The sequence below is a fragment of the Sorghum bicolor genome, chromosome 6 (genome assembly GCF_000003195.3).
Source record: "Sorghum bicolor cultivar BTx623 chromosome 6, Sorghum_bicolor_NCBIv3, whole genome shotgun sequence".
Classification (NCBI taxonomy): Eukaryota; Viridiplantae; Streptophyta; class Magnoliopsida; order Poales; family Poaceae; genus Sorghum; species Sorghum bicolor.
In genome coordinates this window covers 55,492,445-55,630,527 of record NC_012875.2, presented here as the reverse complement: position 1 = coordinate 55,630,527, position 138,083 = coordinate 55,492,445, and the positions used below count along the sequence as shown (strand labels likewise).

Genomic DNA, 138,083 nt, shown 5'->3' with positions numbered 1-138,083 from the left:
CCCACTACTATCTATGCATCCGTGCCCAGCTTGGTGCTTAACTAAGAGCCAAGCTATCATCTCTCTCCTCTCTTCTCTCCTCCACATCAGCATTAGCTTGGCTATAAGCCCATTATTGTACCTGCTCTAATACGCAGTTCGTCTTTAGTGCAACTTTCCCCCCACGTACGGATCGCATCTTTTTCCCAAGGCCTTGTTTAATTCTTTTTTTTTGACACCGTAGCACTTTCGTTTTTATTTTACAGTTATTGTTTAATTATGGACCAATTAGGCTCAAAAGATTCATCTTGCGATTTACAGGCAAAATGTCCAATTAGTTTTTATTTTTGTCAATATTTAATGTTTCATGTATATGTCGTAAGATTTAATGTGACGGAGAATCTTAAAAAGTTTTTGGTTTTTACAGTGAACTAAACAATGCCTTGGACTACAGATTTGTCAGGTTGCAGTCAACGGTTAGCCAGGATAAATGGGTGGAATGGGAGAGTAGTTTGTTTTCCTGGCGGGAGTCCGATCCAACAGATTGCTGGCTGGATACCTAGAGCTATGGCATTCGCCACCTTTATTTGCCGGCTTATTGTATATATACAGTAGTATATTAATTAAACAAATAAAACGGCCACCTCCTTTGTGCTAAGAGCAGACCTATTCCGGTGATACGTTTTAGTCATTCTCGTTTTGCTATAATAATCTATGAATGTGTGTTCAAACTGCGATGGTTTTTATTTTCAGGTTATACTTATTATTCTCCTTTATGCATGTACGGATTGAACCACGCATATGCAAAACATGGACTGTTATTATTCCTTCGGTAAACTAAAAACCAACGCTACCGCAAAGTGCACGCCTGCTGCAAAAGGACGGACGGACACACATGCGTTGCGTGCGTGGACAGTGGCTGCTGAATTTTCTGCACTCAGTACCACGGGCAGTATGTACTACGTGGTGTCACAGCTCGCGATCGCGCGTGCCCGCCGTCTGTTTAGACTGAAACGTCCATACTTAATTTTCCTCTACTGTTGGATGGATAGTAACCCAAAATATGACCAGCCAACAATATCCTCTGCATGCATCTAGCTATTTAGGCTAGCTAGGACAAGTACTATAGCTAGCGACTGACATACGAACGCATATTCGATCTTCATGTCGTCTCCAAATGGTGTGCTGCTGGAAAGAGCAGAGAAGCATCATGAGCCCACTCATGCACTCACGTTCACATGATCTCTGGCTTGAGTTTAGGTGGAGTTACCAAAGTATGGTAACCCTAGAAGGAAGAGGTGGTGTTGAGTGGCGAGGCAAGACAATGTTTGTGACACTAGAAAAGAGGTGGAGAACCCTGGCACACAGTGGTGCTAGGGTAGAGACGACGACGGTGATGGTGAATATGGCGATGGGAGAGACCTAGTGGCGAAAGGTGTCATCTGATTATAAGGCTTATAATAAGCTATCATGTCCTAGAGCAAGGAGGGTAGAGGCCCTATTTCACCTCCATAAGCCTTCACCCCTGGGAGAGACAGAAAGATGACTACTGCAGTAGGCTAAGGTCTCACACTAAGCTCGCTTAGTCAAAAGGATCGAATACTCAAGAAGGGGCTGGATATCTTAACATAATCTATTTTGTTCATCTTCCAATCTTAGCCTATAGACTAGTATGCGCTGTTAAAAACTACAATGATGGATCATCAGGAGCAACACAGTAAGCCATGTCCTTATTAGAAGAGATTTGCTCACCTTTCTGTTAAGGCCGATAATAGTGACACCTTTCATGCCTCGTTTCTCATTGGAGGCATTGCCATGAGTTTTCTACTCTTAGAGGTTTCAGTTGACAAATCTTGTGTTAGATCTAAAAGCATCTCAAAGAGTCTTTGTAAATATATTATTTGGAGAGTCATTGAAATAAAAGTCGCTCTCTATATAACTTTCCACCATCCAACAATTTCTCTCTACTCGTGCCATTTTAGAGAGCTAACCTTGCTCTCCATTTTTTTTTACTAGCGATAAATCTAGAACAAAATACGACAGTATTTAGAGATCTAATTAATTAAAGAACCTGTTGGAGAATATGTTTTCATCAAAACCTCTACTATTCCTATTAATATGTGAAGATATATTGAGACTCTTGAAATTGTTAAATTAGGCCTTCGATTTGGTGGTTTTGTAATTGTTCGTTGTTGTGTACGCGTCGTTGCTTCGTCGTCGCTGTGCCAAGTCGGTTGCTTGCTGTTGATCCATTCCTGAAGCGCGCTGGCTTTAAACGAGGAAGGAGCTAGGGCATGCAACAATGCCACGTCGCCAGCTTGCCTACCGCAGTTGCTGCTTTACACGTATGTACTCAAGTGACTTAAAAAAACCCGAAGCAAATCAGGAAAGTCTACTCGCGGCTTTACTAGCGTACGAAAACCGATCTGCACGCCTGATTGCATACACACAGGCAGATCCAGACAAAAGCAACGCCATCGTGCATCATGTGAATCCATCGATGCTTGTAAACAGAGACCACACAGGAAATATGTGAAATTGTCTTGTCTATCTCTACAGAGAACTTCCGTTGAGCGCCACAACACGACTCACCCACATTAATAACTTGACGGATCGTCGATCACTGTCGCCGGGCGTATCGTGTTTAATTATGTGGTCCATCGAAGAGGGCGTGTGTTGATTCGTTTGAGAAATTTGTGATTAGCAAACCAATGAGCGACTAGAAGTCTTCTCAGGACTCGATCTGTAAAATCTTCTCGAATGCAAAATTCCACACGTAGCTTGGAATGCACCGCGTAATTCACCTTCAATTATTACCCCCGGACGGTTCCAAAAATCACGTCCACTTCATCCATCTCGTTAATTCACGCTCAATTCTCTTTTCCATCAATTCTGATATCCATTCTCTTTTCCATCAATTCCGATATCCATTCTCTAATTTCCATCAATTCTGATATCCATTATTATTCTGCCGTGCTGTTTCCAATAATTACCGCAAGGTAGGTTTCAAATGACGTCTGTTTCATTCATCCCTTGCGCTTGAATCTCTTCCATCATTTCTAGCATGTTGTGCTGTCGTCCAAATATAAGTGCCCAAATCTAGAAACTTGTCTGTTTTTTTCCCTTTTCGGATCATTTCCAAACAACCTTCGGCACGTGCTGGTAATAATATCCTAGGCAGATTCCAGCAAATTACGTCCACTTTACTTGACGCTAATCTTGAGTATCCGTCATTTCTGATATCCATTATGCCGCCGTGCCATTTCCAGGGGCGAAGCTATATGCTAAATAGGGGGTAAAAATAGTGATTAAGTCCAAAATTTTATCATATATGCACCATCACAAAATATATTTATGCACCTACAAGCTAAATGTATTTTTTTTAATTTGTTCTAGCTTCGTCACTGACTATTTCCAATAATTACTACAAAGGTAGGGTTCAAATCACGTCTGTTTCATCCATCCCGTTGATTTGCGCTTGGGTCTCTTCCGTCGTCATTTCTAGCCCATCGTGTTGTCGTGCAGATATAAGTGCCCAAATTTAGAAATCAACTACTTTTACTTGTTTGTTTTTCTTTTCGAATCGTTTTCAAACAAAACCTTATACGATACGTCCTACTAATATCCTAATACTTCCCCCTTGTAAGTATCTCTTTCTCCTTTATAAATATAATAAATATAAAAATGAAGTGCTGTGGGGATCTCTCCCACAGTTTTTGCCTTAAAAAAATATCCTAATACTTCCCTTACCGTTCTTAAAACGGCAGCAGAGCAAAGCCATGTTTATTGGACTAAATGACATATCTGAATTGACTAAAATAAGTTGCTAACTACTCTTTCTGTCCTACGATATAATGTGTTATGACTTTTAAAATTTGCCTTCCTAGAAAGTGACAATGATATTCTTTTTGGGAAGAGAGTATGCTCAGATTTAGCAAAGTTTGTTAAATACAAAACCATAATTTGAGAAGAAGAAACTTGTTTAATCTATAAAGTGTATGTTTCATTTGAGCATTATCTTAAAGTTGTCTTAAATATGTTAGAATATGTTGTATTACCCGAGAGAGGGACTACTACTCTTAATAACAGAGAAAAAAACTCTAGCTGATCACCCAGCTTTATAGAAATGTATATCTTGCCTGAACCTAGGAGTCTATAAGCCCATATTATCAAATTAGTTTGGACTAATGCTTCTTCTTAAAAGAAGGCTGAAGCTGGAGGTTTTCTACTATCTAAAAAAAATAAAAATCTTATCTGCTGACTCTGTTTTCCCCATAAACCAGCGGCCTAGTGTTGAAATTCGTAATATTCCCAATGAACGGCTGCTGCTGATGCCGCCGGCCGCAGGCATCCATACTGGTCCGCCGTGTGCCCAAATTTTTCGCCGGGATCCCCAATCCCATGCGTTGTTTGACTTTGACTTTCCGAAATCAACCAGCCGTGCCGCCCAAACGAGCAAAGTGTTATGCAGAGAGAGAGTGTGTGTGTTTGTGTGGGCCCCACGGGCGGGTACGTAGTACGGAAGTAGTACCGTCGGGTGTCCGGCTGCAGATGCCCTTTTATAAAAAATCGCCCTGCCGCCGCCGCTGCTGCTAGGATAGGTGCTAGCTGGAGTAGTACAACCTGCACTACGCACTGTACCGTGTGGAAAGGCCGTTGGGTCAGCTTCTTGCTGTCCCTTCGGTTCCGTTCCGTTCCGTTCCATCGGTTGCCAGCTCTCTCTCGGCTCCCTCCTGCTATATATCAGAGGGTTACGCTTGGCTCAAAGGCTCAGCTTCTCCTTCCTCGCCAACGCCTAGCAGCCTGCCTCACGCGCGCCCTTCCGTTCAGCAACCACCGCCGGCCGACCAGTTGCCTCCTTCGGCAGCTATACGTACCAGCCACAGGCCATAGCTGCTGCAAGGTCGTTCCTGGAAATTAAGAGCAGTTCAACTTCAGAGAGGTAATTAAGGTCTCTTATTTGAGACTAGAAAGCGCTCTCTCTCTCTCTCTCTCTCTCTCTCTCTGGTTTTGGATTGTTGGATATCTGATGGAAAGGGGTTCCACAGCTTCAGCTGCATGCATGCAGCTATACTATGTATGGGTGTTCTTGTTCTTCCAAGTTCTTTCTCTTCTGTCCTTGCTTTTGTCGTTGTGCTTTTCTCTTCCTTTTATTTTTTCCGTTCTAGTTGTTATTTGCCCTTTTCTTCTCGATCGATCTCCTCTTCGCTGTTCTTGCATGCGCCGCGCGCGCGCCAAGAGAACAGCTTTTGTGTTCCTGTTTTTGGTTTCTCTCTTGCTGCAAATTTCCCATCGCACGGTTACACCTTTGGTTAGGTATATAAGTAGCTTATATCACAATTATGTATATATTTCCGGTTTATTTTTCTGTACCTCTGTCTTGCTTTGTCGACGGCTACCATGTGCATGCATTCTCTTGACCTAGGTATAGCTAGGCTTTGAATAAGTATATTTATCCTTGGTGCGCGCGATAGCTAGCAAGGACAGAGAAGCCAGCCACTGACTTCTTTTTGTTCTTACTAAACTGCTACTGGTGTGCTAGTTTGTTTGTTTGTTTTCATTTCTAATGGGTGGTTGGGTGTCCTTGTTTAGTGATTAGTTAGTTGTTCTCTACTCTTGATTTCAACGCTCTCTCTCTCTCTCTCTCTCTCTCTCTCTCTCTCTCTCTCTCTCTCTCTCTCTTCAATCGGTGATGTGGGGGACGACGAACATGCATTTATCAAGTGCTTCTCCATTTTTCTTGTTCTTGGCCACCTCGTCCCTCTGAAGAATATTTGTATAGCTTGATATTTTCTTTGGGGCGCTATGAATTAAGTTGATACTGAAAGCTCAAGTTTCCTAGACCCTAGAGCAAGAAATATATACTACAGTTAAAAAACCATCCTTTTCTGGAGGACCTTTCGACAGTGCTCTCATTTGTTCCCACTTGTGTGTTGTGCCTTCTCTCACCAATAAACCATCTTTTCATGGTCATAGCATTCCCTGATTGTAACATCCACAATCAATACCAGTGCCCACGCCGTACCCTAGCCTTGTTTCTTGTTAGCAAGGGTGTCACACATGTCCCCGTCTTATTTAGTTGCATAGTACATCTTAGGCGCGTGTAGGTACATCCAAGGTGGTGACAATTATGTCTGTTGTCTCTTCTTCTCCTATAATCTCTGCAGTCGTCTTTACTGATTGGCATCATCTTCTTCCTTCTTTTTTCCGTTGGTTATTGTCAGGAGTGGAGAGGAAAAGCTTGCTCCGAGACATGAGGGATATGGGAGAGAAGAGGAGACATGGGCATGGACATGGACATGGACATGGCCACGGCCATCTTGTTGGGTTTGGAGTCGGAGGGGTTGGACATGCAGAGCATGAGGAGAAGCGCATGGAGCAGAAGAAGCTGGACATGAGCGGCATGTGCATGGACACCCTGCCACATCTCACCACACCCCTTGGCAACATCACTACCTTGGATCTCTCTAACAACAACCTACAGGTACGGACATATTTTTAGTGTGTGTGGTAGGTTTCTCCTTTTGATCAGCAATTCTTGCTTCTTGTGTTGCTATCTTTTGCATGTGTTCCTTGTCGTTCTACTTTTGTTGTTTTCCTCATCTAGCTATAGTGATCATCCCTGGTCTCCCCATTTGTTCTATTCGAATGGATAACACGCAGAACACTTATCTTGACTTCTTGAGATGGTGCTGCATATTATTATATCACAGTGTGATAAGTTAACTGCAAACCTATAGCTAGTGTGAGATAAGCATGAATTGGTACTAATATATGAAGGATAGCTCAGCTATCTAGTCATCTTCTCACAATATCTTGTTATTGCTTTGCCGCTTGCTTGGCCTCTTGTATGTCATACATGTGGATGAGGACCAAAAATATCAGAGATATGCTGCCTTGTGAGTCGTGAGTCGATCTGTGGACTCTGGGTGCTAAGAATGAGTTATTTTAGAGCATATAACTAATTAAAAGCTGCAGGGACCTTAAGAACAAAGAACATAGCTTATTCATTTTTTGGTTGGACCTGATGTATGTTTGCAAGTACTATAGGTCTGTGGAAGTGGACTGGGGCCCTGAAAACGGCAAAGAAAAGGCTAACTGTGCGTCGTACCTCCATGCTATACGGTTCAAGCCACTGCGTATAAATAAGAACCCTCGACGGCAAGCCGAAGTCTTATCAGTCATCAGTTTTACGATAGGGATTGTCTACTCCATGTCCATGACCTTAAATATGAAGAAAAACATTAATTAGTGTTTGAACAGAAATATACCTGCTCTGCTGTTCATGCATGATTTGGTTGGTGGAAGATCGAATACAGTAAAAACATGCAGCTAGCTAACAACTAACGTGTTGCTGAAAATGAAAACTGCAGAGCATTCCGGAGTCCATAATCGCGAGGCTCCTGAACGTGGTTGTGCTGGACGTGCGGTCCAACCAGCTCAAGTCGCTGCCCAACTCCATCGGCTGCCTCTCCAAGCTCAAGGTCCTCAACGTCTCCGGCAACCTGCTCCAAGAACTGCCGGCCACCATCGAGGAATGCCGGTAAGTGGTAATTAGGCATGCATCGTCGTCCATGGCTATATATAGCTGGCAAATAAAGTTCACGACACTGACACAGACGCATGCTGCATGCATATATGATCGAGCGGCGGCACTGATTCACTCACTGGCTAGCTGACTATACGTACGTGACTGACATGTATCATGCACAGCGCGCTGGAGGAGCTGAACGCCAACTTCAACCAGCTGACGAGGCTGCCGGACACGCTGGGCTTCGAGCTCCATGGCCTCCGGCGTCTGTCCGTGAACTCCAACAAGCTGGCGTACCTGCCGTCGTCCACCTCCCACATGACGGCGCTGCGGTCGCTGGACGCGCGCCTCAACTGCCTGCGCGCGCTGCCCGACGGGCTGGAGAACCTGGGCGGGCTGGAGACGCTGAACGTGAGCCAGAACTTCCAGTACCTGCGGGAGCTGCCCTACGGCATCGGCCTCCTCGTCTCGCTCCGGGAGCTGGACGTGAGCTACAACTCCATCGCCGCGCTGCCGGACTCCATGGGCTGCCTCACCAAGCTCGCCAGGTTCAGCGCCGCGGGCAACCCGCTGGTGTGCCCGCCCATGGACGTCGTCGAGCAGAGCCTCGACGCCATGCGCGCCTACCTCAGCGCGCGGATGAACGGCACCGCCAAGGCCAAGAAGAAGAGCTGGGTGCCCAAGCTCGTCAAGTACAGCACCTTCTCGGCGGGGATGATGACGCCCGGCCGCACCAAGAACAACAGCACCGACGGCCTCCACATGTCGGATTACCAGTCGCTCCACGGCGGCGGCATCGCGTCGCCGGGGTTCCTCAGCATGCTGTCGCCACGGCGTCTCTTCTCGCCGCGGAGAAATTCCACCAAGCACTAGCTAGTAGCTTAATTAGTACGTACGTAGTGGTCACTCTGGTCCCCGGCGACGGCGAGCTATACATTATGCATGTGTGCTGCCTGCCTGTTTGCTTGCTGCATGATTCGAGTGTTCATCAGATGTGCTATGCTCGTATTGTAGCACAAGCTAAAGCTACTGATCTTGCTACTGCAGGTGTATATGCTTTCAATTGAAGAGAGGTATTTCTGAAGTGTGTATAGTAGTACGTAGTGCAAATAGTAGGGCATTGATGTACATAAGAATTAAGGGTGTCCTTTTTTTTCTTTTCTTTTTACATGTGCACTAATGCTTATGTTGGAGTAGTCTTAATTTTTGAAGGAAATATAATTGTTCATCCACAGTCCAACCTACTGCTTTATACTTTTTTAGAGTTCAAGGGAGAAGCCCAGCCCATTAGCATTGCTATCAGGACCGTGATCAGGCTCAGAACGTTTACACCATCAAGCATCTATCATCCAAAATAGAGCACAAACATGGCTCATGCGCCCTTCAGTTCAGATTCAGATACAAGGAAAAGAAAACTACCACCAACAACAACTAGCACACAAGAACTAAAACTAACACAGATGCCACCAAAACATTGCCCAATGATGAACAGTATCATCACAGTTAGCTAAAAGGCATCTCCCGCCTAGGTTCACAGAGCAAGGTCTTCAAAGGTAAGCATGCCCTCCATCAGGTACTAGTTACTGAGATCTTTTCTGGGCTGGAGGCTTAGCTTCTCCAACTCGTCCAACACCACCTTGTATTGCTCCAGGTGACAGGGTATATTCGTTCCCAGTTTTTGAGCATTATTGAGATGGATCGCCAAATTTACCACATACCTCGCCACCTGCCATTCTGAAAACATAAAGAGTTTCTAAGTGTCCGCAAGTTCACATTGCAGCAGCACTGCACACATTCAACACAACATGTTTCCTCTCACTCAACCAAAATTCAGCAACAGCTTCAAAGTTATTGACTTTGTTCAGATTAACTACATGGACTAGCTCTAACCACATTTGTTTTGCCACCATGCAGCCAAAGAAGAGGTGATGTACTGACTCAAATCTGAGCAGCTGTCGAATCTACGAGTCATTCAGCAGTGTTTTTCTCTTACAACAAATCAGCAAACGTGTTGTATTCGCTTGGCTAAAAAGGAAGGCTGAAAGCACTATTCGCTGATTTATTGTATGAGAAAAACAGTGCTAAATGACTGGCAGATTTGGCAGATAAGCTCAAGTGAACATGGATGGTCCAACTACATTTCCATACTGCAGGCGTATGCACTAGTTTTACACCCCTAAAATTGATCAAATGACAATGGGATTGAGAGTATTGCCCTGTGGTATAGGAGGTGATGGTAGTTGCCAGCTGCACAACCACCTCCCAGTTCCTTGCTGTCTCAATAGTCACTATCTGCGCATCTGCAAATGATGCATCTGAGATGTTCTCCATCCCAGAGATCAGCAACAGTAGCAGTTTGTTCATTCACCAAAACGCAGAGGTCTACTGATTTGTATATGCATGAAGGTGTAGTGCCTTTGTTAGCTGAAATAAAACATCTACGGCATGTTAGTTGGGAAATGGGGTGAGATAATCTGAGACAGAAATGATAATCTCTCTCCAATCCAAAATACTTCATCACTTTATCGACCTTGATGAACTGATGAGACAGGTATACAGTAAGTGAATGGACAATCATGGAAAATAAGAAGGGCAAATTACGTCACAAGTATCTCCATTATGTTGCTGAAATATCTAATTATCGATGGCTATGTTGCTCGCAGAACATGTCATGGAACAGACATGTGCAGTTTTGAAAGTTTTGATGATCCTCTGTAATGACAGTAGCAGATGGAGTGACAATACATGTTCTTTGCTCATTTGCAAAGCTTGAGCTTCTTGAAGAATGAAGACACCTGCGACTTTGGGCAGGGTGCTGTGGCTATGCATGTGGGGATGTTCTCAGGCTGCTCTATCCACAGCTTGTGCCTGACACCAGCTGCTTGCAGCTTCTCAGACAGGTTCTTCAGCTGTGTCTCTCCTTTCACCTCCAGTGTTACCTGCATACAGATAAAAGATGCCCAAATTATTTGTTTTGAAAAGAAAGGTGCTTCATATGGAAACGACAATCAATCAAAAGGAGCACATACAATCGACGCCCTTACAACCCCGGTTGTTACCGATTGCTAGTTAAGTCAAAATTCTTAGTAGGATATTACAATGCGCAGAGTGTCTGTGTGAAGAATTTTGTGTCAACTATAGCTACCCAAGCAGGAAGGACTGAAGGAGAATCATCCAGTCCTGCAAGAAACTGCTAGATGCCTAGATGTATAAAGAGGTCTTACAAGACCTTGTAAGTTGAGTGTTAATACATTCTTGTCCTTGTTAACATTACTGAATGTTAGCAATTCACAGGAACGACAACCTAAGGAAGTGGATCATGAAACTTCTGATGTACGGAGTACAAGGTAATGACGCTCATGCCTACCATCAGTCCATGGCCGCCATGGCTCTCTAAGCAATGCTCCAGATTCCGTGTGCTCTAACCAATACTAAGCCAGAACTCTGTGGTCGACAGGGTAATGCGAAAGGCAGACACTTGACACAAGCAAGATGCTGGAGATCGTGTGAGGCAAACCGTCGAACATGCCTTGTGCATTCGGTCGAGGTTGTCAGGCGCGCAGTAAGCGGCGGTGTCCGGGTGGTCCCGGTGCGCCCACACGGCGGACACGGCGGCGTGGCAGCCCTGCGCCACGACGCTCCCCAGCGGCCACGCGTCCGCCAGGTCGCGCCGCAGCACCACGTATTGAACCAGGACGTCCACCGCTTCCTTCGCGCCCTCCTCGCCAGCGGCGGCGGCAGCGTCCGGAGCGGAGGCGGAGGCGGCGTCGGCGTTCATGCTGGCTCGCGGCGGGATCCGGCGGAGGGAGACCCTGGTGATCGCCGGGAGGAGGGCGGCGTTCGGGAGTGTGCCGGCTATCGGTAGCATGAATGGCAAGCGAAGAGGGTGGAAGCCCAGCATAGCTGTCGACTTGGGTTTCGTACTCGTTGCATCATGTCAATCTGTTTTTTCCCTTGCATTCCAAATAGCGTCTTCTTTGCAAACTTGGTTTGGCCTTGTTTAGTTCAAAAAAAACATTTGCAAAAATTTTCAGATTTTTTGTCACAGTCGATTTTTATGGCACATGTATGAATCATTAATATAAATAAAAAATAACTAATTACACAATTTATTTGTAATTTATGAGACGAATCTTTTGAGTCTAGTTAATCTATAATTGGACAATATTTGTTAAATATAAACGAAAGTACTACAGTGTTCATTTGTAAAAAAATTGGAACTAAACAAGACCTTAGTTCTTGTGATGGAATCTATTGATGGCACATGGAATTGTATTTTTTCTGAATTTATTTCAAAATTTCTTTAGTTGTGTAGGTGACTATGGTTACCGGTTTAGTGTTGTGAAAGTGTTTGTAGGGTAGTGTGCATGTGTGTTTATGTAAGTTTACTAAATAAATACTCGTATGTTGCACAGAAACAAAACAATGACACGGTAATTTAATTATGAGCATGTATATTATATTTATTTTAAAAAATAGTATGGACGTGTTAAAAAAATTCTGTAGCAAGGCGATTAGGAGCCAATTTTGCTTTAATAAAAGTTATAAATGTGAATCCCAACAAGGTTGCTAAGTGTTGACCGTTTCTGATGCGAAGTCACAAACTATGCCAAATTGGCTCCGACGCGGACTCCGTACGTATTTGGTTAGTATACGTATTGGTGCAATTTTGGATTTGCAGTGTGGAGGAACAGTGGCCAAATAGTGTACGTATTGGTAAGATAGTATGCATATTTGGTATAATTTTTTTATAGTTTGTATTTGGATAATATACGTTTTTGTGTCACTAGGTAGTTGATTACTTTGAAGTTTTTTAAGTGTATAGAGAGATAGAGAAGAGATAAGGCAGTGTATATATGATGTTTTCTCGACAAAAAAAAAGGTGGAAAATGCTCCTTCGTGTACCTTATTTTAGGGCGATGTAACCATAGTCCTAAGACTCATTCAAACTTACATTACAGTCACTGCTTCCTTCAATTCTTTGTGGACGTAGCAATGGGTCAAGCAATCCTCACGGCCCACTATAGCCTCAACACAAGCTCACATGTCCCCACCAGCCCACCAGTCCACCACCACACGCCGCGGGCCCAAATTATTCTCTGCCGTCGGATCACCTCCACAAACCCTAGCGACAAAACCCCTCCTACATAACCAGCCCTTCCCACTCCCGCCGCCGCCTGCGTCAACCTCTGCCCTCCACTCTCCCCACGTACCCCTCTCCTACCCAGCTCGTCCAGGTAAGGTAAGCGTCCGCGCCGAACGCCATTGACGCCCTCGCTGTTCGCTGCGCGTTTCGATCTGTGGCTGAGGAGCTTCGGGCCGTGGACGTGCAGATGTCGTCCGAGGTGGCGAAGGTGGCGGTGCCAGAGTCGGTGCTCCGCAAGCAGAAGCGCGAGGAGCAGTGGGCCGTCGAGAAGAAGGAGAAGGCCCTGGCCGAGAAGAAGAAGTCCATCAAGAGCCGCAAGCTCATCTTCACTCGCGCGAAGCAGTACGCCAAGGAGTACGATGCCCAGGTCAGATCGCCGCACCCGCTCGAAAAAACTTGTATGTAGATTGTGACAAAATTAAGTGTTGGCACTTGCTTAACTAGGCGATACACCAATGGGTAGGAAAGATGCTTTCTTGAATCCACCATCAATCTGGAAAGATCACTTATGGTTTCCAAGTTTGCAAAGTCTGTATCATGCAATACATTATCTATGTACAGCCCAAGCTCATGCTCAAGACTAGCCATGTCCTTGTGATTAAAATCAGCAGGATAAAATTTACCTAAGGTCATCAACCTCTCGAATCTCGATATTAAAATGACGGAATGTGTCCTTATCAAATCTGTCATTTAACTTTTTTTTGTAATAAATCAAGAACAGCAAAGAAGCAATCAACCTATAATTGTGCTCATTGTTAATGCCTGGTCTTTGTCGTGGCTTCTTGGATTCATATATTCTTTTCCATATAACTCACTAAGACGTCATGCTTCTCACAAAAGCTATGTACCATATCAAAAAGAGAATGCCATCCAACCGAAGTTCTAAGCCTTTCTAATTCCCACTTGGTTGACGCCACATCAGAAATGGTATTGATAATGTTTTAATCTTTCTTTTGTAATGTTTTTGACCAACAGTTTGTGGATCCTAATATTGTCATCATCATCTGCAAAAAGAATGCAAAGTTGAAAAATACTTTAGAAGACCATTAGCATGACGTCTCTTGCTATCATCTGTACCATCTTCTTTGACACATCCGCAGACTTTGACCACAGAATGAAAGATCTTTGACAAGCCCAACAATGTCCTATAATCTGATATTCTCTTGCTCTTAGCGGGATATCTTGGTAGGTTATCCAAATCAACTAGCCCTGGAACTAAAGAATTATGTTTAGGCAAGTCTTGTAGTCCTAGCTTGCACTAATGGAATTTCAGTTGGAACTTGAAGTTGCTAAATTAGTGTCTGATGTTGCTGAGTTTTTTAATAGTATGTTTCCATGGTTGGCCTGCAAAGTAATTGGAAATTTGGAATCCCCCTAAAAAGAATGAAATTGGAGCTATAATTTGAATTGTGGTTGTTTAGGGCTTTAAGCTCAGGGATGCAAAAGAATTGGGATTGCAAGAGAAATCCAATGTTCTCTAAATAAAGTGATAACAATCTAGTGCCCAAAATCTATCTGATACAATATTATTAAGATTTGGTACTAATTTTGCATAACCCTAGATAAATTGCATAAGCTTAGCTTACATCAGAACTACTAACTGAGTGCCTGAGTTCATTGTACGCTTGTTGCCTGGACCTGGACCTGGCAGCTGATGCCGATCAGCTGCTGCTACTACTGCGTTGTTGTGGCAGTGGGGATGTAGGCTGACGTTGCTTGGAGCAGTACTGCTACTCTGCTTGTCACTGGCTGCATACTGCGCCAAATCGCCGATTCACCAGTTTGGCCATGCCCTGCTTCTTTTCTTTAATATATAGATGCACTGCTGGGCGGCAATTAGCCTTGCCATTTGGGCTTCCAAAGACCGAATGACTGGGCCTCTATATCCATTATATCATAGATGAGTGAGGACCTTTTAGTTGGGCTGAGTGGGGGCACTAGTATTAAACCCTGGGCTATATACATGGGCTCTGCGAAAATGAGTGGTGGTCTCACTCGAGCCACTTTGGGTCAGCCCCTGATTCAATCCCAAGCAATTTAGAATCTATTCTGTGGACAATCCCAACTGTAAGCATCCTAGAATATTGTTGTGCATTGTGTGACATTGTAAAAGTTGTCCGATGATGTTATCAGTACATAGTTCTGATTTTTATCTACCATTTAGGATCTTTGCCATTAGTAATATGTTTTCTTCATGAAATAGAGAGCTGAGATATTTTATTTGCATGCTTATGTGGATGCTTGGACCAGGAGAAGGAGCTGGTGCAGCTTAAGCGTGAGGCCCGTTTGAAGGGTGGATTCTATGTCAGCCCTGAGGTAAAGCTGCTGTTTGTGGTCCGCATCCGGGGGTGAGTCACAAATTCTTATGCCAGTATCATATAGAGGAGGAATTTGCATGCTCATGCTTGTTTTAAATTCTGTTGAAACTACAATATCAATGCCATGCACCCTAAGATCAGGAAGATCTTGCAGCTTCTGCGTTTGAGGCAGGTTGGTTTACCAATATCTATTTTTACAATTGCATTTCTGCTATTTGAATTTGTTTGTTTGGTCGTTTTTACAACTTTTCAGATCTTCAATGGTGTGTTCCTGAAGGTCAACAAGGCTACCATTAACATGCTTCGCAGGGTTGAGCCATATGCCGCATATGGGTAAGTATGCTGATTTGATTATGGTCTTACTGCTCATTTTGATACATCTTCCACTAGAAGTACACAGTTGTGAACAAGACCATACTGTTGTACTTGTTGCTTGAGTGAAATTACGATAGAATAATGTGTTAACAGTACTAAATTTGGACTTTAAGGTAGGAAGCGTAATCAAGGCTTGTGAGGTTCTGCATTCAGTTTTTATCACAAATTGATAGGACAGGTTAACACTTTCCACCATTAATTATGGTGATAGTATTTACTTTTGATGAAGAGAAGATGCACAGTGATACATGTATTTTCAGTTAGTTTCTGTTAAACATTACTCCATCTTAGCTTTTGATTATACCTTACTAAAGTGGTAAATCTTGTTTAGGTACCCGAACTTGAAGAGTGTCAGGGAGTTGATCTACAAGATGGGCTATGGAAAGCTGAACAAACAGAGGATCCCTCTGTCAAACAACCAAGTCATTGAGGCGGTGTGTATCTTGGAACTCTGCACCTGGTTCCTGTGATCTGTTTGTATTTTGAGAATTTACACCATGGTCTCCACCTTTTGGTGTTTTGTCAGGGCTTGGGCAAGCACAACATCATCTGCATCGAGGATCTTGTTCATGAGATCATGATTGTTGGCCCACACTTCAAGGAGGCGAACAACTTCCTGTGGCCATTCAAGCTGAAGGCGCCGCTGGGAGGCCTGAAGAAGAAGAGGAACCACTATGTGGAGGGTGGTGATGCTGGTAACCGTGAGAACTACATCAACGAGCTCATCAAAAGGATGAATTAGGTTCACGATACTCTGTTGTAAGAAGACTTTCTGTGCTATCCTTATTTTACATTAGGAAGTTGGATCGTGGATGAATGCATGCAGTTTTGATGTTTGGAACTAATTGTGTATGGAAGAAATCTGATAGTATCCGGAGGTTTGGGATCATATTTAATGCATTCTTATCATGAAATGTTAGTACGTCTCAACATGATGATGTTCTGTCATTCTCCCCTGCTCCACCAATAAGAGCTCCTCTGGAACACAGGAATAAAAAAGAAAAGACATAGGAACTACATAGAATACAGATGCAAAATAGAGGATTAAAAAAATTAAAAGGGATGACCATTTGGATAGACCGTAGGTAGGATTCTTAATAAGAGGTTGGAGTGGATGCTAGATTTCCTATGTTTTTCCTCCAAATCTGCATTCAAAGGAAAATTTCCTACACTGTTCTCGTGCTCCATGCATGTGAACCAAAAGGAGGCCTTAAAGAGATGAATCAAATGGTTTCAATTGCTGAAGAGTGTATTCTAAAAAAAATTGATTTCCTAAATGATGAAGGCAAATCAGACCATAAGGTGAGGGAAGTCAATGAACTTTTTTCATTTTTGTTAGGCCTGTTTAGTTCCCAAAAATTTTTGGGTTGAGGTACTGTAGTATTTTTTGTTTTTATTTGGTAAATATTATCCAATCATGGACTAAGAGAATCTCCAACGGTTTTGAATTTGGGATTTGCATTCTTGTAATTTGTCAAAAAATCTAACGGTTTTGCATTTGGAGTTTGTATTTTGGCCAACTTGGCAAATGAGAGAGCAAACTTGGCATAATTGCCAAGCCGCGGACGACTTGGCAAAAGTTCGATCGCGCGCGTCTCCCGGTCCCCCACGCGATCCGGACTTTTCATTGCGCCATGCTCCATCGATCGCGACAGAAACCCCCCGACCCTCCACGTGCTGCCGTCTGCAGCCGATCGAAGTCGCGAGAGACTCCATCGCGAGCATCGACCCTCCACGCGCCGTCGTCCGCTGCCGATCGCGACCGACTCCATCGTGCAGAAACTCCCTCCCCACGCGCCGCCGTCCACTGCCGATCGCGAGCAACACCATCGCGCAGAAACTACCTCCACGCGCTGCCGTCAGCTGCCGATCGCGACCAACTACATCGCGCAGAAACTCCCTCCACGCGCCGCCGTCCGCTTCAAACTCATGAGGGACTCCATCGCAACAGAAAACCACCGCCTCACTCCATGAGTTCAAGGACGCCCTCCGTCCCTCCCATGACAGGCGGCGTGGGTACCTGGGCGCGCGAAGAAGTCGACCGCGTGGGAAGGAACCGCGACCGCGCGCCAAATGGAAAAAATTCGCATCCGGGTCCACTTTGGATAAATGCCAAGTCAATTATGCAAAATCCTTGGAGATGACCTATTTTTAGACTTTGCATTTTGTTTTAAAAGTTTGCAAACAACAACAAATGCCAAGTCAATTATGCAAAACCCTTGGAGATGCTCTAACTAGGCTCAAAAATTTGTTTTTGTTTATATTTAATGCTCCATGCGTCCGCAAAATTCGATGTGATAGAAAATCTTGATTTTTTTGATTTTTTTTGCGTGAACTAAGGCCTTATTTAATTCTCAAAAAAAATTATTTTTTTTAGATTTGTCATCACATCGAATCTTGTGGCACATACATGAAGCATTAAATATAGATAAAAACATTAACTAATTACATAGTTTATTTGTAATTTGCGAGATAAATTTTTTGAGTCTAGTTAGTTCATGATTAGATAATAATTGTCATATATAAATAAAAGTGCTACCGTGTTCATTTTTATTAAAATTTTTGGAATTAAACAAGGCCTAGTCGAAAAAAGCCACCGAGCCCAGTAATGCGGAAGCGCGGCTCGTCTTTTGCACTAGTGCCGCGTGGCGTGCGCCCAAGCCTGGGACGCCGAGGTTTTCGCCCAACGGCTCAACGCGAGTTCTGCAGCCCTGAGCTTTTGGTTTCGTGTTCAATCGGCTTTGGGTTTTTTTTTCATGTATATATAATAAAAACTCTCACATCTGACTTGGTACCAATCGATATGACTTTGTAGAATCTGGGTGGCGTCGGCGGTGGCAGCGCCAGCAATCGGCTTAACTCGTACGGTCCGAGCTGGTTCCAAGTCGGTTTCGATTCCGACAAGGATTAATCTTCCAATTCATTAGTATATTATAAATACATATAGACACCGCACAGTTTATTTTATCTTGTTCTCTGTATATATATGCGCAGAGACACAGCAAGACAAGAAGTCATCAACTCATCAAGAAACGGAAGCAATCAAATCAGGCATGGCAAAGCGGCGCAGAGATCACAGACCTAGCGACTTGTCTGATTCTAGCAGTACATCAAAGCGGGCTTTCTCAGGTCGCTGCTCCGCCTGCACTGCTCCTCTGCCGGCCAAGCGGCCGGCGGCGCAGCCGCGGAAGAAGTATCTCCACCTGGTGGTGAACGACTGGGACAGGGGCTACAGCATCTACAGGGCGGACGAGGACTGCTTCAGCAGCGACGCCGACGTCGACGCCTACCCGGACGCGCCACGGCCTGCGGCCGCGTCCCAGCGGCTGCTAGTCCGCATGGTGGCACAGCATGCTTATTCGCAGTGCTTCGCGGCCCACGGCAGCAAGATCTTGGCGATGTACCCTGCACAATCCAGCCCGGGCATCCCCGCGTTCGACACCGAGGCACTGGCGATGACGGTATGCCCGTCACCGATGAGCCGTGGGGAATGTGGCACTAATAAATATCTGTACGCCTCCGCCGGCGGCAGGCTCTGGGCGTTCGTCTACCCCTTCGTAGAGGTGCTGGAGCCAGAGCCACCCGCCACCAAGGAGTCGTGGTCGTGGGCGAGCGTCGAGTCGATGCCGCCATTTCACTCCTTGTGCGTTACCAGCTATGCGGTGCACCCGGATGGGCGTACCATCTTTGTGTCTGTCGGACGCCGCATGATCAATCCTGGCACATTCACATTTGACGTGGAGAGCCTTGAGTGGACCTATGTTGGCGACTGGACCTTGCCGTTCAAAGGCCAAGCGTACTATGACCACGAGCTGGACGCCTGGGTTGGGCTCTGTAACCGCAAGGAAGGCATCGGGCATGTGTGCTCCTCCGATGTCCCACCGGCAACTGGGTGTGCGACCATGCCGGTCTGGAAGCTCGGCGTGGAAGTGTTCTTTGACACAAGCTCGGAGAGGCATCTGGGTGCCACGTTGGTGTACATGGACAATAGCAGGTTCTGCTTGGTAGAGTCCCGCATGGCTAAGGATGGCGACTTCTACCCGCGCCTGGTGAAGATGACGTCCTTCATGCTCAAGTACGGCAAGGAGGGTGAGCTGCGGGTCGCCGGACGTCGCACCTATGCATCCATGGACTACCAGCTCCCTCATAAACACATTGATCGGTGCCTAGATCCTATAGCCTTCTGGGTGTAGTGTAGTGTAGTGAGGCCTTTGATGGATTTGGGAATTCTTCTAAAGTGCTAATAAAGTACCTCCTAGGTTGTTGGGTAATTGTGAAGTATGCATGGTTATTGCCGCTTTGGTCTATGTACAAACACAACATTATTTGGATGGAAATACTCTACTCTTTCCAGATTCCTTGGCATGATATATTATTAGTTCTTTGTCAACGGGTTACTTACGTATTGAAATTGCTGTTTAAATTTTCAAGTCCCTCAGGATTTTTTTTTAGATTTCACTGCAGGCATTACCTTCCGACGGAACAATGCTCATATGATATCTTTTTGACTATGCCCATATGTAGCACCTGGTTCTATTAATCTTCTCAAAGAAAACGGTCCACAATGCTATAAATGTTTAATGAGCATTGCATAGTACTCATTATCAAACTCTGCATATCTCTATCCATTGATATGGCCTGCTGGTGATTTAACTCCAAACCTCCGACTTAGGTCCTTTTTAGTTTGAGGAGTTAAACTTTAATTTCTATTACATTGAATATTTGGACACATGTATAAAGTACTAAATATAGTCTGTTTACGAAACTGTAAACACAGCTAGAGAGTAATTTCTTTTAAGCCTAATTAGCCCATAATCGAATAATAATTACCAAATAAAACGAAATGCTACAATACCCATTAAACTTTAACACTTTGAACCAAACACCCCTAAAATACCCAGACAACAAGGATCATGTGCTTATTATTGATGCTAGGTTGTTCTCAGTAGTTAGCATTTGCTTATTCGAATAAGGCTGCTCTTTTTCTTTATTGATTCACCGCACACAGCTCTTCTAGAGCAAAAGTGACGTTCAATTTTACCTCTCATCAATCAAACCCATGGTCTAGAAGTCCTGTGCTGAGCATTGGCCTGAGACCTTGTTTGATTACACTCAAAATTCAAAAAAAATTAAAATTTCTCGTCACATCAAATACATACATAAACAACATCTAAAATTTTTTCATCCACAAAAATAAACAAGCTGTAAAAAATCGTGGTCGTGGGCTAGGCACTGTTAGAGTCCGAGTGGCGAGACCGCAAACTTCGTCCGATGATTTTTTCCGGCGCCATGTCCTCGTTTCCCGCCCACCCACGGCCAGCATGTGCATGCCGCCCACCCGCAGCCACTATGTGCATGTGTGGGAAGTTTAGTTTGCCCGTGCATGAAGCCAACACACGTGGAATAAATTAATTTTTTATTCTATTGAGTTGTGTGCGACAAGTTTTCTACAAACGAAAAAAGTTATAACTACTAAACCGACTATCTAAATTAAATTCTGTTTCCACCATTATATTTCTTATAATAAATTCTTCAAAATAAGATCTCACATAAATATATTTAGATAAAATTTTATTAATAAATTTATTCTATAGAGACAGTTCTTTTAATATAAACATCGCTAAATACATCATAGAACATCACTAAATACAATATAGAACATTATTAAATACATTATAGAACATCACATATATATTACGTAAATATCACTATATACATCATCATATATACTAAGTGAACATCACTAGATGCACCATCGAATATCACCAAATGTAATACAGAACATCGCCAAATACAATATAGAACATTGCATTATCGGATATATATATTATATAAACATCACAAAAAAAAATCGTAGAACATCATAAAAATATCACACGAACAACAAAAAAATGTCATAGAACATTACATGTATAACACATGGACATCATAAAAAATCATAGAACATTACATATACTACATAAACATCGTAAAAAACAGCAAAGGGCATGGCATTGTATACCACATAAACGTTGTGAAAAAAACATAATTTTACATCACATCTCATGAAATATAGAAAAGAAAAAGGTAAATATAAAAAAAATCAAGTAAGGTAAAGTAGAAAAATAAAAAAAATCTACAAAAATATAAAGACAAAAGAAAAAAGAAATAGAAACGAATAAAATAAAATAAAACTAATTAATGATAGTAAATAAAAAATAATATGAAAAATTGAATGAAATAGAAACAAAAAATAATATCACTCGCTTCCTATGTAATTAATATTAGTCCACTAAAAAAATTAAACAACCACCATAGGATCAATATCAATAGCTTGTAGTGTTTCAATCACATGCATGCATGTATGCCACAAAAAATAATCCAATAAACACCTTTGTAACCAGCACTAAATTAATGTGTTGCCAAAAGAAACAAAAAAAAATGAATGAAATAAAAAATAAAAAAGGGAAAAAATAAAGCACAAAAAGGAATAAAAAATAACATAAAAAATTAAAAATAAATTGAATCTATAAACATGAATTAGGGAAAAAGAAAAAGAAAAAACAAAAATAAAAACAAAATAAAGAAAAAAAACCAGAAGAAAAGAAATAGGAAACAAACAAAGAAAACTAAACAACAACGGGCAGGAGGGAAAAAGAAAAACAAAAACAAAAATAAAATAAGAAAAAATAAAAGAAAAGAAAAAAAAGAAAAGGAAATAAATAAAAAGAAAAAGAAAAGAAAAAAAGCAACTTACGTACTTACCTATGCATGGAAACAACCGTCGCGCATGCAAGTGGGCCGCTGCTGCTTGCGTTCATGTATGGAAAAGCGTCGCGCGGGACTCTTAGGCCTTGTTTACTTCCACCTAAAAAATTTAAAATTTTTTCAAGATTTCCCATCACATCGAATCTTTAGACGTATGCATGGAGTATTAAATATAGACGAAAATAAAAACTAATTGCACAGTTTGATCGAAATTGACAAGACAAATCTTTTGAGCCTAGTTAGTCTATAGTTGGATAATAATTACCACAAACAACGAAAATACTACAGTATCGCGAAATTTTTCCATTGTTGAACTAAACAAGGCCTTAGGACGGAGGAAGAAGAACCAGCACGGGAATTATCGGCCAAGAATCCCGGTCGTGGGCCACCGTCAAGTCGATGCTGAAAGCCTGAAACCCAACAACCTGGAAATCGGACAAATGCCTGGGCCTGGATAACCAATCATATACAAGAGGCCAGCCAGCCAGCCAGCCTCCTCGCGCCTCCATTCCTCTCAAGAAGGTGGCAGGTTTGGTGCGCCTCCTCGAGCAATCCTTCCCTCTCTCTCTCTCTCCCTCTCTCTCTCTCTCTCTCTCTCTCCCTCTCTCCCTCTCTCTTTCTCTTCCTGCACCTCATTCCCTCTCTCTGAACCTCTCCTCACCCCTATTTTCATGTTAGGGTTCGGCGGCGCGGCGCTTGATTAGGGAACGACAAGTTGTTGCGTGCTATCTTCGCGCTTGGGTTCGGCGGCGCGACGCTTGAATTCAGAACGACAAGTTGCTGCGTGCTTCTGCGCGCTTTGGTAATCACCTCGCTACTCCTCCTCACCTCTTATGTGGATTATCTTTGGTGGTTTTGTGATGCGGATTTCCTCTTATCTTTGATCCCTTGTTAAGGCCTAGGGGTCGAGTCAACGCAGGCTTTGTGATGCGGACTTTCTATTTCTCTTTTCTTTTGATGGTCTTTTGATCTCTTACCAGAGAGAGGGAGGGAGGGAGACGAGTCGGTTAGTGCCAGTTTTGGTTACGCTGACGTTCATCGTGTCCAGCTCTTGAATTTTGTTCCTCTTGCCGCGGCTGGATTTTCCGTTTTTGCTTTTTGGGAGATTTGGCCCATTTCATGGTTCCAGGAGCCGCCCCCGTATGCTTTGTGTAACTGTGTCAACCAGGGGCGAATCTAGCCAGGTTACTCCTACTGGTGTCAACCATTTCAAGCGTGAAAGGTGCTCCTACTGGGATTGTGGGGGTGTTGGTCTTATTTAGAATGATATCATATTAATTGTAGGTAGCAACCTTAAGCACCTATCTAGCAGTAATTCATTTAACTCATCAGCTTTCCTTATTTTGCCATCATACTGTTCTTATTTTCATGGATGGAAACAGAAAAAAATGCAACGCAATGTCTTCTTCAAGTAGTAGTTTCCTTTTAGGGAAAAAACAGGGTCATGTCATTCACTCTATGTATGTTCATATTTTCTTGGATAGGAGATTGTTGTTTGTCGTCGTCACCAATGTCGATAACAACATCAGTTGCTTGCTACTGAATTCTAGTCATGTATTCATGTTCTGCATTCGAGGGTCATGCCTCTTGCTTAACAGCCGGAGGTTGAGAATACTTTCGTCATCCAGCTTTTATAAACATTGATTTGATTGATTGACTTAATTACTATATAACCTTTTGATCTGGTGTGGATGAGGTATTTGATTTGATTGTTCGAATTCATATATAACCTTTGGATCTGATGCAGATGGGGTCAAAAGTGTTAAGGAAGCGAAACCGGGACAAAGTTGAGAATGAGGAGCAGAGTGTAAAGCATAAGAACAGAATTGAGAACAAGGAAGAGGAGCAGAGTGTAAAGCATAAGGACAAAGTTGAGAACAAGGAAGAGGAGCAGAGTGTAAAGTATAAGAAATCTAAGGATCATGACTATAGCAAAAGGTAAGGCACTCCTCCTTTGTTGATGTTTCCGTTCATTCATATTGGTAATATGTTTGTTGTCTGAGCTGCTTGTTTCATTAGGAGAAAGGCCTGCAGAGAAGATTACCACAGCTTGGGGCACCACGAACATATTGGGCAAACGAGCCATGACACCAGCCGCACCAAGACTAGGGAAGACAACCAGCACACATTGACAGACAATTCAAAAAACAAAGATAGATCACACCGGAGCCACAACAGAGGTAAGAGCCATGGACAGCATTGTGACAACAGAAGAAAACACGACACTTTCTGGAGGCAGGAGGAGTTCAGGAACAGCACAAGGGCAGGCGACATCCGTAATGAGAGAAGCACAGATTGGTGGAGTGACAGATGGTGCCCCGAAAAGCCAATGCCACAGAGAGGTGACACCAAGGGGATGGGGCTCAGGACAATGAATGATAACACCTTTGAGCACACCTTTGAGCATATCACCACTGACTGGAGCCTAGATAGATGGTGTCCAAAACCAGAAAGACATGAGAAGGAAGACCAATGGCCAAGTTACAACAAAGAGACTGACAAGATGCAGAAGCAGCAGCAATCAATAAATGTGTACAGACACAAAGGAGCTGCTGCCATGTATGAGCCCAGTTCTTGCCTCTTCTTTTTATTGCCTGCCTTACACTCTTGTAGTGCTGCTCTTAGGGTTAAACTTTTGTAGTGCTGCTCTTAGGGTTAAGCTTTACTTCTAACCTTCTATTTGTACTTCTTTCATTTGACATCTATACTTGGATGTAACTTGTATTTAATGATAATGCAACAAGAATATTGCCACAATGCTATCTGAGAGTGTTTTTCTCTTGGTATTTTGTACTAAATCAAAGTCAGGTATCACTAGATCCAAAAAAAGAAAAAAGTTCAGCTCAAGGCAGGTAACTTTGTTGCAATTGGTAGGTTTATTTTCAAGTTCTCTTATGTACAGATGCAAGAGTTACAGAGTGTGTCCCACTGTCTTTGGTAGTACTTTTTTTGTACAGAATAGTCGTTTTCCTCTTTTGTACAAATGCAGACAAAAACTAGTGTTAATTTCTATGTTCTATGTTCAGTACGGTTCATTTGGGTTAGTTTGTCCATGGTCCTATCCTATTCGAGGGGGTCATTGTCAAGGTGTTATCTGATAGTGTCTTTTTCTCTTACTATTTGATATTAAATCAAAGTCAGGTTGAAAGATGACAAATGCCCTGTGTATCACTCAATCTAAAAAAAGTTCAGCTCAAGGCAGGTAATTTTGTTTCATTTTTGGGTTTATTTTCTTGGTTTTCTCTTCTGTATGTACAAATGCAATAGTTACCTGGTATGCCCCCTGTCTCTTGGTAGTCTCTTTTTTGTACATATTTTTTTCTCTTCTGTACAAATACTGGTCAAAATAATGCCTTGTGCATCATCATCTCAAACTTCTGGGTTCGTACAATGGATTTGGCATGAGATGGTGTTGATACATGCCTGCATAATTTTGAAGGCAATTGGCAGAGAAGAGTCTTACCCTATCAGAACTGGAGTACTCAACAGAATATGATTCCAGAGTTCATGGATGGAGGAAAGGCAATCCAGATTATGTCCGTAAGGAACCTGTGACCAAAGTTTACACGAAGCAAATACCTTAGATGAGGTATTTGAACCTTGAACCTCTCAATTTTTCAAAATTGACATGAGATAGCTATTGAATGTTGCTACACAACTGTTCATGTCACAATCTGCACTGAATTCACATGCAGGAGTTGGAATTGGAGCAATTGCTGGTGACAGTTGGAATTTGAGCACAAATTGCTGACACAAATGACAGACTGAAGATGGGGAACTGCTCTTTTTTCCTGTTCTGCCTTTGAACTTTATAATCTTGTTGCTAGTTTAAAAGTCGGTTTGTTGGTTGCTTCCACCGGAACTTCAGGAGACCACCAGAACCCCAGCTCGTTTAGTTCCAGGTCTTACCGTACTCTCACGTCTGCCTCTTATAAGGCTGATACAATACTGATCTGTGGAGATTTTCCTTAGAAGAGGTCTGGTAAGCTTTGGTTTTCTTGTGACAAGTGTTTCACTAAGTCAGGTGGAGGGAGAGCTGGCAGTTGTAAAGTAGGATTCATCAGTTTCACCTGCTTTTCTATGTTAACAGAACAGATTGAAACTTTGTGAGGTGTGTTGAAGGGTTTCTGAAAGGTAAAAAGGGTTAGTTTGCTGCTGCCATTGTTGGATTTGAAGGGAGGAAGGTTGAAACTTCCATTGAGGTTTGTAGGCCTGAAAATCTTGAGCTTGAAAGTTGAAGACACCTACCATTTGGGTTGAGATGGGCACCATTAAACTGTGCTGCACTTGGTTCGATGAGAAAGAAGGATTATTCATTCCCTCATCAGCTTTCCCTTTTTCCCCTTGAGCGGATTTTTCACCAGCCCCTTCTGGAGTTAGCTTGCTAAATTCCATACAATCATCCCTTGGTGCATTGTTTGTTGAAGTCTGGTTGTTCGGAACAAGCATTAATTGCAAGTTGCCTGCTTGACGATTTGAAATCCTAAATCCCAATTGAGAAGATGCTAATGGGCTCAAAGAACCTGTTGATTTTCTGAAAGAAATCTCTGAAAGATTGAATATATGTATTGTGAGACTTATTTTCTTGTTCCTCCCTAGCTTCCATGGGAATTTCTTGTTCTTGAGTTCTCCATTTACCATAAACATCATGAGAAACTTTGGTCGCAAATCTTCAAAGTTTCTCATAATACACATAGACTTTGATTTTGTTTTCTGGGGATATGCTAATGTTTACACTGTCCATGAGAGGTTTAGTATCATTTAAAAGAACACAAGCGAGCACATATTCCTGGACTCTGAGAATACAACTGATTTGTCCTTGACTCCAATTTTCTCTATGATCTAATCAACCAAAACCAAAGACCATAATTTCTTAGGAATGCCATAAAGATGGACAGTGACTGGGAGGTACCTTAATGTTGTTGGGAAAATGCTCTCTGCACTCCCCAGCAATACGGTGGATCGAGAACCTTCTCACTCGGAGCCGTGAGAGGTTCGAGCGCTGACAGTCAGTAAGCTCAACGGTAGGTGAATACAGTGAATGCCCTCCCTCCTTATTAACGACGGCATCGCACCCCTTATATAGGGCCTGGAAACCGACCTAATGACATTTACATAAATGCCCCGTGACGGTGGGGGAATATTCCAGTATATTCTTTCATCGCAGTCTACTGACCCTAATGCACCTGCGTAATTTCACATTGCAAGCCCTTCGTTCATCCTCTGACTGGGGCCTCAGCTGGTCGGAGGCTTGGATTCTCCGCCCAGTTGCGGATCCTCCAACGCTTTAGTGTCGGAGGATCCTCAGCCTGGCTGGGCCGGAGGTTGCTCGACCCGGCCACCCCGGGAGTTCCTCCTTAGCCTGGTCCAGTCGGAGGTTCCTCGGCCTGGCCGCGTTCTCCCGCCATCCTCGGACCCGGGAGGGTCGGAGGTTCCCACCTTTCCTTGCTCGTGGACCTCCGCCGGTGTCTCAGTCCCTGCACACACTTAGCACGACCAGACGAGTCGTCAACATTAGCATTTCCCGATAAAGGATATCCTCCGACGCCTCAGACGTCGGAGGTTCCTCGTGTGAAGGATAACCTTCGACGCCACCAGGGGGGAAGGATGCAGCTGTCCCCCAACAGTTCCCCCCTTTTTGGGCTAATGGCACTCATGCGGTCCATGTGCTCAAAAACATGCCACGTTGCGGAGGCTACGAGCATGGTTGCTGCCTTCCCCCCTGGTGCGCAGGATGTGTTTGTTAGCATTGTTGGAAAATCGTTTCTTTTACTTAGTCATAAATTTTCTTGGTTTTCTTTTATTTTTCCAGGATCCTCCGATCATTGTTGCTCTGATAGACTGATATCCTACGTGTGTTAGATTGCGGAGGATATTATAACCGTTGGAGTTAGCCGTTGGTATTGACGAAGCGCAACGGTCAGGCCGATTCCTCCGCTTATAGCCGTTGGGCGCGGGGAATCGCAACGGTCACGTTGCCGCAGGCCCCCCCCTATAAAAGGGGCATGGGGGAGGCTCTTGGGTCTCACCCTTGCTGCCTGTTGTCTGCGTTTCTTCCTTCGCCCACTCGCATTCGCTCTAGTTGCGTATAGCTCTCAAGTGTTTGCGGAGGATATAAAGTGGCTCATTTTCCTTCGCCTCGCCCTTCAAGGTCAGATTTTTCTAGTCCTTTGCGTAATTTTCTTAGTGTGAGGTCCGGTGGTTGGTTGCGGAGGTTTGAAGACTGGATGCTTGAGGTGGCTGCAGCTCAAGATCTGGAGGAGACGTTGTCTGACGTCGAAGCTTCTGTTGGTGATCTGATCAGCGCGAAGGAGTTTGAGGAGATGGCTGCGATTACCTTTGAGTTCGGGGAGTCGACTATTAGCGCGGAGGATATCCCTGACATGGTTAAGGCTAGGTTTTTCAAGGAAGGTCGAGCAAAGGCTCCTCCTGCGGGTCAAACGGTACCTGCGCCTGAGGAAGGTTATGCAGTGGTATTTAGGGATTTCTTCACCTGCGGACTTCGGATGCCTCCGTATCATTTCCTTCGCGAAGTGATGGAGAGTTTCAATGTGGAGTTACAGCATTTCAGCCCCAATGGGATTCTGACCCTTAGCAAGTTTGCCTGGGCTTGTGAATCCTACGGAGCGATGCCACACATTGATACGTTTTGCTCCTATTTCGAGCTCCAGCGCCAGCCTAAAAAGGTGAAGGATTCCGAAGGAGCCAAATGCGTTGCGCAGTTTGGAAGCTGCGCGTTCATGCCGCGCCGCACGATGCCTGGGCCAAGGTGTGAGATCTCCTACTGCCAAAAGGGCAAGTGGGAGAAGGATTGGATGAGAGCGTGGTTTTACGTGAAGACCCCCGTTGCGTCGAGGGATTTGGAAGACGGCAGCGTTGAAAAGTTTTTTCCTTACGCGTCGCTGATGAAGGAGTTGAAGCCCTTCTCGAAGGTTGATCCCTCGCAGGAAATGTCGGAGGGAAGACTGGCCTGCGACAAGGCGTTTGCGCAGGCTTGCCGATATTCCGGAGGTCGGGATTTGGTTGAGGAGATGGTCCCTGCTGACTATTGGCCCCTTGGTCGCAGGAACGAGGAGTTCACCATTGAAATGGTGCAGGTGCCAGTCTTTGGTCCTCCGGAGGGATTACCATTTCCCCGGTTTGGTGCGGGTTTGCCGGAGGATGAGACCAAGGAGTCCTTCCTTGATCGTGTGGAGTTTTCTGCTCGGAGGATTGTCGGCAAGATCTCTGAGAAGGAATTTCTCCAGCGGAGGTCTACGCTTGGTACGATGCCCCGGTTGAACCGAGTTTTTGAGGAGTTGGGGATTGAGTACGAGGATTATGTCATTCCTCCGGAGGTTCTTCTTGGTTTGGAGAAGAAGAAGGATTCCTCCAAGGCTGTTGCTGCGGCGGAGGCTAAGAAGAGGAAGGGTGGTGGTGCTTTAAAGCAGCTGGCGAAGAAGCGTAGGGCGGAGGTTGTGCTGGAGACTCCTGTGGAGTCTTCCTCCGCCCGCTCATCTGCTGCCGAGTCAAACTCGGTGGCTTCTGCTCCTGCGGAGGCCGCTCCTGCTGGTGGAGCTCATGAAGTTGAAGCTTCGCGCGCGGTCTCTTCTGTGCGCGCGCCTTTCGCGTCTCTTCTTGGGGAGGAGTCTTCCGACGCGGAGGCTCCTGAGGCGAGTCCTGCGCGGGAGGCCAATCCTGCAGTGGCTGAATTTCCTGCGCGGGGGGCTTCAGTTGGCGGAGGGTCTCCGCCAAAGGATGCACGGGATGAATCCAGTGACGATGCAGAGTCCGTCTCTGTTCGGAGGATAAAGAAGGCGGAGGCTTCCCCGCGCCCGGCTGCAGATGCTATAGATTCGTTGTACATAGGTTTGTTTCCTCGTTGTTATTTTTGATTTTTATGCTTGCTTCTGTCATCGTGGTCTTATATCATTTTATGTTTTTTAGAGGATGTGGTCGCAGGGTTGGCCACTGCGGAGGAACTGGCTAAGGGTGCTAGCATAGCACGGGAAGGTCTTGAAGTTCCTCCGCCTAGGGTTCCTGCGCCGTCTGCGCTGGCTAGTAGGCCTTCGCCTGCTAATGTTATGGGTCCTGGTAAGATGATATTGCTTTTGTTTTAATGATTTGGTTTATTTTGGTTTGTGTTGATTTACTCTTCTTTTTGCGCAGGTGCTTCTGATCCTTCGATCACAGGTTGGACCGATGCACTGCGCGAGGTTCATTCTTTGGTCGGAGGTTCGTTTCTGGCCTCCGTTGTTGATGATTTTTCTTTAATTTACTTATGTTTTTCCTTACCTCTTTTGCTATCTAGATCGTCTCCGCCAGAAGCTCCGTCATATGGACTTTGACGCCTTCCTTCGCGTGCAATTTGAGCACCATAGCCTTGTAAGTTTTCCAATTGTGTGTTTTTCCTTCGCGGTTTTTGTTCGAAGGTTTGATTTTTTTGCGTTTTGCAGAGTCACCACATGGCTGCAACCTTGGAGGAGCGCTGCTCCCGGGAGATTATTTGTCGGGACGAGGCTATTGGTGCTCTTAAGAAGGAAAACGAAAATTTAGAGGCCGAGAAGGCTCGCCTGTCGGAGGATGTTAAGGAGCTTTCTTCTGCCCGACAGGAAATTGAGTCTCTGACTAAGGAGAGGGATGATTACAAGGCTGGGTCGGAGGTTTTGAAGAGAGAGAAGGAAGATGCCGAGGCTTCGGTTGCTGTCCTCCGCACGAGTGCCACTGAAGCGGAGAGTGCCAGGGACTTGGCCTTGCAGCGAGCTGAGAAGGCGGAGGACATTGCTGACCGCCTCCGCAAGGAGCTTGACGCTGAGCGCGAGTCTGCGGCTGCAATGCAGACTCGTATGCAGAAGGCGGAGGCGGAGGCTGCGGATGTCGTGGGGCTCTATACCAGCTCGCTGGCACAGTTCGGAGGTAGCACCTCTGCTCCTCCGCCTGGCGGAGATGTTTGTGCTAGCCTTGCATGGTTGAAGTCCCATATCCGCATGCTCCCTGACTTTGTTGGTGGAGCTATTGATTTTGGGGCTTTGGCTGCGGTTAGCTCCTTCGCCAGGCTGCTGCGCCGCGGAGGTTGCTCCCATGCGGAGGGAGTTGCTAAGGAAGAGTTCACGTCGGCGGAGGATGTTGGCGAGGGCACCTCGAGCATGCGCAAATCTGTCCGGAACTTCATTAGTTCGTTCTGGATCAGGTTTGGGCGGGCTGAGGCGAAGAAGATGGCGGAGGCTCGTCGCGCTGAGGTATTCTTTTTGTATTATGTTTAGGGTTTAGGCTTCTTTGCAATGTTTTTTAAGCTTGTTGATTTGCAGGAGAATGCCAAGAGGGCGGCTAAGGTTGATAAGCCCGGTCCTTCGCGTCCTGCTAGCGAAGCGCGTCCTTCGACTCAGGCTGAGGCGGAGGTTCGTGACGCAAGTGCTAAAGCTCCTGAGGAATCTGTTGCCAAGGCCTCAGAGCAACCCGAAGCTCCTGCTCCTCCGCCGCCTCAGGTGTGAGGTTATATAGTTTGTAGGTTTTTCAGTTTTTTGCGTCTGCTGCGCATGCGACGCTTTTTTTTGTAAGAAAAGTCGAAGGTCTTGACTTCAACTGTAAATACTTTGCTGGTAATGTAATATATCGGGTTGTTTTTGGATAAATGTCTGTTTTACGCTTTTATCCTGCGCAGGTCTCTAGCGGAGGACCTGCGCAGGATTCTTGCGAGGCTCCGCTTTCAATTTTTTACAAAGGAATTTATGTTTCTGGTGAATTGTGGGATTATTGGCGGATTGCTTTCCCTAACATGAGATTGGTGGATATGTTCGAGTTTGTTGGATATGATATTGATGGCGAAGGATCTGAATTTATCCGGTCGCTTGCGCGCCGAGGTTCATGGCCTCCGGCTTAGGTGGTGGTTTTTGTTTTGGTTCTACTTTGCCATAGGCTATTTATGTTTTTCTTTTTTTATGACTTGGTTTGATGTGTTTATGCAGTTGAAGTATCCTATCCTTCGCATATTTGGAGAGGAGATTGAGGAATCTTTTTGGCTGGAGGGTCCTGACGTGTATGAGCGTTATCTGCCTGGGCGTGCGGAGGTTCGAGACTTTGGTTTTTTGACAAGTTTGAGTCCTTCGCTTGGTTCAGTGATTTTTGAGTTGGTTTTTATGCGCAGGTTGTTCGTTCCCCTCCTGGATGTGATGTTCTTTCTCCGCGTTTTGTCGAAGGAAGCTATGTGACTCCATTGACGTTCAAGCGTGGCGACTTGTATGCAAGTGGTTGGTTAATAGACTGGTGGAGAGCTGCGCGTCCTTCGCTCAATGTTGACGATTTGGTTGATTATCTCGCACGGGATTATTGTAGTGATTTTAGGGTTTTTGGTGACTCGTGCGTGAGATTTGTACGTGACTCATAGATCCTTCGGTTGTTTAGTCGACGGAGGATTTGTATGTTGGATTTGTACAAGCTACCTAGAACCTTCGACTTTTTATGGGGCGAAGGATAATTGTATTCTTTCCTTGTAACTGTTCTTTTGTAATGATTTCTTCATCAAAAGTTTTTAAGCTTGCTACAACCTTCGATCTCATTTTTATTACAACCTTCGCGCTACAGCGTTTATACATTGCAACGTCACGGTGGTGTTGATCCTAAGGATCTTTGTGTTGCTGTAGCCTGCTTGAGTTTGATGCTTGATATTGCGAAGGTATTGGCGATTGTTTCTTGTGCGCAGGATCGCCGTTTCCTGGCCTTAGGACCTTCGACTTTATTAGTGCGAAGGAGCCTCCGCTGAATTGTGCTACTTTTTTCCTTTGCTCGACTCCCGTGGAGTGTTGTCGAGGGGAACCTTCGGGTATTTGAGTCGGAGGTTCTGAAGCGACGTTACGAGACTTCGTGCGATACCCTTCAGAGACCTCTGAGTCTGACTTCCATTGTTTCTGTTGTGGATGTACACGACTTTGTGGTCGATGTTCATCACAACGCCGCAGTTCTATTATTACGAAGCTTCGTGTAGTACCAACTTTTGTTGCTGCTGTGAGGCTAACTCCTGCTTCCATAGTGGCCTAGGATTTTTCTTTTGTGATTGCTAGGCTTGCACTTGTTAGTTGGGTCTGTGTATACTGATCCTGACTGGGGGAGGAGGGGCGTGTTGTGCCTGGTTTTATAGGGAGTCATGCATTTATCGCGCGTACCTTGTTAGGTTAGAAGTTATTTCCTAGTTATGGTTGGTTGTTGTGGTTGTTGTGGTCGTTGGTTGTACTTTACATGACTGGTTATTATCGTAGGGTTTATTTTATTTTCACATTTTGTGTGCCGGAGTTTTGCTTGGAGTAGCAGGGTACCTTAGATCTTATCTTGGTGAAGGTTATGTGACTTTTGTTGATGTCTTCCTTCTGAATGTAAAACCTTTGTTGCCTTTTGGCAGAAATAGTATAGTTCCTGATGCCTGATTGTCTTCAGGTCTTTGTCAGGTTTGAAGGTTTTGTCCCTTCTGGCCATGTTGTGATGCCTGAGGAGGACAGGACTTTTTCACTTTTTGGCTATGCTATCCTTGCTGCCCGGCTCTTGGCTAGGTCTTCTGCTAAGGAGTTTGGTGTTTTACCACCTTTGAGGACGTTCCGAGCTTTTTTAAACTTTGATTGAAAGCTGCGGAGGGTCCTTGTAATCACGTGATGTTTTGTCGAATGCTACAGCCTCGCTGCTGGCTGTTTTTCGACTTTTGAGTTTTGCTTTTGGGGTGAGTTCCTCTTTATATTTTAGAGGTTTTTACATAGGTTCTGCCTCGTTAAAAACCTCACCTCCTGATAGGAGTACCCCTGTGAGGAAAAGAGTGCAGACCTTGGATTTGCAAAAAAGTAGAGGTAAAAAGGAAACAAATGTATCTAAAGACATGGGTGCCGCCGCTTATTTTACAGGAGTCATCCTTACATTCAAATGTAAAACCTTCGTAGATTGTCGACGTTCCACGTGTGGGTGGAGGTTCTACCTTCAAAGTCTTTCAGGTAGAAAGATCCCGACCTCCCCGCTTGTATTGCTATATAAGGTCCTTCCCACTTGGGTTGCAATTTGGCAGTGTTTGGGTGATCTCCTTTTTTCCTGAGTACTAGGTCCCCACCTTGTATGTCTTTTCGTACTATCTTGCGGTCTCTCCATTTTTTGGTTTCTTGTTGATACCTGGTAATGTTCTCCACTGCCTCAAGTCTTATTGATTCTAAGGTTTCCTTGCAATACTCTTCGTCTTGAGCCAACTGCTGCTTCATGGAACGTAGGCTTTGGTGTTTGATTTCTTCGGGCAACATTGCTTCTTCCCCATACAAGAGCTTGAACGGGGTGAACCCGGTTGTTCTTAAGACTGTTGTATTATGAGACCACACAACTCTGGGTAGCTCGTCAACCCATTTCCCCTTTCGCAGGTTGAGTAAGGTCTTGGAGATTGCAGAGAATATTATTCTGTTTGCTCTTTCCACGGCCCCATTTGACTCTGGGTGGTAGACGGACGCAAAAGCAATTTTGGTTCCTATGTGATGGCAGAATTCCTTGAACCTGTCTGAATCAAACTGCTTTCCGTTGTCAACTGTGAGAAGTCTTGGAACTCCGAATCTACAGACTATGTTTTGCCAGAAAAAATTTCTGATCGTTTCAGAGGTTATGGTTGCCAGTGGCTTAGCTTCGATCCATCTTGTGAAGTATTCAATGGCCACGACGGCAAACTTGTTTCCCCCCTGTGCAGTTGGCATTGGTCCTACCAGGTCCATCCCCCATCTCTGCAACGGCCATGATGCTGATATAAGCTGAGTTGGTGCTGAAGGTCCTGACTGAATTGGTGAGAAGGTTTGGCAGGCTTTGCATGTCTTCACTATTTCTTCAGCATCTTTGATGTGAGTTGGCCAGTAGAAGCCTTGTCTTAATGCTTTAGCAGACAACGCGCGAGGTCCAATGTGAGACCCGCACATCCCAGAGTGTATCTCTTGCAGGAGTTCTCTGCCCTCGCTTTGTGATATGCATCTCAGCAAAGGTTGGACTACGCCTTTCTTGTACAGGATCCCGTCAATGGAGGTGTAATTCCTTGCTCTTGCCTCCATCCTCTTGGCTGTTGCTTCGTCATCTGCAGCTGTCTTGCCTTTGAGGCAATCAGCTATTGCTTGCCTCCAATCTTCGCTTTCTGTCAGCAGGACTGAGCGAAAAGCTTTTGGCAACGATTCGGTTGCGGGTGTTGCAACAATCTGGTGGAAGGTTCCTTCTGGCAAGGGGGTGTTGTTGGCTGCTGCTTTCGCTAGCTCGTCTGCCTCGTAATTTTCGGCTCTTGGAATGTACTGCAGAGTGAATCCCTTGAACCTTCTCTCCAGGCCTCTTACGACGGCCAGATATCTTGCTAGCTCCGGGTTGTGTGCTAGGTATTCCTTCTCCACTTGCCCTGCCACCACCTGGGAGTCTGTTTTGATGAGTAGGGTTTTTGCCCCCGAAGCCTTAGCTTTGTTCAGCCCGAGGATGAGACCTTCATACTCAGCTATGTTGTTTGTTGCTTTGAATTCGAGTCGTACAGCAAACTTTAGTTTGAGTCCAGATGGTGCGATTAGAACGGCTACTGCTCCTGCTCCCGCTTGACCCCAGGCGCCATCTGTATACAGCGTCCACGGCTGATCGACTACCTTCTCCTCTTCTTTGTTCGAAGGTGTCCAATCTGCCATGAAGTCAGCCAGGGCTTGAGATTTGATGGAGGTTCTGGGGACATAGGAGATGTCAAACTGTGACAGTTCGGCCGCCCATTTTCCTATGCGTCCGGAAGCCTCTTTGTTCCTGAGGATATCACCCAATGGTTGTGAAGTGGGTACTTTAATCTCATGGCTTTGGAAGTAATGCTTGAGCTTCCTCGATGCACATAAGACCGCGTACGCGATTTTTTCTATCTCCGTGTAGTTCAACTTTGCTCCTGACAGAGCTTCGGATACGTAGTAAACGGACCTTTGCACCGTTCTCTTACTGTCGTTTGTCTCGTGCACTAGAACACCACTGACAGCGTGCTCGGAGGCAGCCACATACAGTAGTAGTGGAGTGTCTGGCTCGGGCACTGTTACCACCAGGTTGGTTGCAATGTAATTCTTGAGCTGCCTGAAGGCCTCTGATTGTTCCGGACTCCATTCTGTTTTACCTTCTCCTCTCAGCACTTTGAAGAATGGGAGGCTCCATTCTGCCGATCTTGATATGAATCTGTTGAGGGCTGCTATTCGGCCAGTCAGTCTTTGCACTTCTTTCTTGTTTGAAGGTTCTGCCATTGACATGATTGCTTTTGTCTTGTCTGGGTTAGCTCTAATTCCTTCGGAGCTGATGATATATCCCAGCATTTTTCCCTTGCTGACCCCGAACACACACTTCTCCGGGTTAAGTTTCAGCCCGACAGATCTAAGGTTGACGAAGGTTTCCTGCAGGTCCTTGATATGATCTTCCTTGCGCTTGCTCATGACGACAACATCGTCGACGTAGGCTATGATGTTTCTCTGTAGCTGACTTCCTAGAACCTTCCCCATCATTCTGGAGAAGGTTGCTCCAGCGTTTTTGAGACCTTCTGGCATTATGGTGTAGCAATACGTGCCGAATGGGGTTGTGAAGCTTGCCTTTCCTTCGTCTTCTTTTTTGAGCCAAATTTGGTGGTAACCGGAGAAGCAGTCCAGCAGTGAGAATCTCTGACAACCAGCTGCTTTGTCCACAGAGGTATCTATCCTTGGCAAGGGGAAGGAGTCTTTGACACAAGCCTTGTTGAGATCCGTAAAATCTATGCACATCCTCATTTTGCCATTTTTCTTGGGGACGAGGACCACGTTCGCCAACCATTCCGGGTACATGACTTCTCTGATGACCTTTGCGTCCAGGAGTCTTTGTACCTCTGCCTTCGCGGCTAAGGTTCTTTCTTTAGACATTTTCCTTTGTCTCTGCTTCTTTGGCCTCATCCTCGGATCAATGTCCAGCGAATGCTCTATGATGTCTCTGCTGACTCCTTGCAGGTCAGCGGCACTCCAAGCGAAGATATCTTGGTTCTTTTGCAACACGTCTAGCAATTCGAGTTCCTCCTCTCTACCGAGGGTGGCGGAGATGGTGACCTTCTTATCTGGAACAGCTTCCTGCAGAGGGACACATTTCGTTTCCTCCTGATCAGCCAGGTCTGTTTTCCCCCTTGGCATGTCTGGTGGCTGGGAAGCTTCATGTTGCGTAGAGTCTACGGAGTTTATGTTCCGGAAGGACTTGTAGATTGCTTTCTCTATGTTCCTTGCCTCCTTTTGACTTCCGTGAACCGTTATCACTCCGTGCAGAGCTGGGATTTTCATGCACAGGTATCCCATATGAGCGGCCGCATTGAACTTGTTCAAGAATCCTCGCCCGAATATGGCATTGTATGGGTAGTACAAGTCTACCACATCGAAGGTGACGTACTCTGTTCTTGCGTTCTCCGTTGTGCCGAAGGATACGGGCAAGGCGATCTTCCCCAGAGCATGTATCTGCTTTCCTCCGAACCCGATCAAAGGTGACTCCGAAGGTTGGAGTTGGCTTCTACTGAGCTTCATTTGGTCAAAGGTTCCAGCAAATATTATGTCTGCGAAACTCCCTGAATCCACTAAGATCCTGCTTACTCCCCAACCCGCAACATTTGTTGTTATAACCAAGGCGTCTGTGTGAGGGTAGCTTTCCAATCTTAGATCTTCCTCGGTGAAGGTTATTGGGGTTCTGGACCAATCGGTACATCTTACTGGCCCTTGAACTGCAACGTTGTTAACGAGCCGGAGGTGATCCTTCTTCTGTTTCTTTGTCTGGAACTCCATTGAGGACCCTCCAGCTATTGGTAAGATCATTCCAACCGTGGGCAGGGGTGTATGAGGGCCGATCTGATTATCGGGGTGGGGTTCGGTTTTTGGTGGTGGTGGGGCTTGGAGTAGCTGTAGCTGGTTTGGGGGAGGAGGTAGTGACTGCTGGCAGGGTTGCGGGTTTTCGATGTACGTAATATGTGGAGGTCGTGGAGGAACATAGTTTGGTGAAAGGTTGTGGTCCGCGGTTTGCTGGGCTGGGCGCCAAGCTGGTAGGAAGCTGGGATAGTAAGCGGAGGCTAGCGCGCTTGGCTGAATTGGAGCTGGGTGCTGCTGGCTTGAACCTCCGACGTATGAATGGTAGAAGGTCTGAGGGAATGTGTGATTTACCTCCCGAGGTTGAGCAACTGGTATCGGAGGTTGCGGAGCTGACCTGCTCTTGATCCTCTCCTGAGTTTCCTTTGCATCTGGGTAATCTCTGGTGGAGTGACCCTTCTCCTCTCCATGGAAGAAACAATACTGCTTTCGTGGTCGCTGACTTTGATTTTTTTGCCATCCCGCATTTCGACCCCCTCTTCTGGCTTGATTGGGTATGCGTTCCGAGCTTCGCGCTTCCGCCGGTGGACGGTTATTTTCCGGCCTGTCATCTTTCGATTGCTCGATATTCATCATCTGTCCACCAGCCTCTCGCTGTGGCCGGCGTTCATCCTGGCTAAGGTTCTTCTTCTGTGAGTTTCTATCATTGCTCTGCCTCTTCTGAGAGTTTTGGTCTTCCAACCTTTTGCGGTAGTCGTTGTCTGACCTGCAATACTTCTCAAACTCGTGGTACAGCTCGTGCATGGATGCTGGCTTTTCTCTGGCCAAATGAGCTGCGAAGGGCCCTATGCGAAGACCTTTGATGGCCGCTTCAATGGCAACCTCCTCCGGCACGCCGGGTGCTCTCGCCTTTGTCTGCACGAACCTTTGGAAGTATTCCCGTAGTGCCTCTCCCTGACTCTGGCGACACTGGAACAGGTCCGTGGAGGTTAGTGATTCAACTGCGAATCCCTGGAAATTCGCCAAAATCTTGTCTCGAAGGTTCTCCCATGAATAGATTGACCCGGGTCTGAGCATCGAGTACCATGCCAAGGCATCTCCCTCGGCTGCGATCACGAAGGATTTTGCCATCACAGTCTCATTCCCTCCAGCTGAGGCCACGGCTGCCTCGAAACTCATCAGGAACTGGCGCGGGTCTGCCTTTCCGTTGAATTTAGGGAGCGTGATAGGTTTGTAGGTTGTTGGCCAAGGCGAGGTCTGCAATCCTTCGGACAAAGGGGAACGAAGGTCCAACGTGCTCCGTAGCATGCCACCGTAGTTTGCCGGTTGCACATCTAATGTTGGGCCGGCGCTGGTCAGAACAGCGGGCTGGATCGTCGGCTGAGGTGGAGGTTGCATGCTAAGAATTTCTGCCTGCAGGAGTGAAAGCTGCTGCCTGATCTCGGCCGCTTGCGTCGCGGCTACCGCTGCCTCTTGGCTGGCGGCGTAGGCGGCAGCGATCCGGTCTCGCTCTTGCTGAAGGTTCTGCAATTGCGTTTGCAGCTGCTGGAGCTCTTGCGTGGCCGTGGGTTGCGCCGGGCCTGCGGCGGGAGGAGGTTCCTGGCGTGTTTCCGGCTGCACGTTCTCTGGCTGCTCGCCCTCAGAACCTTCTCCCTCCACGGTCGCGTACGTGCTCCGCACGGCCCTCCTCGGCCTTCCTCTCCTGGAGGGCTCCGCCCGAGGTCTTATGGTGCTTGTTCTCTTTCCAGCCATTGCAGGTTATCCTTCGGGCCCCACGGTGGGCGCCAATGTTGGGAAAATGCTCTCTGCACTCCCCAGCAATACGGTGGATCGAGAACCTTCTCACTCGGAGCCGTTAGAGGTTCGAGCGCTGACAGTCAGTAAGCTCAACGGTAGGTGAATACAGTGAATGCCCTCCCTCCTTATTAACGACGGCATCGCGCCCCTTATATAGGGCCTGGAAACCGACCTAATGACATTTACATAAATGCCCCGTGACGGTGGGGGAATATTCCAGTATATTCTTTCATCGCAGTCTACTGACCCTAATGCACCTGCGTAATTTCACATTGCAAGCCATTCGTTCATCCTCTGACTGGGGCCTCAGCTGGTCGGAGGCTTGGATTCTCCGCCCAGTTGCGGATCCTCCGACGCTTTAGTGTCGGAGGATCCTCAGCCTGGCTGGGCCGGAGGTTGCTCGACCCGGCCACCCCGGGAGTTCCTCCTTAGCCTGGTCCAGTCGGAGGTTCCTCGGCCTGGCCGCGTTCTCCCGCCATCCTCGGACCCAGGAGGGTCGGAGGTTCCCACCTTTCCTTGCTCGTGGACCTCCGCCGGTGTCTCAGTCCCTGCACACACTTAGCACGACCAGACGAGTCGTCAACATTAGCATTTCCCGATAAAGGATATCCTCCGACGCCTCAGACGTCGGAGGTTCCTCGGGTGAAGGATAACCTTCGACGCCACCAGGGGAAGGATGCAGCTGTCCCCCAACAAATGTGTATAATTCCATTGGTCTCTCGCCTCTTGGATCAATCCATTTAGGCCCTGTTTAGATTGGAGATAAAAATTTTTTGGATGTCACATCAGATATGTCGGAAGAATGTCGGGAGGGAGTTTTAGAAACTAATAAAAAAACAAATTACATAGCTCGTCAGGAACTGCAAGACAAATCTATTAAGTATAATTAATCTATCATTAGCACATGTGGGTAACTGTAGCACTTAAGACTAATCATGGAGTAACTAGGCTTAAAAGATTCGTCTCACGATTTTCAACTAAACTGTGTAATTAGTTTATTTTTTATGTATATTTAATGTTCCATGCATGTGTCCAAAGATTCGATGGGATGGATGAAAAATTTTTGGGTGGGAAACTAAACAGGGCCTTAACAAACAATAGTTTCTCTTTCAGCTATCCATGGCTGCCTCTGCCAGATCCAACTGAGGTCATCCCTTCACGAAAATGAGCCATGAACATACTGGGAATAATCTGAGAAACCTTATGAATTGATGGCCCCATGCTGCCGTCATTGACTTCTCAAACATTTGGAGAATAACTGACCTTGAAATTTGACCATGTGGTGGTGGTGGACCAACTTTGAACAACAGATTGTATGGAGTGGAGATCTCCTCTTCATTCTTATCATCAATATCAATCTGAACTTCTTTGTGGGATAATTTTAGACTCTGAAAGTTGAAGTCCAGTTCTTCAGAAGTTGAGCTTGAAAAGGTAGAAAGAAGATTTGGATCTGGGTTCCCGAATCGTGCTTAGAATCGTGTTTATGTACTTCATGCAAATCCAGGATCGTACATTACATTACCTTCAGGGGAAAAAAAGGATCATCCATTACACATCTTTAGTTGCTGAATACGATTGTGATGATTAGAATACGATTCTAAATGAACACGTCTTTAGTTTTTGCTTAAAAACTAGCACTGGTATTTTCTTAGCATGCGTAAAGATGTTCACTCCGATTCGATCTTTTTTATAGCATTCCTTTGACTAGGAGAGGCCTTTTCCCCCGCGTTGTTTAGAACAATCTTTTTAGAGCGAAGTCCTTTTGCTAGGACATCCATGTGCATATGTAGAGACAGTACATGTCCTGTGCATTTGTGAGTAGTATTATGTTTTGTGATTATTTGCGCCTCCGATTGGACAAACTTTTGATTGAATTCAAAACTTCAGTGTCATGAAATTCTCAGATCTCTTCATCCTTACTATATTTCGTCTTTCTTTATCTCGTTATTTGTGAAAGATTAGGTTGGCAGCGTGTGTAGTTCAAGTTCTATTGGTGATCGACAACCGGTATGTTCTTGATAAACTATACAAAAAAATGGTGTTATGTTATCGCCATCTGAGTGACATGGCAAGCTGCACAGAAACTATACAAAAATGAGTCAATAAGTTTAGCGAATCTTCTGCAGAAAAAACGAATAAGGGAAATGGAATGCATGCACGACTTGCAAGGTTAAGTATGTCATACAAATGTGGTCAACAAAAATCAGAAGAACATTCGATTGTTTCTGATTACAAGCAGCTTCGTGGCGCGTCCCAAGCCGATGATCACCTGCAAACACAGAAATGTGTACCGCGATGAAGTATGTGAGCTAAAACTTTGAAGAGAACAAAAAGAAAAATTGATGATTCGAGAGGTTGAATGAGAAGTATATATCGATACCGATCTGACTTGCACCTCCACATCCGCCAGCGCTGTCAGACCACGACTCGCTAAGGCCCTGTTTAGTTCCCTATAAAAAAATTTTCATTCATCCCATCGAATTTTTAGACATATGTATGGAACATTAAATGTACATAAAAAAATAAACTAATTACACAGTTTGTTGAAAATCGCGAGACGAATCTTTTAAACCTAGTTACTCTATAAGTACTACAGTAACCCACATGTACTAATGATAGATTAATTATGCTTAATAAATTTGTCTTACAGTTTTCTAACGAGCTATGTAATTTGTTTTTTATTAGTTTCTAAAAACCCCTCCCGACATCCTTCCGACCTATCCGATGTGACACCCTAAAAAATTTCATCTCCAATCTAAACAGGGCCTAACACGGGCGACACGGCTAATCCAGACACGGGTACTCGGGCGGCACGGCTAATCCACTCGGAGCTCAGCTACTCCAAACATGAACCCCGGAGGTGTACGAATGCTTCAAAACTTAGGCCTGGAAAACAATGCACAAAACAATAAACAGTACAAAGTCCTTGTGCACACCGTACAGCGTAAAATATTAGACCACTAAACGTCCACACTCAGCTTAACAAACTAGTGCAGCGCTTCAAGTAAGATTTCACAAATGTATTTAGAATTTAACAGATAGTTTCAAATAAGAATGGTTCACAAAGGGAGAGGACGTCATAATAAAACTACTAAAATACTGTTCGGTGCCATCAACCACCTGTCACAACATAGAATTACTCTGTTCTATCAGCTTGGCCACCTATGATACAGAATTATGGTGACCATCCTGAAACGCTACAGCTCACATTCTCATTATCCTCATGAGATGAGGTAGCTCCTCGTGGCCAATAGAGTGCATCCCTTTCTGAAAAAGGTTAAACACACCGGGCAAAACAAACTCCAGCATATTTACCACATCTTCATCATAGAACTCAAGTTTTCCTTCGGCCAATGAATCTTCAAGTATATGTGTGAGGGCATTTTGCCAAACCACCAGGAGCTCTTTTGCTCCATATAGCTTCCCGTACCCAGTTTTTTGACATCGACGATCATATACAAGCTTGACATGGTCATTGAGATACACAAAGTTTGACCAATCTTCCACTGAGCCATCAGAGTTTATGGAACTAGTGGGGATAAATTTAAGTACCTTTTTTGAATTGGGTATTTTTGTTTCTGAACCTTCAGCTTCAGTAGGCTTACCCTTACCCTCTTCCATTTCCTGCTCTTGGGCTTCCATCTGCCGCCAGCGATCATATAGAGTTATAAAGTGACTTCGCTTTGCTATTTCTGTCATTAGAGAGACATTGTATCGAATTATGTCCTCAACATCCACAGGGTCAGTACATTTCAGGAGATCCAACAATTGTTCCAAATCTTCTGAAGCGGTTTCCTTGCAAAGCAAGAGAATCTGCATTATAATCTCATGGATTCTGTGATAGTCATTGATCATACAAGACTTTCTTCCTTCAGTTGATACAGCGATAAGCTTCAAACTAGGGTCCAACTTAATCTTCTTCTCATCTGTCCAGTAAAAGCTCTGTAAAGTGAATCGACCATCCAGGCAAAATCCCCTGCGATGAAGTCGATAGATGTCCTCAATGATTCCCAGCAGAATTATTTTACCCAATGGAGTCAATCTTCTGAAATCAAATTCTGGGGAACTTCTGTCTTTCTTCCTTGCCTGACGACCGTACCTGGAACGTCTGACATTTAACCAAATTGTCCTTCCATGAACAGAAACAACATGGATGATCTTTGAGTCTGCGTGAGCAAGCTTCTTTTCCAACTTTTCGTAGCCAGATTCATTGGAACAAATGAAAATGCCGTGGCAAATGTTCAGTCCATCAGGAATTTCATTCTTAGGGTGGGTAATCGCATCATTGAACTTCAACTGAAGTTTAGCTTCTTCTAATCGTTGTTTTAGGTCTGCATTTAACAGTTCTAACTCTTCAATACGCCTCTTCATTCTTTCGATGTCTTCATCAGTGTATAGCTGAACGAACAAAGACCATGTTTGAAAACAAGCATAAAAGTTGAAACTCATTTATAATCAACTCAGGTAAGGTAACTGAACATTAACACAAAATTTAACAAGCATAACACTATGCAGTAAAGTAGAAAACCAAAAGAAGCTTGGAAGACTTCCTATATTCCTTCATCATCTAAGCATACAAAAAATTAATTATTCCTTTCTTGGCCTAGGTATCCTCTTGTTCATCTACAACCCATGCATGCTAAACTACAAACAAGTAACATGCAAACTAGTACTCAAAGGAAGCACAGTTAATGCAGCAAATAAATATCAGAAATGAGAATCTGCACAAGAAACATAAATAAACATTTGTACAAGGGCATACCCTGAAGCCAAGCAAACACAGCACCCTGAATATGAATACATAAGAAAAATTATCTAGGGTCCTATAAATTCTTCAGGTAGCACTCAAGAAAAATGAGGCAATAATTGAAATCAAGGAATTGGGCTCTGAAAACAACTAGTTGCAGAAAGCATATATACAAGGTCCTCGGTACTGAAATAAACACTACTACTATCTAAAATATCAATTATAAGCTAGTTGAATTGTAACACCACAGACTAATGTGGTTCCACAATTTTACAATTCGTTCAATTCCACAAACTAGATCTGGATGCTACACAATTTCTACAAAGGCGAGTTGACCTGTACAAAAAAGAGGCAGCTCAGTGCTCCTCTTGACAAACAAAGGAGCACTACACATGCAATATTCTCCAGTCAAAAGATCATATGCAATATTAATCCACAACTGATACATGGAAAGGATACGCTACAATTCAAAGCAGGCCGGAACACATTGAATAAGTAACAAATCGGTATCACAATCACATACAGATAACCAAATCATAGGCATCACTAGCATCAACAGGTCCTCATACTAGCATAGAAGTAACAGAGGAGATAAAGCACTTACCGAGCAATGCGGCCTCGGGGACTTGGTTGGACCCTCAGATTTCTCATGCCCGTCAACCAGATTCTGGCTCACCGTCCCTTGCGTCACACCGGTCACGGTGATGCATCCCGGGGCATGCTTGGTCAGATGCTGCCCACGGTTCTCACCTTGGGTAACCCCCTCCGTGCTGGTTGCTGCATCGACTGAGTTTTTCAACTGCATAGCCAAGACCAAATACAGGACCATTCATTGTTCAAAGAAAAAAGAACTCATTATTCATCAGAACTAAATGTTGAGATGACAAAATGTTGGAGATGGTGTACCACGTACCGGAATGGTTTCTGACTCATCACTGGGCGGTGCAGACACTCTCTTTAAATTAAGTTTTGAAGGCAGAACCTACACCAATTTAATAGCGAACTAATCAGGCATTGAAGTAGAAAACCAAAAGAAACTTGGAACACAGCTACTGAAGGTAAACCAAATTTTCCTGTAATTCCTTCTTCATCTAAGAATACAGGAAATAAATAATTATTTTCTCTGCCTAGAAATCCTCTTCATCTACAAGCCATGTGTGCTAAACTACAAATAAACACGATGCAGACTAGTCATGGAAGGAAGAGCAAATAATGCAACCGATAAATATAAAAAACATCCCCGCAAAAACAAAAGCATAAATAAGCATATGTACAAGAGCATGCCGTGAAGACGAACAACTACGGCACTCTGAACATAAGTGCAATAGATAAAATAATTAGGGCCATATAAATTCTACAGGGAGTGCTCATGAAAAATAATGAGCCATAGTTGAATCCAAGGATTTGGGTGCACAAAAACTAGTTGTATATAATACATATACAAGGCTCTCCCAATAATGAAATAAACAATATATGCAAAATATCAAGAATAAGCTAGTCGAATTGTAACACCACTCAGAGTCTCAGATAAATGTGGGCCAACAAGTTTACAATTCATTCAATTCCATAAGTTGGATGTTGATGCCACACAATTTTGAGTAAGTTTAGGTGGCCTATAAAAAATACAGGCAGCTCAGTATGCCCATTCACAAACAAAGGGGCACCCTTCGAAAAAAAAAACATATGCTGTAAAGAAAAACATTTCCAATATTTTACTTGCACTAGTTCATGGAAAGGATGCAGTACAATTCGAAACAGGCCAGAACAGATGATTCATTTGAACTAATCAGTAGCAAACCGGTATCACTATCACATAAACATCACTGAATCGTAGGCGTCGGTAGCATCAACAGGTCATCATACTCGCAGAGGAGGAAGAAAACAAGAGAGGAGATCAAAGCTGCCCTTACCGAGCCACGCAGCGTTGGAGACGCAGTTAGATACTCGGACGACGCCCCTTGTCCGTCGAGCGGAGGCTGGCTCCCCGTCCCTTGCGGCGGGCCTGTCGCGCTGACGCCCATCGTCGCGCGCCCGGTCGGCTGCCGAACACGGTCGCCGCCCGGCCCGATGGCCGACTCGACTTGGGTAACAACTTCCTCCCCTGTCGCCGCCTTCTCCTCGTCCTCCGCTTCACCCTCGATTCGCTCGAAGATCGCCATGGCGCCTTGAGGTCGAGGCAGTCGCCACGGGATTTTTTTTTTTTTTGGTTAGTCGGTGATTGTGGGGTGGGGTGGGGCGGGGTGGAATGGGGTTTAGGGTTTTTCTCCGTTCGAGTCGACACCCCACTGGCGGATGTACTAGAAGGTTAGGGAGGACATTGGGCTGTTGGGCTGGAATCGTGAAGCAGCTTGCTACTGATTCATACGCAGTGCCGAGCCCAAATAGCTTAGGCGGTAGACCCACCAACAGGTCAGCCCACAGCCACGCAAACCGAAAGCTCCCAAGTTCTACCTTTTGAATCCCTAAAAAAAGTTATCTAGGCTCAGGCATTTGTGGTTGTTGGGTTTCAGCCTGGTTTACTTTCACTCTAAAATCTAAATTTTTTCAAGATTCTCGGTCACATTAAATCTTTAGACATATGCATCAAATATTAAATATAGACGAAAATAAAAATTAATTGCACAGTTTGGTTGGAATTGACGAAACTAATCTTTTGAGCCTAGTTAGTCTATGGTTAGATAATAATTACCACAAACAAACGAAAGTACTACAGTGTCGTGAAATGTTTTCCATATGGAACTAAACACGGCCTTGACGGTGGCGCACGACCACGATTTGTCAAGCCAATGCTCAGCACAGGACTTCTAGACCATGGATTTGATGAGAGGTACAATTGAACCGTCACTTTTGTCCTAGAAGAGCTGTGCTAAAGAAAAACAACTAGCAATGCTCATTTAAGAGAACCAGGTGCTACATATGGGCATAGTCAAAAAGATATCATATGAGCATTGTTCCGTCGGAAGGTAATGCCTGCAGTGAAATCTAAAAAAAAATCCTGAGGGACTTGAAAATTTAAACAGCAATTTCAATACGTAAGTAACCCGTTGACAGTACTAAGAACTAATAATATATCATGCCAAGGAATCTGGAAAGAGTAGAGTATTTCCATCCAAATAATGTTGTGTTTGTACATAGACCAAAGCGGCAATAACCATGCATACTTCACAATTACCCAACAACCTAGGAGGTACTTTATTAGCACTTTAGAAGAATTCCCAAATCCATCAAAGGCCTCACTACACTACACTACACCCAGAAGGCTATAGGATCTAGGCACCGATCAATGTGTTTATGAGGGAGCTGGTAGTCCATGGATGCATAGGTGCGACGTCCGGCGACCCGCAGCTCACCCTCCTTGCCGTACTTGAGCATGAAGGACGTCATCTTCACCAGGCGCGGGTAGAAGTCGCCATCCTTAGCCATGCGGGACTCTACCAAGCAGAACCTGCTATTGTCCATGTACACCAACGTGGCACCCAGATGCCTCTCCGAGCTTGTGTCAAAGAACACTTCCACGCCGAGCTTCCAGACCGGCATGGTCGCACACCCAGTTGCCGGTGGGACATCGGAGGAGCACACATGCCCGATGCCTTCCTTGCGGTTACAGAGCCCAACCCAGGCGTCCAGCTCGTGGTCATAGTACGCTTGGCCTTTGAACGGCAAGGTCCAGTCGCCAACATAGGTCCACTCAAGGCTCTCCACGTCAAATGTGAATGTGCCAGGATTGATCATGCGGCGTCCGACAGACACAAAGATGGTACGCCCATCCGGGTGCACCGCATAGCTGGTAACGCACAAGGAGTGAAATGGCGGCATCGACTCGACGCTCGCCCACGACCACGACTCCTTGGTGGCGGGTGGCTCTGGCTCCAGCACCTCTACGAAGGGGTAGACGAACGCCCAGAGCCTGCCGCCGGCGGAGGCGTACAGATATTTATTAGTGCCACATTCCCCACGGCTCATCGGTGACGGGCATACCGTCATCGCCAGTGCCTCGGTGTCGAACGCGGGGATGCCCGGGCTGGATTGTGCAGGGTACATCGCCAAGATCTTGCTGCCGTGGGCCGCGAAGCACTGCGAATAAGCATGCTGTGCCACCATGCGGACTAGCAGCCGCTGGGACGCGGCCGCAGGCCGTGGCGCGTCCGGGTAGGCGTCGACGTCGGCGTCGCTGCTGAAGCAGTCCTCGTCCGCCCTGTAGATGCTGTAGCCCCTGTCCCAGTCGTTCACCACCAGGTGGAGATACTTCTTCCGCGGCTGCGCCGCCGGCCGCTTGGCCGGCAGAGGAGCAGTGCAGGCGGAGCAGCGACCTGAGAAAGCCCGCTTTGATGTACTGCTAGAATCAGACAAGTCGCTAGGTCTGTGATCTCTGCGCCGCTTTGCCATGCCTGATTTGATTGCTTCCGTTTCTTGATGAGTTGATGACTTCTTGTCTTGCTGTGTCTCTGCGCATATATATACAGAGAACAAGATAAAATAAACTGTGCGGTGTCTATATGTATTTATAATATACTAATGAATTGGAAGATTAATCCTTGTCGGAATCGAAACCGACTTGGAACCAGCTCGGACCGTACGAGTTATGTTTAAGTTTAAACTGACTTGGAACCAGCTCGAACCAGTTTAAGTCCGGAAACCTTCCGGTCAGGTTTTCCGACTTGGACAGGTACGTACGTAGTACGTATGTTTTCTTCCTTTTTTCATTTCTTTTTTTATTTTCTCTTTTCTTCTCTATTTTTGTTTTATATTTTCGCGCTTCAAATGGAAGCAAGATTCTGTGCAATTTTTGTATACAGTAGATGAAGATATACAACATGAAAAGGTTATTCCTCCCTGCAGGAAATAGACACTTTAAAACTGAAATCTGCTGACATTGAGGCTCAGACAACTTACTATGCGTTTACTCCAAATCAGGTATAAAAACAGTATATATGCAGATATAGGGATGACATCTTCAACAAAACCACATAGCTGAATCAAAATCAGAAGCCATCCATCCAACAACATGCATTCGAGGAACAAAATGCCAGGATAAGCAATTGCTTGTGTTTTTGTATTTGCTAAATGGAGAAAAAGAAATATAATCTGGTGTCTTATAGGGGTAGAGATACACTTGAAAACAACAGTAAATCATTTCATAAACAATAGTAAACTAAACTAAAGGGGGATGCTGGATTTGGGCTTTGCTAAAGATACAGCTATTATGAGTTTATTTTTCTAAATTAATTTTTATATCTATCTATACTATATCTTTAATTTATATCTATATTCTATAAAAGTGCAAATGAATTTGCTGAAAATATTAGATCCATCTCCGCCTCCGCCTCCATGTGAACCACAAGCATACACGAAAAATACCCACCTTCCACCTTGCATTAGATCCATCTCCACCTCGCTGAAAAAATATCACGCCATATGGTTAAAAGTTTTCTGATACAACTATGTTCTATCGACCCATTTAAAGCATAAGCAGGAAAAAGAAATGGATTATCTAGATCCAACATTTTCAGTTAAATGAAGAACTGGAAGTAAATTATACGTTTTTCAACTCTCACCAGGAATGAGTGAATGTTGACAAGCTGCCTCCCAACCATATTTGCAGTAGGGGTGCAAGCAGAGGCGGATCGTTTAGAGGGGGCTCAAGTTCCAATCATGGTGAAATCTGAAAACTGTTTCGTCAATGCGAAATCCAGAGCATCTATGCCTAAACTTTCACATGATTTTCTTCTACAGCAAGAAACGCCATTTTATTTTAAGTCCAATTTTTTCAATGGAAAAAGTAAGAGTCTGAAGCAGTGGAGACATAAATTAGTAACTAACTAATAGGAAAAGGATGCAAATATAGTGTACAAATTTCTCAAATTAGAAGAGATAATACAACTACTCGGCTGGCAAGAGACGCAATTCATCGAACATATGAAAAAAAAAAAACTATGATGGCACATACATACTATGCATAGGACCTGGCACCACCGATCGCTATAACTGTAGCAAGAGATTAGGTACTGATCCATGGGTAGCAGACTGGCTTCACTTTATGCTATATTAACAAAATTAATAATTAATCGACAAGATTGCCAAAGCATGCAAATATATATTTATCACACACCAGATTAGAACTTGGATAGGGCGTTGATACTTGCCTGTCCAGTCTACTCCCGTCGCTATGACATTTGAGCATACTCGCGGCAGGATGGAGCCATTATCGTTAGTTTCTTCAATCAATCAAAGCACGGAAAAATCTTGCTGCTAGAGCAACAATCGCCAGATTCATAGTCAGATCAGGACCAAATGACCACTCGATCGGAGATATGAAAACTTAATCCGAGTCCCAACATCCTAGAAAACCAACTCACCGGATTCCTTTTCTCGGGGAAGTAATTCATCTCGGGCTTGGGCTTGGGTGGCGCCTTAGGCGAAAATTGCAAAATATGAACAGTAACACTTTGTTTGCATTTAACAAATATTGTTCAATTATAGACTAACTAGGCTCAAAAGATTCGTCTCGCAAATTACATACAAACTGTGTAATTACTTATCTTTTTTTACTTATATTTAATGCTCCATGCATGTTCTGTAAGATTTGATGTGACGGAAAATCTGAAACATTTTGCAAAATATGTGGGAAAGTAAACAAGGCCTTGACGTGCTTTCCCTGCCACTGAGTTGCAAGCTTTGTCGTCGTCGCCTTCGACTTGGTCGAAGCACCGGCGGCGTCCTTTGGCGGTTGCCTGCTCGTGAGTGCATGCCGCAAGTGCTGCGTCGTTCCGTGTCCTGCTCGTCGGAGGCCGTCGGAGCTGGAGAGGTTGCCGTCGACGTGAACAGGAGGCGCCTGTGGAACTGTAGAAGTCTCACGGTGTGGTTTTCAACTCATTAGATCATGTATAACTTAGTTATAGATTTATTAAGATTTAACAAACATAAACCTAAATAAATCTATAATAACTAAGTAATACATGATCCAATGAGCATGAAATTTTTAATAAAACTCAAGCATAGAATAATTAACCCACCATATAAATTTCATCACAATTGGACCATAGAAACTGTAGCTATAATTAGTCTAATTAATTACAGAAAAACATAGATTTAAAGTTGTGTCAAAAAGTTTTTACTAAAATATACAATATTTATATTCAATATGTAGATCTATATTTATATTCAATATGTAGATCTACTCATCTGAAGTCCAACAAAATTGATTTTTCTATTTTATAATTTTTATGTGATTTACTGTGATTTTTGCAAAAAATTCAGCCAAAATAAATAAATAAATAAATAAGACAAAACCGTTTTTAAAACCATGTTAGGGATGTAATGTGCATGGTATTAAAAGTTGAGAGATATATTTTGTCTGATTTTAGAATTTAAAGATGAAAATCAGACTTTCGTAAAAGTTGAAAAACTTAAACTCCAGCAAAAGCAGGGGGGACAACGAACCCAGCAAGCAACGGTTCTCCCCTCTGGGCTTTGGCATGCACAGTCCGCGCCTCTCACTCTTGGGCCGTCCACCATGTTTGTGCTCAGTGGACAGTGCTACTACCAACTCTCCCTCAGTCCATCTTCCTGTCATCTTCCAGCAATCCAAAAAAATCTAATCAATATTTCGACCAGTACTCCACCAGTAGTATAGGCGGTTAACAACAGATTCATTCATTCAATACAGTTTGTAGTATGACACTAACCGCCTCACGGACACGCCTTTGCTCGGTCCTAGTACTATCACACTAACCAACGACCCAAAGCACAGCAAGTCAACAGCGCCCGCTAGGCCGCTGGCTCCCTCGTTCGCTTTGATATCCACCATCCAATTGTCAACTCAAACAGTTGAACCGTCCTCACATTGACTCGAACCGAATCAAACACGGAGGATCCGAATCAACGAGAAGAACATGGGCATTGGCCAGCAGCACCCCAGCAGGCGCGGGAGGAAGATGCAACTTGCCGCGAGGCGGGGGCACGGGCACACGCACACCACCCTCTCTCCGAGTTGTCGCTCGGTGGCGCTAATCCTGGCTGCGATCTGTTCCCTCCGCAACCTCAATCCTCATGATCCGAATCAATCAAGAATACTACAGTATAAAAAAATGGTCCCAGGCGGAGAAATCAGCTCCATTTGGTCCACTTGGTCACGCCCTATTCCGGGCATTTTTCTTCATAGTCATGGTAATATAGAAGGTTTATGTTCCTGTTGAAGCATGATTACAGTAACACCTTTATTAAGGAATTATTCGGTGTGGAAACCAACGAACAGGTTCCTTGGCAGGTATTGGCTTCGTCACTAGGCACCAAACCAATGGTGATTAGTCAAATCATGCGGCTCTAGTAGTCAATTAGTAGCACTAGAGATAAACTACTAGTACTACTACTACCACTAGGAGTGCTAATCAAGCCTCATACTCACAGCGGGGAACTGGGGAAGGAGTTACCTGTAAACTTAGTCGAGACGAGATATAGGACGACCACAGCCCCACACAAAAAAGGTCCATATAGCATTCTTTTACTACTTGCATTGCACGGACCCCAGCTTTCAACAATCCAATCTCCACTACTAGTATCAACCCTTGTTTGTTTATGACTGTCAAGTAATTATACCGTGTTAATTATACTCTCAAAGTCCTGGTGCGGCCATGAGCACATAAGGCCTTGTTTAGTTCTTTCTCGAAATTTTTTCGGAACACTGTAGCAATTTCGTTTATTTGTTGTAATTATTATCTAATCATAAACTAACTAGACTCAAAAGATTCGTCTCGTAAATTTTGATCAAACTGTACAATTAGTTTTTATTTTTGTTTATATTTAATACTTTATGTATGCGTCTAAAAATTCGATGTGACGAAGAATCTTGAAAAGTTTTTGAATTTTGGGTGGAAGTAAACAAAGGCCTAAAAACCACACAAAATAGGCCTTGTTTAGTTCCGAAAACTGAAAAGTTTTCGGAACTGTAGCACTTTCGTTTGTTTGTGGTAAATATTGTCCAATTATAGACTAACTAAGGTCAAAAGATTCGTCTCGTGATTTACAGTCAAACTGTGTGATTAGTTTTTATTTTTGTCTATATTTAATGCTTAATGCATGTGCCGCAAGATTCGATGTGACAGTGAATCTTGAAAACTTTTTGGATTTTAGGGTGAACTAAACAAGGCCATACTTTCGATGTCATCAGTGCGGCAGTGCCACACACACACATCACATGTCAGCTGCTGCAGCTCACACAGTGACGCTCTCTGCACTGGCACAGTGCCACACTGCGAGACAGGCCAAAACAATCCCAAGCAAACAAAACAGGGCGTCGGGCGTCCGTCGCACCAGTGCTAGTAGCAGCACAGTAAGCGCTCGGTCGACGTGGCATCAAACCTAACTGCTATCAGCGCACCATTATTATAATTATTTAATTAGAGATAAGCACTCGCAGTCTTGTGAGTAGCTTTAGGTCACACCAAGCCCCATGATGGAATGCAGTGGAAGTCCACTTGGACAGCTCAGCTCGCCATGGCCGGGCAGGCCAAGAGGAAATCTCGCATCGGTTGATCCGATCAGGCCGGATTGGCCTTGTCTCGTCGGGGGGATTTGCAGGGAATAAACAAATCGAGGAGGCATCAGAGGCTGCAGCAGTTCATCAGTGTGGGTTAGGCTGAAAGCCGCCCCGGGCAGGCAGATGCAAAGAATGTTGGAGTTGGAGGAGGTGTCCAGCTCTCACTAGTCTGATCTGCGCTGATAGTCTCGCTTCAAACAAAAGTAACGGCAGTAAAGGTTTTACTTTTACAGCCTGGCTAGCCATTAGGACTTGTTTAGTTCCTAAAAAATTTTACAAAATTTTTCAAACTTCTCATCGTATCGAATTTTTAAACGTATACATGGAGTATTAAATATAGACAAAAATGAAAACTAATTGTACACTTTGGTTGAAATTGACGAGACGAATCTTTTAAGCCTAATTAACCCATCATCGGATAATATTAGTTAGAAACAAACGAAAATACTACAGTGTCGATTTCTCAAAAAAAAATTAGAACTAAACAGACAGCCAAAAGTTGGCAGCTCGATCTCTCTCGTGATATTTTACTCTGGCTCCATTGACCTGTGTGTGTGATGAGTAGTATATGCAGGTCTATCGCCACCGTTAAGAAAAAAAGGATTAGAAAATGGCAGGAGGAGGAGCAGACGTAAATTAGTGTAGCGAGCACCAATGGGGCATGAGTGGATTAGATATAATGCAACAAGAAGGCTGCCCAAAGCGACTTGCGAGCTTATTGGCAGCGGGCATCGATGCAAGCGGAGCACCCGTAGTACTATGCTAGGATTAAACAAAAGGTGGAAATGGGACGACGGACCGTGACAACTACGCATTTTTTTTTAAAAAAAAAAACACGCGTCCACGGATCATACATTCATACTACGCCCATCACAGACCTAGTTGGGCTGCTTTTTCACGCCAAAACGTAGAAACAAACAAAACAAAGTGCAGCTCCACTATCGTCGTCTCACCATGCAATGCAACCACCATCGTGTTCTCACCATGCAGAATCCGTTGACTAATGACTACTGCTGCTGGTGTAGTTTTATCTTTACGTAGTAGGTGGTGTTGCTTGAGTTCACAGTCACAGCAATCCCTGAGAAACAGATTAAGGAAAGCGCGGGGGACAGATTAGACAGACGTGGGTGGTAAGCAAGACTTTTTGTGCCCACTCATCATCTCTCGCATCGCATCGCACGGCTCGGGGTCAACGGATGGGGCGCGAGGCCCGGCCGGCCCAGGCCCACCTCCGGAAACAACAAAAGACGCAGACGGGGCGGGCGGGCGGGCGAGCGAGCACCCCGAGGCGTTGAAAACCGTCTGCCCCTCCCGTCCTCTCTCCCTCTCTCTCTCTATCTCATGGGCGTCGCGGCGCGGGCCCCACCACCGGGTCCTCCTCGCCAGGCCAGGCCAAAAGGCAAAGCTGGGGAAAAAAAATCAAAAGAAAACACTCCTGCTCCGATGATGAGAGAGAGAGAGAGAAACATGTGGGTGCGGTCAACTAGGTGGTGCAGTGCAGGCAGCCCCGCCGGGAAAGCGACCCCTCACCCGTCACCTTTGACCACGGCGCCCCATCCCATCCCATCCCGTGGGCCCCGCTTGAGGGGTAGGATAGAAAAGTAAAGACACCCCCCACACACACAGGCTGGTGCGCCCCACCCCCCACCACTAGGCTTGACCACTGCACAGAAGGCAGGCGGGCACGGACAAACCCCGCCATTATTGCTCTTGTTTAAGCGGCTGCCTACGACTTTTTGGCGCTTCCGACCTTTTTTTTTTCCTCATAAAATAAATATATAAATAACTAAGAAAAACATCTAGGCTTTGTTTTAGTTCCGAAAAGATTTCGGTACCGTAGCATTTTCGTTTGTTTGTGATAAATATTATCTAATTATGGACTAACTAGAATCAAAAGATTCGTCTCGCGATTTGCAGCTAAACTGTGTAATTAGTACCGCAAGATTTGATGTTCCAGCTAAACTGTGTAATTAGTACCGCAAGATTTGATGTGACGGAGAATCTTAAAAACTTTTTCGAGGTAAACTAAACAAGGCCCTCCTACATAGCGGATGATGAGCTGTCCCGGACAACAGCGCCGCTGCTCCGTATCTAATCTCGAGTCAATCCTCTCGTCCTAACCACACGGCATACAATTATTTTACAGTCGCAGCTACAGTCTACAGCTGCGTCAGATGTTCAGATCTGCAGGTCAGCGGTCGCGATTTTCGTCCGATTTTGAGGGCTATTGTATTTTCTCAGAACAACAACAAAACAAAAAAACAGGAAGCGTGAGCGAGCACCAATCGGAGATATGCGATTCATCAAGTTTGAGAGTTTTTGCGGCATCGAAGGTGTGCACTCCCTCTTTCTACAACCTTGTTCCTTTTTTTACACGGACATCAGATCGGGGGGCAAGCAGCTCAAAAAAGAAGAGAGAAGCTAATCCTAGCTTTGGAACGACTAGACATGGCCGTTGCCGGCGGAGACAGCGGCGGCCACCGGAGACGCGGTCGCCAGGGGGCTGGGCCCGGCCGCTCCGGGCGTGTGGCGGTGCTCGCCCTCGTAGGTCACCACCAGCATGGCCGGGTCGTCGGTGGCGCGCTCCACGTGCTTCCTCGCCGGGCATCCCCGCACAGTGCTGCACTTGTAGTAGCCCCTGTGGACCACATGACCAGAAAACAGTCAGATTCCTTGCGCGACGACGGAGGAGACGAGACGAGCGATTCCGGCTCTCGGTGGAGGAAATTTACCGTGGGTAAGGGGAGCCCTTGATGGGCTTCTGGCCGTACTTCCTCCACGAGTACTCGTCCGGCGGGATGTCGGCGATCTTCGAGCTGATCGCCGGCACTCTGATGGTCCTCTTCACGCGGTTTTTCCTGCCAAAAAATAAAAAAAGTACCGTGGGTTAGAAGACAAGCTACAAACAGCAAGTGGTGTTTTTGAGGAAGCCTTTAATTTGGACATCGGCCGGCGTTACCTTCTCTTGGAGCAGTGGCAGCGGCCGCCGTTGGTGGTGGCCTCGGAGTGCGCGCCGGCGCAGGGCTTCCGCTTGTGGCCGGACAGCGGCGGCTTGCCGGAGGACATCAGGCTCCGGCCCTTGGAGACGCTGCCCTCGCCGGCCGTGACGGAGGAGAAGAACGACGTGGAGGTGACGGACGTGGCGCCCGACATGGTCAGGTTAGGCTTCGTGAAGTCCAGCGTCAGGCTCTGCGGCGGCTGGGAAGCCGGCGCCGGCTGCGCCGCGCTGACGGGCGCCACGTGAGCCAACGGAGCCAGGGAGAGAGCCGGAGCGGGAGCGGGGACCGGAGGCGCCGCGGCCGCCCGCGGCGGGGACTCGACGGGCCCGCGGCGGAAGCGGGCGTGGCCGGTGCGGTCCAGGATGGAGATGACCTTGCGGAACTTGGAGACGGCCTGGTCGGCGATCTCGCCGAACGGCTGCTGCTGCTGCAGGTGATGAGCGGCCCTGTGCGGCGCGCCGGCCTGGGTGGACAGGGACGACACCAGGAGCTCCAGGCTGCGGAGACTTTCCGCCGCCGCCTCCTGGATGGCGAGCTGGTCGTCGGCGCGGCGCGGGGCGTAGCAGCCCATCAGGTCCACGGCCATGGGAGCCGGTGCTTCGCCGGTGACTTGCCCGCGCAGATCTTGGCTTGGGGCTCTCTTGAGTCTGAGGAGATTGGGTTGGGAGGTGGAGGTCGGAAGGAGGCTGCGGCCGGGCTTTATAGGTGGAAATGGTGAGCCGGGGAAAGATGCGAGTCAATGGGTGCTGCCGCTTTTTTGTGGAGGAGCCCGTTGGATTCCTCCAAATATCGATGTGGTCACCCTCACCTTTGCCACTTTGGCCAAGCCCAGCCAGGCAAGGCGTGTCTCTCTCTGTCTCTGTATTGGTTTTTTCAGGTCCACTGAGCCACCGTTGGATCTCGGAAGTCCGAGCTTGAGTCACAAATGGTGGTATTATTTGTGGTTATCAATTCTCCACAAATTAAATGTATTCTACTTTGATCAAATATATACATACAATAAATATTAATGTTAATGGCATATTTTTTAAGTTTATGGTAAATATTTAATATTATTAGATGGGTCTTTGATTTTTTTCCATAATAAACTTATTTTAGGATACAATTGTTGATATTTCTTTTATAAATAGCCTAGTTAAACTTAAGAAAAATTTAACCCATGTGAAAACCATTGCAACAGATAAAAAGAGATAAGAGGAGTATAGTTCAGTGTAAACTATTTTTCCCTAAATTAAGGGTATCTGTTTTCACTAAAAGTTAGTAGCTAAAATTAATATTAGGAGATCTAAATAGATCTACTAATTAATAGTTAGAGAGTTGCTATCTATTAGTTACTTTAGTAGGTTAAAATATGCTAAAACCCTCTGCTAAAAATTAGCAACTATTAGCTATGAGCCAGCTAATTTTTAGCGCCAAGGATGCAATCAGGCTCTAACACAAGAACCATAAAAGTATATTTATAAAGTGAAACCATATTTATAATTAGAACCACATCTATGATGCTTCATAACGAGTAGTAAAGAAGTTAAGCAACATTTAAATCATTGGAAAGTTATTTTATCCATAATTATGGATAATTAAGAAAAGGATAAGTAGCTCACAGCGTATATGCAATCACTTGATCGTGATCAGTATATGCATTTGCTTTAAAAGAAAATGTTTACGTTAAGGTGGTTTCTTTCTTCTCTGCGGTAACTAGTAAGATGTCTGAATCAAGTCTCATGATAAATAAAATTTAGCGCTAAAGATCAATATTACAGTCGTAACAAATAGCCAAAGTGGTTTTACCGTAAAGCTCTCGGAAGTCGTATACATTGGTCCGTGGTATACACTACACCCCCCTCACCTCTCCAAATCTCTTGAATAGCCTCCCCAATAATTGAGAGAAAGACGGGGTGTTGTGTGTAAAATGCTCAATAGGGTGTGAATGATGGTGACGTCTTGGCCATGAGATAGTGGACTTTGAAGATAAGAAGAAAATCAGTTTTCTATGGCTTTATTCCCAGCACCGCAGAGAAAGAAAGAAAAAGAGGAAAATACTACAATAGTCCTATATGTCTTGGCTTCGAAGTCAACTATGGAGAGGGGAATAATGATGGCGCACAAGTATTTAAAACAATTAATTAAATAAGTTATTAGTAAAATAATGGGCATGATAAAAAGGAGCACTATTCCTCGCTTTAGCAGTATCCCTTGGAGATGTTGTCCCCTGAATTTTCTAATGACCTGGGGTAGAGGTATTTGCACGCCTACTTTGAGAACTTTCGCGCTCTCCTCTCCTGATTTTTTTATGCGTTTCTTTAGGCCGTTGACGAACTGTGTTAGAGCTGGCATATCGATTGGTGTGATCACTGATCAGGAGTTGAATCATTTTTAGACGCAATTATGTGCTAGATTAATCTCTTACATTGATTATTGTGATCAATGGACTAGCAAGTCTTCTCTTTCTTTTTTATATTAAATAAAAAAAAAAACCTACAGGACCCTCGGCGCGCTTGATTATGAATAATATAAAATTTTGATTTGACAACTACTAATATAATGCCCGTGCTAACACTACGGTTTAATTTTGGGATGCTTCTAAAAACAAAAATTATAGTTCGGAAATATTTTTTCATGTAACAAGACATAATAGAGCTATTTGTCGTATTATGAGCATCTATGTTACATTTTGTCTAACTCTTTAATCATATATTGACATCTTCAGGGATGTTGTCGAAACATTCGTTTGCTTTGCTCGCCAAAATATCCGCCAAAAATTCCATCCTCAGCGAAGTTGAGTGTTGTGCATGACAAATGAGGATTAGTTATTATTATTTCTGTAGTGTAAGGCATGTATTGTTATAAGCTATATATGCTTACACTGCTGACTTGTGGTAAATTTTCACCGTCCCACAACTTCATGAAGTTGTATACAAGAAAGTCTTCCAATTTCCTGAACAAGAGCAGTTGTTATTGATGTGCACAATGAATAAAATAACCATTTTAGTGACAAATATGAAATGTATTACAAGTGGTTATCACTGATTAGCTCATGGTAACATCACCAGCAGAAGACGAGTTCAAGAAAGAAAGAAAGAATGAATAGCAACGGATTGTGATGATTGGTCAGTTTGCCTTTTCAGAGTTCCTGCGCCCTTCGTCGACGGGACGAACTACGGCTCCATGGTGCTTGCTTGATGGGCCAGCGACGCAGTCTCGTCCTCTCACCGGTCGTCCGGCACCCGGTAGGTCTCGGCGGTGACCTCCGACAGCCACGAGCCGGGGAATAACATCTGGGGACGCAAGGTTTTACGAAATTACAAACGGGGTCCCACAAACAGGGCATAGGGACGGACAGAGGAGGCCGGAGGGAGCGGGGACTGGACTCACATCGAGCTGCTTCTGCACGGGGCGAGGCTGCCACCTAGGGCGGCCCGTCACGGCGTAGATGTCCTCCTCGATCTCCTCGCTCGTGAGCGTCAAAGAGAACCGCACCCGGTCCAGGGCTCCACGCAGGCCCGCGACGGCCTCCACTAGTGCGGTGGCGGCGGCGACATGCTCGCGGACGGCGTCGCCACCTTGGGCTTGGGGCGCCGCCGGGTGCGTAGCTCCCACGGTGGCAAGTGGTCCGCGTCGGTGTCGGCGGCGTCGCTTCTCCCTACTTCCACCTCGCGGAGATGGCTCAGCGCCGCCTTCTCCTCGACCACGGCGAGCTTCCACGGGGAGCTCCTGGCGGTGGCGTCGCCGGCGCGGTTGACGTGGGCGTAGCGCATGGCCCGGTGGCTCCTCCACGTCTTGAGCGACAGGAACGAGGAGAACGCGGCGGCCTGGCAGGCGTTCGACGTGGCCGCAGCCGCCACAGCCTCCACCGCCACGACGTTGGTGGCGACGGGATCCGGGGGAGGCGGCGGGGGTGGCTCCGCCGAGATCACCATGGTCGTGGGCGACGTGGCTGCGACGTGCTCGGATGCGGGAGCAACCTTTTTGGCGGCAGCGTAGAGAGGAGCGTGTGGGACATGGTGGTGAGGGGAAGGGAGGAGGCGAGGAGACGAGACGAGAGGGTGGAGCCGCACGAGTAATTGACGCGAGGCTGAGGGTGTGTAAGGTCGTGATCATACTTCTAATCTGGACCGTTAAATCTGTAGGATATGTGCTGTGAGTCGTTGATCTTGCAGGTGGGATTTGCTTGGAGAAGATTTCAATTATAGTAGAGATACTGGGCAATGCGTTTACACGTATCAATCACTAAGAAAAGGCAAGTAGCTACACGGGATCAATCACTAACAAAAGGCAAGTGGCTTCACAAAATCAACAGTTTGGCGGCGAATTCGCGATCGGTTTTTCGAGAATGTATTTCAACTTGGGCAAACGTTTTCTCAACAAAAACTTGGCAAGTTGCATTAGAAAAAAAAAATCGAGGGGGAGCTGTTGGACCGATCTTGAAAGTACAACCCTGTTGTGTCCCTGTTGCAGTAACAAAAGGAGGCCACGCGACGCACCCGATCCCTTAAACTATCACGCCATGCTGCAAATAGGCAAAGTGGTTGTAGTGGCCTCTGACAATCAGCCGAACAAATCCAGCACCGATACGGGTCAATCGAGATTTTAAAAAAAAGGCACTATTATATCCATAGCTCTGTTGGTCTAAGATGATACTCCTACTACTATTATACCTTGTTTGTCCGTTTTGAACAGATTGTCGTGGCTCCTGATTCTGATTTCCCCGATATCTCTCCGCGCCATCATTTCCAAATTTGAAAAACAAAGGGAGGACGAACTGGCGATCAAATTTCGAGGACGTCAAGCTCACTTTCTCATCTGGCGCAAAAGCACCCGACTTTCTAGAAAGAAGAGAGCGTGGAATGGAACGGGTGAGAGAGTTTTGAGTCCGAGGCCTTGTTTAGTTCCGAAAACTACTTAGTGTTCTCGGAACGGTACTACTTTCGTTTGTTTGTGGTAAATATTATCTAATTATAGACTAAATAAGATTAAAAGATTCGTCTCGCGATTTACAGTCAAACTGTATGATTAGTTTTTATTTTCGTTTATATTTAATATTTCATACATATGCCGTAAGATTTAATGTGATAGAAAATCTTGAAAATTTTTTGAATTTCGGGGTGAATTAAACAAGGCCTAAACAAGGCCCCGAGAGAAAGAGAGAGAGGGTGAGAAAAAAAATAGTGGCCGCGGCCGAGCGAGAAAAAAAGTCATCGGTGCGAGCGGTGAGCTGAGAAAAAAGGCCGCGCCAGCAGACGTGGTGACGACGGCAGGACGTGTCTAACGCATGGGGCCGGGACGGAGACAAACCGCCTGATCGAGGGTGAGGTGAGCTGATCCGTCCGATGCGATGTGTTGACCGTTGGGTGGTAGGCCCGCGTCGGTTCGGGTCGGGTCATCATCATCATCGCTCGTCCGCTGCTCCTCGAGCTAGGCGCGTCTCTTTGCTCGGCTTGGTTTGTGGTTTCCAGAAGTAAACGGGTGTGGGACCTTCTGCGCAACCGAAGCCAAAAGTTTTCGGTTTAGGCCCTGTTTACTTCCAAAAAATTTTACAAAATAGAAATATTAGCACTTTCATTTGTATTTGATAAATATTTTCTAATTATAGACTAACTAGACTCAAAAGATTCGTCTCGTCAATTTCGATCAAACTGTGCAATTAGTTTTTATTTTCATCTATATTTAATACTTCATGCATACTCCCTTTGTCCCTTTTTAATTGTCGTCGTTGGTGTGCGTGCCACAAGTTTGACTCGATTTGTAGGAAATACGTGCAACATTTGTATCTCTAAATAAATTTGTTAAAAAACTAGATTCAAAGATCTTTCTAATGATACTAATCATGTATTATAAATATTAATATTTTTTAATATATAATTGCCGGTAGTTGTTTTTCGGGAAGCGCAAGCGACAATTAAAAAGGGACAGAGGGAGTACGTCTAAAGATTCGATGTGACGGGGAATCTGAAAAATTTTGCAAAATTTTTAGGGAACTAAACAAGGCCTTTACTTTCGTTTATTTATGTCAAATATTATTTAATTATATACTAACTAGATTTAAAAATTTTTTTTCGTGATTTACAGATAAATTATATAATTAACTTTTGTTTTTAACTATACTTAATGCTCTATGTGTTACAAGATTCGATGTGACGGAGAATCTTGAAAATTTTGGTATAAAAATTATTTTCATTAAATTTCGTAAAAAAATATATGATTTGGTATAAAAAATAATTGGATATTTAGAGTTTTAGACATTAGGATATTTTTGACTTTTCGTACTTGCAATTTAACACTATTAGAGTCAAATCTGACGGAAGTGGTGTAGAGGATAAATGAGTTCGAAGCAATGGCACCTGTGAGAGCTCAACTTTTTTAGAACCAAACAAGGCCCTAGATATTTTTTTTGATTTAGGTACTCATTTGTAGTTAGCAGTTATTATCCAGCCATGGACTAACTAGCCACAAAAGATTTATCAAGCAAATTACAGATAAACTATATAATTAGTTATAGTTTATCTATGTTTAATGCTCAATGCAAGTGCCCTAAGATTCGACGTGACGGAAAATCTTGAAAAGTGTTTAGATTTTAGGTGCAATTAGACAAGGCCTTGAAAGAGATGGATAATTTTGAAATGGGAAATCCAGGTAGACTTTGGTTGATTCTCTGCTTGATTAACCAACGTATTGTTCTGTTGAAATGGGAAATACAAGCAAACTTTGGTTGATTTTCTCCTTAACCAAATTTGTGTTCTAATATGGGGGTCTCTGCCACTGTTCTCGTATCCACCACATGGGAGAACAGGTTTGAGTCTTGGGTGCCAAAGAATGTATAAATAGTTGTGTATAAAGGGGATGTATATAGTGAAAACCATAATATTTATAAAAACTCGTGCAAACCAAAGTAAAAAAGTCGTCTAAATTCACTAAAAAATCACATATGTAGATAATATGATGGTACACAACATTATAAAATATCTTGTCCAAACTCAACTTTATTTGTGAGATATAAAAATAACAAATTTCAAGCCAGGAAGTTGTCCACATGATTTGTTATAAATTTGTTATTTTTATATCTGACAAACGAAATCAAGTTTTGACAATATATTTTACAAGGTTGTGTATCATCATATCATCTACATGTGTGGTTTTTTTGTGAATTTAAACAACTTTTCTGCCGTAATTTGCACAAGTTTTCACGAAAGTTGTGGTTTTCTCCGATACGTTCCCGACCGTGTTTAGTTGTGTCGACGAAAGCTAGTCGGCAGTCTACCTTGGGGTATACCCACGGTAGTAGTTTATCGGTAGACGGTGCGCAAACTACGAACTCGATGGTGACGCAAGACACGGACAAGCTTTTTATCCAGGTTCGGCCGCCGAGTTGGCGTAATACCTACGTCCTGCGTCTGGTTGTATTGATTTGTGTCGAGAGAATATGATGTGATGTGTCCTCTAGGGGACCCCTGCCCCTCCTTATATATCCTGAAGGGACAGAGTTACAAGCAAAGTATCCTATTTGGTACAATATCTTGTAGCCTTGCGGTGCACGCCGACCAGTCGTGCGCCGCACGTCTTCATCTTGTGGGCCGAGCCACCTCTGATGGTGCGGCCCATATAGGCCCGTGAGGGTATAGGGGTTTATACCCCCACAGCTAGTCCCCGAGCACCATGTATTGTGATGTAACACGCCGTCTTGAGCTTCTTCGATCAGCGAGGCTTGACGTCTTCAATAAACAGGAAAGTCACCCAAACAGTTGCAACGGTTCTTTGACCAACTCAAAAGACAGTTGATCAACATTGACATCGAAGAAGCGAGTTGTTCGAAGAATGCATGGTGCTCTAAATTAAAAAAGATTTCTTTCCTGGTGAAGTGTGCCCACTTTACTTTTTTGAAAGGTATAAACATCAAAAAAGCAAGCATATTCACCGCAAGGTGAAGTGTGCCCACTTAGTTCCCGAGCCTGGTAGTAGGTGACGTAGGCACGTGGTGCCAGGGTCAAAATAAAAGTCCTCAAAGAAATTCTGTAACTGAGATGCATCGCCAGATGCATCGTACCGATGTAGTCCCCGAGCTTGCTGGAAGGCGAAATATGAGCCTTGTAGCAAGGTCTAAAAAATTGAATTTACCAGTCCGTCTGCAATTGAATAGACTAATCGACCAGTCCCCGAGCGTCGAGTGCTCGGTGGTCGATGCAGTCCTTGAAGCTCCGAGCTAATAGACTGGGCGACCAGTCCCCGAGCGTCGAGTGCTCGGTGGTCGGTGCAGTCCTTGAAGTTCCGAGCTGATGGACTGGGCGACCAGTCCCCGAGCATCAATTGCTCTGTGGTCGGTGCAGTCCCCAAGTTCATAAATTGGTGAGCTGGTCGACCAGTCCCCGAGCGTATAGTGTTCGGTGGTCGGCACAGTCCCCGAACACGGCGTAGGGACCGGTGGACAAGTCCCCGAACGTGGTTGGGAACGTAAACGTGCTCGGTGGTCGGCACAGTCTTCGAGCACAGCATAGAGAGTAGTCGACAAGTCCCCGAGCGTGGTTGGGAACGTAAACGTGCTCGGTGGTCGGAGCAGTCCCCGGACACAGCGTAGGGAATAGTCGACGAGTCCCCGAGCGTAGCTTGTCGACTGGGCCAAACCCCTGAAAAATAAATATAAAGAATTGGTAGTACATGATGTATAAATAACCTTTAGATAGAAAATCAGTACTAAGATAAGTTTTAGATTTTTTGTTATAAAATTAGCACGAGTAGTTAATTCGTCCTAGAGCTTGTACCAGCTCTGGTCTAGCCAACAATCAGCATGAGGTGCGGAACCTAGACACGCGTGGAATTGCCAGCCTCGCCAGAGAGCTACTGCCGACCACCCGGAACGCAGAGGGCGGATCTCGTGCACGTGTAGGGAGGAGTCGGAGACACTACCGGCTCTGGAAAGCTCGTGTAGGAGAAAAAACTAGTCGGCTAACCAAAAAGTTGTTTTGAAGGAATAATAATATTAAAAATATTATGTCAAAAATAAATAAAATATTAGAAGTGTACTTATCTTTGAAAGAAAGTCTAGTCGGTGACGACAAAATTGTCCGGCCTTCGAGCTTTTCGACTTGTCATGACGGTGGTCACTGTTGTCATAGCGTCGTTCTTCGCGGCGATTATTGCGACCGGTGGTCAGAGCAAGTAGGCCAAACAATTTGGTCGATGGCCCGAGCAGGTCGGTGTTGTCGATCTGCCTCCCTTTGTAGCAGGGAAGCGGGTGACGCGTTGTCGGCGTGGTCGGAGACGTTGCTGGAGTAGTCGGAGTCGTAGCCAGCGTGGTTGAAGCCGCCGCCGACGTTGATGAAGAAGTGGTTGGCGTAGATCGGATCTACACCTCCTCCGTGGTCATGGCGGTGAAGTTGTTGAAGCTGACGGTGAACGTGAAGTCGCCCGCCATGGCCGCGAAGTCGGGGATGATGGCCATCTTGTTCGTCGGGAGAGCTGTACGCACACCCCCTACCTGGCGCGCCACTGTCGACGAAAGCTAGTCGGCAGTCTACCTTGGGGTATACCCACGGTAGTAGTTTATCGGTAGACGGTGCGCAAACTACGAACTCGATGGTGACGCAAGACACGGACAAGCTTTTTATCCAGGTTCGGCCGCCGAGTTGGCGTAATACCTACGTCCTGCGTCTGGTTGTATTGATTTGTGTCGAGAGAATATGATGTGATGTGTCCTCTAGGGGACCCCTGCCCCTCCTTATATATCCTGAAGGGACAGAGTTACAAGCAAAGTATCCTATTTGGTACAATATCTTGTAGCCTTGCGGTGCACGCCGACCAGTCGTGCGCCGCACGTCTTCATCTTGTGGGCCGAGCCACCTCTGATGGTGCGGCCCATATAGGCCCGTGAGGGTATAGGGGTTTATACCCCCACAGTGAAGGATAATAACTTGCAACACTGTAGCACTTTCGTTTGTTTGTGGTAATTATTGTCAAACTATGGACTAACTAGGCTTAAAAGATCCGTCTTCTAAATTTCAACCAAATTGTGTACTTAGTTTTTATTTTTATTTATATTTCATGTAACATCCCTGATGTTACGAACACTAAAACTGGAACATGTCATCATAAGCATTGCAAAGCATATTTGTTAAGCACAACATGATGCATCAACTTAAAATAAGTTTAATTTGGTTGATTGTGCTTAGGGAATTAAAGTATGTTTATCTTGTGAAGTGATGCTTGTGATGGTTGTTTAATCCCTAGTTAAGGAGGGTGGTAAGGGAATAGCTAAGGAAAAACCCTAATTTCAAGCTCAGTTTTTACCCCTTTTGTGTAACTTAAAAATTAAGCAAAATTTGGGGATGAGTTCAAAAGCAAAGTTGTAGATCTTGTCAAGGTGTACAACTTTGGTGTTTTGAGTTTTTGAAGTTTCAATACAAAATTGAAAGTAATTTTGAAAATACAGATTTTCAGAAATTGTCCCCTTTTCCAATTTGAATCTCCAATTCAAAATCTATTTGGAATCCTGAAAGGTGACCAACATGAAAGTTGTATAGCTCAACAAGAGGAACAACTTTCATTTCGGGAATTTTTCAAGTTATTCAGAAAAATCAAAAGTAATTTTAGAATTCCTAATCTGCCCCAATTCAAAATTGGAATTTTTCCCCAATTTGAGATTTGAAATTCAAGTTTTTCCACTTAGAATCAGTTTTGGGCACCAAAATACATTTTGTACCTTGTAAAATTCTGCACAACTTTTATTTTGGTAGAATTTTGACTGCAGTTCACTTTTTGGTCGAAATTTCACATAACAGACAAAAAGGGAGGGGGATATGGATGGCTACAGTAGCCGATGTGGATCTCGGCGACCTGTCCAGCGCGGCCGCCGCCCGCGCAGCGCCGCCTGCGTGCGTGAGGGCAGCCAAATATGGGGTCTGGAATAGAGGCTCTGCTGGAGTAATGTTTTTAGATTGGGCACCCATATTTAGCTATTGGGGCTTGAGTAGAGGCCCTGGAGTTGCTCTAAGAGCATCTCCAAAGGTTTTGGCAAATTGACTTGGCATTTGTTGCTATTTTCAAACTTCCAAAACAAAATGCAAAGCATAAAAGTAGACCACATCCAAGGGAATTGGCATATGGACTTGGCAAAGGATAAAAATAGAAGGTCTCCAGGCGCGCGCGCTTTCTTCGCGCGTGACTTTGCTCGCGCGATCGGGTTTGCAATGTCGTCCACAGCTTGGCATTTTTGCCAAGTTTGCTCCCTCATTTGTCAAGTTGTCCAAATTGCAAACTCCAAATGCAAAACCGTTGGATACCTCTTTTGAAGCTTTTTGGCAAATTACTCAAATACAAACTTCAAATGCAAAACCCTTGGAGATGCTCCAAGAGAACATAAATAGACATGTCATCCAAACATATCGGGAGTCGACGCGGCTATTTCACGAACGTTCAGCCGAAACGAAACCAGCGGTCAATTTCCGACAGCCATTTTCTTTCCTTTTTTGGAAAGTGCATATGTTACTTTTTATTTTTGGACAGAACAGAAATCGTTTCTCTTTCTCTTTTAAGGCATCCAATTCTCTTTTCACTTTCTTTTGCTAGATCACATGTCCTTTAATGTTTTTTTTTATTTTTTTAAGAAGCATGTGCTCATAACTTATAAAACGGAATTAAAAAGCATAACTTTCACGATAAACTTAACAGTACTAACTTAGCAGTGCTTCTAGACAACATAAGTTCGAGGAATAACTCAATATTGCTAACTTAGTCATTCTCAAAAAAGTTATACTATATAACTTATGTACATAAGTTTACTCCCACTATTTCAAATTATAAGGCATATTGACTTTTCTAAATTGAATTTACTATGTATCTAGACACAACTATATATGTATACACATAACAAAATCAATATATGTAGAAATATCAAAACATTTTATAATTTGGAATAGAGGGAGACATAATTTACACAATACAACTTATGTACATAAGTTACACTACTAATACGCTAGTGTATATAGAAAGTTACGCAGTTATTATACACAAACAGAAGTTATACAATACAACTTAGCAGAATAGGTTAGCAGCATAACTTAGCAGAATAAGTTAGCAATATAAATTATATGTTATAAGTTAATATACATAAATTGATACTAGAAAAATAAAATTCTTCGAAAGATACAGAAGTGGAGTCTAGTTTTGTTCGTCTCGTCATGTTGAACACACCGGTGTAGACGAAATTAAAAATAGATACATCATTTAAAAGTTATAGTAATTTGAAATAAATGTTTTGCTTTTTTTTATGATGACGTCAAAAGTAGAGGAAAAGGGAAGTGGGAGGAGGGGGAAGGAGGGTGGGCAACCGGCACGTATTAGCTTATCGTTCGCTGGATTAAAAACTGCTGAACGACCGTGAGAATGGAATTGTGGTCAACTCTACACCTCGGTGCCCACACGCCTCTTCCCCATTCTGTTTTGGAAAAACTTTGCGCGACTAGGGTACAGTCTGACAGAAGATTGAAGTTTAAAACTCCTGAACGAGCAGTAACAAAAAATGCAGGATAGTTTCCCTCAAAAAAGAAAAACAAAAAACAAAACGCAGGATAAGATCGCAGAGGAGTTGACTTCATCTCCCCCATAAAATACTAGCACAGGAAAATAGGAAATCATCAAAGCACTAGCAAAATACTAGTATACTCCAAACGTGATCCGCCGGCAGGTCAAACCTAAAAACGTGCCCTCCAGCTCCGCTAATCCCCGCGACGATCCTGCTGTGTGTTCTCCAACCAAACCGAAGCTTCGTTTTCGTTCCAGCCAGGCAGAGCCAGCTGAAGCAACCCGGCTCGCGCGCGGTTTCGTTCGTCGTCCGCGAGCGAAATCAAATCTGGCCCAACCGTCGGGTGGTGACCGAATCACCAAATGATCGAGCCGCTGCCCGGGTCGATTGGATCCGCCGCGGTGCCGGTGACGGTGACGGTGACGCAGCTCCGCGCTCGCTCCGCTGCGGTTGCGACAGCGCCACGTTTTGAGGCGTCGCGGCCACGGCCACGAGCCGCGCGTGAGCGTGCGCATGAAAAGCGAGGCAAAGGCAACCGCGGCGACAGGCAGCCCGGCCCCGGCAGGCACGAGTGCGTGGGTTCGGTTAGCATCGCATCGGGTTCCAGTTGACTTCTGCGCGGTGGCCTCCACTCCACTTGCTTGTTTCTGCCATCAGCGGCAGCCGTGTTCCTGTCGTCTTTTCGGTCCGGTTCCGGTCCCCCCTGTGCGTGTGTGTGTGCGGTGTTGCACGTAGTACAACGTTCGCGCTGGGCGCACCGCGTGTGTTCTCTCCGTTTACTCGCGCACGACAGGGACGGGCGCTCGCTCGCTCGCGCGCGCATACTTTTCTGCGTGGTTGACACCCACACGCACACCCGTGAATGATCAACCCCCGTATCAACACCATTGTCGTTTTGTCTTGTTATTTATATATAAAAAAAAAAGATGTGTAGGAGAAGATATTGGTCGATAGTATGCTTGAGATCTGCCAGGGAAAAAAAACATGATATGGAGGATATAAGTTACAGGCTTGTCCATCATAAGAAAACATGGTATATACTGTATTATACGACCCAATTGTTTGGTTGACCTGTTCTCGGTCCAGTGGAGTTGTTGTCGCGTGGCGTGGCGTGCATCTTGAGCTCTTGAACGCTCCAAGTACTCTGGACAATGTGGTCAGAAAACTACTGGTTCAAAAGAGACTAGCTGGACCTAACACGTGCCCGTCACAGAGCCATATGCGTGGCCGGTGCCACGCGCACGTAGTTGACAAACGAACCTGTCTGACTGTCTGAGAGACATTATTAGAGATCTAGTAGCCGTCAACCCCACGCATGTTTTTGCATGGTCAGGTGCATGAACCGAACGGGTAAAATGGACCCGTTGCGCACGGTTCAGTGCACCCGGATGGATTAGATGGTCAGTCGACGCGTCATCACACTTTAGTATTGTACTGCTGGTTGAGCGGCAGCGCTGACTGCTTGAGCGGTAGCTGTTCTCTGTGGCCACAATTCCTTGTACTACGTTATCTTGTGCGATCGCAATCACGAGCCCTGGAACGACGACGAACTCTTCGTTTACTTTGCCTCCAAGACACCAGAACTTGAGATGTGTTTGGTGACTTCTTCGTGGTTTTGCCCATTATTCCTTCTTAACAAGCACACACACAGCTGCCGGACCGCTACGCTGAATCCGTCCGTGATGGACCAGAAGCGGCATGTGCACGCAGGAGGAGGCACGACACCGATGGATGAGCTCGTCGTTTTGCCCCCCTGCCGGGACCGGCAGAGTAGAGTGGAAAAATCAAACTGAACTCTGCAGCCTCAGCTTCCCACCAAGCATGCTGCATGCAGTAGCACGACCTCGATTCCATTTCCACGGCAGTCGAGTCGATGATGGAATTTGGAACCGCTGAGGCGAAGTATCGGGTTCGGGTGAGCTGTCGTTGAATAGCTGTAAGCTGTGGGCACTGGGTGACCGCCTGAACGATGAGCTCCTTCGGCTGTTTGGTCATGCCTGTGCACTGTGCTGTCCAAACGCGAGGAGCCTGCGTGCTTTCGTTGTCCACCATTGCAATTTGCAACTTGCAAGGTTTCTGTTGCAGAGGTCTCCTTTTTTTTTTTTTAAATAAGGATCCTCCACTCCAGTTTCCTTGCGCTGTGCTACTATTCTTTTTGGGCTGATAACTAATGGGCCCTTGCCATGTCCAGTACTCCAGCAGTAGGCCTATAACAAACAAAAGCGCCGTTGGAGCCCAATACTTGCACCATTTGACACGGACCGAAGCAAACGAGGTCTGAGCTATGCGGTTTATTAGAAGGCCCGTGACCTCGAGCAAGTTGAACGGCCCAGTTGCTAACTGCAGACTCGCTTAGGAAAAAGTTCATTCTCATTTTCCTTCTCGAACTACAAAATCATCAGACATCTATCTTCTTAAACTATCAAAATATATCAACCTACCTTCCTTGTCTTAATTTTTGGAGTGGTTTCGAGGGTGATTTATCGTTTCCTTTTAGTTAAAAATCAGCAGATATTTGGTAAGGTTTTAAAACCAGAGAAAATGGCTCTATGCGTTTTTTTTTAAATCTAGAGATATATTGAGATGTACCAAATTCAAAGAAAATATTTAGAGCTCATAAAAATATCTCAACTTGTTTAAAAGATTAGACTGAACTCTAGAAAAAATGGAAAACATATAAAAAAACTCAAAATCGAATTCGTGAGTACAACCAGCTTTCCCCCCTGCTTATGTTAGCCAGCCCGACTCGTATTTTCCAGCCTCTTGTCAGGGGACGATGGCATAACCAGACGATGAAGATCGGACTCTATAAGTAGTACTGAACTGTGGCGAAGTGGTTCTAATATACTTTAGCTATCCAGGTTACTAGTTCAGGGACGAAGCTCATTTTCTGTTCACACTTGCATAATTTGTTTCGTCCCTGAACTACTTCGGCTCATTTTCTGTTCAAATCGACGAACATAGGAAGGTTACTAATAACCTTCTTTCCTATGTTTGTTTGTAAGCTCACACTTGCATAGGAAATGGACGCAAATTTCTTTGATTCCTAATGAAAATTTATAGAATAATACTTCGCACAACATCCATGATTCATCTACTTGATGAATGGCATATTGATACCCAATGTTTGTTTTTTTGATCTTTGTGTACCATAAATAAACTTTAGGTAGTTCCTGATAGTAAAATTCTTCTACTGGAGCCATCTCTACAAATGTTTCAGAAAGATAATTAAGTGTATTTTGGTTCATTCATTTTGGTCTGACCCAGGTCTGTTTGCTGCAAATTCCAATCAGATTTGGAGAGAAATGTGTGGCTGCTCAAGAAGACAAGATTTTTTTTCGCGATGAGGTCATTCACCCATGTTTCATTAAAAGGAAAAAAACCGAATCGTACAAGCTGCTGAAGGCGAGGAGCTCTCAAAAGTTCCTGGAATCCTAGCTACTGGATACAAGGTTTAGGATTACATAGAAAACAAAAGAAGACAAGATTTCAACTTTGGAGCAGGTAAATGGCAGAATCAAGCTGGCCGGAATTATTGCAAGTGGCATTCTGCTTGATTGTAATTCATAATATAAAGTTGGGCAAAACAATAAACTAGAATGGTATGTCCTGTATGGCTGTATCCTGTCTGGATTGTTGAACCATTGTGTTAGCAACCCACTGGTAGAACACAAAGCAGATACAGCAGGAGATGGAGTTTAGGAAAGTAGCAAGCAGGGGAACCGGAGAGAGGAAGGGGGAAGTTGGGGAAGAAGAACAGTAACTAGGAAGAGCCGAAGAGGATAAGTTTGTATTCTGAATCTACGATGTCTTCAACCCGGCTGCTCCTTGGTTCCCTTTGTACTGCTTGTTTGCTATCGCCTTGGGCCTTCGTGGGCTGGGCTGAACTTGTCGGGCCATCACTTGACCATCCCTAACACATTGCAGAAGTAGGATAAATATATTTGCTTGTCTACAAGGGTTACTGTTTTGCTAAAACCTAAAATGATGGATCACGAAAGGCAATGCCCCATAATTTCACTAAAATCATTAATTTTTTCGATTTCTGATTCCTATCCTACCATCCGAAAAGCAGAAAAATGTCTCCTTGTATTAGCACTTAATTCCTCTTTAACAAGCGATGAACTAGCCATTGATTTTTCTAAAGCATTGATTCACATGTTATTAGTCACCTCAGTCAGTTGTACGATTTAATTTAATTCAAGGTTGTATGGTCTATTTCAGTTTGGTTATCATGGTGGTGGCTTTCCATGGCTCCAAAGGCAACGCACTGCACTAGACCACAACGAGAACTGCTGAACAATTCAGGAGCAGTCTCAAGACATGGAAATATAGAAATTTGAAGTCATGGTTTACCTTTTTTTTGTTTCGGCTGGGACGCACGGACATAAAATTGGTGATCACATAAATTTGACTAATATAATGTTAAAAACATGATTTGAACTGTGCCTATGACTTCAGGATTATTCTGACCTTCATCTTCACTGAGGAGACATATGATTAAAGACCATAGCTTTAGATGATGTAGAAAGGATTTCCCAATGTTACTATTAATAGTCAATGTTGACATAGCTGCAGGGAGCAAGGACTTTCAATTTCACAAACAGGCAATTGATATCGTCTACAGTATTTTCTATAAGAAAACATGGTTATGACTACGGAAAGATGATCTGATGTCTAGAAGTTAGTCATTCTTCTTGATCCGCGTCGATTGTTCTTTTTGATCCTCACTACAATATACTGGAAAGTGGAAATTATTGCTGATATCACAATAGCACTGTCGTTTTCTGTGTCCCATTTGATGGTTGCGTGACAGAGAATTATCAAACACGGATGAAGTTAGGTATAAGAAGTCCTCCAAGAAATAGTACGATTTGTCGATTTCAGAACTGGATCGTGAGGATCAAGATGACATGAGACCGCACGTGACATCGAGACCCACAAAAGTGTCGTGCTCGTTTTTCCCGTTGTTGTTACAGTGCAAAGTATAAACTGCCACCGGCGTTCGACAAAGGAAATTTTCTTTTCTTTGCCTATTTCTATCAATTGAGATCAGCAAGAATGCAATTTTGTATGCTGATTGCCGACCTTGCGCTGATCTTTCATCGGGCATTCGGGCTCTTAGCAGCCGTCAGGACTCAGAATGATGGACGAATGAGTGGCCATGATGAGTACAAAAGCGGTGGCAAACTCGATTCTGAATTTGACCACTACCAAATGATTCAGGTGAGCTTCCCAGCAGACATGGATAGAGAAATCGTCGTAGCAGGGAACCATCACCACCTGATCGACATCGCACCGGATGCGAGCATGGGCGCGCCCGCTGGCACGACGGACGGCGGCGAGGAGCAGGTAGGCACGGGCTGCGGCGGTGGCGGAAACGAGAAGAAGTGGCTGCGCAAGCTCACGTCGGCTACGGTGAACACGGCGGTGCTCCGAGACCTCATCTCGCGGACGCCCATGCTGTGGTACCTCGGCGAGAGGACGGGAACGATCTTCCGGCCGTGCGCCCGGCGCGAGCCCGTGGAGGCGCTGCACGCGGTGCGCGCCGTGGCCATCGGCCCGTTCCACCGCGCCGACCGCGGCCTCCCCTTCCCCGACGACGCCAAGCTCCCGTTCATGCGGTACCTGCAGGACCAGTGCGGCCTCGACGTGGACGGGTACGTCGCGGCGCTCTCCCTGGAGCGCGACCGCCTCCGCGATGAGTTCGGCGCCGACGACGACTCGGACGCGGCCGCCGTGGAGATTCTGGACAACGAGGACAAGCTGTTGGAGATGCTGCTGCTGGACAGCTGCTTCGTCCTGGTGGTGAGCTTGATGCTCAGCAAGACCGGCACAGGCGACGCCGCCGACGGCGTGACGCGGGCGGCGTCCATCAGCAAGGACTACTTCATACTGCACATGGCCGTGGGGCAGCACGCCGACGACATCAAGCTCGACATGCTCGTGCTCGAGAACCAGGTCCCCTTCGGAGCCGTCAAGCTTCTCGCCGCGTCGTGCCCGGGGCTCAAGCTCCGGAGCTCCGTCGAGGAGCTCGTGCTCGGATGCTTCGACGACATGTGCCCAAAGCGCGCGCGCCGCGGCGGCGACAGCGTGGCCGCCGGCGGCGAGTTCCATCACGTCCTGCACCTCTTCCACTGGTCCCGCGTGCCCAGGGACAAGTACTTCGTGCTCTCGACGCCACGGACGCAACTCAAGATCAAGAAGGAATCGGAGCGGCTGTTCCCCTGCTCCATGGAGCTCCGGAGGTCAGCGGTGTGGTTCCGCGAGGCGTCGTCGTGCTGCGGCGACCTGGACATGTGGTTCTGGCGGCACCCGGCGAGCCCCGTGGCCGTGATGAGCGTCCCGTGCTTCCACGTCCACGAGTACAGCGCGGCGGTGCTCCACAACCTCCTGGCCTTCGAGAAGCACTTCTACTGGGCGCACGGCGCGGGCGTGACGGCGCACGTAGCGCGGATGGAGGGCCTGGTCCGTTGCCCGCAGGACGCGAGCATGCTCCGCAAGCGAGGGGTCCTTGCCAGCACGCGGCGCACGGACACCGAGCTGGTGGCCCTGTTCCGGGAGCTCGGCGAGGAGACCGTCGGGGCGCGGCTTCCTGACGAGTACGGCGAGATGCTTGACGCCGTGGCGTGGCACCGGGGCCGGCGTGTCAGCGGGTGGTGCGGGGGGTTCGTGCTGCACTTCTTCCCCTCGCCGTGGGTGGCCGTCTCGCTCGCCGCCGCTGCCGCGCTCATCTTCGTGCCGTCGATGCTGCAGACAGTCTACACCATGTTCGGCTACTTCAATAGCAGCTGACAGCGTCAAAATTAGGGTGCTAGAAGCAGAAACTCCTGTGACTCCTGATGTTTTTATTAGCACAATATTAGATTTAATTTGAGCCACATGTCTTAAAATTAAGGCCACCTTTGGAATGCAGAAATTTCACAAGAAATTCCACAGGAATCGGTTCGTTTTCACTGAGAAAAATGCAGGAAACAGAAAAATTCTCTCCAATCCAAGGCCTGTAATTTTCTCACCACGGGCAGGAGCCTCTCTCACCCATACCCCAAGTGCTTATCTGTGGCCGCGGGGATCGACTTCTAGTTCCCGGGGAATGTGAGCGGCGAGCCGTACGTGATGCACGCCAACGTGTTTGTGCAGGGGAGAGGTAACACAGAGAAGGAGTTCTACTTCTGGTTTGATCCCACTGCGGATTTCCACACCATTCTCTGGAACCCACACAACATCATGTACGTGGCAAACCTTGCGCCTGCATTTCACTCTTTTTATATCTGCATGAACTATTTTTTATCTACTTGAACTATTGTTGTGGTTTAATTTTACTCCTCAAACCACTATTGTTGTGGTTTATTTTACTACTCAAACCGTTATCTTAATCCTCCACTCTCAAAATCATCCAAATTACATCTTGTTGGGTTATAAGTATTTTCAAGGTGGATTCGTCGTTTTTATAGCTATTAATAGAATATGGTAAATAACCTATAAGTTTTTTAAAACCAATAAAATATCTCTAAGATCCTAAAAATTCAAAAACAAAATCCTAGATTTTTGTTAGAATATGACAAACCAAAATAAAATAATTAGAGCTCATGAAAATATCTCCAGAACCTTCTAAAAATTAGATTTAGCACTAGAAAGTATAAAAAATATACTCCCTCTGTCAATAAAATAATACAGTCAATAAAATAATACAATTATGGGATCTGTACCACTCAAATTTGCTCAAGTTTGACCAAATTTATAGTAAATATTATTAGCATTAAATTTATTATGAAAATATATACTATAACAAATCTAATGATACTTATTTTGTATAAAAGATGTTAGTATTGTTTTGTATGAATTTAGTCAAAGTTCAAATTGTTTGACTTCTCAAAAAGCGAGAATTGTATTCTTTCCCAAAACATTCAAATCATACCTAAATGTGCTTTAAAATTTTTCCACAACAAAACATGTGATGCAACAAGCAAGAATAAAAACATACGGTTAATGTTGAATGCATTGAACTATGAATTCATGATGGTAAAATCTTATGTTTTTGCCATGGAAAGTTTCCAAAACATGTTTAGCATTGATTATAATGTTTTGAGAATCTTTTGGATTAGATTTTTCCCATTTTCTTTTCGCCAAATCTAGTTTTGGATGCTTTTAGAGGTACTTCCAGTTTTTTCTATCTCAATATATCTGTAGAATTTTTCATGGAATCTTTAGAAGCTTACAAACATTTTTTTCATGGTTTTAGGACCTTATCAAATATTTTCTTCATCTCAGAGTAAATGACGTTTTAGCCTTGGACACGATAATTTAGGATGACTGAAAAAGTTGCAATGCACTAGAAAGGAGGAGAGGATAGAGATGTATTGAAAAAAGAGAAAAGTGCATTGATGAGTGAGAATGGCAAGTAATTTGTAGTACATGCGGTGAATGTTTACCAATTAATTTTTACTATAAAAATAATGAACCCGGTGAAGAGGTAATTTAAATGATTTTGAGAGTTGAGGGGTAAGGGCACTCCCAATGCAGAAACCATCGTGGTTTCTATAGATATTAATTATAGTTCCACCTAAGCATTTTGCTGATGTGGCAAGAGAGTTATTGAAGAGAGAGAGAGCAAAAATCATAGAACCTGGGTCTAAGTTAGAAACCATGTCTACGCAAAATCCAAGACATGAAGTGATATGATTGGTTAAGAATGGAGAGACAATGAATGTGATTGGGTAAAAAAATATTCTATAGAAACTATCTATTGGGACCATAGTGTCTATATATAGTGTCTATAAAAATTAATACGTATAGAAACTACGTGTAGTTTCTAGTATTGGGAGTGCCCTAAGATGCTCATTTTCAGTGGCGGACCCAACACTAGGACCACTAGGGCTATGGCCCTAGTCTTAGCTCTTAATTGCAGTAGACAAATAATATTTTTTCTATAGCTAAGCACAGTTAGCACTCATGTCTAATGGAATGGCCCTAGTCTTTGGCCAATGTTGAGTCCGCCCCTGCTCATTTTTAAAGTTTGAGAAGCAAATCAAACTACAACTATAGTTTTGGGTTGTAAAATGATTTTTTTTCGTTTGGGTCAACCCAAATGGCCCACATGGCATAGATTGAGATTGACTCAGCCCAACCCAGCAGTATTGCGATACGCAATATAGCCCATTCTAAATGCCTAGCAAGCCTTCAGAGTTCAGGCCCATTCTTTTTCCTGAGCGTGGATTCGGCGTGGGGTATTTTAGTCGAAAGTATTTCTGTTCCTCAAGAAAAGTCGAAAGTATTTCTACTAGAAAGAAAAAAATATACCTCACCAAATAGAAAATATAGTTAACTAGGTTCAAAAAAAAGAAAATATAGTTAACTTTTAGTCGCTTAAGCAACATATATCATCAGTATATCACAGACCATCATAGGGCTTGATTTTGCGGCCATCCACTTTTAGATCTTGACTTAGATTAGCTTAGCTTCTGTACTAGAAAATTCTACTATATGAAATGGCATAATACCTTCAGGAGCTTGTTCAGGAAAAAATGTGCTAAAAACAGGTGTTTTAGAAGAATGGTGCATCCTAAAATTATTACATCTAAAGTGACTCTATCCCATAGGCAATATATTTTTTAATAAAAAATACAGCATAGATTAAGCATAATTAACATATTTAGGCGAACCTATATAAACGCTTGAACCTGAGAGCATCTCCAATGTTACAAAAAGAAAAAACAATTGGTAAATCAATGAGTTTTTTAAGTGGCTAAAAAAGTAGGAGTATATTTGTTGGGTTCTTCCAACAGTTTCCAAGACCTATAAAAATGTTTAAATTTTACATAATTTTAGCGTAAAGTATACAAAATATTTAAATTTTACATAATTTTAGCATAAAGTATACACCTTGGCATAAATTTAAGGCCTCAAAATCGACTGTGCTGATCTGAGTGTTATAAAGGCTTTCCCAACTTATTTGTTTCATTCAGTTTTAAGACATACTCCCTCCATACCCGTTTTAATAGATGTTTAGGACAGGGTTGTAGTAACCAAAGAGTGATTAATTAGAGAGTAGTTTTCCTGATTTAGCCCTATTAAATAATTTAGATGTTTTCTAAAACAAATAATCCAAATATTTGCGCGTGGGATCTTGGCGGATGGTTTCCATAGCTCGATTGGTTAGCTTCTTGTGGCGCGAGACTGTTGGTCGCAGGTTCGACTCTTGGATGGACGCTATTTTTAAGTTTGCGGTTTTTTTTGCATGGCATTGGACATTCGCGCGCACGTTGCATGGCCCTATGCTCAATGTTCTGGGGTGAGTGTGTTGTGTCGGGCGGCGATGGAGGCGAGCGCAGATGAGGGCGGATGGAACGACGCGTGAGTAAATGAAGAGCGCGTGTGGGCGAGCAGAAGCGACGCCAGGCAAGGTGCGAACCAAGGGGACACGCGTGATAACTGTGGGGCGGGCGGCGCGGAAGAAGGAAGGCGAGCGACGCGCATGCAAACAGGCTGGCGCATGCAGGGGCATTCGTGTCCAAAACAGCTTCCGTGTGCTGCGGACGGGTCCTAGCCATGACGTCTATTAAATCAGGTATAGAGGGAGTATGGCTATAGATTTCCAAACGGGCCAAATCTTGCGGGCTGGCACGGGCACGTCACGAAAAAGCCCGATCCGAAAACGGCCCGGCACGGCCTGCCTCGTGCCCGTGCCAAGCACGGCCCGGCACCGTGCCCGTGCTTGGGCCGCGATGGCAGCACGGTGACACGGCCCGGGCACGGCCCGCTTAAACGGTCGGCACGGGGTCGGCACTATATAAGCCGCGCGCCGCGGCCGCCCCTCCCCAACTGAAACCCTAAATCATCCCCCCCCCTCGGCCGGCCTCTCGCCCTCTCCTCTTCCACTCGCTCTCGACGCGGCGTCTCCTCCCCGGCTGAAACCCTAAATCCACCTTCTTCTTCCCTTCGTCCGGTGAGAAGCAGAGGGCCACGGCGGCTGATTGACACACGGATCTACATCCCCCACCCCCTTCTTCCTTGCTCCAAGTCAATGTGAACGTAACCTCGTCCATCTCCTCTTATCCTCTCTCTCTCGTCTCTGTCGTCGACGCCGCCGTTGCCGGACTCCGGCAGGTTCGGTGCTCCGCTTTGATGCGTTGAGGTACCAGGGTGCCGGATCTTGGCAACGACGTCCTCGCCGTTGTCTCTGGTGCTCCGTCAAGCAAGGTGAGTCGTAACCCTAGATCTCGTTAGGGTTTGGATGTTCGTTAGGGTTTAGATCTCGTCAAGCAACGGTTTTAATTCTCTCTTTTGTTTTGATGTTCATTAGGGTTTGGCGTTGAGGGACCAGAGACGGACGAGATGACAGAAGAGGATGAGATCGTCGAGATGACTGGAGACGATGAGGACGATCTCTTTGGGGATGACGAGGAGCTCTTGGGCCCTCGTGCTGCCGAGGAGCTCTTCGAGGGTTCTGCTGCTGACGGTGCTGCACGACACTAATCTAATGTTCACTGGCGGGCTGCCGTGCCCTTGGGCACGACACGACACTAATTCTCGCCCTTAGTGTAGTGCCCGTGCCTGGAGCTTGGCACGGTAGCCCTACTCGGCACGACACGGCTGGCACGCGTGCCTGATAGGGCCGTGCCTGTTAGTGCCGTGCCAGCACCGTGCTAGTGCCGTGTAGTGCCGCGCCGCCCGTTTGGAAAACTATAAGTATGGCTCACGAAAGATGCCAACATTCAACTTGCATCGGCAGCAAAATCATGTGCCAGGTTGCTCGTAAACACGCTAGCGTAATTTGGATTTTCCGTTTACTTTTTATTCTCCCTTGGCGATGGCTTCACTGTCGGTCGGTTCCTCGGAAACGGCACCTGGGCAGCAACTTGATGCCAAATGATTGTGACTTAATTTGTGAGGACGTGCGGAGTGTTTCATCAGTACCTTGGACTTCGCATATTTCGAATTCGAAGCACGAGCGGAGCACATGCAAGTTCATTTTTTTCCCCTGTTATAACTGTACATTAGAACAGCTGGAAACGCGTGAAGACGCACATGAGAAGAAGCCTCCTCACCTAACATGGTCAAGATAGCCATAACAAATACAGTAACAAAAGAAAATGTCAAAGAGGGAGGAGAATCAGTTTCTCTATGCGTCACAAGCCAAACACTAGCTAGATTCGATGAAATTGGGGGTCTCAATTAACCATCTTACTCAAATCTCACCAAAATTATTAAGCTTATTAATGAGTGGATCCAAATCTTACCCTATTAATTTGGATCCCTTCAGTCATGAACATGAACCTGGCCAGATTGACTTATAAAGCGATTGTAAATCTCTGGAATCTGACCACCATGATCCTTGATTATTTAAAAGAAAAATCACGCGCGGTCCGCCTGTTATCCCAGCTGGTCAGTGGACGGCGTCCCGGCGCGCGTGTTCAAGAACCACGAGCCCTCCAGCGTGCCGTACCTCGGCGGGCAAGCGGTGAGGGTGGCTGTGGAAATTGGAACGGCGAGAGATCTGGGCGATGCAGGGCGGCGGCGTCAAGACCAACTGGTCCGCCACGGTCGTTCGTCGTCGCGTCCTACGCTACGGTGGGTACGCCGCTAGCGCGTGCGTCGTGGCGCAGCATGCAGCCGAGCGGGCGGCAGCGGCGCCACAAGTGGTTCACTCTGGTTGTGAGTTCGTGTCATTCTGATGTAACAGTACGTGATGTTGTTTGACACTCGGATTATACACAAAAAATGGTGGATCATCATTCCTGTTTGTATGTAGACGTGTGTATAATTCATGCAGAAGCAGCAGGGACGATATACCAATGATAAAAAGTATATGGTTTATCACAACAATAATGTGGAAGAAGCTATTCATGAGTTTACATGGCGAAAACAAAGCGCAACTCTGTCAGAGAAATCTTGATACATCTGAAATGACACGGGAAGAAGCGAAGCAGAGCCGGAGAAGATCGTCGACCAACTCATCATCGATCACTCACCAATCTAATAAAGAATCAAAATTGTGTACTCGTGTACCTGCTGTGTTCTTCATCAGATGTACAAAATCAAGTAGTAATAATAATCAGCGGATCGAGCTTTCTCAAACCGTTCGATCGATCCCCCTCTCAAATAATGAATTGGCCACCAATTAATGCAACAAATGCAAGCACTGAAGGACGTCGCGATCGCAGACTCACAGTCCTTGGCGTTGCAGCGAGCATTCCTTGGGGAATTCGGAGTCGTTGAACCTCTTGTGGTCGGAGCAGTAGTCGTAGATCCTGTACTGCTGGCTCGCCCACCACAGCTCCCCCAGCGTCTTCTGGTCCAGGTCGAAGCGCTTCGAGTCCCTGGGCTCGGCGCCGCACCACGACACGCCGGGCGACGGCTGGCACCAGGCCACGGTGTAGTTCCGGTAGTAGGCGACGAAGGGCGCCTCCGACCAGTCGGTCTTGATGCGCCCGCCCTGCGTCGCCCACTCGTCCGCGTCCCACAGGCTGCCGTACACGCGCTGCTGCTGCCACGTCGGGAACGCCACGCCGTACTGCTCGTAGTTCTTGAACGCCCGGATCGCCTTCCCGTCCACTTTGATCCTGCAAGTCGCATCGTAACAATGTGCATGGCCTGAGTTATTAGTCACAGATTAAACGAAAGATCGATCCAATAGCTGAACGTAATAAATCTGAAGATGCACCGGCAAGCAAGGTACGTATAGTATATACTCACAGGATGTACTTGGGGTTCCACTCGATGGTGTAGGTGTGGTAGTCGGCGGTGGGGTCGAACGGGAGGTAGAACTGCTGCTCCCGGCCGCCGACGCCGTTGACGAAGATGTTGGTGTGGAGGACGATTGGCTGGCCGGTTTGGTTGCCGAGGAACTCCAGGTCGATCTCGTCGTGATACGACCACGGGCCTTCGGAGATGGTCTGCATGCAGATGCAGTGCACACACAAGAGCGCGCGCGCGCATCGAAAGATTCCACGTACGTGTCAATAAAAAGTCAATTCTCTCCTTGTCTCCTCGACGACGCACACTGGCATGCATGCATGTGCATGCATGCATCTCTAGATCTCGCCGTTGAAAACGCACTGGCATGTGCATGCATGCACCGTGTGCATCTCTCCCGGTGAATTTTTGTTTTTGGAAGCTAAGTGTACTACTACTGATGAGTGATGATGACTGGCATGGCAAACCAGCTACACCCTGAGAAACCAAAGCAGCCGGAGAGCGAGATCTTACGTAGGCGGTGGCGACGACGCCGGCGGAGTTGCCCTCGACGAGCTTGATGTCCATGCTGATGGTGCCGTAGAGGTACATGTCCTTGGACCGGAAGCAAGAGCCCTGCTGTTCGTCCAGGGACAGCGCCAGCGTCTCGGTTTCGCCGTCCATGAAGAAGTAGGTGTGGCTTGCGCCCCAGATGAGCTCGATCTCCTCGTCCAGGGTCGCCGCGCTCAGGTGCATCCCGACCATCATCAGCGCTACGCCGACCAGAAGCATGCTGCGCCGCACCTTGCTGGGGCTGCAAAGCAGTGCCGCCATGGCTAGCTAGCTTACGATGAGCTGGTGGTGTGGCTACCTACGTACCTTCTGCACCTCTAGCTAGCTAGCTAGCTCCCACGCACTGTGGAGAGGTCAGAGGTCTCTGTTTATTTATAGCTAGGGAGAGTCAATGGATGGAGAACTGGTGGAGATCGCAGACGAAGGTGGCGAGGAAATGAGCTGACATGCAGGGCCGGGGGCGCGGCGCATGAGCACCCACTGCACCTAGAGGAATTTGCGGAGGAGGGCGGCAAGGCAAGTGAGGAATCGAATGTCAGGCTGGCTGGCTGGCTGGCCGAGAGTACGGAAACCTTGTTTGTGGATCGATCTATCCAACCTCCGATCCGTCTCGTGACCTAGCTAGAGATCCTACAAGGCACTTGAACTGAGCTCAGCTGCACAAAGTGCCGGCCCGGCCGGTCGTCACATCGTGCACACATGCATGCATGAGGGGGCGACTACTTCGTTCGGTGCGGCATAATAGATGGTGAGATACCATCAGCTCAAACCGTGTAGATTTTTGCTCCATGTCAAAGCAAGAAAAATCGATCAATCCCAATTCCCTAGTCTTCCGTCTGTCCTGGTTGGCTAGATCTCGTTAAACTAGTATCTTGCTATATATGCTGACCCTGCAGCAAGCGTGTACACACCTCAACTCGATCAGATCTGTCTCTCGTCAATGAAATTTAGTGAAGCCGAATGGGTTAGACTGCGTGCTTGGGTACTCCCTCAATGGTCAATGCTAAGCTGTCTCTTAGTGTGGTTGTTTAGTTGATAGTGAACTGATGTTTGACTTTGGTGACGGAGCTCATTGAACGGTGATCGACTAAGCAGATCTCTGGCTGACTTGCGAAACGTTAAGCAAAACAAGCTATGCACATCATACGCGACGCCAAGTTATTAGTTTCGCACTGGGCTGTAGAAAATATGTGAAGTATAGTACTCTCTCTGCTTTAAATTATAAATAGTTAAGTTCGTTTTTCTTGATATATAGAAAAATTATGTAGTGTATATATAAATGTATAGAATTTGGTAGTATGTAGCACGACTCTATGCTAGTGTCCGTGCCAGACAAGCATGGAGCCAGTGGTGGGGCTGTTGGGGGTCTAGCCCCCCTTGTGTGTGTCAGATCTGTAGAGCTCCCCTAGGATTTTTTTTTTGTCATAGATGCACTTTAAGAAGAGGGTGAAGTTGTCTCAAGGTTAAGCCCACCCTAAGTATTTTTCTAGATTTGTCCCTAATGTCGAAAATAGCACTATGTTTGTTAGGCTTTTTAGGGCTACTATGCCTAGGGCTGCCTGATGAGCCCAGCTCATTTAGCCATCTATAGCTAGTGGTGATTTCATAAATCCCAATATCAGGCGAGTGTGTGTGTGTGTGCGCGCATACACACATGTTTGTGTCATGTTTGATATGTTTTGGGGGCAAACAAAGGACTATGGTACTAGAAACATTATTTCTAAATCACTTGCATACGTTTGGTTTGTGAACAAGGTGTGGTAAACGAGTTACACGCATTCATGCTGAGTTGAAACTCAAATTTACTCCCTTCATTCTCTTTCATAAGGGTACACGCGTGTCAAGATTTAAACTTTAATTTTTTGACCTATAGTTTAGCTAATAATGTTTAATTATTATAATATAAACTTGATATGGTTACATTTGTAATTAAGTGTACTATCCAATTATTCTAAGCCCATAAGCATAACCAATATAATATAAACTAAATAAATGGTGAAAGATTGTTTCTAAAAAAACCGTGCCACATCAAAGCTGTGTCTTATGAAAGAGAGAATTGGAGGGAGTACCTGTTCTAACCTAATGAATCCAACTAACTTTTAGTACACTCATGACACCATTTTATTCACAAACGAAATGACCCATATGTATCATTTTGACGTGTAAATTGTAAAGCAAACACCACGCCGTAAGATTGGTCGAGGCAGCTAGCACACGCTTTGTGAAGACACCCACACCGACGCGACGCATGCATGGGCATGGCCAATCACCTATGACAATATTGTGCGAGATTCAGATATTTAATTATTTATTATCGTCTCCGGAGGCGTTTGTCTCTAGATTTCTTGCACGGAGCCACGGCCCGCGTGCATTGGGGCTCACATGTGCCACGAGCAGCTCGCACTCGGCATCTACCAGGCGCGGACGCGATCCAGCAAGGGACGATCACTCGCGCGGTATGCAGCGAAATGAAAAATCTTCCTGGTAACATGGGCCCGGGACGGGATCCATCATACCACTGTCATCGGGTCAGCCATTGCCAGTTACCTGGTTTAAACTAATTAAATAAACATTGATCATCACTAGGGACAAAGTGAAATGGAGGAAGCTAGAACCTACTACGTACGTACGAGTACGTTCAATCAATAAACAGCTCGAATGATTTTTTAATAAAATTTGCACAAAAAATTTTACTGTCCTTTAGACAAAAAAAGATATAGGTGTTAACAAAAAACAATGTCCTTCTCGCTCTCACTCTCTCTACAAAGGTGTTAACGAAAACAATGTCCTTTTCTTTTGAATGCCCTTATACGTTACTAAAAAAAGGTATTAACAAAAAGTTTTAATAAGGATCGATTATTGTAAGTAATTTAACACTACTGCAAGAAAAAGGACATAACACAAACATAAGCTTAGCTTGGTTGCTCTGTATTTGCCCAGCAAGAAAAAGGGCTTTCTTCTTTATTGTATATAATAATCGGCCGGCGACTCTCCTACTCCTACTCGAGTTCATTTTGTTCTTTAAAAAGAAAAAAAAAGCTTAGCTGCTACACCTGCGAGTTGCCAAAGCACAAATGTACTCTGAAGTCTGAACTATGTGGAAACAGAGATTACACAAGCTGCCAAATTACTGCTTCCATCCATAGACAAGTTGCGACAGCTTACCAGGCTGATAAAATAAGGCATTGTTTAGATCCAAAAACTTTTTAAATTTTGATACTGCGGTACTTTTATTTTTTTGATAAACATTGTTCAATCATGGAGTAACTAGACTTAAAAGATTCGTCTCACGATTTACAGATAAACTGTGCAATTAGTTTTTGTTTTCATCTATATTCAATGCTTCATGCATGTGCCGTAAGATTCGATATGATGGAGAATCTTAAAAAAATTTTGGTTTTTGGGGTGAACTAAACAAAGCCTAAACAAGACAGTTATATAACCTAAAAGTGAAGAGGGCCCAAGTCAGTAAAGGAATGTGGGCCTTGTTTAGTTCTAGAGTATAAAGTCTTGGATGTTAGATCGGGTCTTACATATAAGTGCCACATGTGTTACTATAGCACAGTTTGTCTCCTTCAAGTCTAATTAATCTGTCGTTGGCACATGTGTTACTATAGCACTTTATTGTCAAATTATAGACTAATTAGGTTTAAAAAATTCATATACATATGTCTCAACACCTGATGGAATAGGATACAAAAGAGCCTAAACCAAATGCAGAGCTTTGGACACTAATGATCGAGATGCAGACTCTACTGAACCCAGCAAATGAACTCAAGGGCAAGGCTTCACAACAGCAGCATGATGAACTTTGAAAGGCACAACTAACCGAACTGTAGCTTTGAAGGAGAGCAGGTTAGCTGTTGCCACTGTAAGTTAGTATGTTCATTTGGCAGAAAAGTCATGCTAAAAGTATTATTCGCTGATTTGTTGTGAGAGAAAATACTACTGAATAGCTAGCAGATTCGGAAAACAAGCTCAAGTGAACAGACTCGAGCACACTATAGTTTAGACTCCACCAAAAATGTTTTTTTTTTTGAGAAGTCACTGGGAGGGACGATAGTCTCTATCTAAATAATTTTCCACTGGTACCAACAAATCAAGAAATGGAGGGTGCAAAGTACCACTTACATAGATGGGTCATGAAAACACCAACTGTTGTTCACCATGAAAACACCACCACCAGGTGACTATGCTCCGGCAACCTCCATTCCAAAAGCGATTGTTGAGCTTCAAGTCGAGTCTGACAGACGACAACCATGAATACGGTCTTGTTTAGTTCACCCCAAAATTTCAAAAAAATTTCAAGATTTCTTGTCACATCGAATCTTGCAGCACATGCATGCAGTATTAAATATAGACGAAAATAAAAACTAATCACACAGTTTAACTGTAAATCGCGAGATTTAACTCTAGTTAGTCTATGAGTAGACAATATTTACCACAAACAAACAAAAGTGCTACAGTAACAAAATCCAACATTTTTTCACATCTAAACAAGGCCTACATTGTCTTTGAAGCACATCCGACATCCAATCGACGCCCGCCAACACCATCAAACCTGACTAGCTACACTTATAGATGTACAACGGGCCGGCACGGGGCGGGCCACGGGCCGACCGGGCCGGGCCACCACCGTGCTGCGGGCCGAGGGTGCGGCCCATGGTCCGGCCCGTGGGCCATTTTCCCGGGCCGTGCCGCCCGTTCAGCCCGGTCGGGCCGGGCCGGCCCACAGCCCGACAAGCATTTCATGTCTTAATTTACCAGTTTTTTTTTAACAAAGGTCAATTTTTTTCACAAATCACAACATATGAAAGAAGTAGCATACAATTTCATTGTTTCAAGCAAAACATATCTCAATTCACAAGTTATATCAAAGAGAAAAAGCACAAAATCACAACATATAGGACAAAATGAGCGGGCCGTGTCGGGCCACGGGCCGACCGGGCCGGGCCACCACCGTGCTGCGGGTTGAGGGTGCGGCCCATGGCCCGGTCCGGCAACGGGCCGGGCCGCCCGTGGCCCGCAAACACCGGACCGGGCCGTGCCACGGACCGGGCCAAAAGGCCGGGCCACGGACCGGGCTAGATTTAACGGGCCAAATGTACATCTATAGCTACACTTTGAGCAATTAAACTTCAATCTGCTATTTTGTGTTAAAGTAGCCGGTCCTGTATAGTGCAGGCGAAAAGCTGCACATATGGTTAGGCAGTAGAAAATGCTAACTATAGACCCTTGTTTGAAGGAGCGTCTATAGTAACTATAGACCATTGTTTTGAATAAGTGTCTGTAGTATAATTGTTATAATACGGACCCTTGTTTGAAGGAGCGTCTATAGTAACCATAGACCCTTGATTTGAATAAATGTCTGTAGTATATCTGATGTACTCAGACCCTTGTTTGGATAAAGCGTCGTTGGAATTTTCTTACCACAGACGCGTCTTGTTTCTTGTTACAGACACTCGTAACTGAAACGCGTCGTATTACAGACGAGCCGTAGAGTGTCTGAAATCAGTTATTATCACAGAATCCTTATTAAAGACGCTCGTACATGCGTCTGTGATGACACTTAAGGCGCGTCTGTAATAAGCTTTTTTTACATAGTGTCTATTCAAGCCAGGACTAGCTACTTCCCTTTTATGCTTCCACTAAGGTCTTGTTCAGTTAGCAAAATTTTTTGGATTTTAATACTGTAGCACTTTCGTTTTTATTTGACAAACATTGTCTAATTATAGAGTAACTAGTCTTAAAAGATTCGTCTCGCGATTTACAGATAAACGGTGTAATTATTTTTTATTTTCATATATATATATTCATACATGTACCGCAAGATTCGATGTGATGAAAAATTTTTAAAAATTTTGAAAACTAAACAAGGCTAAGTTATGAAGATATTAGAATAAGAGGTACTTGAACTCTCGTTACTAACCAGTCAACAGGCCCACATCCGATATACGTGGCTGGTTGTAGGTCCTGGTAGACTGGCTAGGCTTGGACTACGCGCCGACCCTACGGGACCAAAAAGCCCAAAACGGAGCATGCGGCCGAAATAAGAGACGCGGCGGCCAGTTGGTAGGCCGACCACGACCATAGCGGACCAAGAAGTACTAGTGGTCCAAGCCCAAAAGACTCCACCTGCAGCCAGTTGAGCGAGTCGGTGGTAAGCTGGCACTCCAATTCCAATCGTACTGGTCGGTGCCCCACGGTCAGATGCCAAGCAGGAACGAGCATTCATCTGGAAATTATATGACCTCAGACACGTTGACAGATTTGTACGTAGTTTGTTCGGGATTTAAATTTATTCGTCTGAACCGCCTGATCTCGTGCCGATCTGATTCGTCGCATGATGCTGTGGCGGACAGACATTGGTCAGTTTGTATGTAACCGATGCCCACATGAGCATATCCGCAAGAATCCGCAGAAAACCGTCCTAGGAGGAGCACGCTGGTTGGCTCATCCGATCCTCCGCATTCCGCCACGGCCCACGGGTGAAATCATGCTCGTGGCTTCCAGCCGGCCGCGGCATTCAAGCCGGTGGTTGGGCTGGGCGGGCGCCCCGCCGGTGCTGCTTCCACAGTCAGCTAGCTGTACCTGTACGACGCGGCGAAAGGAACACGACCCGGATTCTGAAAAACCGCGTTGCCGTTGCCGTTGCCCCTCCTTTGGGACGCCTTCCTTCATGTCCCCGTGCGTTCGGCACCGGCACCTGTCGCCCCTCGCACGCGCTGTCTTCCTCGCCGCCAAGAGTTACGCCCAGCAGCACGACAGGCAGGCACACAACCCCGCTGTCGTCCGCGCATCGCCAGCCGGACTCCCGGAACGAGACGCGAACATGCGCCTCGATCAGCCGCCGCGCTCTGCTCTGCTCTGCTCTGCTCTGCCCTGTCCTACTCCTACGTACATCCGCGCGTCGATCCATTCATTCCTTGTTGCCTGCCCGTGGCGCGGACTCTATATAAGCCCTCGTGGCGAGGCGAGACACGCATCATCATCCGTCGCCACCATCTTGGATCCATCCATCTCTCGCTCGCCTGCTAGCTATAGCTCTTCCCTTCATCTCACACAACACAACACAACAGCGCTTTCGTGTGAGAGGCTTTAAGCAAATGGCGAGCGCTTTTAGCTCGAGCGGGGCTTGCGTGCTGCTGGCGCTGCTCCTGGTTCTCTTCGCCACCGGCGCGCCGACGGCGGCGGCGGCCGGCAGAGTCGACGACGGCCTGGAGGTGACGTGGGGCGACGGCCGCGGGAGCGTCTCGCCCGACGGCCAGGTGCTGTCGCTGTCGCTCGACCACACCTCCGGCTCCGGGTTCCGGTCCAAGGACACGTACCTCTTCGCGCGCGCCGACGCGCAGATCAAGCTCGTCCCCAACAACTCCGCCGGCACCGTCACCACCTTCTACGTAAGCAGCGCTTCTCGTTGTTGTCAGCCTTCTCGATCGCCTGCTTTCAGCAATGCATGCGTGGCTCGATCGATCGACCTGTGTTTCTGACGACGACGATGGTGTGTGCGTGCGTGCGTGCAGTTCATCTCGGAGGGGCCATGGGATGTCCACGACGAGGTCGACCTCGAGTTCCTGGGGAACGTGAGCGGGCAGCCCTACACGCTGCACACCAACGTGTACGCCAACGGCAACGGCGGCAGGGAGCAGCAGTTCCACCTCTGGTTCGACCCCACCGCCGACTTCCACACCTACTCCATCGAGTGGACGCAGCAGCACATCCTGTAAGCATTCGCACTTTCGCAGACGACCACACACCATTGCCGACGCACGCCGATCAGTCAATACAATCCTCACTCGCTCTCCATGCCATGCAATGCAGCGTGCTGGTGGACGGGACGCCGATCCGGGAGTTCAAGAACCACGCGGACCGGGGCGTGCCGTACCCGTCGTCGCAGCGGATGCGCCTGTACGGCTCGCTGTGGGACGCCGAGGACTGGGCCACGCAGGGCGGCCGCGTCAAGACGGACTGGTCGCAGGCCCCCTTCGTGGCGCAGTACCGCAGCTTCACGGCCACCGCGACGCCGCCGGCGGCGGCGACCACAGCGGGGTACGGGCAGCAGATGGACGCGGCGGCGCAGCAGTCGATGAAGTGGGCGCGGGACAACTACATGGTGTACGACTACTGCGCGGACACCAAGCGCTTCCCGCAGGGCGTCCCGCCGGAGTGCTCCATGCCGTAGTAGGCGTAGAGATGGGCTAAACCACGGTGCACTTTGATTGCGATGTCGATCAGAGCACTACACGACGTACAGGTCATACGCATAGATTATATATAGTCTCATTCATTGTTTATACCGATCGATTCTTTGGTGTGAAAGAATATTGTAGTATAATTCATTTGGTTGGTTGCAAGAGGTCGTACCCAAGCTTCAGTTTCAGCGGGTTGGCCACGGGAACAGCTTTCTGCTTGTTGTTTATTCTGGCCAGACATGCATGAACCCTCCTTTCCTCGGGAAACCAGAGCTCGTTCCTTGACCGTACGGGGACGAGTAGCTTTGCGTGTATGCAGTTCGTGCTACAAAACTTTCCCCCGTCAAGTATATTGTATAACTTTGCGGAAAGAAACTTGCACAACTTTAATAATTCATTCACATAGGTATATAGTTTGCCATTTGACACTAACACGATGAGCCGGCACAGACTCGGCCTGAAAAAGCACGGCTTAGGCATAGATTGTCAGTGCCAGCACGGGCACGATTGCGGGCCGTGCCTGGGCCACAAGTTTAGCCCGTATTGCTGGCACAGACACAACATGATTAATGAGTGGGCATGATAATGGCCCAATTATTTTTGATTGTTGGATAGATTTACACTATTTTTAGCCATCTAATTGATTGCGACCTTGGTATAAAAATAGATCCTTCCTCATTCTCTCATTCTTCCACTCCCAGCCGCCATTCATTCTCTTGCTGCTGGTCCCAAGCCACTCCCTCCCCTGCTCTTTTTCTCCTTGACTTAAGGCACTGTTGCAGCGGCGGCACAAAGAAGTCCGCGCGAGGCACAGCTGCAACGGCGTACGGCGACAACAACGTGGGCGCGCAGCAATGGCGAAGAGTGGTGCGGTGGCATCGCGAGCGGTGGCGCGGCAACACCAGTGACGTCCTAGCGCGCTGCGGCATAGCGAGCCAATGCCGGCACGGGCACTATGGGCCGCTGCGCTCGGCGGCACGGCACGGTTCAAGGCTCTTAGTGTCGTAACTGGACCGAGGCATTGGCACGACGGCACTATCAGGCACACGGCACGATAGTGCCACCGTGCCGCATAGTGTCGTGCCCCGCTGTGCTGTGTCTGATCGTGTCTGTGCCAGTGCCGTACCGGGCAGTCCATTTGGCCAACTATATGTAGGTATAACTTTTCTTCGGAACAAACTTTTCAGCCTAACTGTTTGGAAATAATTTTTTATGAGCAACTTTACATAAGTTTTTCGTATGCAATATCTTTGAATAAAGTTTTGTAGCTAAATTACCCTTAAAAAGGCTTGCAGAAAAAAAAAATTATATGAATAACAAATTATTATAGTGCATAGAAGAAAATAAGTAGGTTAAATATGAAAGAAAAAATAAAAGAAAAATAAGAGAAAATGGAAAAAGAAGAATAAAAAGAAGAAAGGCTAATTAGGAATGCTGGCTAGTAGTGGAAACGCAAATGGGCGCACACTACACGCGCCACGTCCTTGGAAACAAATTCGATATGAATGGTCCTCTCCAAAACACGGTGCGTATATGCAACAGTTGTGTGGATCATGGGACATCTGATTTAGCATTGTGCGGTTAAAATAATACAATGGCCCACATGTCGGTCGAACAGTTCGCACAAGTCTAGGTCTAGCTTGATAGGATGGTCATCACCCGACTTCCCAGCCTCCTGGGTGCACGCGCTGCTGTCCTCACTCAAGCCGGGCACCAACCCGTTCGCGGGAGCTCGTCGCGCTCTTCTGGCTCGGGGGTCATCTGCGTCGCCGCCGCGAGTGGAGCTCATGCTGGATTGCTGGTGCTCAACTTCCGCAAACAGTGCCGGTGTTGTGCGGGGTACTATGGCAGTTCGGTTCACTTCATGCACAAGCCCCGACCTCGCATCTGGTCTGTGCCCACGATCCGACGCCAAGCAACAACGCTCGGAGACGCCGTTCGTGTATTTGGAGGCGAAACAGTCTAATGGCCGGGTCTTGCTGCCAGCGTGTCTTTGAACTACCAACTTGAGTGCCACATATGCAAAACCAAATGTCAAAAAACTAGCTTAGGGATTAAAATGACTGTTTAGCAAAGTTTAAAAATGTTAAATATAAGGTTTTATAGGTTAGGGGATTACGTTATTAGAGGGTTATTTAGACTTTTCCCAATCTATAACGAACCCATGTACCATACTCCATACACAAACTTCACATTTCGTCCTCCCATCATGGAATCAGAATGCACACGAAGGCAATGATTAAGACAGAACTCAATCCCGCCGCACAAACAGGGCAAGGAATGCTAAAGGAACTAGGCACATAAACACAGAAGAACAAAGGGAAAGAAAACAAGGAATTCAGACGAAATTTTAGCTTAATAGGTGCTTGTTTCGCGAAACAACAACCTCTTTTATCACCTTGCTATTGTTCCATTTCATCAAAATTCCAATATGCTTTTGCATTAGACTATTGCGAACACATGATTGATATGTGCTCATATGTGTCAAGTTGATGTCAGGAGATGATCAAGATTTGGTAGGTGTTCCGCGATATGTCTCTTTGTTGTGTTGATGTGAAGGTATAAAACACAGAGATGATTGATGTAAGGTTGTGCTATATATCCAAAGCTTGGTCAGTTCGTGCCGTGTAACTCGTCGTGCCAAAATCTTAGGTGAGACACAAAATTTATCGTGCCACGCTGTATTCTGAACCGTGCCAAAAGATTGTGCATGAGCTGTCCTAAAATAACCGTGTGCCTAAGTCCTATAAGCTCTAGTGACAAGCACATTAAATCAGGTCAACTTCTTGCTGGCTTTCCCATCTCTGTTCCCCTTTGGCCAATGTCCATGAATTAATCCTTCCATCCTTTTCTATGCTTAGGTCTTCGTTAGCCAGCCAATAATCAAACTTGTTTACACCTCCCAACAACTATATGGCGTCGCCGAGTTCGAGATGAGATCGATCTTGCTGCGTGGAATTTGACCCTGGTAGTGAGTCACATCGCCCAGTGACCCCCAGTCTCTGCATATAGCCTGCACTTGACCACTGCCTCGTGACTGCGTCCCCTCCACACGCCATTTCCACACTTCACACCACCGGCAGCCGGGAACCATGGCAGCGGCTAGGGCGCACCTCCTAGCCTTCCTATCGGTTCTCACGACGATGGTGGTCGCCCTCTCTTCGGCGGCTGCCGGTGGTGGTCGCATGACGGACCAGCTCGACATACTCTGGGGCCCGACGCAGCTTCTCAACGGAAGCAACGGCGACGACCAGACCATCGGGCTGTCGCTGGACCGCGTCATGGGGTCGGGCTTCCGGTCCAAGACCTCCTATCTCTTCGCCAGGATCGACATCGACATCAAGCTCGTCCCGGGCAACTCCGCCGGCACCGTCACGACGGTTTACGTGAGTGAGCAACAAGACATGCAAGCATAACATACTACATACTCTGACATTATTATTCATGCATGCCCATCTTGTGAGAACGACCATTTGCGTTCGTTCCTAGTTCTCTGACGATGATGGAGTGATGGATAGTTCTCTGATCGAGTGATGGATCCAATGCGCATGCATGCAGTTGATGTCTGAAAAGCAGTGGAAAACCCATGACGAGATCGACCTGGAGTTCCTGGGCAACCTCACCGGCGAGCCGTACACCCTGCACACCAACATCTTCGCCAATGGCTCCGGCGGCAGGGAGGTGCAGTACCGCCTCTGGTTCGACCCTACTCTAGACTTCCACACCTACTCCATCATCTGGAATTCAGACGAGATCCTGTAAGCCCCTCTGTTCTTCACTACATCCACGGAATTTTTTAGCAGTCGTCGCTAGCTTTCAGTGACGAGAGTCTTTGCTGAAACAACAAAAAGTGAGCGAATGAGACAATGAGCTGAGTTTCAGGATCCTGGTCGACAACAAGGCGATCCGGCGGTTCAGGAACCACTGGAATGCCGGCGTCCCCTTCCCGGTGTACCAGCCGATGAGGCTGAACGGCGTGCTCTGGGACGCCGACGACTGGGCGACGCAGGGCGGGCGCGTCAAGACGGACTGGACCCAGGCGCCGTTCACCGCCTACTTCCGGAACTACCGCGCCACCGGCTGCGAGCCGAGCGGGTTCGCGTCGTGGGTGTGCGGCCAGCAGGGCGCGGCGCCCGGCGGCGGCGGCGACTGGTTCGACGGCGGAGCGGCCGGTGGGCTGGACGACATGAAGCAGCAGGAGCAGCTGAGGGAGGCGCAGGATAGGTACATGATCTACAACTACTGCACCGACACCAAGAGGTTCCCTGGTGGCTTCCCCACGGAATGTGGGTTGGCGTAGAGTACAAGTGATGGTCACATTGTTTCATTTTTTTACAGTACCTCTCTAGATCTAGACTAGAGGAACGAAAACAAGAACAGATGTGCAACCATTTCTAGATTGGTCATCATACGCAGAGATTGTATTATTATTACTCCGATGCGCACCATATATAATTGATAGATATGTCAGCGGCTGAAATTTCCCGCGAGTGGAGGGATGGTCAGGTCAAGCAAGGTTTCGCTGCTCATGTATGTGGCCTCGCTCGACGTAAGCAGAGCGAGACGTGTCGTATACTTCAATCATTAAGAAAACAATAAAATGACTTTAGCACCAATAAGTTTTCAATAGTATTCGAATAACTTTTTAGTCTTGAATTTTATCATGAGTGATGACGCTTGAGGTCATGAGTGATGACGGATCCAGTCATCCTCCCCTCTGGCCACACCTTCGAGCCCCGTAGCATCTAGCGGTGGCTCGACCGAGGGCACCTCACCTGCCCCATCACCAACCTCCCGCTGCTGCCCTGCCCGCTGCTCATCCCCACCCACGCACCGCGCCGCCTCATAGCCGCGCCATCGTCTCGCCTTCTGCGGCGGCGGCTCCCGTCCATACGGAGCAGGAGCGCGCGCGAGGCAAGAAGTGGTGCCGGTTGGGTCCACATTGCCCGTGCTGGCGCTGCTGAGGCTGGCCAAGTCCGCCGCAGCGGGGCGGAGAGAGGTGCTGGAGTCTGGCAATGCGGCGGTGCTGCTGCGGCACACGGAGGCCGGGGACGAGGCAGTGGCCAGGGCGCTCCTACACCTCAGCCTGGATGGACGGCGCCGTGGACGTGCTCTCCGCGGCGGTGTCCTGCGGCGGCGTATCCGCGGCGTCCGCGGTCACGGTGCTCACCAGCCTCGCCATTGTGGACGTCACCAAGTGCACCATTGGGGCGCACTCGGCACTCCTCTACCGTCCCAGCGCTGGCGGGGCTCCTCTGCTGTGGCGGCCTGCGGGAGCGCCGCGAGGCCGCCACGGTGCTCTTTGAGCTCTACAAGCTGCTAGAGAACCGCCGTCCCGCGGTGCGAGAGGACTCCCCGCCCGCGCTCGCCGACGTCGCCGCCGAAGGCTCCGCGCACGACGTCGAGATGCTCGGTCTCCTCGCCAGGTGCCGTGAGGGGTACCAGGAGCTATGGTGAACGAACTGGCACTGGTGGCAATCAAGCTGCAAGCTTTCGACCTCTGTGAGGCTCTGGTGAACGATGACAGTTGCAAGATCGCCAAGAAATCGTAGAATTGGATCATGCTGTTGTCCAAAGATGAATTTTACCATGGGTTTTGGTTTTGCATCTGCTCTGCTCGAGTTATTAGGGCCTTGTTTAGTTCACCCCGAAAACCAAAAAGTTTTTAAGATCCCTGTCACATCGAATCTTTCGGTATATGCATGAAACATTAAATATAAATAAAAATAAAAACTAATTGCACAGTTTATCTGTAAATCACGAGACGAATCTTTTGATTCTAGTTAGTCCATAATTAGACAATATTTGCCACAAACAAACGAAAGTGTTAAAGTAGCGAAATCCAAAATCTTTTCGCATCTAAACAAGGCCTAGGTGTTGGCCTCATTATACAGAGGTAGCAACAGCAAAGGTGATGTATCCGTGCATATATGCATGGCAATGAGTGATTAACCAACTAGCTAGTAGCTAAACATCGGTTGTGGTGGCTTATGCTTTGTTTAAATCTAAAAACTTTTCAGGTTACATCGAATTTTGCGATACATAGATAGAGCATTAAATATAAATAAAATTATAATTAATTGTATAATTTATTTATAATTTGCGAGCTGAATCTTTTAAGTTTAGTTAGTTTATGGTTGAACAAAATTACCAAATACAACAAACAAAGAGTTTTTAGATCTAAACAATTACTATACGCGTCGCGTTATCATGCATGCAGGCTCAAGAAGTGGCGGTGGCAGATCATGCAACCTGAAGATGCGGTGGTGGCAGAGGTTCAGTGGCACTAGAGGAATGGTGGAAAACTTTTGCACGGTGTTAAGATGTGAGAGTATTTTGGCCTTTTCTTATCATAGTCTGACACACTGTTAGAAGTAAAATTGCACGAAATGACGTAGACGATAATTTTTTTTTTGAACGATGATACATATGACTGCTCGAACTTTTTTAATGGCTCGTAAGAAATTACAATCTACGTACATGTAAAATCTCAATTTAAAAATATATTCTACATGCGAGTAATATAATAAAACATTAAGCTGGTTGGAATGTCTAGTTAGCCCAGTTTGAGTGACCTGTTCCAATGCACTGTTTCCAAAACAAATTCGCTGACAGGACATCAATGAAACGAATAATGAAACAACATCCACAATGCATAAGTTTTACCTTGACGTTTCCTAAGCTGGACAAAACATTTAATTACTGCAAAATGATTAGATCACATGCAAGATGATGAAACGATTTAGCCCTCAGTGGGGATTTCATCTCGTTTCACCGCGTGGGAAACAACGCCCGCGGGGTTTTACCATGGTGAAACTACGTCTTTCTCTTTCCTCTTCGTTTCATGCAAAAAGTGCAGTTTTGCAGCTGATATGACGCTCTAATAAATGTGCATGACATCCTGATGAACCTCCCACTGTAACTAGCCTTAATGCACCCCTTTTCAACGTTTTTACTTGTTCTATGCTGTTCTCTCATGCAGACAAATAAAATGAGGCGTGTTAACGTGCTTAATAAAAAAATCCTCCATAAAAGAAAACAAACTCTTTTTTTTTTGTTTATAGGGCAGAAAACACCCATCGGGATGCTGGAGCAGAAGCAGGAAACGGACGCATGCGGTCTGATTTTGTGAAGAAGAAGCTGGAGAGGCGCATGCGCTCGCCGCTCGCATTTTACCTTTTCTTTCTCCTGAATCCGTCTTTCACGGATGGCCATCTACTTCGCCCCGCTTCCCCCACCCCTCCCCGGATCGTTCTCTCTCCCAAGATTTCCCCAATTCGATCGGCAAGTACAGCCCTCTGGCCTCAGGTGAGAGAATGATCGGAATCCGTCGTCGTCATTTTTCTTTACGCTCTTTCCTACCGCATGCGATGTTGTTAGAATTAGAACAATTATTTTTAATTGCTTAATTTTAACATTCTTTTGATACGAAATCAGGTGAGAGTTCTTCATCAACATCCAGCATGTCAGTGTCTATGAAGGATTTGGACCCGGCCTTCCACGGAGCCGGGCAAAAGGAGTATCCTTTTTTGCATGCTTCCCTATATACTAGTACCTTTTTTCATGGCCTGACATCTTTATATCATCGAGATGCATTGTGAGACCACATGATGACTCTCTTAGGCTAAACAAGTGTGGATAAATAGCCAATTGTTTGTAACAGTAAACATGCTTACCAGCAAGCAGCTAATTAGTGTGTCTGCAGGTTAGTCTGAGAAACATACAGAAGTTGCATACTGTTTGTCAGTTAAACTGTTAAATAACACTTTACATTGTCTTTTCAGTGCTCCCGGTTAGTGATTGCTCTCTAGTCTCTAGTGTCTACTATATCTTATTTTGCTGTGATATGCTGCTAAAGTTTGACATGTTCCTGAAAATGTAATACACATACAGTAAGCGTAATAGATATTCAAATGTCTTGACTTCAGTATTATATGCCAGGAGCCATAAGTTTTGATAGTTACAAACTTACACTGTATGACACAGTAGAACTTTATTTGACATGAACTGTAAAACGTTTTCCGTCTATCATGTCACAAGTGTTTAGCTTTAGACAAAATTAAAAGTGTAGATATATTGTGTTAGAGGGTGGCTGAACTAATATTTTTTTACTAATTAGAGAACCTCTTGGTAACTAAACTATATAGGAATAGTGATGAGGTTGATGTAAATATCCAGCAAACATATCTATCCTTTCGAAGTTTCTTTGTCATTTTGCCTTAATCAACTTTACTGCTTTGTTCATAAGAGTTCCTTCTATGAGCATTGTACTCCTTAATTTTGTTATAGTGGTCTGGTGGTATGGCGTATTGAGAATTTTAAGCCAGTTACTGTGCCAACATCTTCACATGGAAAATTTTACATGGGTGATTCATACATCATCTTGAAGGTATGGATTTATTGATGCCTTTTTTTTACGAATATCCTTTTCTTTAGGAAGATTATTGGTGCACCTTAATTGAAAGGTAAAATAGTTGGTCCTGCTTGCAACAAAATCTTAGAGGCTCTGAGAAATCTGTGGCAAATATTTTCTCTGTTTTTTTTTTCTATTTATCATCTTGTATCATTTAGTGTAACCCTTGATGGTGCATGATATGCTTCACTGTCCATGAAGTTCTCATCATGATACTACAGTCTGTTTATGGTTGATCTCAGTGTTACAATTTTCTTTTACTGCACTGAATATTGTTTCCTTATGTTCCCTGCAGACAACAGCTTTGAAAAATGGTTCCTTTCGCCATGACATCCATTATTGGCTTGGTAAAGACACTAGTCAGGTAGATTTTCAAGCCATTTGACACTGCATCACTTGATTTTGCTCTTCAGGGATATTATACTGGTATTTTTTGTTAATCAATACCTCGCCGAAAATGTCCATTCTTTTCCTTGGTAGGATGAGGCTGGAACTGCTGCAATCTTAACTGTGGAGCTTGATGCTGCGCTCGGAGGACGTGCTGTCCAGTACCGGGAATTACAAGGCAATGAAACTGAAAGGTTTCTCTCATATTTTAGGCCTTGCATCATGCCACAACCAGGAGGGGTAGCTTCTGGGTTCAACCATGTAGAAGTCAATGATCAGGAGCATGTTACTCGCTTATATGTGTGCAGAGGGAAACATGTTGTCCATGTTAAAGAGGTGAGTTATCTAAAGCACTATATTTTTTTCCCCAACTAACAAGGTTTGCTCATTTGCTGATTATGCTTTCTATTTTACGACTAGGTTCCTTTTACTCGTTCGTCCCTTAACCACGAGGACATATTTATTTTGGATACCAAGTCCAAAATTTTCCAGTTCAATGGTTCCAACTCATGCATTCAAGAGAGGGCAAAAGCTCTTGAAGTTGTACAGTATATCAAAGATACTTTCCATGAGGGCAAGTGTGAAGTTGCAGGGGTTGGTAAGCAAATACACTAATGTACCAAAATATCAGAAGTTGCATTTAAAAAGATGTGATAATTTAAATTTTTCTTCTAGAGGATGGGAAATTGATGGCTGATGTGGAAGCTGGTGAATTTTGGGCTTTGTTTGGTGGCTTCGCTCCTCTTCCAAGGAAGACACCTTCACAGGATAATGGGGAAGACAGGGAAATCGCCATCAAATTGATATGGTATCTCACTACCATTTGTTTTAAAAGATCACTACCATTTTTCCCATGTCCACAAATTAAAGCATCAGCTTTAGTTTTCAACAAGAACACTAATATACTATTTTAATTATGCCATCTGTTAGATTAAATTTCTCTTGAAATTATGAAATTGAATGAATTATTTATTTGACTCCCCAGCATCAACCAAGGAAAATTGGAGCAAACTAATTTTGAATCCTTGGCGCGTGAGTTACTTGAGCCAAACAAATGCTACTTGCTTGACTGTGGTGCTGAAATGTATGTTTGGATGGGCAGAAGTACTTCTTTGCAAGAAAGAAAGGGTGCGAGTAAAGCTGCTGAGGTATCTGCATAAATTACTTACGCATCTTCATTATATATTTTTTTGAACGGATGCTTCTTCATTATATCCATTCTAAGATATTATTCAAGCCTGAAAATGAAAAAAAAATAGTTATTTCACTCTCAAATTTAAGGAAAGCCAGTTACTTCACTCTCAAAATGGAAAGAGATAACTATTTTTCTTGGGATCACTACTCATAATGATTATTTTGTAAAACATTTTTTTCTTGATGTTCACAACATATTCATGTTTTACATTATTAATTATGCATCTGTGTGCGCTCAGTTTCTTTTACCTCTATACAGAAACTACTCATTGATGATAGCCGAGAAAAATCACATGTTATCAAAGTGATCGAGGGATTCGAGACAGTCATGTTCAAGTCAAAATTTATTGAATGGCCACCCACACCTGAGTTGAAGTTATCATCTGAGGACGGAAGAGGCAAAGTTGCAGGTAATTGTCTACATATTATCAGTTCCAGTGCAACATATTGCTAATAGCCAAATTTCACACTTTTATCCACTATTTTGTCTTCCAGCTCTCCTCAAAAGTCAAGGATTAGATGTTAAAGGCTTGATGAAAGCTGCACCTGTAAAAGAAGAACCCCAGCCTTACATTGATTGCACAGGTCATTTGCAGGTATTATCTTTTCCAACTCTTATATTTCTTTGTGGAAGGTGCTACGTACCTTCCTCTTGGTTTTGGATCTTTTTAGATTCCATCCCAAACCTATCCCAACTTTCTTGAAACCAAAGGCTTTGTTGTTTCTTGCTAGTTATCTCCCTAAGGTTGAGCTCCCAAATGCAGGAGAGCTGCGTGTCATTTCATTAAAGGTAGATAAAAAAAAGGTCTGAATACATGCCCAAGTCCAAGGCTTGGTTAGTTGTATTTAGATAAGCTCCCAACTGCACCGTGCAAGCTAAACAAAACTACCTTGAATACATGAATGCATAATATGTCCATCTGGATGACGAGATTCCTAATATCCCAGATTCAACCTTACTGCCGATCTACACCCATCTCCTTTGATATCTGCCATAGCATTCATCCACTTATTTTAGGTGCAAGTTCATGGTGGTTTTGTAACCTGTGTATTGGCATCAGGTATGGAGGGTGAATGGAAATGGCAAGACTCTTCTTTCAGCTGCTGATCAATCAAAATTTTACACTGGAGATTGTTACATTTTTCAATACACATATACTGGAGATGACAAGGAGGAATGTCTTATTGGAACTTGGTTCGGGAAGAGAAGTGTTGAGGTAATGTCTGCGCACAAAATCAACATCAGTAATGGTCTCAGGAATTTAAACCCACACGGATTTATTTAAGTCAAGCGATATTTTCATTGTTCCTTAATAAATGTGTTTTTGAGTCAAGTTACTCCTTGTGAATTGATCTTACTTGCTTTCAGGTGGAGAGGGTGTCAGCGATGTCACTGGCTAGCAAGATGGTTCAGGCTGCAAAGTTCCAGGCTGTCCAGGTAATCCACTGAATATTTATATCTTAAATTATATTTTTGGTCTCTAATTTATTTTTTAATGCACAGGCTCGGCTTTATGAAGGGAAAGAACCAATTCAGTTATTTGTCATATTTCAAAGTCTTCAAGTGTTCAAGGTTTGATTCAAGTTAGCAGTCAAAATCCTTGACCTGTTCTGAAAAATCTCATACTTCATGTTGAATGCTCTATATGTTTCCTCTCTGTCTGAATTTTCAATATAGGGTGGCCTTAGCTCGGGATACAAGAACTTTGTTGTTGAAAATGATATTGTGGATGACACTTACTCTGAAGGTGGGATTGCCCTATTCCGGATTCAGGGTTCAGGATCAGAAAACATGCAAGCACTTCAAGTAGACGCGGTAAGTTTGGCATACTTTGGTTTGTTAAGATATTTATGAGAACATTAGTCTTCTCTTCATAAATGAGCTTCTTAATCTTTTTCATCTTTTCTTTAGCTGGCTTCGTCCTTAAACTCGTCCTATTGTTACATTCTACACAATGGAAACACCGTGTTCACATGGACTGGCAATGCTACGACCTCATTGGATCATGAATTGGTTGAGAGGCAGCTAGATGTAATTAAGGTCTGAATATTCTTTCTCATTGGGGTGAATACACCTTTGTACTTATGCAGATTTCCTGATGATCAGTATATTGGTAATTTGGTATCGACGTTAAACCTTGACACCCCCCCCCCCCTCCCCCGCGCGAATATGCATACTGAATATTCTTCCATGTTTCTGATAAAATAGTCTGAGTATGTTATACATAAGCAATGCTCAATGGCGCTTTTGTTCGTGTCACATGTTCTGCGTATTTGAATTCAGTATGCTTTTCCTTTGTCTTAACTCTTCTTTGTGCTTCTGTTTTTTATTGTACAGCCAGATCTGCCTTCCAGGTCACAAAAGGAGGGGAGAGAAACCGACCAATTCTGGGAACTACTGGGTGGTAAATCCAAGTATCCAAACCAAAAAGTTGGAAGAGAAAATGAAAGTGACCCCCATCTTTTCTCTTGCATCATATCCAAAGGTAACTGCAAACAAGGATTTCCTAGGTTGAATTCACTTTTCAACATCTGCTGACACTTCTTTTCTTTGGCCACTAATGCTGTTATCGTCAAGACAATATAATGGTAAGGAAAACAAAGATGTCAAGGTTTTATTGCTAAGTGCTTTCTTGATTTCATGTCTAATACAAACGTTAATTTTAAAATGTATATCAGGTCAAAGATGTACACAACTTTACCCAGGATGATCTGATGACAGAGGATGTTTTCGTTCTTGATTGCCACTCAGACATATTTGTTTGGGTTGGCCAGGAGGTGGATGCCAAAGTGAAATTACAAGCTATGGATATTGGAGAGGTTAAGCCAAAATTATCCTCCCATAGTCTAATTAGAAATCACGATTTCTATTTGTTTCTCACTTTCTTTGTCACTGTAACTGCCAGAAATTTCTTGTTCATGATTTCCTTATGGAAAAACTATCACGAGAAACACCAATATTCACTGTGTCAGAAGGTAGCGAGCCACATTTTTTTACTAGATTCTTCAACTGGGACTACGCAAAATCTCTTGTAAGTAGTTTATGTGTTCTGTAATTGCTTATTGTGAATTAATACCAATTCTATTCCATGAGATTTATACCTATGTATGCCTCCCTGCTATTTAGTTTTGGAAATTAAATTCATCTTTGCACTTCTCAATTTTTGTTGCAGATGCATGGCAGTTCATACCAGAGGAAGTTTGCTGTCCTAAAGGGTGGAGCACCTCCATCACTGGAAGTAAGTCTCAAACAAATGATCTTCCAGTAGCTCGGTGGAAAAATCTTCTACCTGCTTCTTGTGAATTTAGTATTAGTTTCTATCCCAGTATTGGGTTGCAAATTAACTGTTTATTCATGATCTCCTTGTTTATTGATACTCTTGCCTTTCTCGACACTATTAACTTCTTGTGCGGGTATATAGATGAGCACAAATTCAGGTTTTCAGCATTTTAAGTAGAACTAGTATGTCGTCTTTATTACGTTCAAAAAAGTATGTCATTTGTATGATTGAGCCACAACATATATATGCTGACCATGCATAAGGTTTCATAGAAGGACTACAGGGTGGCTAAACTGGCGTCTGAGTTGAAGTCCTACTATCTGAAAGCAACTCTCTTACTATCTCCATGTTTTCAGAAACCAAAACGACGAACACCAGCATTTACGGGAAGAAGTTCAGGACAAGATAAATCTCAGCGTTCAAGAAGCATGTCCACTAGTCCGGATCGTCCACGTGTTCGTGGAAGGTCTCCAGCCTTCAATATATTAACTTCTGCCTTTGAGAACACAAGCAAAATCAATACCAGGAACCTTTCCACCCCTCCTCCCGCTGTGAGAAAGCTTTTCCCAAAATCTGGAGAGCACTCAAGGGTGTCACCCAAAAAATCAGCTATCAGTACCCTCACCAGCTCTTTTGAAGGTCCCTTGAAAAATGCGATACCAAAATCGATAAGAGGTATAGTGAATACAGCTCTTTAAATTTCAATTCTGACACAACATGGATAGCAAATGTTCCAGTACCTTATCTCTCGTTTCTGAATGTTTTTGCAAAACTAAGCGAGCCCTGAGCCAGAGAAGGCAATACAGGGGGAAGGTGCCGCAGGCGGTGCAAATGAAAACGAGCCAGAAGATGACGAAAGGCGCACGATCTACCCATATGAACGTCTGATAACCACAGCTGAAGATCCTGCCCCTGACATCGACGTGACCAAACGAGAGGTGACAAAACTGATCTTCCACCTTCCTTCCACATACGTTTGTCAGATTCAGATGATGATGCCATTTACTGTTATCAACCAAATGCAGGCCTACTTATCGTCAGCCGAGTTCAATGACAAATTCAACATGACAAGGGCGGCGTTCTACAAGCTCCCCAAGTGGAAGCAGAACAAATTGAAGTCTGATGTCAAGCTTTTTTAGCCTGCCCACGGTCGTCTTGACTCCTGAAGACAGTAACCGGTTGTGAGGAGTGAGGGCACCAGCTTTCGTGTTTAGAGCTCTTGTCTTCACCTACTTAGCTTATTCTTTTCGGAAGTTTGGAATTCCAGAGCTCACTTGATCTTTTGTGGGCCTCTTTGGAACATATGTTGATTCTTTTTTTTTTATCAGTTTGGTCAATGTTTGTTTTCTGGGCTTCTGGCGCAATGGCAAAAGTAGAGCTGAGACTTGGGCCGGGCTGGCCCTCTTATGTTTTATGCTGTTTTCGATTATATCCTTTAGGCACAAGAGGTACGTCGCGCCGTGCCGATAGGCACGGTGAATCTTTTGTTTGTTATCATTCGAGGTATGTACCTTATATAATTAGTCTATGGGGTTCAATGTAATATATTTAATATTCCACCAATTATATTCTCTTTTATGGTATCATTTGTCTAGGTTTAGATTCTAACCCTAGCCGTCGCTGCTTTCGCACTGCCCCCCCCCCCCCCCCCCCCGAGAGAGAGGTCGATCTCCGTTGGTGGCAACGCCTCTCTTTAGGCGCCCGATCCTATTGATCCGGTTGCTATCGTTGTCGTCGCACAACAAATCGAGATCTCCCTCTAGGTTGTCGCCGCCTCGTCCCCGGGGTTCGCCATCGGTTGTCGCCATCAACACCTGATCTTCATCGCATGGAGGCAGATGGATCTCGCCCTGTCCCGTGCTGCTGTGGTGCGACCAGGGCCGACCACACACCTCGACCCTATGTTACCATGGAGGCAGCCAGATCTGGCGTGTGTCGCTGTTGTCGGGCGGACCTGCCCATCTCTACCTCATTAATCCGCGTTGGCGCATTCGACCCCGTGTGTTCGTGACCCGCCGTGCGCCTTGCGCCGCCCGATCGGGACGCACCACCGTCGTCGTGTCGTCTTGTTGGGTACATCCAATCTCCTGTTGCTATATCTTTTTGGTTTACCCGATCACTGATTGCGATTGAGTCACCCACCGCCTGTCGACCTCGCGCGTTCTACTTCGGCATCAGCATTGACTTCGGCCTTGTTTAGTTCCAAAAAATTTTGCAAAACAGGTACTGTAGCACTTTCGTTTGTATTTGACAAATATTATCCAATCATGCACTAATTAGGCTCAAAAGATTCGTCTCGTCAATTTCGACCAAACTGTGCAATTAGTTTTTATTTTCGTCTATATTTAATATTCCATGTATGTGTCTAAAGATTCGATGTGACAGAGAATGTGAAAAATTTTGCAAAATTTTCTGGAAAGTAAACAAGGCCTTCATCGACACCATCTCCGAGTACTACGCGCATCTTCTCCGAGCAACAGGGCTGCTGCTGTGTCGGCTCATCGGGCCACAACACCGCTGTCAGTGTGTCCGCTTTGCCGTTGCATCTACATCACCGTCACCTGTGCATTGACGACTGTGTTGCGCAAGCCCTGCTACGCCATCCGTTTGCACAAGTTCTTCGTCCTTACCCCATCGTCGCTGAGACCTACTCGCCGACATGTCTTCCCGCATTGTTTCTTCTTCATCCAGCACAACCACACGGTGGAGGCCCTCTCCCTTGTACACTCGGTATTGGCAAAATTGACGCGTGCTTTCGTCTCCGACTCGTTGCTGGATCTGACAAATCTAGTTATGCCTCGTTGATTAGGCGAAATTATATTCTCCTTCAATTACCATGGTGTTGCGTGATCGTTTTTTCTTGACGCAACAGCAAGCATCCTTCCAAGCCACGGCTTTGCTCGGTTGTTCGTTGTGCGACGACCGACGACTCATGAGTTATGCTAGTGTAACATATTTGTCGAGTCTGTTTGTTTAGCTAAAAATTCATAGCTAAAATATATTATTCACTAATTTATTATAATAAAAAATACTATTAAATAACAGATAGATCTAGTAGATAAAGTGAAACAAACATACCCACGAGATCAACGGAGGCGCGCGCACACAGGCTACTGGTACCACCACACCGGCGGATAAGACAGAACTAACGTCTTGTTAGGATCGGATCTAATCCAAATCCTAGAAAAATCTCATGGTAGTAGGCTAGTAGCCTCTCATCCAGCCACGCGGCAAAGACGACCCCGTTTTCACATCGCTTTCACTTGTCCATCACCGACCCGTTGTTTGTTTCTTGCGTATCCGTATGGACGGACCTTCGCGGTGTAGTCTAGTGTTTCTTCTTTGAGCCCAAAGCTTTGCACGTTGCGGGATCCATGGACTGTCGTGGACTACAACACCAAACATACGGGTTCTTCATCATTCCAAGCGCTTGTAGTTCCTCAACAGCCCTGAAATTCCGAAAGCCCAATAATAATAGAGGCAGCACGTAGCAGCTCACCACTCACCCGATACATACATACATACATACATACATACATACATACATACATACATACATACATACATACATACATACATACATACATACATACATACATACATACATACATACATACATACATACATACATACATACATACATACATACATACATACATACATACATACTCAGAATTTGACGGTCAGATTCAGATGTCACTGTGGAGACAGCCTCCGTGTCAAACCAAACTTTAGCAGGATACCTAACCCTGACGGAAGGAGATGGGTGGACCGTGACACCAGCATGCCGCCGAAGGTTAGGTCGCGGTCGCCGGGCAATTCCTTCCACCCCTCGTGTGGTGTGGGCATACGTACGTACGTGAACGACGCCGTTGGGCGGTCCGGGTCGCGCTCGGGTCAAATTCCCTGTCCGTGCCGAGAGGCACTCGCACGCACGTACGCGTGCGCGCCCCAGTGCTGCCCACAAGTGTTCCAGTTCGACTGGCCGGCCTGCCGCCACGAGCCACGGATGCACGCACGCACGCGCCGCTTCGCTTCCTTGTTTGTTCGTTCTGTTACCGGACAGAGTACCTACCTGCACCTGCCGACCTCGCGAAAGGCACGGGATAAAAAGCAGAGCGCGCACGCCCATCCAAAACGCAGGAAATTCAGCCGTCGGCGGCGGCCAGGCCAATAAAACTGCCGTAACGAACCAACACACGCAGCTCTGCCTCTCCTTCTCCATAAACAGCAGCAGCAGCAGCAGCAGCAACGAAAAGTTGCAGCCACGCACCTGACCTGGTCACCAGAGAGCAATCGCGCGGCCGGGGAGGGCAGCGCGCTCGGTCATCAGAAGCAGAGGCGGCCTGCACTGCAGGGGGTGGAAACCGAAGGGGAGCGCGTCGACGGGCGTCGAGGCTGGCCGCCGCGAGGATCCCGGCGCCCGTGCGCGCTGTCATGGCGTGGTGGCGGAAGAAGGTGGTGTCCCCGGCGCGCCGCGCGTGGGCCGCCGTCTCCACCCGCGTCCGCGCGCGCAACACAGGTACGCGCAGCACCGTTCTTCCCACCCCTAACGCCCTCGATCCGCTTCACGAATGGCTCTTGTCTTGTGGAACTCGTGATCGTGTATGTGCATATAATAGGCTTGTAGCCGGTGGAGTGCTGGCTTTGGCTTTCTTTGATCCCGTGCACGACAGTCGCCGTTAGTTTGCAGGCCATGGTCCGATCGAGATCTCCACCGACTGACTCTGTTCACGGAGGAGTTGTTTCGTTTCCTCCTGGATACACCATCTGAAATATCGCGTTCGTTCTTGTTTTTCAAGCAGGTCATTCACACACATAGCTGGCTGCTTCAGGGCTATCTTCTTGATCATACTAGAGTTCAGTATACTTTTTAGATAATAAAGACTAGAGTTCAGTATATGGATACTTCAAATCACTTCGTTGAACTGAAAAAAAAAATCCTGCAACTGTAACGAGGTAGTAAGTAGCAGAGTGTCGGTGAGGTTTGCTGAACATCGCTATAGAGCAGCAGCAGCCTGAACATCGCTATAGTTGAAGAACAGAGAACTGTTCTGTATGTAGTCGAGGGACGCTAGAGCCTTCCTACATGTCATCCTTCTTAGTACTAATCTATTTCATCTGTCTCATTTAAGGTTCCAGAAAATTCTTCGTCGGTGAAAACACTTGGTCCTCTCATTTTCTCGCCATTTCCTTGGCGTCATACTGAAAAAGAATCGGTCATTCTGAAACTTCGTGATACAATCTTTCAGCCTCTAGGAACCACCCGTTTTAACGCTACTTACTAATTTCATGGGTCAGTAATTAAAGTCTTGAGCAACTTGGTTGTGTAATCTACCTTTACCTCACTCACTGCATGAGTTGACTATTCGCCGATTTCATTCCTACCCGGCAAGCACTTTTATCAATGGTGGAATGTGATTCTTCTCCACCTCCACTAGAGTGTAGAGTGTAGAGACTAGAGTCTTGCTGAGTCAATTAGCTAGACCTTTTTAGGTTACCTCTGGAAACACTCTTTCCTTTATCGCTTCCACACAGCTCCCACTAACTAAAACGCCCTCTCCAAAGTTCTAGTTCCCCTAAAACTTTGCAACATGTGGGCCCAAGTCCTTTTTTTAAAGAAAACATAACAGCCTCTACTCTCTATAGTACTCGTACGTAACACTGGTTGGTTGGTTTGGTGATGCCCAAAAAGATCTTTGGATATCAATGGTGTATTAGGCAGCATTTTTTCCTCGTAGGCAACTCAAATTTCCAATCTGCATGCAGAGAGGTAGTACTCGCCAAAGTTAATGTTGTCAGAGAAAGTCAACCTGGACATGTGGGTACTGTACTACAGTGAAGTGCAATACGAGCGGACGACAGAGACCTTGCAGCGACTTGGGAAAAGAATTAGCATCACCAAACGGCGAGATCTTCGTGCGATTGTTCGCAGCAGTACCTAGTAGTACTAATACTAGCATTAGCACTAGCAGTCGTGCACGGTACACCCCACGAACCACCCAATAGGCGGTGCCAGGTGTCACGAGGCAGATGGCGTGTGTTGTTTCTCAGTACGGTGTACCGCTACTGGTGACCATCAGTGCGAGCTTGCAAATTAAACAACACCCGCAATAATCATCTAATAATGATACCCGTACGGTTAGTTAGTCCTTATCTCAGATCTGCAGCCCACGTCCCTTTCAGCTCAGCCTCAGCGGCACGCAAATCTGAATCCTCAGTCAGAGAACAACGACAGCCATAACCATAAGGGCCAAGTGGGGGGTTGTGTTTCCGTTCCGTTCTGTTGCAGCTCCGATCTCGTTGTCTGTTGCCTCTGTCCCTTCATCAAACGTGTAGTTGTAGTGCCCTGAAATCATCACTCCAATAATTCAGCCACCTCCGTTGCGGTGTGAACCTGGGCTTTCACTCTGCAGCTGCGGCGGCGAGCTTCCGAGCCGCTGCCGCCGGTGTCTGGTCAGTGCTGCGCCGAGAGATTCTCTCTGTCCAGCGGCCGCAAAGGTTCATATGGCGACGTGCGTGGCACCGGACACCGGACAACGGGGGCCGGCCGGTTGGACAGCTGATGTGTTTCGTGATCTGTAGTACTCCTAGCAAGAGTAGTGTACTGTATACATGGCCAAGCAAGAGTAGCCTCTGTGATTAGATTGTGAGCGTGCAGAAACCAATCCGGCGAAAACAGTTCGTTCCACTCTCTCCGATTGGAACAGCGTCACGAGCAGACGCTGCTTTTCTTGTCATCTCGGTTGGATGGAGGCTGAGGCAGCAATGTGACTAGTGATCGACAGCAGACGGACGGTTACCGGCCTACCGGGCGACGGCCTTTTCGCCGCCGTGGAAGCGTAGCCGGCTAGCCGCTTTGCTTTCTGTCCCCGGCCGCCGGCCGTTGGGTTGCCCTGGGTGCGCGGCGTAAAGCCCGTGCCACTAGGGCAGGCAGGTAACCCGTGTCTGTGGGTGGTGCTCGTTCCCAGTCAGGATTTGACTTGCCGGATGCCGATCGAAACGGAATAAAGCAGCCAGAGTCTCTTCTCGGTGCTGGAGCGGCGGCAGGGACAAGAAGCGCGCGCAGACGATCGACGACGAAGCTGGTGGTGGTGAGAGCTCGTACGTGCTCCGGAAGGAAATGTTCTTGGTTCTGGAAAAGTTGAAGGAGATCGAGGAACCCTTTTTTTTTGGTATAGGGGCTCAGGTAGTATCTTTTCCTAGCTTTGGGTCGTGTAGGTTGTACTAGTACTAGAAGATAAGGATGAAGAACCTTACGGTGCAGCATGAGTTGCTGTCAAAGTGGTAGAATATCGAATGAAAGAATGCGGGGAAAATTAAAGAGATGGTGTCGGTCGATCCTCTTACCGTCCGTTTTGTGCTAGCTTTCTGTTGGAACATATGCTTACTACCTCATCATTTTCTCTCTATCTCTATATTTCTCTTTATTCGTTTGATCCGAGTAGTTTCTTGGTTTCTAGCGCTTTGCCGTAAACCGTTCCAACGTCATTTTCGTTTTAGAGAACCGTACGAACACTTCACTTCCTTTTTCAAAGGGAAAAAGGGAAGGTACTGCAAACATCTTAGCGAATATGGGCCTCCAGTTCCAGCGAAAACCCACACAGACTTGGCCTTTTATGCATTTATACATTTTTTTTGAGTGGATGCATTATACAATTATTAGATCGACAAATTCCGGCCCATCCGTATTAGATCACTATGTACTATATGGGCCTTTTGCATGCAAGCTAGGCCCACGACACTGAGACACACAAGAGACATTTTATTATTGGATTGGAATACGAATATTCCACAATTTTATAGCAGTAATAAAACAGTGTCACACATATCGTGGGTATTGATTTGCATTTCATTTTCATTCCTCTCCACCCAAAAATCGGGAGGTCAAAAGGCGGCCAGCATTTCTACACCTTTTTCCGTCCACTAGCAATGCAAAAGTGGACAAAAAACAGGCGCCTCTATCACAATTCACAATTCCCTTTGAATCTTTGATCCTCCTCTATCCTCTCCCTTTTAGGGTGGGGGTGAATGGGTGATCCATGACCATGACCATGACAGTGACAACAAGATCCTTATCTTCCCTGCAGGCAGCGGCGGCAGCATACTGAAGCTTCACGAGGATGTGCAGACCTGTGGCTACAGGGACGTGCAGGTGATGTTCGACATCCTGACCTCGGAGCTGGAGGCGTCCACACACCGCCCCGCCAAGCACCACCACCAGCAGCAGCGCAAGCGGCCGCCGTGGCCGCCGTGGCCCAGCCACCGGTCATCCTCCATGATCGCGGCCGCGCAATAGAGGCCACGCACCACGACGCTGACTGACGGCGGCGTGGGCATGGAGTGGAAAGCTAGCTGCGCGTCCTGTGGATGATGGCGCTGGTTAATTAATAAGCAAGCAGTTCAGTTAAGAACACCGGATTAGCACTATACTATACTAGTACGTGATGATAGCTATTAGTCCCCCTGCCCGTCTCTCCGGCGAAAGAGCGAAGAAATCCAAGTCCAGCAGCGTCAAGGTAGTGTCATAAGCTGGCTGGTCTGAATGTGTTTGTACATAGTACATAGCACCTGTGCTGAATTTTTCACAATACTCGGAGAAATAGATGGAGCAAGAGGGGTTTGTTATTTTTTCCTTCAAGTGTATTATGTCTGGTTATGTTGCCATTTGTATGGTTCATAAGCCCTTGAACAATTTCTGAAGACTTTTTTCAAAAAAAAGTGAGAGGATGTTAGCAGTAACATGCGAATGTTGGTTAGTACTTTGTTGATTTTTTTATACAGAAACGGACAAGCGAAGGAGCCCAATTCATTAGCAACAAAACTATATGTTTGGGTCATGTCTTGTTTGTATGTAAACGGTGACAGTGCAACTTGCTGGGTATCTTTCACGTCAGACGTTGACATTTAACAGAACTGAGCCGCCCCGAAGAAGCAACAGGCACGCACTGGCTGTATTGCTGTATTGCGGCGAGAGTTCCCTTGCCATCAGGCGAGGCGACCCTGCTAGCGTATGCGTCCACTACAACTCCACTAGCCCCTCTAATGATGGGATTTTGATCTCAACACATACAGTGTTATTCAGCATTATGTTATATGTTATTGGTGTGACGCTAACATTTGGTTTCTTGTTGTCCAAAGTGGAGCATCTTGATTTCTTGATAGCAAGCACCTCTTCGGCTCTTCGTCCCTCAATTTGAGGTCCAGAAAATTGTTTCTTTTTCATTTGAACGAAAGGTGCAGAAATTTGTCAAACCGAAGCGTTCAGATGCAGACCACTGCTAATCTGCAGAACTTACGCTCATGTACTACACAAGTTGACAGAAATATGTACCAGACCACAGTTGTCCAGAATTGTCAGAGAGATAAGCTGAAGTATCGGTGCTACCGCAAGTTTTTTTTAGGAAAAATAAAATACTAGTTATTCTTAATGATGATCCACCAATCTGTATTTCTGGCAACTTCCTGACATTTCACAACGCGAAGGTGACACCATGACAGGGATCCGAAGCGTATATAAGAGGCGTATCAGTTTGGGCTAATAGCATTTGGTTGCTGCAATCTATCAGCTTAATAAGTAAGTAGATTCTGTACATCTCGACACGGCGTCAACTTGCAGGTTTGGTGAAAGTGAAGGTCGTGGCTCTTAAAAACCTTTAATTCAGGCAATCAGCTTGGGGTTCTGCTAAAACTGACACCTCTGTTCAACCTTCAAACAAATAGCATCGCCTTCCATGCCCTTCGCTTTCTCTGAAAGAAAACGACTTGTGAGAAGACCATGGGCGCAATGCAATGCAACTGAAAGGCCGTCCTATCCCGTCCCAGTCCATCCATCCACGCAGCACTTGGAAGAATGATTTTGTTCGTGGAGCAGATCAAGTGCTGTGCTAACCGGAGAACCCAACAAGGAGACATCACTCTACATAGGAGTCTAGGAGAGGGTTATATCAACTGATTAGTGTCCTGCCCTGCGGTGCCGTGTTGAATGATCACACCAACACACAGACACTGAAAAGCACCTGCATTATCAAATCAAACAAACCAAGAGGCATGAAACCTACTCCAAAAATAAATTTGCGCTCCTGATTGCTGCATCATGCCATTACAGAGGGACGAGCACGCAGCTTAGTAGGCCACGGTTGCTGAATTATATAAAACCCCTGGACGGCCCTATGCGGCTATGTATATTCATCATGGCAGGGATTGAGTAGAATCACGATAGCATGATGTTGATACGGCACGAGGAGAATATATAAAGTTCAGAAAATGGTCAGAAGACCCGGGGCGGCCATGAAGATGCAAAGGAAAGCAAAGACAAGGCGCTCCGGATGTGTGCAGCCCTGTCTGACGACGGCGAACGGCGAGCGAGCGCATAAAAAAAATGGGGGCTCCGTCCGACGAGTTGTATACAGACTTGATTGTGGGACGGCTTGCTTGCTTGGTCGTTTGATTCCCCCCCTGTAATCATGCTGACGACGCAAAGGGGACGCAGCAAAGTGAGGCCTAAGCCTTCAGAGTCATGGATGCTATGATGCACATGTGCAAGGAGTGCGAGCGAAATTTTCCGAAACTTTCAGTCTAATAAGCGAAGAGGATGTAAAAATATATCTTTTCAAAAAAAGGAGATAAAATATAGCCAAGATCAACATGACCCCAGTTTACTAGTTGAAAACGAAGACCTGCATCAACCTGTAGGAAGTCGTCAAGGCCAAGTGAAACTTGTCCACCTGTGTCGTCGTCGCGGTTGCAGAAAAGAAGAGGACGGGCAGTTCTCCGTTGCGGCTTTGGATCATGCGCGTGTTGTGCATATCAATCAGCATCCGTTGCCGAACTCAACAAGTGGAGACGACAAGAGGTCGTTTTGACGGAGCAAACTGCTCGCTCTTGGGACTGTTGAGAGCCAACGGTGGATACCAAACAAAACTGCCAGTGGCCGTCAGGCCATTAACCATACCCCCAACCCAACGGCCTCTGTGTGTCACGCATGTCCACAAGCACCTTGGTTATTCGGTTTTGTTTTTTTTAACCACCTTGGTTATTCGTCGTATGCATGCGTATATCGTTGCCCGGATTCGTGTGTGCCATTTGTGTGCTTATGGCATGTCAACCGGATGCCCAAAAGGCAAGCGGCCCGGCCGTGCGTTAAATTAGAGTAGCGGCCAGCGACCCCCCGTACCATACGTCAACTGCCGGTTGCTTTTGGCCTGCCTTTCGTGCCGGCCGCCTCCGTCATCATATCGCGCTGCTACTGCTTACTAGTAGTGCTAGTGGCACGGTTCAGTCCGTCCAACTCAAATTCCGACTCCGAGCCGACCAGACACGCACATACATGTACACCATCTAGCCTTTAAGTAAAACTTGCACCAAACAAAAGATAAAAGTGGAGGATCAGCAGTGTTGATTGCCGCCTTGCAATGGAATTCTTGGGGCCTAGATTCAATAATCATTTGGCTTTCATCCCTGCGGATGAAACAAGAGGTGGTGTGCTGATAGCCTGGGATCAAGGTTTTATTGTTGGACAACCCGTGGACACAAAACTTTACTGTTTATCAGTGATGATGACTCTTAAGTTGCAAAACAATTCCTTCATAATTACCTCGGTGTATGGACCAGCCTCCAACAACAGTGCTGACAAAGATGTTTTCCTGGCTGAACTGATTGACTCCCAACCGGCTTCTCCCAACCGGCTTCTAACGCCCCTTGGCTGTGCCTAGGGGATTTCAACCTGATCCTGGAAGCACGTGATAAAAACAACAATAACTTGAACCGATCTCAGATGAGGAAATTTAGGCAAGCCCTTGATGCCAGTGAACTGATGGAAATAAACTTGCAAAATAGACGATACACCTGGAGTAACGGACAGCGCGACCCAACCCTAGTACACCTTGATAGAGTTTTCTGCAATAAGGAATGGGATGACATCTTCTCAGGATACTGTTTGCATGCCCTGTCCAGTTCACTCTCAGATCACTCCCCCATTTTCCTCTGCAAGCAAGTACAGCCACACCAAATGGCAACTTTCAAATTTGAATCCTTTTGGACACGAGTGCCAGGGTTCACTGAAGTGGTACAGGAAGCCTGGTCAAGACCAACTAGAGGCTCCTCCCCGATTATGATTCTCCACAACAAACTGGAAAACACTCGCAATGCCTTAAGGACTTGGAGGAAAGACTTATTCAGTGAGGCTCGCCTACAATTACACATGGCAAATGAGGTGATCAAAAGACTAGACAAAGCCCAAGAGTCAAGAACATTGTCACATGCAGAGTTCAAACTGCACAAGGACCTCAAGCAACATGTTTTAGGATGGGCAGCCATAGAAAGATCAAGGCGACGACAATGCTCCCGCCTTCTAAACTTGAAGGAAGGGGATGCTTGTACAAAATTTTTCCATCAAAAAGCAAAGGGTCGCCGAAAGAGGAACCTGATATCTTTCCTTAAAAATGACAGTGGTGAGCTGGTGTGGGAGCACAAAGATAAAGAAAACATCATCCACGCCCACTTCAAAGGGATTATTGGCACCAGACTAGGCAGGCGCTGCACGCTGGACTGGGAAAGCCTCAACCTAAGTGCCATCGATGGTTCAGTGCTGGATCAGCCTTTCACACTAGAAGAAATAAAGTGCACCATTGACAACCTACCGGCTGAGAAAGCGCCGGGACCGGATGGCTTCACCGGAATTTTTTACAAATCCTGCTGGAACATTATTAAGCATGATCTACTGGCTGCAATGCAGAGCTTCTACAGTCTGAGAGCTGGACCATTAGAAAAGCTAAATGGGGCTAACATTGTACTCATCCCAAAGAATGACTTGGCACAAGATCCAAAGGACTTTAGACCAATAAGTCTGATAAACTCCTTCGGGAAGCTTATAACAAAAACACTTGCTATCAGGCTTTCACCTCATATAAGCAGTCTGATCTCAAACTCGCAGAGTGCCTTTATAAAACATAGATGCATACATGACAACTTCCTGTTTGTCAGGAATCTGGCAAGAGCATACCACCGAAAAATGACTCCTGCCCTCCTGTTTAAGCTAGATATTTCAAAGGCTTTTGACACAGTTTCCTGGGATTACATGCTAGAGCTTTTGAGCCAACGAGGTTTCAGTGCTAGATGGCGGGACTGGCTGGCTCTCCTGTTCAAAACCTCAAGCTCATCTATCCTTTTAAATGGAACAGTGGGGGCAAAGATTGTGCACGCTAGAGGACTTCGACAAGGTGACCCCCTATCTCCATACCTCTTCATTTTAGCGATCGATGCCTTGCAAAGGATACTGGACTTGGCTACCTCCAATGGCACCTTATCCCCATTAAGGGGCAGGAATGCAAGACTTCGCCTCTCCCTCTATGCCGATGATGCTGTGATCTTCACTAACCCCAAACAATCGGAGGTCCAGGCGCTTTTTACAATTTTGGGTAATTTTGGGGAGGCAACGGGCCTAAAACTAAATCTGGAAAAATGCACAGTAGCGCCAATTCGATGTTCGAACATAAATCTGGAACAAGTGTTGAGCTCTTTTGCTGGGAAGAAAGTTGATTTTCCTATGACCTACTTGGGCCTGCCTCTGACCTTGGGAAGACTAAAGATGGTGCACTTGCAAGGAATTGTTGACAAATCAAGATCCAAACTGTTGGGGTGGCAGGGCAAGCTCCTAAACCCGGCTGGCCGGAGGGAACTAGTTAGATCGGTATTGAGCTCTATACCAATATACTTACTAACAGCTATGAAGCCACCAAAACAGCTGCTAAAAGACCTGGACAAAATGAGGCGACGCTTCCTTTGGGCAGGGGACGAAGAACTTACAGGAGGGAAATGCAAAGTAGCCTGGGCACTAGTGGCAAGACCAACTGTTTTTGGCGGACTGGGCATTCTGGATTTGGGGAAGTTCAGCAGGGCACTCAGGCTGAGGTGGCTTTGGTTCTCTTGGACAGCGCCAGATCGGCCTTGGAGAGGAACCAAGCTTCCTGTTGACAATGGAGACATTGCTCTGTTTGCAGCTGCTACGAAAGTGACAATAGGAAATGGGAGACTAGATTCATTCTGGAACTCAAGCTGGTTAAATGGTCAGGCGCCTGCAGCCACTTACCCCCTTCTGTTCAACCACAGCAAGAGGAAAAACAGATCAGTTAGAGAAGCCTTAAATGGAGGAGCTTGGATTAGGGATATTGCCTACAACCTGAATCATGAACTCCTAGATGACTTCTTCAAACTCTGGCGAGCAATAGAAGCGGAGGCGATTACCCTCGACGAAGCAAGAGAGGATCAGATAGTTTGGGCTCTGGAAAGCTCAGGTGTATATACAGCGCGGTCTGCATACATGATTCAATTCGAAGGTCAAATCCTTTCAAACTTTCCCAATCTAATCTGGAAGGCGTGGGCACCCCCTAAATGCAAATTTTTCGTCTGGCTTCTACTACAAGACAGGCTCTGGACTTCGCAACGCCTCCAGTTAAGAGCCTGGCCAAATAATTACTTTTGTGCCCTATGTGAGCGGAATTTAGAGACAGCACACCATCTCTTCTTCGAATGCCCTTTTGCACGTAGTGTTTGGGCCTTGATTGCCAATTGGAGTGGATGTCACAACCTAAATCCGCAGTCTTGGTATAATGTGTGTGATCTGGAGCTTTGCTTCCTGGAAATAGTGGATGCAGGAGCTGTTCTTACACTCTGGATGTTATGGAAACAAAGGAATGACTTCGTCCCAGGAAGGATGAGCGACAGACCTTTTTTGAAATCAAGGACGAATGCTACCTCTGGTCCATCTCCGGCGGTCATATTTTAAAGCCTCTGTTTGTTGCTAATAACACTTTTATGTAATAAACTCTTGTCTTATTTTTTGTGTATTTCTTTTTCTCCTTTTTGTTTCCCCCACAGCCTAGGCTGTAGGTGGTCGCGCTTCTCGCGCATGTAAACGTTGCTGCAGTTCTCTTCTTATGATAAATCAAAGCCGGGTTTTTCCGGATCTTTCAAAAAAAAAAAGTGGAGGATCGGTTTTATGCCGTCGTGACGTGTACTCGCGCGCTGAATCGGCTCACGTATGTTTATGTGTTGACCAGTTCCTGTGTACTACTACCATTTGTTTGTCCCAAAGAATCCTTTTTTTTTTAAAAAAAAAGTCATGTTCTTGCAATTCACTGTAGAAGAACATAACTAACCCGGTTTACTAGAGAGAAAAAACAACTAGGTACAACACAAAAAACACGTTTAAATTATACTGGTGTGTCTTGATAAAATTATCGTTGGTCCAAATTTTGGTTGACGGGTTAGCCGCCTATAATAATATTTGGCCATATGGCACAAAAGTGAACGGTGCATGGGTATGGAAAGCGCATTGCTGAGCCAAATTCTTCCTTTGATCCAAACGCAGCTAGTGGTCAATGGCCAAAATTTGGCCGGGCTGCTACGGTGTACAGCCATCCATCTAATCTAAACGTGCCCACCGTTGTGGTGTAGGAACGTCTAGCGACGTCTCTGACAAAGACATTTTTTTTTATCATGTTTGTTTGACTCTTGTGTAATGTGTGACATGATGAGATAATTTTTGTCACTATATACAGACTTTTACTAAAGTATGTTTTTCTCCTTATATAAATGAAAAGAATTCGTGACGCTGTATGAGATGGAAGTTGGTAATGTTTTTTTTTTTTTTTTGTGTGTGTGTAATGACTGATGGAATCATCTACACAAGCCCCCTCTTGTAACGCTATGAAAATGATTTCTAGGAGAATATGTGCCGTCTAAGTCAGAGCAAGTCATACAGGATATAAAAAGAAGCCTACTTTTCCCGTCCTCTTTCTAATTTTCTGAGCAATTCCTGCGAAAAAAGAATATTATCCGCCATTTTCTATGAAGATTCTACCCCTATCTCTTATGTGCCTAGAATCTATTTAGCAGATACGTAAATCCTCGCGAGCATGGAGTCAATCCCTAATTAACGCTGTACGTGCAACCCAAAGAGAGCTCCGTTATTATCGTGTTTACTTATATAATATAAACTACTAAGCACGGCTACAATGATAGGAATTCCTTTGTGCAAATGCTAAAGTATGAGCTATTGTCTGGACCCAGTATAATAGCTCTCTTATTTTAACGCAAATCACAAGGTTTTAGCAGGAGCACAAGCTAGGGAGACACACGAGAGAAAAATGAGTGAAAAAGCAAAGTACCGGTGTACAATTTTAGCAATCTAAAGTACTGATTTTTATGCATCATACACTTTACAGCCGCATCCAAGTTGGTGGTACTCCAACAGCTAGACAGGGTCGTCCTAAAAATAACCAATCACCCTGGTCACACTAAGAAAAAGGGGCTTTGTACTAACTCAAAGATTTTTCACTTTACACCACGGCACGCCAACAAAACTTGAACATCTGTAGACACATCTATTATGTTTTGCACGTTTTTATGTTATTACTTGGTACAACATATTTTATCTTAGACTTTTTTTCCCCCAAAAAGTGCACCCAAAAAACACTTTTTTCCTGTACTAATTATTACTGCTACTTTTTTTTTATTTCACAATAGCTGTAGACTGCTATGTGCTATCCTCCCTCCTACAAAAACTCTCATAACATGATGATTTTGATGTGCTATATACTGCTGCTATGCATTCAACTTCCGTTATCTAATATAATTGAGCCGGAGAGTTGATTAAATAAATACTGAAAAAGACATAGCGTTTATTTGTGCACCAAAAAGACCAGAAAACACTGACACTGCTTCACGAAAAGCGGACAAAAAAAAAATGTCCCCCAAAAAATGCGCAGGCAACAGGATGGCCCAACGCCCCACCTGTCAGCCCCTCCGTGGGTCCACTTCACTCGACTACACGCATGTACGGGCCGGCACATTATCGGGCAGGAAATTCGGTGGTGGGGGCGGTTCTGGGCCTCCGTTTGAACGAGACCCACGCCTGCCCCATCTCCCTCGCGCCCGTCGGATCCTACGCTTGGCGCCTCATCCGACGGCTCCCACACCACCTGCCCCGCGGGCCCTGCCGCCGTCCCTTCCTGCCCGCCACGCCGGCCTCGTCTCCCTCGCCGCTCCTTTCCTGTTGAAGCCTCAGGCCGCCTCCGCACCCCCCGTCGCTGTGTCTCTGTGGTTTGGTTTCTTGGCCATGCGTATATAACAACTCCCAGCACTTCCGATCTCTTCTTATCGCCCCCTCCCCCTCCCTATTCCTCCCCTCGATTCTCCGGGTTGATCCCGTCGCTGTCTGGGCCTGTTCCATTGGAGGAGAATCGCCCGGCTAGAAGAAAAGGCTTGGAAAGGAAGGTTGGTCATGGCCGCTCCTCCTCCTCCTCCTCCTCCTCCTCCTCCTCCTCTTCTTCCTCGTGTTATGTTCAGATGTTGGCATGCTGTGTTTGGTGTTCGGCCTGGTGTTGTTTGGTTGTTCGTGTCAACTGGTTGGCGAGTTTGTAGATCACCATATGAAATTCAGGGGTGGCAGAGGTTTGTTGTATTCTCGTAGAAGGAATTCAGGGTGGCAGAGAAAGGTGGTTTGCATGGTTCTTTCGCCCTTTCTCGTTGGGTTCTTCACTTCTTCTGTAGCGACTGCTTGTGAAAGTTATGTAGGCGCTGCAAGTTTAGGAACACAAACCTGTTACTTCGTGATCGATGGCTGGATTGATTTTTGTTGGGACTTTGAAGGTTTGATGATCCACGAAAGTTCTGAATTTTTGGTCTCTGCAATCCAATTCCCTTTTATTTTATTTAGTATTTAGTATTTAGTATTCAAGTACTATACTCCGTATCAATCTTCATCTGCTTTTTTTTTTGTTTCACAAAAGAAAGAAAGAAGGAAAAACTTCCTCTGTTTTCTTCAACAAATACAGGTCAATGTTTTCCTCTGAAAGACGGAATCGTTTTCCGCTGCATGTTCCGGTTGCTTCGGCTGTCTGAAACCAGCAACTTTCTTTCCCATCCTTTTTTATTCAGTTACAAGACATAGATAATATTTTTCTTATGCGATAGATAGGTACTACTATCCCATGGAATCCGTATGCGTCAACCGTCAGGGTGCCTCTCCAAGTCTATCTGATTCCGATTCCCGTAAAGCAAAATCAGTACACCTTTCGGTTTTTGATACAGTACTGTGCTGTGCCGTGGTACTGCAGGCGTGGCCGAACTGGCCTTTCAGGATAGGAAATAATTCCAGACAGGAAGGGAAAAGGTCTCTAGTACAGCAACTTCGTTTGGTCCACAGAGAAAGATGCTTTGGTTGTATATATGAGCAGACACATATCTAATAACTAGAACTATAATAGTTAAAGTTATACAGATGGATCACCTGCCTAATTTCGTTTTGCTAAAATTAATGATTAAGATTATGTTCTTTGGGTCTGCTGAATCCATTTTAGTCATACTGCGACCACATGGCCCGTGGTGAATGGTGATTACTTATGCATGCCTGTAGACTTCAGTTTGATATTGCGTATTAATTAGGGCTCCCTATTAATTAACAATTGATATCAGGCATGTTAGACCTGCCATGAATCCAGCACATTACCTGTTTACCAGGTCTGAATGATTTAACCTGTTTGGGAAATGTCTGACTTCTTCCAAACATTTGTAATTTCAGGTAATTATCTGACATGGATGAGCACATGGGAAGACGAACAGTTGGCGGCCTCCTCTTCACCAAGGGAGGCTCAATTCTTCTCTTCAGAGAAGACGGTTCGCGCCCCAAGTCCAAGAACTGCTGCTCGCGCCATGGCTGTAGTGGTCAGCATTCTGCTGACAAAGCCAAAGGCAAGGAGGTGCACAGGGCGGCGGCGCCCAATGAATCAACGCCAGCCACCCCTGGGAGATCACAGATTTTTCGGAAGCCCAACAGAAAGCCTCCACATGAAAGCAGTGCTTCAGGCAGCATCAGCAGGGATGCAGGAGGCTCTTGTAGCGAAACCGGCAACAGGTCAAGAGACACTCCTGGGCCCGGGCGTGATCTACTGGCTAGGCTTAAGGAGAGGGTCAACACATCAAGGAAACGATCGTTGAACAGGGAGAACAGCCCACAGTCACCGAGTGGATTCAGTGCTGGTTCCCCGAGCAATAGTCGATCGGTCTCAAGGCCGTCGCATCGGGCAGCTTCGAGGATAAGAAAAGCTGATGAAGGTGCAGCAAATGCAGGAGCTGACGGTGTGCGCAGAAATGGTGCTGGAGATGCTAGGAGGAGTTCAGAGAGGAGTGACGACGACTTGCTGCTAGTTGAGCAGGTAACAAGAAACCATGTGCCTTCTGAAGGGTTTCTTTCTGGATTCATGGCGAGATACAGAAGCGGCCTTCAGGGAGACCTTTCATCTCTGGACGACAGCATGGAGGACTCAAATGGATACTTGCGCTTTGATGTGGGTGGAATAGAAGAGGTAAGGCATTCTATCACTGCACAATTGTCATGCTAAACGTCCAAATTATATAGAGAATGCAAATCATATAATTACATTGTGCATTGCAGCTTGAGAACTACTTCATATTCAATGATCGGCATAGAGGAATGAGGATGGATATCGACGGCATGTCCTACGAAGTATGTCTGGATGCCTGACCCCTTACTCTGACGACGCCATTTTCTGATTTCCTTCGTTGCTTCATCCTCTTGTCTCTCTTCAGTTAGCAAACATTTTTTGTTTGTCATGCTTTGTATCTCCAGTGTACTTATCTAATTTGTGACACTCTGCTTTGAAGGAGCTGCTTGCTTTGGGAGAGCGAATTGGTACTGTAAACACTGGTCTTTCAGACAATGCATTGTCCACGTGCCTGAACAGGAGCCTCTACATGCCCACAGCTTCAGGTTCTCATGAAGATTGTGAAAGAAAATGCAGCATATGCCAGGCAAGTTCATTTGTATCAGATTGTTCTGTAGCAGGATATTAGTTGCAACCTCTAAATATTTTCTTTCACTGAAATATTTCTCAGGAGGAGTATTTAGCCGGCGAGGAGGTGGGAAAGATGGCATGTAAGCACTACTACCACCTTTCCTGCATACAGCATTGGCTTCGGCAGAAGAACTGGTGTCCTATCTGCAAATCTGTTGCCCTGAAAATCAACTAGCAACTCATTTCATGTTTGAAATGAAGTGTATAGATTCTTCATGTCCTGTATTCCCTCCCCACCCCTCTCCATTTTCCTTTTGAAATTCTTTTCCCTTCTTTTTTTTACTCAAAACACTCATTTTTATTATCAATTTAAATCGGAAAAGGAAAAATTGTGTTGTGTGGGCTTGCTGCGAGTCTGAAATCATGTTGGCCCAAGGCCCAGTAAGAAGAGCCCCAATTTAGGACGGGAAACGTCCATTTGAATTCTCTCAACTATCAACGTCGTGATGTCGTCTGATTTACAACAAAATACAAAATCGAATATCATATGCTCCAAACTATGTATACCGACTGGTTTTGAAGACAGTTTAGCTACGCGGGGCATTGATAGTTCAAAGGGGCAAACATTTTTTTTCAAAATATTATCCATTTTCTTGAAAAAGTCATGCGATTAAAATTCCTAAAATATGGTTTGAATCATTTGTTTAAGGTCGAAAAAAATGAAACTTTTAACGTTTCTCTTGGATTTATTTAAATCTTCTATGGTCTGCACTCAACTTAATCTAGTTAATTCGGTTGTCCCTGGCAGCACCATCCGTGCTAACCAACTACGCGGACTCCATCTACCATCATCTCATATGAGAGCACACATAGTTAGCATAAGTTCAATTCTCATAAAAATATAGTAAAATCTGTTGAGCCAAGTATTACATGAAAATCACTCTGTCGTGTTTTTTTTAGGCTAAACCATCAAACCCTTAGGCCTTGTTTGGATCCGTCCAGATTCGCATCAATCCACATGTGTTGAGGTGGATTAGAGTGAAACTTGAACTAAATTCCACCTCAATCCACTCTAACACATGTGGATTGAGGTGAATCTGACTACATCTAAACAAGGCCTTATAGATATAGCCAGTACACAACCCCTTCGATATCAATATGTGTGCTCCATGTCCTTAGACGCCTCGCCTTGACTGTGTTCTGTTTTCACCGTCCATGGTCGATCAGTTCAAACTATTATGTTTTCACCGTCCATGGTCCATTGATTTGAACTCCGCACTTAACCTTCTTCACTGCCATCGACCATCTTGATGCACTCAACATCTGCACATTCACAAGCTAAGAAACATAAAATCATATTAGTTTAACTTAACCAAAACTCAATCATCTCATCTTTACAATCACTCATAATTCATGACATGGGTCTATCATGTCATCTCAAACCTTCTATTTTAATGCTAAAAACAAGGTTTAACTGGCGACGGAGCCTAGTTAGACCAAGGCAGAGAATAAGGCTTAGCCCTACATTTATTAATTTAATTATATTATAATCATGCTCTCATGATACGATGATTGGCATGCTAATTACATTTAGATCGTGACAAATAGTATTGTTTTGAATGATAACGGGGCTACAGACGATGGCCCAGAAGGAAACATAAATAGAAAAAAAAGTGCCATTATCGTTGATTTACATGAACGCTTGAGTTCATGGTGGGAGGACACCGTACTCATGGTCACAAAAGAAGAAAGAAGGCGCTTCAACGGCTTGGTCATTTACACATGCTGGAATCTTTGGAAGGAGAGAAATCGTAGAATTTTGAGCAATGTATATGAACCGGCCTTGCAGGTTGCTTCAAGAATCAAAGAAGACATTGCACAAAGAAAAAGGGCTATTGAGAGAGCTGGCTAGCAAGTTGCAATTTGTTTTTCTGCCAGTGTTCAGCTGCTTTGTGTTTGGCTTTCCTGTTGCTGCTGTTTCTATAAATTGTACATAGAAAACTCTTTTACTTCTTTCTTAATTGAGAGGCAAAGCTCCTGCCATTTCTTTCAAAAAAACATATCCCCATCCAGGAGCAGGTGAACTCATGTATCCAAGATAACGTCTCTACACACTAATAGAAAAGGAAAGACATCTCCTAGCCCTAATGTAAAGTAAGGCACCATCCATATGTCCGGCGAACAATTCTGAACAATGGATGCTATTATTCACTAATTTGAGTCCACTGAGGTCTGAGGGCACAATCAGATATTCCAAAGCTACTAGCGCGGCTTATTATTGCAGTGATCACCTGCTTCTATATACTAACAATAAAGACACATAAGTGGATGAAAATGGCGACGAACAAAGGCTCGTAAGTTGAAACAGCTTCAACACCAGGGCAGCCACCAAGTAATGTAAGCGACGCCAGCCATTCCTACAGAAATGGAGAATTCATGAATTAGGAATAGGAACTATGGATGACATTGCAAATTGAAATAACTGGAAGAGGTACTTGTTGACATAACTATGAAATTAAACAGGCTTGAGGACTATCTTCAGTCACTGTGCTATCAATCACATGAATAGAGCTCAAAGACATATGCCCATTGTGCTGAAATCAAATTATAAATACAAACAGAATTCAGTCTGCAACTGGAGCAAACATATTATTTCTAAAGGGCAATGCTACGGTTTCAAATAAATCTGAGTCATTGATTCTTTTATTTCTTTTTTAGTTAGTTAATGAATTAATCAATCTAAAAAAGAAAGAAGATATGTTGTCAAATCCTCAAATCAGGGAGAGAATCTGGAGCATGGCCTTTCCTTTCCTTCCGCATGGCCTCTTCCTTTGGGGCTTAACGTGAATACCTATTTTTTTTGTTTCATTTTTTTGCTAACGTATACATGTACATATATGTCCTATGTACAAAAGTTTTTAGCAAAAGCAATGAGTATTCAACTAAATACCCTGAATAAATATTTTAATGTATCCATATTTGAATGAGATTATTTTTATATACTTTAAGTTTTGATATTTTTACCTAAAACATGACTAATTGTTTTATGATTCTAAATCATCATGTTAAAATACGTTGCACGCTACACACGCTACATAATCTAGTGTATATTATGCTAACTTGATTAAAATTGTGTTACATAATTTAGAGGCCTTTGTAATAAAAAGTTATCACGTATATTATTGAGCATGTAAAGTTGCTACATAAATTTTTTTTGTACGAACATAGAATTTTATATATGTTTGGACACATATGTGTTTCCAGTATATTTAGAACCTACATACAACATTATGTTACTTGTACAAAACTATTATATAGTGTATGCTAATTAAATTATATCATATCTAAAGTTGCAAAAATAAAAAGATATTTATATCTAAACTTTCCTCATTTATTGTATTTTTCCCAAAATTAAAAATTAAATAAATATAATTTCACATATTACCTCCTGGAAAGTAATAGATGATTCTAACCATTCGATCTAATTAAATAAAGGGCTCACAGTTACTTGGGTGTACCATAGCAAAGCCCATTTCTAAATCCACATTTTCAAGCATCTTGACAAAACAAATTGAGAATTGCTGAAGCTTGAGTTTTAACTGCATTGGACTTGTCTCTATCACTATGAGCTCTCAAATTGCGAAAAGTCAAAAAGCTTCGAAGCGAGATGAGCATTACCTACACAAGATCTTTGCAGGTTAGAATTCTCATCCCTGAAGAACCTTCTCTGGATCTAACTGTCCACTATAGTAACTGGAAGGAACAGCTGTGAGCTCCATCTTTCCTTTCCACTCTTCACCAGGTTTCAAGGTAATGTGTTTCTCAACATTTGCAGGTCCAACGCACAGCATGTGTTTGTATTCTTCATCTCCGAAATCTTGCATGATTTTTGACCTCTTATCCCATGGGTTCCATAAAACTACAAGAGGAAAAAGGGTAATGGAAATAAGCATGTTATAACAAAGCTAAACGAATGCTGATGAGAACAAAATCAATGATCGAGTAAATTTACCAGTATCCGGAAGCCCATCTTTTCTTAAGACATATGTTCTTTTCTTCTCATGATCAATTATCGCAACTTTTGATGGCACGTCTAAATAAATTTTGTCAATCTTCACCACAAGAAAAGGTTGTTAAATCAGCAAAATTCATAGTTTCATTGTGATATTGAGTTGGTTTAGTTACCTCTGTTTCAAACACGATTGCATCTCCTTGCTCTGTGAATCGCTCTTTTGTAAGGTTGTCAAGGTAGTCCAAGGTCTCCAGCCCTTCAACACGTACTTCACTGGGGACATTTGTGTCTTGAGTAAGTAAGGAAAAAACAACTTTCAATTCCTGATTGTTTGAACAGGTATATGCTTGAATTGAGATAAAGTACATGTAAACATCTTCTAATGCCTATTCTCTCCAACTTTCAGCTCCTTCAATACCCATAAAACTAAAGTGCCTCACTCATTTCCTGCGGTCTAAAAGTTTGTCATGTACCTGCATTAAAACTGCAGTATGAAACCATCATGCTTGCCAACAGCTTCTAAATGGTGTTTCATTAGCCGAGCTTAGTTTAATACCAATGACATAATCATAAATGCATAATACATCCTTCCTCCATGTTCTTTTATAAGGCGCACACGCATACTAAGATTAAAAATTTTAAAACTTTGACCAAAAATTTAGCTAACAATTTTTAACTTTTATAATACAAACTTGATATGATTAGATTTGCAATCAAATATACTACCTAATTATCATAATTTTATAACCCTAAATAATATAAATGTAAAATAAAGAAATTGTCAAAATATAATTTGGGGGACTGTAAAAGATTATGGAGGTAGTATCGGCCTAGGCATCAACAAGTAAACTGAACACATATAACTGGAAAGCCATATGCAAGATAGGTCCACAATTCCAATTCCAGACTATTGGATAAGTTTCTGGTTACGACATCTGAACCAAAATCTGAGAATAGAGGGGGAATGAACTGATTAAAAAATTATGCATACCTTATGTCAGATACCGAGAAGTACGTATGGTATGCAAAAGTAAATGAGAAAGGTCTTCCATCAATATTTGTATTTCTGATTCGAGAAGTGAGAATCAAATCTCCTCCAGGCGCAAGAGCAACTCTTAATCGAAATTCAAAGCTGCAAGTAGTAATTTTATTTAAAGATAGATGAGGAGCAGAGTCAAGCATCGACATGATAACATCATGGACTCATGGTCTCTAACACGAACCTATGAGGCCAAATCTTGAGATCTTCTTCAGAAGGCTTCAGAATGAGATCAGCAAAAGTTTTTATAGCAGTGTTTACTGGGAAAGGTGGAGGATTATCATCAATAGCCCAGAAACGGTTCCTTGCAAATCCATGTTTCTCAAGATTTCCATGTGTTCCAAACTGCATATATATGGTTCTTTCGGATGATTGGACCAGGCATTTTTTGAGCTTATAAATTATGAAATAAAAATGAAATTGCCATACTTGGGGAAAACAAATGGGTATTCCACCATGGATTGCTTTTGGAGGCTTGAAAATGGCCTGAAAAAGGACTTCAAGTCAAAACCATGTTTAAGAGGTGCCATGTTTAAGAGGCAACATGCATATAATAAATGAGGAGCCATGAGTGGCATACTTAATTGAGTAGTTAAACTTGCATTTGTAGGGAAAAAAACATGAAAATAAAAAGGGCTAAGGTCCTGAGAAAATGAAACGGTATTTTAGTGATATTTCAAAAGGGCTCTGGAACTAAGAATATGAAGTATTGACAAAGCATATTAGATATGTTCAGATCGAATCTAGTTAATGAATAAATTTGTTTTGGCATGGACAAGGATGACAGAGATGTATCGCCCATGCTTCTAATGCACTAATGGATTAAGAAGTTAACCAATGACGTCAGCCATGACATCTTGAATGTTTCTATATACCTTGCTGCTCATAAAAAGCAATTCATCTCCATGGTCATTCTTCCAAGAGGTTACTTGACCTCCATAAATATGGACCTTGCAAAAGACAATATAATTGATCAACTACAGGAGCTAAAACCTGATCTAATACAGACACATGATTATAATTTTCATGCAGGTACCAGGCCCTACATGCGTGAAAGATTTGCCTTTCGGCAAATTGGTATGCTTCCAACTTGGATGAAAAATAAAGATGGGGAAGAAAAAGAAGGAACAACGCAGCAAATTTATAGGACATCTTATAGTCCTAGTTGAATGCAAGAATGACATTTGACACCCATTGACAGAAGTTTTAGAGCCTGTTAGACTAAAGAGTTAACTAACTAGTGTGTCAAGAGTCAAGAAGGATTGATCTAGACAACTGGATAACACTAAAAGTTTACCTAGTTATCATTTGTATGGTACAACTCAACCCACAACTAAGTACTACCATTAGCTTCTCTACAACTACCACAAACGACAATAACTTTGACTTTTTGTTATGTAGGAGTATGCAGTTGTGCAACTTCGTTAATACAAACTTAACACATAATCATATCCATATCAGTTAGACATATAGTTTTAGTTATGGTCTGAGGCCTCCTCAGCCGAACATGCTAGAACTAAAAACACGGATTCACTGTGGTTCCTCCATCTTATCAGAAAAAAGGAACGTATCCTATCCTACAGGTCATCAGATGTGTATCAGACCAAATTCCAAAACAACCTGATGGTCATCCATCTTGACAACGAAAGGCTATATACCTAGGCCCCTTTCCCTTTCAAGTGGCATAGTCGGTGCGTCTTCTGCCACTAGATCCCAACAAGCAGGGCATTGTCCGCATAATGTTTGAAGTCTTTCAACATCACCTTTTCACAGTCCACTTATCGAGTTGTAAATGTAATACTTGTACAATCTAGCTTTTTGGTCTCTGTGGAGGAATAGATCACGAAATTAATTCTGCAATGATCGAACCTGAACTAGATGGACAGCACCACTAATTCATGATCGAATTACAAAGTGACAAAATCACCCCCCCTCCCCCCCCCCCCCAAAAAAAAAAAACAACCAGAAAAACACAGCACCTGTCGCTCTTCATCACGCACGGTTAAAATGTTAAACGCCAATCGCCGGCAAGTACGTCTCCATTCTCCAATTAACCGGACTCGCGAGTCGTGAATTTGGTTGGCGAACCCCGGACGCTCAAGGCTCAACCCCATCATATTAAAATCCACACGCTATACGCAGATCGCACCCTTCCCGTCCTCCGATCCTGACTTCCTCCGAACGGAATGCGCCCCCAAATCGTCCCCGGAAAAGTTTTGGATGGTAGGCAATCGATCGAGCTCGTTACCTCCGCGGACCAGCCGCGCGACTCGCGGAGGACGAGCTTCTCGAGGCCGGTGGGACCCTTCGTGCGCTCCACGGATGGCCGGTGCGGCGTTGGCGGCGTCGAGGACGACGACACGGTGGCCATGTTCCCACGGACTCAAGCGATCGTCGAAGTGACTGCGAGAGTGGACTAGTGGAGTAGAGTGAAGAGATGAATGAAAGGTGTGCGAGGTGAGCGGGCAGCTATTTATAAGCGAAGAAGCGAGCTCAGGAGAGTGAAGAAAAGTCTCCATCTTAGGCAACTAGGAACAACTAGTCCTGTTCCCTCTATCTCAATTTATAAAACATTTCAAGAATTTTGGAGAGGCAAAATATTTCAAGTTTGACTAAATTTATATGATAAAAATAATAATATTTATGATGTCAACTAAGTATCATTAAATTCCTTATTAATTATATTTTCATAGGATACTTTTTTATATGTCATAAGTTTTCATAATTTTCTCTATAATTTGATCAAACTTGAGATTCTTTGACTCTCTAAGATTCTTAAAATATCTTATTATTTAGAATGGAAGCAGTATGAGTGAACTAACGAACTAACAGTTAATCCATAAAGTGAACTAAGAATTAGTCTATCTATTTAGATACTTAGGAACTAAAAACTAGTCAACTAGTTGTTAGGTCTATAGATCCAAACAGGCCTTAAAAGAATGGAACTCTAAACAATTTAAATAAATTAATCAAATATGTATATGAATAAATATCACTATATTAATTATAAAATATACTTTTATAATAAATATATTTAGAATATAAAAGTTCATGTTGTTTTTTATAAATCTAATTGCATTTTAGGTTATTTGACTGTTTATTAGGAAACAAAATTATTTATTTAGGGATGGAAGAAGTAGATTTTTGTTGATAGGAGGGATTCTAGGGGGCATGTTATAGGGAAGGGGTCTGAACAAGTTTATGAATTAGTATCATGTTCTCTCAATCTCCAACAGTTATGCAATTGGACTTTGCATTCTTGAAATTTGCCAAAAATCTTAAAAATTGCTCTCCAACAGTTTTGCATTTGACTTATGCATTTTGGCAAACTTGGCATTTGATAGACCAAACTTGGCATTTTTGCATAGGCACAATGGCTTGGCAATTTTGATATCTCGAGAATCTTGGACTCCTTGTCGTGTCCGTACTCCCCACTTCGCGGTAGTTTCCCGCGAGACGACTCCTCCGCGCGAGAGAATTGGCGGCGATGGGCGAAGGAATTGCGCGCGAAAAAGAAAGCGCCCGCGCGACGCGCAAGAGAATTTCCCGCGAAGATGAAAGATTCCCAGACAAAAATAGTTGGGTCTACTATTTTGGAAAATGTCAAGTCAAAAATGCCAAACACTTGGAGATGAATTTATTTTTCCTTTGACAAAATGTTTAGGGACTTGGCAAACTCCAACAAATGGCAATTTCCAATTGCATAACTGTTGGAGATGCTCACTTGGAACTATGCAAGATCAGAATAGAACACATTCGAATGTTAGTTATTTCGACACAAACTTGATCAGTACATCCAAACCAAGTGTTCACAGGCTGGATGCACGAGTGCTTTTCGACCAAACCAGACCAAACCAAAGCCTCTCCAGTCTCATGGTGTTAACTTCCGGAGGCCAACACAATTCAATCGCCTCGCTTCAGAGAATAGGATATCCTTTCCGGAGGGTTGGAGACCGACGCGTTTCCATTAGCACTTCATATAGCAGAATAATAGGGCGCCTTCCAGATTGAACACATTCCCGACCAGACAATAAAATTTCGACATGCCCGTCCAGACACAAGCACGCTGATTCCAAGTATATGTATGCTTGAACCAGACAAAGCTGTGTACATCAGTACATGTGTCAAGAAATGCTTCGTCACAAAGAACCTCAGGCTAGTAAACATATTTATTGCCTTGAAACCATTCGGCTCTGAATGGCGTGCTGCCACAAGTTCCGCTATTGGTGAACATCACTATGGGGGTGAAAAAAAACTTTAACTTTACATCAAAGGAGTAATGGCCAATGTAAAGTTGCCCAAATTTGTGCAGACAGAAAAAGTACGATCGAAAGTACTGTCTGCTAATTTATTATAAGAAAAAAATATAGCTGACAAAAAAAATACGGCTTATAAGATAAGCAAACGTTAAACCGAACCGTAGGAAATGACTCTCAGGCTATCATCAAGACCTGAAGGCTTCAGTTCTTTGGTGCTTGGAAGTCAGTCTTCGCTGGCCTGCGTGCTGTGGCAGCCTCATCTGGCTTGTAATAAGTCGGGTCAGTTTTCAGTGTTAGCTTCTTATATCGTTCTGAAACCTGTTGTTTGCTGGTTGTGGCGTAGTTGCCGTCGCTTTTTTGGTTGCTTCTCAGTTCATAAACTGGGCAGATGACTTGAAACCTGTGTAATTTCTTTACTATCCGTAATGAAATTCGGTTCGTCCGTTGTGGAAATAAATCTAATGATTCATGAAGCAATTAATTAGTTATAAGCTTCATTTGTCCGCACCTGCTCCAATTGATGAATTTTGGTCTGATCACACTTTCCAATTTTGGAGCTTTTAACTAAAAAAAATCCTGGCCCATTACGGTATGTTCCTTAATTTCTAAATTCATTAGGAGCAACACTTGGCAGCGTGTTTCTGTTAAAGTTGAAATAGATCAGACAACAAAAGCAGTTTACAAAATATAGACTACAAAGTCTACTACAAACACTCTGGCAAGGTCAAATGGCAGTTCAAACCCAAGCAAGATATTGTCAAGACATAGTTACATCTTTACTCAGGAGCAATTTGCTTCAACTACTCAGTGAGACTGCTAGAATCTAGTAACGAGACTGAGGTGGAATCTAGGAATAGCTCGATACCAATTTCAAATCTAGCAAACCTCAAGAGCACAATTCAACTCACGCAGCGATTTGCTTCAACTTCTCAGTAGACCGCTAGAATTTACTTCAGATTTAGGATTTGCACAACACCGGTTTCAAATCCAGTAATGCACCGAATTTAGCCGGACTCAATCACAAGAGACATAGCCATGGGGCACTCTGCAGGAGTAGCGGTGACGGTTCTGGCGGGCGTGGAAAGCGACAGCGAGGACGTACTCGGACTCGGAGCCGTGGAAGAAGACCAGCGCGGCCGCAAACTGCCACGCCTGTCTCTGGCCCGACATGGCCTAGGTGGGGATTTGGAGCCCGAGGCTTGCGCTAGGGCTCCAGGGGTGCTGCCGTGCTAGGAGGAGATGCTTCACCGCGAGGTGGGTCGAGGAGGGGATGCCGCATGCGGGCACTTTTAGACCAAAGGCGTGCCTAGGCTTTTTTTCACCACGCGCCTGAACGGGAAAAGCGAGGCTTGTGCCGGCGTCTGTGCTCTACCACGGCATCGGCGGCGTCCCGCGCCGCCGCGCGTGCCGGTGCTGCTGTGAGACGGCGGTGGCGGCGAGAGGTTTGCGGCGCTGCTGGTGCTGGTGATGAGCTCACTGCCATGGAGAAGGAGAGGCCGAGAGGGGAGGGAACGGATCGGGCTCGGCCGCACCCGGCCACCCGCACAGGAGGCCAGGGGCCCAGGGCCAGTTGGGCCCGTCTAGTGCCCAAACATCAAACATGGCTGGAACGGACCCGATATCAGATAATACAAAGTTGATGGAAAAATCATGTTCAAGAATCTACGTATTCCTTCCGTATTGATAGTATAGAGATTTTGTTAGTGATCATCTAAGAATTTTTTCAACTAGATCTTTCAATATTGTTGCTCTCTATTTCTGATTTATCATTAACTAAAGATAGAGAGACGACTGATTCTTCAAAGTGCACATAATAAGATATAAAAATGTTAAAGGATAGAAAGAGATATATAGTGTTTTTTTTGTTCCAGCTACTTTATAAAAATGACTTAACATGCGGATGTGATATCGTCACAAAAGTGTGACAAAGAAAAATGTCACCCAACATTCAAAAAAGTCAAGACTGAAAATACTGTTGGCTGATTTATTGTGAGAAAAAAACACTGCTGACTGACAGAAAAAGTACCGCTGAAAATAAAAGCGAACAGGCTCGTGTGGCTGTCTCAGTTTATTTGAAACTAATTCTACAAAACAACCAATTTACATGTGGCAGCCACATACAAAGTGCGACAAGTATGGCTAGGAATCAAATATCTCATAGTCTCCCACATGGAAGTTAAAATTGAAAATGGTCATTCACTCATATAATTGACCTATGAACTTGCACCTCGATTTCGATTATATTGATGAGAAAATCACATACGCACATGACACCTCTCATACACTTAGGCCTTGTTTAGTTGTTGGGGTAAAAAATTTTTAAGCATTGCAGCACTTTCGTTTATATTTAATAATTATTATCCAATTATATACTTATTAGGCTTAAAAGTTTTGTCTCGCAAATTACAAATAAACTGTGTAATTAGCTATTGTTTTTACCATTCGTTGTGATGTATAATTTTAAAAGGTTTTTAGTTTTTGGCGAAACTAAACAAAGCCTTATGTATTAACTCACGAACATGTCATGCAATGAAGTGTACTATATATGGAATAGTAGCTTAGATCAAAGATTGATGCTTGTCGTGACAAAATTATATAGTCTGTTTGGCTGATAAGCCATGACAGAAAATACTATTGTCTGATGATTTTTGTTGTAAGAGAAGAACACTGCTGAATAGCTGACATATTCGGCTAATAAACTCTTTCGTCAATTCAATCATAGACTAATTAGGTTTAAAAATTTATCTCGTAAATTATAGACAAACTGTATAATTAGTTATTATTTTTATTTATATTTAATGCTTTACATATATGTGTCGTAAGATTCGATGCGATAAAAAATTTGCAAAAAATTTTAAAAACTAAACAAAACAAAACCATAGAGACGACGACGACCACGAGGATAATTTCAGAGACAACGCTCTTCCCGGCTCCATAGGGCAAGTTCTGGAGTGTAGCGAGCACGAGTAACGACCAGGGTACACAGACTGACAGGAAATGCCTATCCACATGTGCAACAGCAACACTGCACCATCATCAAAAGCAAGAAGAAAGATAACAAATTTGCCGCTGTGACCGCAGCCGCCGCTAGGGTCTCCCGCCACCGCCATCGCTCTTGGTCTTTTTCTCTCCTTTCTCCGACATACTATTGGACATATCCATTATTATAAATAAATTTTTTCTCGTAGACTAAGGCCTTGTTTAGTTCACCCCGAAATTCAAAAAGTTTTCAAGATTTCTCATCACATCGAATCTTGCGGTACATACATGAAGCATTAAATATAGACGGAAACAAAAACTAATTACACAATTTATCTGTAAATCGTGAGACGAATCTTTTGATCCTAGTTAGTTCATGATTGGACAATATTTATAAAAAAACGAAAGTACTACAGTAACGAAATCCGAAATTTTTTCGGAGCTAAACAAGGTCTAAGTCTTTAGGTATAGAGTCTTTGTATGTCAATTTTTTAGTTTTGAGGATTTATTTTCTCCTTCTTATTTTCGGTGGCAGCGAGAGAGCATGGCAAAATCATTTCTTCATGCCGCTTCATTGAAGATGCGGCTAACAACTATAATATCAGTATGCTCACCAGTTTGACGATATGGAAATTTTTATTTTCGAATAACAACATCAAGGTAGAGATGGTGTTATCGTCATGGAATAATTTTATTTGGTTTCTTCTTCATTTTATTGCGGTTAGATCTGGACATGATAAAAGATTAGGAAAAATAAGTTTTAGAGCAGTCTTCCTTATTCTTTGGTGGTAGAAAGAAGAAAAAT

The 138,083-nt window shown here is 44.9% G+C and overlaps 14 protein-coding genes across 20 annotated transcripts; 9 read left to right on the top strand and 5 right to left on the bottom strand.

The window, feature by feature from the left end:
- On the top strand, window positions 4,592-8,672 carry LOC8063935 (plant intracellular Ras-group-related LRR protein 1). The gene is made up of 4 exons (XM_021463181.1): window positions 4,592-4,921; window positions 6,204-6,463; window positions 7,353-7,522; window positions 7,693-8,672. Exons 2-4 carry the CDS (start codon window positions 6,233-6,235, stop codon window positions 8,381-8,383), a joined length of 1,092 nt encoding a protein of 363 aa, XP_021318856.1. The 5' UTR covers window positions 4,592-4,921; window positions 6,204-6,232; the 3' UTR covers window positions 8,384-8,672.
- On the bottom strand, window positions 9,989-11,456 carry LOC8072297 (putative peptidyl-tRNA hydrolase PTRHD1). The gene is made up of 2 exons (XM_002447014.2): window positions 11,040-11,456; window positions 9,989-10,449 (listed from the first exon to the last, which is right to left on the bottom strand). The coding sequence occupies exons 1-2, from the start codon at window positions 11,409-11,411 to the stop codon at window positions 10,267-10,269; spliced, it is 555 nt and encodes a 184-aa protein (XP_002447059.2). The 5' UTR covers window positions 11,412-11,456; the 3' UTR covers window positions 9,989-10,266.
- LOC8072296 (60S ribosomal protein L7-3) lies at window positions 12,844-15,321 on the top strand. The gene is made up of 4 exons (XM_021464019.1): window positions 12,844-13,023; window positions 14,907-15,004; window positions 15,089-15,146; window positions 15,228-15,321. Exons 1-4 carry the CDS (start codon window positions 12,844-12,846, stop codon window positions 15,309-15,311), a joined length of 420 nt encoding a protein of 139 aa, XP_021319694.1. The 3' UTR covers window positions 15,312-15,321.
- Window positions 22,539-26,813, top strand: LOC110436200 (probable serine/threonine-protein kinase DDB_G0267686). Of its 5 annotated transcripts, none has more exons than XM_021462601.1 (6): window positions 22,539-22,630; window positions 22,775-22,898; window positions 23,844-24,034; window positions 24,116-24,655; window positions 25,536-25,685; window positions 25,792-26,812. In XM_021462601.1, the coding sequence occupies exons 3-5, from the start codon at window positions 23,844-23,846 to the stop codon at window positions 25,678-25,680; spliced, it is 876 nt and encodes a 291-aa protein (XP_021318276.1). In that variant the 5' UTR covers window positions 22,539-22,630; window positions 22,775-22,898; the 3' UTR covers window positions 25,681-25,685; window positions 25,792-26,812. The 5 variants fall into 5 exon arrangements, 3 of the variants coding, with proteins under 3 accessions (XP_021318276.1, XP_021318277.1, XP_021318278.1); XR_002453945.1 differs by lacking the exon at window positions 22,539-22,630 and adding an exon at window positions 25,238-25,298 and having other exon boundaries at window positions 22,688-22,898; window positions 25,792-26,813; XR_002453946.1 differs by lacking the exon at window positions 22,539-22,630 and adding an exon at window positions 25,234-25,298 and having other exon boundaries at window positions 22,688-22,898; window positions 25,792-26,813.
- Window positions 42,631-46,680, bottom strand: LOC8063933. Its single transcript, XM_002447013.2, has 4 exons — window positions 46,327-46,680; window positions 45,330-45,398; window positions 45,021-45,215; window positions 42,631-44,067 (listed from the first exon to the last, which is right to left on the bottom strand). The coding sequence occupies exons 1-4, from the start codon at window positions 46,573-46,575 to the stop codon at window positions 42,874-42,876; spliced, it is 1,707 nt and encodes a 568-aa protein (XP_002447058.1). The 5' UTR covers window positions 46,576-46,680; the 3' UTR covers window positions 42,631-42,873.
- On the bottom strand, window positions 56,223-57,640 carry LOC8063931 (WRKY transcription factor WRKY51). The gene is made up of 3 exons (XM_002447011.2): window positions 56,911-57,640; window positions 56,684-56,809; window positions 56,223-56,589 (listed from the first exon to the last, which is right to left on the bottom strand). Exons 1-3 carry the CDS (start codon window positions 57,534-57,536, stop codon window positions 56,394-56,396), a joined length of 948 nt encoding a protein of 315 aa, XP_002447056.1. The 5' UTR covers window positions 57,537-57,640; the 3' UTR covers window positions 56,223-56,393.
- LOC8072294 lies at window positions 74,378-76,389 on the top strand. Its single transcript, XM_002448432.2, has one exon. The coding sequence runs from the start codon at window positions 74,520-74,522 to the stop codon at window positions 76,251-76,253; it is 1,734 nt and encodes a 577-aa protein (XP_002448477.1). The 5' UTR covers window positions 74,378-74,519; the 3' UTR covers window positions 76,254-76,389.
- LOC8072292 (xyloglucan endotransglucosylase/hydrolase protein 24) lies at window positions 82,254-84,064 on the bottom strand. The gene is made up of 3 exons (XM_002447009.2): window positions 83,667-84,064; window positions 83,154-83,353; window positions 82,254-83,020 (listed from the first exon to the last, which is right to left on the bottom strand). Exons 1-3 carry the CDS (start codon window positions 83,964-83,966, stop codon window positions 82,624-82,626), a joined length of 897 nt encoding a protein of 298 aa, XP_002447054.1. The 5' UTR covers window positions 83,967-84,064; the 3' UTR covers window positions 82,254-82,623.
- Window positions 90,649-92,124, top strand: LOC8072291 (xyloglucan endotransglucosylase/hydrolase protein 24). Its single transcript, XM_002448429.2, has 3 exons — window positions 90,649-91,105; window positions 91,229-91,428; window positions 91,527-92,124. Exons 1-3 carry the CDS (start codon window positions 90,812-90,814, stop codon window positions 91,885-91,887), a joined length of 855 nt encoding a protein of 284 aa, XP_002448474.1. The 5' UTR covers window positions 90,649-90,811; the 3' UTR covers window positions 91,888-92,124.
- On the top strand, window positions 94,922-96,483 carry LOC8072290 (probable xyloglucan endotransglucosylase/hydrolase protein 25). Its single transcript, XM_002448428.2, has 3 exons — window positions 94,922-95,283; window positions 95,456-95,655; window positions 95,780-96,483. Exons 1-3 carry the CDS (start codon window positions 94,990-94,992, stop codon window positions 96,195-96,197), a joined length of 912 nt encoding a protein of 303 aa, XP_002448473.1. The 5' UTR covers window positions 94,922-94,989; the 3' UTR covers window positions 96,198-96,483.
- LOC8072289 (villin-4) lies at window positions 98,967-106,755 on the top strand. Its single transcript, XM_021462724.1, has 23 exons — window positions 98,967-99,205; window positions 99,335-99,416; window positions 100,187-100,286; window positions 100,606-100,674; window positions 100,791-101,033; window positions 101,118-101,295; window positions 101,373-101,505; window positions 101,683-101,845; window positions 102,151-102,301; window positions 102,387-102,487; window positions 102,953-103,108; window positions 103,261-103,329; window positions 103,396-103,464; window positions 103,570-103,707; window positions 103,804-103,932; window positions 104,230-104,377; window positions 104,470-104,480; window positions 104,571-104,711; window positions 104,798-104,923; window positions 105,065-105,130; window positions 105,529-105,847; window positions 105,950-106,110; window positions 106,198-106,755. Exons 2-23 carry the CDS (start codon window positions 99,361-99,363, stop codon window positions 106,309-106,311), a joined length of 2,841 nt encoding a protein of 946 aa, XP_021318399.1. The 5' UTR covers window positions 98,967-99,205; window positions 99,335-99,360; the 3' UTR covers window positions 106,312-106,755.
- On the top strand, window positions 109,299-113,916 carry LOC8072288. The gene is made up of 2 exons (XM_002448426.2): window positions 109,299-109,694; window positions 113,263-113,916. The coding sequence occupies exons 1-2, from the start codon at window positions 109,610-109,612 to the stop codon at window positions 113,469-113,471; spliced, it is 294 nt and encodes a 97-aa protein (XP_002448471.1). The 5' UTR covers window positions 109,299-109,609; the 3' UTR covers window positions 113,472-113,916.
- LOC8063929 (probable E3 ubiquitin-protein ligase RHG1A) lies at window positions 122,268-125,437 on the top strand. Of its 2 annotated transcripts, XM_002448424.2 has the most exons (5): window positions 122,268-122,449; window positions 123,756-124,539; window positions 124,629-124,700; window positions 124,859-125,005; window positions 125,090-125,394. In XM_002448424.2, the coding sequence occupies exons 2-5, from the start codon at window positions 123,769-123,771 to the stop codon at window positions 125,222-125,224; spliced, it is 1,125 nt and encodes a 374-aa protein (XP_002448469.1). In that variant the 5' UTR covers window positions 122,268-122,449; window positions 123,756-123,768; the 3' UTR covers window positions 125,225-125,394. The 2 variants fall into 2 exon arrangements, with proteins under 2 accessions (XP_002448469.1, XP_021318976.1); XM_021463301.1 differs by lacking the exon at window positions 122,268-122,449 and having other exon boundaries at window positions 125,090-125,437.
- On the bottom strand, window positions 126,057-132,482 carry LOC8072286 (putative glucose-6-phosphate 1-epimerase). 2 transcript variants are annotated; one of them, XM_021463303.1, is made up of 9 exons: window positions 132,289-132,482; window positions 130,916-130,990; window positions 130,470-130,526; window positions 130,225-130,385; window positions 129,993-130,133; window positions 129,175-129,274; window positions 129,002-129,101; window positions 128,672-128,908; window positions 126,057-127,406 (listed from the first exon to the last, which is right to left on the bottom strand). In XM_021463303.1, the coding sequence occupies exons 1-8, from the start codon at window positions 132,409-132,411 to the stop codon at window positions 128,697-128,699; spliced, it is 969 nt and encodes a 322-aa protein (XP_021318978.1). In that variant the 5' UTR covers window positions 132,412-132,482; the 3' UTR covers window positions 126,057-127,406; window positions 128,672-128,696. The 2 variants fall into 2 exon arrangements, with proteins under 2 accessions (XP_021318978.1, XP_021318977.1); XM_021463302.1 differs by having other exon boundaries at window positions 126,060-127,406; window positions 128,668-128,908.

What these genes read in the sequence shown, in the direction of transcription:
- LOC8063935 (XM_021463181.1), top strand. Translation starts at nt 6,233, where the DNA reads ATGAGGGATATGGGAGAGAAGAGGAGACATGGGCATGGACATGGACAT. An exon ending in TCTCTAACAACAACCTACAG is followed by an intron (nt 6,464 to 7,352) that starts GTACGGACATAT and finishes TGAAAACTGCAG; the next exon opens with AGCATTCCGGAGTCCATAAT. An exon ending in GCCACCATCGAGGAATGCCG is followed by an intron (nt 7,523 to 7,692) that starts GTAAGTGGTAAT and finishes TATCATGCACAG; the next exon opens with CGCGCTGGAGGAGCTGAACG.
- LOC8072297 (XM_002447014.2), bottom strand. Translation starts at nt 11,411, where the DNA reads ATGCTGGGCTTCCACCCTCTTCGCTTGCCATTCATGCTACCGATAGCC. An exon ending in ACCTCGACCGAATGCACAAG is followed by an intron (nt 10,450 to 11,039) that starts GCATGTTCGACG and finishes ATCTGTATGCAG; the next exon opens with GTAACACTGGAGGTGAAAGG.
- LOC8072296 (XM_021464019.1), top strand. Translation starts at nt 12,844, where the DNA reads ATGTCGTCCGAGGTGGCGAAGGTGGCGGTGCCAGAGTCGGTGCTCCGC. An exon ending in CCAAGGAGTACGATGCCCAG is followed by an intron (nt 13,024 to 14,906) that starts GTCAGATCGCCG and finishes TGCTTGGACCAG; the next exon opens with GAGAAGGAGCTGGTGCAGCT. An exon ending in TTTGTGGTCCGCATCCGGGG is followed by an intron (nt 15,005 to 15,088) that starts GTGAGTCACAAA and finishes TTGAAACTACAA; the next exon opens with TATCAATGCCATGCACCCTA.
- LOC110436200 (XM_021462601.1), top strand. Translation starts at nt 23,844, where the DNA reads ATGGGGTCAAAAGTGTTAAGGAAGCGAAACCGGGACAAAGTTGAGAAT. An exon ending in GATCATGACTATAGCAAAAG is followed by an intron (nt 24,035 to 24,115) that starts GTAAGGCACTCC and finishes TTGTTTCATTAG; the next exon opens with GAGAAAGGCCTGCAGAGAAG. An exon ending in CACAAAGGAGCTGCTGCCAT is followed by an intron (nt 24,656 to 25,535) that starts GTATGAGCCCAG and finishes ATAATTTTGAAG; the next exon opens with GCAATTGGCAGAGAAGAGTC.
- LOC8063933 (XM_002447013.2), bottom strand. Translation starts at nt 46,575, where the DNA reads ATGGCGATCTTCGAGCGAATCGAGGGTGAAGCGGAGGACGAGGAGAAG. An exon ending in CTCCAACGCTGCGTGGCTCG is followed by an intron (nt 45,399 to 46,326) that starts GTAAGGGCAGCT and finishes AAATTGGTGTAG; the next exon opens with GTTCTGCCTTCAAAACTTAA. An exon ending in CCCCGAGGCCGCATTGCTCG is followed by an intron (nt 44,068 to 45,020) that starts GTAAGTGCTTTA and finishes TTGTTCGTTCAG; the next exon opens with CTATACACTGATGAAGACAT.
- LOC8063931 (XM_002447011.2), bottom strand. Translation starts at nt 57,536, where the DNA reads ATGGCCGTGGACCTGATGGGCTGCTACGCCCCGCGCCGCGCCGACGAC. An exon ending in TGCCACTGCTCCAAGAGAAG is followed by an intron (nt 56,810 to 56,910) that starts GTAACGCCGGCC and finishes ATTTTTTGGCAG; the next exon opens with GAAAAACCGCGTGAAGAGGA. An exon ending in AAGGGCTCCCCTTACCCACG is followed by an intron (nt 56,590 to 56,683) that starts GTAAATTTCCTC and finishes TGTGGTCCACAG; the next exon opens with GGGCTACTACAAGTGCAGCA.
- LOC8072294 (XM_002448432.2), top strand. Translation starts at nt 74,520, where the DNA reads ATGCAATTTTGTATGCTGATTGCCGACCTTGCGCTGATCTTTCATCGG.
- LOC8072292 (XM_002447009.2), bottom strand. Translation starts at nt 83,966, where the DNA reads ATGGCGGCACTGCTTTGCAGCCCCAGCAAGGTGCGGCGCAGCATGCTT. An exon ending in GCGTCGTCGCCACCGCCTAC is followed by an intron (nt 83,354 to 83,666) that starts GTAAGATCTCGC and finishes ATCTGCATGCAG; the next exon opens with ACCATCTCCGAAGGCCCGTG. An exon ending in TGGAACCCCAAGTACATCCT is followed by an intron (nt 83,021 to 83,153) that starts GTGAGTATATAC and finishes TGCGACTTGCAG; the next exon opens with GATCAAAGTGGACGGGAAGG.
- LOC8072291 (XM_002448429.2), top strand. Translation starts at nt 90,812, where the DNA reads ATGGCGAGCGCTTTTAGCTCGAGCGGGGCTTGCGTGCTGCTGGCGCTG. An exon ending in GCACCGTCACCACCTTCTAC is followed by an intron (nt 91,106 to 91,228) that starts GTAAGCAGCGCT and finishes GCGTGCGTGCAG; the next exon opens with TTCATCTCGGAGGGGCCATG. An exon ending in TGGACGCAGCAGCACATCCT is followed by an intron (nt 91,429 to 91,526) that starts GTAAGCATTCGC and finishes CATGCAATGCAG; the next exon opens with CGTGCTGGTGGACGGGACGC.
- LOC8072290 (XM_002448428.2), top strand. Translation starts at nt 94,990, where the DNA reads ATGGCAGCGGCTAGGGCGCACCTCCTAGCCTTCCTATCGGTTCTCACG. An exon ending in GCACCGTCACGACGGTTTAC is followed by an intron (nt 95,284 to 95,455) that starts GTGAGTGAGCAA and finishes GCATGCATGCAG; the next exon opens with TTGATGTCTGAAAAGCAGTG. An exon ending in TGGAATTCAGACGAGATCCT is followed by an intron (nt 95,656 to 95,779) that starts GTAAGCCCCTCT and finishes GCTGAGTTTCAG; the next exon opens with GATCCTGGTCGACAACAAGG.
- LOC8072289 (XM_021462724.1), top strand. Translation starts at nt 99,361, where the DNA reads ATGTCAGTGTCTATGAAGGATTTGGACCCGGCCTTCCACGGAGCCGGG. An exon ending in ATTCATACATCATCTTGAAG is followed by an intron (nt 100,287 to 100,605) that starts GTATGGATTTAT and finishes TGTTCCCTGCAG; the next exon opens with ACAACAGCTTTGAAAAATGG. An exon ending in TCGGGAAGAGAAGTGTTGAG is followed by an intron (nt 103,109 to 103,260) that starts GTAATGTCTGCG and finishes ACTTGCTTTCAG; the next exon opens with GTGGAGAGGGTGTCAGCGAT.
- LOC8072288 (XM_002448426.2), top strand. Translation starts at nt 109,610, where the DNA reads ATGGCGTGGTGGCGGAAGAAGGTGGTGTCCCCGGCGCGCCGCGCGTGG. An exon ending in CGTCCGCGCGCGCAACACAG is followed by an intron (nt 109,695 to 113,262) that starts GTACGCGCAGCA and finishes TCTTCCCTGCAG; the next exon opens with GCAGCGGCGGCAGCATACTG.
- LOC8063929 (XM_021463301.1), top strand. Translation starts at nt 123,769, where the DNA reads ATGGATGAGCACATGGGAAGACGAACAGTTGGCGGCCTCCTCTTCACC. An exon ending in ATGTGGGTGGAATAGAAGAG is followed by an intron (nt 124,540 to 124,628) that starts GTAAGGCATTCT and finishes TGTGCATTGCAG; the next exon opens with CTTGAGAACTACTTCATATT. An exon ending in TCGACGGCATGTCCTACGAA is followed by an intron (nt 124,701 to 124,858) that starts GTATGTCTGGAT and finishes TCTGCTTTGAAG; the next exon opens with GAGCTGCTTGCTTTGGGAGA.
- LOC8072286 (XM_021463303.1), bottom strand. Translation starts at nt 132,411, where the DNA reads ATGGCCACCGTGTCGTCGTCCTCGACGCCGCCAACGCCGCACCGGCCA. An exon ending in CAATCGTGTTTGAAACAGAG is followed by an intron (nt 129,102 to 129,174) that starts GTAACTAAACCA and finishes CTTGTGGTGAAG; the next exon opens with ATTGACAAAATTTATTTAGA. An exon ending in AGATGGGCTTCCGGATACTG is followed by an intron (nt 128,909 to 129,001) that starts GTAAATTTACTC and finishes TTCCTCTTGTAG; the next exon opens with TTTTATGGAACCCATGGGAT.